The sequence below is a fragment of the Cetorhinus maximus genome, chromosome 9 (assembly GCF_964194155.1).
Source record: "Cetorhinus maximus chromosome 9, sCetMax3.hap1.1, whole genome shotgun sequence".
NCBI lineage: Eukaryota > Metazoa > Chordata > Chondrichthyes > Lamniformes > Cetorhinidae > Cetorhinus > Cetorhinus maximus.
Window position 1 is genome coordinate 80646567 of NC_135887.1, and position 130398 is coordinate 80776964.

Below are 130398 nucleotides of genomic sequence, written 5' to 3' on the forward strand. Positions count from 1 at the left end.
ATTCACAAGGCACAGCCATTGGGCGGGATTGTCTGCACCCGCCCGCCACCGGGATCTTTTGGTCCAGCCACAAATTAATGGACTTCTGGCTGGGACGCCGCCTTGCCCGAGGCAGGTCCCGCCTGCGACGGGGTCAGAAAATCTTGGCCATTGTCTTTGTACCACTACCTGGTAGAGATATTATGCAGTGAGGTAGTTAGCAGCCATGCCTCAATGGATGAGTGAGTGACAGTGCAATGCTCATTATTCCCTCTCCTTGCCTTCTTGCCACCCACCTATCAGAACGCACCCACACTGTTGACCCTTGACCAGGTCCCTCACATCTACACACCCTCATGGCATAACAGTGTGATTAAGAAGGGGGAAACCAGCAGGGTTGGAAGTGGTCACGGAGTACAGTATGTTACTTGGAGTGACAACCACACCATTCATGGCACCAAATATTTGTGCAGAACCATTCTCTCCTCCACACTTTACGGTACTCATTGATAATACATTGAAAATGGTTAGCGCATGTACACACACAAAAGTGAATGAGAGCATTGTAAGATGCATCTATTTTTGTCACACAGATGAGGGGTAAGGGATTAGTTCAGCTGCTCCACACGTATCAGATCAGGACCTGCAAATGACATGTTGGCCTTTATTGCAAGAGGTTTGAAGTACATGAATAAAGAAGCCTTGCTACAATTGTACAGGGTTTTGGTGAAACCGCTTCTGGACTACTGTGTGCAGATTTGGTCTCCACATTTAAGAAAGGATATATTTGCATTGGAGGTGGTACAGTGAAGGCTCACTAAATTGGTCCCTGGGATGAGAAGCTGAGTAAATTGGGCTTGTATACTCTGGAGTTTAGAAGAATAAGAGGCGATCTCATTGAAACCTACAAAATTCTCATGGGGCTTGATAGGGTGGACACTGAGAGATTTTTTCCATTAATCAGGGAATCTAAAACATGGGGGTGATCATTTAGGACTGAGATGAGGAGAAATTTCTTCACTCAAAGGATTGTGAATCTTTGGAATTGTCTACCCCAGAGTGTTGTGGATGCTCCATTGTTGAATACATTTAAAGCTGGGATAGGCAGATTTTTGGTCTCTCAGGGAATTAAGGGCTATGGGGAGCAGACGGGAAAATAGAGTTGAAGCCCAGGGTCAGCCATGATCGTATTGAATGGTGGAGTAGGCTTGATGGACCATGCGGTCTATTCCTGCTCCTATTTCTTGTGCTCTTATGTATTTGTCAAAGAGGTCCCGGGGAGGAGTGACTCATAGAAACATAGAAAATTGGAGCAGGAGTAGGCCATTCAGCCCTTCGAGCCTGCTCCACCATTCATTATGATCATGGCTGATCATCCAACTCAATAGCCTGTTCCCGCTTTCTCCCCATATCCTTTGATCCCTTTTGCCCCAAGAGCTATATCTAACTCCTTCTTTAAAACATATAATGTTTTGGCCTCAACTATTTTCTGTGGTGGCGAATTCCACAGGCTCACCACTCTCTGGGTGAAGAAATTTCTCCTCATCTCGGTCCTAAATGGTCCACCCCGTATCCTCAGACTGTGACCCCTGGTTCTGGACTCCCCCACCATCGGGAACATCCTTCCTGCATCTACCCTATCTAGTCCTGTTAGAATTTTATAGGTTTCTATGAGATCCCCCTCATTCTTCTGAACTCCAGCGAATATAATCCTAACTCAATCTCTCCTCATATGTCAGTCCCGCCATCCCAGGAATCAATCTGGTTCTCTGCACTCCTTCTATAGCAAGAACATCCTTCCTCAGATAAGGAGGCCAAAACTGCACACAATATTCCAGGTGTGGTCTCACCAAGGCCCTGTATAATTGTAGCAAGACATCCCTGCTCCTGTACTCGAATCCTCTCTCTATGAAGGCCAAAATACCATTTGCCTTCTTTACCGCGCGCTGCACCTGCATGCTTACCTTCAGCGACTGGTGTACGAGGACACCCAGGTCTCGTTGCACCTTCCCCTCTCTCAATTTATAACCATTCAGATAATAATCTGCCTTCCTGTTTTTGCTACCAAAGTGGATACCTCACATTTATTCACATTATACTACATCTGCCACTCACTCAGCTTGTCCAAATCACACTGAAGCATCTCTGCATCCTCCTCACAGTTCACCCTCCCACCCAGCTTTGTGTCATCTGCAGATTTGTAGATATGACATTTAGTTCTCTCATCTAAATCATTAATATATATTGTGAATAGCTGGGGTCCCAGCACCGATCCCTGCTGTACCCCACTAGTCACTGCCTGCCATTCGGAAAAAGAGCCCTTTATTCCTACTCTTTGTTTCCTGTCTGCCAACCAGTTTTCTATCCATCTCAATAGACTACACCCCCCAATCCCATGCACTTTAATTTTACATGCTAATCTCTTATGTGGGACTTTGTCGAAAGCCTTCTGAAAGTCCAAATAAACCACATCCACTGGCTCCCCCTCATCAACTCTACTAGTTACATCCTCCAAAACATTCCAGTAGATTTGTCAAGCATGATTTCCCTTTTGTAAATCCATGCTGACTCTGTCCGATTCTGCCACTGTTTTCCAAGGGCTCAGCTATTAAATCTTTTATAATGGACTCTAGAATTTTTCCCACTACCGACGTCAGGCTGACTGGTCTATAATTCTATTTTCTCTCTACCTCCCTTTTTAAATAGTGGGGTTACATCAGCTATCCTCCAATCAGTAGGATCTGTTCCAGAGTCTATAGAATCTCAGAAGATGACCACCAATGCATCCACTATTTCTAGGGCCACTTCCTTAAATACTCTGGGATGTAGATTATCAGGCCCCGGGAATTTATCGGCCTTCAATCCCATCAATTTCCTCAACACCATTTCCCTACTAATACTGATTTCTTTCAGTTCCTCCCTCTCACTAAACCCTGTGTTCCCCAACATTTCTGGTATGTTACTTGTGTCCTCCTTTGTGAAGACAGATCCAAAGTATGTATTTAGCTGGTCAGCCATTTCTTTGTTCCCCTTTATAAATTCCCCTGTTTCTGACTGTAAGGGTTCTACATTTGTCTCCACCAATCTTTTTCTCTTCACATACCTATAGAAACTTTTACAACCAGTTTTTATGTTCTCCGCAAGCTTACTCTCGTACTCTATTTTCCCCTTCTTAATCAATCCCTTGGTCCTCCTTTGCTGAATTCTAAACTGCTCCCAATCCTCAGGTCCGTTGTTTTTTCTGGCCAATTTGTATGCCTCTTCCTTGGATCTAATACTATTTCTAATTTCCCTTGTAAGCCATGGTTTGGCCACCTTTCCAATTTTATTTTTGCGCCTTACAGGAATAAACAACTGTTTCAGTTCACCTATGTGCTCTTTGAATGTTTGCCATTGCCTATCCACTGTCATCCCTTTAAGTAACGTTTCCCAATCCATCATAGCCAACTTGTGCCTCATACCATCATAGTTTCCTTTATTCAGATTCAGGACCCTAGTCTCAGAATCAACTACCTCACTCTCCATCTTGATGAAGAATTCCATCATATTATGGTCGCTCATCCCCAAGGGGCTTTGCACAACTAGATTGCCAATTATTCCTTTCTCATTACACAATACCCAGTCTAGGATGGCCTGTTCTTTCGTTGGTTGGTATTGGTCCAGAAAACCATTCCGTATACACTCCAGGAATTCCTCCTCAATGGTATTGTTACTAATTTGATTTGCCCAATCTATATGCAGATTAAAGTCACCATAATTGCAGATGTTCCTTTATTGCATGCTTCTCTAATTTCCTGTTTAATGCCATTCCCAACATCACCACTACAGTTTGGGTGTCTATATACAACCCCCACTAACGTTTTTTGCCCCTTAGTGTTTCTCAGCTCTACCCATACAGATTCCACATCGTTGGAGCTAATATCTTTCCTCACTATTGCGGTTAATTTCCTCTTTAACCAGTAATGCAACTCCACCGCCTTTTCCTTTTTGTCTGTCCTTCCTAAATACTGAATACCCCTGGATGTTCAATTTCCATCCCTGGTCACCCTGCAGCCATGTGTCTGTAATCCTGACCATATCATACCTGTTTACATCTATTTGCATGGTTAATTCATCCACTTTATTGCATATGCTTCTCGCATTAAGGCACAAAGCCTTAAAGACTCCTGTAGCTTGTACCCTGTTGGCCAATGTAATCCCCCAGCCACCACAAAGAATGCCTGGATTCAAATCTCAGCTGCAGTGAGTGTAGCAAGAGACCATGAGAGACCATGGATACAGTGCAGAAAAGGTTCAATCACCTGCTGTGTTCCGGCAAGGTGAGCAGCTTGGCTCATCCATACAGAGGTCCAAGGGAGGGGTCACATCTGCATGCTGCAGTTAAGGTGTGAGACCTGGTGCGTGCTTCTGCTTCAGCATTGAAGCTTGTATGTGTAAACAACTCATGTAGGTGCACACAGAGCTCATGTGAATGAGCACGGTGACACACAGACAGAGAGAAGAAAAATATCCCTGCATGCATGATCTATCAGGCTAACATGAGATCACATTGTCGTTGCAGTTGAATAGGGTGAAGAACGCCGAGGTGATGGTGGAGCCTGGGGGTGGGTCAGCCTGGCTGAAAATGATTAGAGCAATGGAACAAATGGCCATGGAGATTTCCAGGGTTCCTGATCAGTGGCCTGTTAGTGATGGTGAATCGCCAATTGCAGGTAATAAAGGGGATGGTAAATGCACCTTGGATCATCCTGGTAATGGTGGCGGTCATGGTGTCAGTTCACTGAGCACCAAGGCATATTGACACGAGAGGGAGTGTGAGGATGGGGTTGTGTCACAAGGGCAGTGCAAGCATGGTTAAGGCAGTGGCATGCATCAAAATGTGCTTTCACAATGAGAATGGCTATACCTAAATAACTCCTTTTGTATCACACACAGGTCCTAGCTCCGCTTGCTCACCCCACTGCAATCCCCCACCCCAGGTCAGATCAGCCTTGTATATCAGGAGGAGGAAGAGACATCCAAGGAGGCAGCGTCACCTCTGTTAGGAAATAGAGATAGCTTAAGTAAGTTATACTTGTATTTATGGGTCTTAGGAATGAGTTTTAGCTTTAAAGCTTAAGTTTGATTTGTGTTTCTGTATCTGTGTGTTAAGAAAGGTCAAATGGAGTTTTAGTTTCACTTTAAAAGGCTGCTTGCATTCCTAATAAGACGTTTACGATCCCTATAAAGTGAAAGTAAACACACAAGAGTAGGAAGAACAGTGTTGTTGCCTAGCAACAGGGGGCCAGATAGGCAGGTTCCTTCCACAGACACACACACAGAAAAAGAAAGACAACAGTTTGTTTTGGAAGCTGTTTGAATTCAGTTGGTTTGAAGGCAGCTGTGAAGCAGAAGCAGCCTAAAAGGAGACAGATAGCAAGTCCCAAGCTAAGAAAAACCCCAAAATTCCAGGGGAGTGGAAGAAGAGAAAGTCCAAAGAAGACATTCTAGTTAAAGGAAAGACAGGAACCTGGGAAAAGGTCCTGCTAAGTGAAGTTAAGAGTGAGGGGCAGAGAGAAAGGCTCCAAGCTTCAGATTTAAAGTGAGAACAGCTTGCAAGAAGCAAGAAGGTTCAAAGAGACAACTGAAGGTCTGTAATTCTTTGCTATGGGAATGTGAAGCAATGGTGTACTGTTAAGGCTGAGTTGGTGAGAGAGAGTGCATGGAAGACAGCTTGAGTGCATGTGGTGACCCGGGGAAGAGGAACATCAGAAGGAGAGTTCGAAACCCTGGAGGTGAACCCTTGTGGAAGGTGTCTGAGTGAAAATGTCAGTTTGGGAGAAGATTCCAAGGCAAAGTCCTGGAGAGTGGAGATTGGAATCCCTCATGTGAAGGACAGAATTCAGTGAGACTGGTTGGCTCACAGTATGACAAGCGTGTGGAGGGAGTTGAGGAGAGACCCATAGCATCTGTTTGAGGTGGCATCTGTCACTTGGTTTCAGAGTGTGGTGTGTCTGACCACAGGGTGCCATAGGTTTACATGGACTGGGTATTTACTGTGGATATTAGAGTATAAGATAGCTTTTGTAACTTGTGTTATCCTTACAAATCTGTATACATCTGTAAAAGTATAGTTGTGAGTGAAGGAGTATTGTAATATAGTTCATCTTCTCTTGTTGAATAAATGTTTTATTCTTTTGTTAAAAGTTCATCAGCTGACTCCTATGCCTCTGTTTTGTAGCTACACACCACGTATCTAAACAAGCAAAAATAAAAGTTAGGATCCATCAAGCTGGGCTCCACTCTGGGATCAGGCTTGTCCAGGGGTAACCTCAGCTTGGATCAGAACACATCTGACTAGCCCACAATACACAAACTCAGATACCAGCACATCGGAGGGATGTAGCGGGTGTGTAGAGTTGGTGGTACAGGTTGAAAGTCACCATACCAAAGTGCAAGTGCGGTTGTCAGAGTCAGGGACATCTGTGCACAGTCCCTCTCAAAGGAGGGAGGAAAGTCACGATGATACTCCAGTGGGCAGGAACATGGTGCCCCAGGAGTGACCTTTTACAGGGGAGAATTTAGATAATCAGCAGCAGGTAACTGGACATCTGGCAGAGTTCCCTGAGGCAGTGGGAGCTCTAGGACTGCAATTGGAGGAGTCCATAACTGCCATGAGCTCCACATTGTCCCAGGGACTCAACCGCATGAGTACTGACCATGAGAGATTGGCCAATCTCATGGAGAACCACATGCAGCAACATTTGGAGCAGATTCAAGAGTGGGTCTTCGTCCAGGAAAGGGTGCAAGCCTCCTTCAGTAGCCCGGATCAGCCTTTTCAGATTATGAGTGCTGACATCCATGGGATACATGAAGAGCAGCATACCCAGAACAGGACAGCTGCACTAAGATAAAAGAAAAATACTGCAGATGCTGGAAATCTGAAATAAAAACAGAAACTGCTGGAAAAACTCTGATGGCACCTGTGGAGAGAGAAACTGAGTTAACATTTCAGGCCTGTATGATTCTTCAGAGCTAAAGGGAAGTAGAAAGTGATGGAATTTATACTGTTTAAGGAGGGTGGAGCAGGTGAAGCTGGATAGAAGGTCAGCGATAGGTGGGGGCTAAGGGGAGATTGACAAACATGTCATGGACACAAGACAAAGGGAGTGTTAATGGTAGTGGTAAGGGCTAAAGAAGGTGCTGATAGTGGCATAAAGGTAAGAAAACAGAATGTGTGAATGGCAGAACAAGGGTCAGCACTCAGTGAAAGAACAACATAGAACAAGTGACAGGTGGCCCTTTTGGGGGGTGGGATGGGGGCGGTGGTTAGGGAAAAAGATTAGAAAAAGGGATAAAAAAAAGGGGGATAAAACAATGAATAAATGAATAAAAATAAAAATAAGTAGGTAAAAACTAAATTTGAAAAAGGGGATTTAAAAAAGCGTGAAGATGGAGGAGAGAGCTCATGGTCTGGTGTTGTTGAACTCAATGTCAAAGTCTGGAAGGCTGTAAAGTGCCTCATCGGAAGATGAGGTGCTGTTCCTCCAGTTTGTGTTGAGCTTCACTGGAACATTGCAGCAGGCCAAGGACGGACATGTGGCCATGCGAGCAGGGTGCTGTGCTGAAATGGCAAGCGACAGGAAGGTCTGGGTCCTGCTTGCGGACAGACCAAAGGTGTTCTGCAAAGCACTCACCCAGTCTACGTTTGGTCTCCCCAATGTAGTGGAGACCGCATTGGGAGCAGCGTATGCAGTAGGCCAAATTGAAGGAGGTGCAAGTGAAGCACTGCTTCACCTGAAAGGAGTGTTTGGGCCCTTGGAAGGTGAGGAGTGGGGAGGTTAAGGGGCAGGTGTTGCACCTTCTGCGATTGCATGGAAGATGCAGAGGCTGCAGTCTGAAGGAGGTCCCCAATGGATGCCTTGCGATGAGGCTTGGCCACCATGCTCCTTATTGCCATACAGGCCGGGAAGCGCAGCCTGCCTGCACCTCCTCTGAGGCAACATGGGGCACTTTGTAGGAGCGTGTGTGAACACAGACCGCCGCCTTGCCTAGAGCACTAATGGGTTCACCATGGTTACACTTTTCAATTTGTAAGTATTGCATCTGAGCAAGTTTTGAATATATGTACATACACTTGTGGATGTTTTGGTGTGTCTTTGTACATTACAGAACTCAATAAGAATGTTACTGTTTTAAAAAATTATTCATTCATGGGATGTGGGCTTCGCTGGCTCAGCCAGCATTTTATTGCCCATCCCTAATTGCCCTTGAGAAGGTGGTGGTGAGCTGCCTTCTTGAACTGCTGGAGTCCATGTGGTGTAGGTACACCCACAGTGCTGTTAGTAAGGGAGTTCCAGGATTTTGACCCAGCGACAGTGAAGGAACGGCGATATATTTCCAAGTCAGGGTGGTGAGTGGCTTGGAAGGGAACTTCCAGGTGGTGGAGTTTCCATCTGTCTGCTGCCCTTGTCCTAGATAGTAGTGGTCATGGGTTTGGAAGGTGCTGTCGAAGGAGTTTTGGTTAATTTCCAATGGTAATGAAGGCACATACTGAGTTCCATCTCACATTGGGGTCATCAGGAGCAAGCGCATGGTCAGATTTGTGAGGCATTGGAAGGCTTCTCCCTTCTCTAGTCTAATGAGATAAGAATCCAGTGTTTAAAGGCTCAAGCACTGAGATGCTCCTTGTATCTTTCACTGTCCATCCAAGTTTGACTTTCAGGGAGGCTCAATAATCAGACTCCATGAACAGATGCTGGGCAGCAGGTGCATTTCAAGCATGAACGCTGGATGCAAGGAATTCTTCTGTACTGCAGTGTTACACATTGGCCTAGGTGTAGGCATCGCAGGTCGAGAGGCCATGTATACTCCAGGGAAGATTGGTCGTCTGTTGTCCCCACTACTTTGACAAGTGGCAGAGGATATGTTTTGTGCAGGAAGCAGAGGTTTATGGAAACCTTAGAATGTTGCATGTGGTACCCACTCCACAAACTGGACCATTGGTCAGTGTGGATAGTGCGCAAGTTCTTTTGAGGAGCTGATGTTGCATAGCTGTGGGCTCATTCTGCACAATATGCCTTATCTGCATTTATATTGGCACATACAATCCTATCAGCATGTATTGGGTGTGAAGTCTTAAGTCATGGGGCTGAATTTTCTCTTCGGCGTGCGGGGGCGGGCCTCGCACGCCGACACGTAAAATTACGCGTGGTGACATCGGGTGTGCGTCTCGACATCACCGCGTGCCATTCCGATCTTTCGTACGGCGGGCACATACTGGCGTCGGCTGCGTGCCCGCTGAACTGTCAAAGGCCTGTTAAGGCCATCAATAAACCAAATTGACAGGGCTGCCCGTCCAACATTAAGGTTGGCGGCAGGCGAAGAGCCCAAGCGGCCTTTGCATTTTTCATGAAACCTCATCCATGAGCGGGGTGAGGTTTCATGAAGGGTTTATTAAATTAATAAATATTTTTCGAACATTTCATAAACATGTCCCAGCTCATGTGACGCTGTCTCATGAGGGGACATGTGTAAATGATTTTTAACTTTCTTTATTTTAAAGTTTCATTTTGAACTTAATCTCCCTGAGGTAGTTCAGGGAGATGTCTGTGCTCTTTTGTGCGCATGTGCGAAAAAGTGCAGGCCCTGACTCCCTCCTCCCCCCGCCTGCACAGGAAGCACTGAGCGCTATTGGGCACACATCATGCTAGGCAGGCCTTAATTGGCCTGCCCATGTAAAATGGTGGCACGCAGCCGATTGCAGGCGGCTATCAGCTCCGTGCCCGCCTGTGCCTGCTTCTGACTGGCCCGCCCGACAGGCAGAAGATTCTGCCCATAAAGTCACTCTCAGCATTGTGGGCTTGGTTTGAGTATGCACAGGATGGCAGCTTTGGCACCGCATTTACAGGCACTGGCCTTCATGTGAGGGGGCAGTTTGTGAAGGATTTCTTATCAATATCTGGAGGCCAATGGTTATGATGATGAGGGATACTGCCATTTTAATGTAACTGAATCAAAACTCTTTAATGCTGTTTTTCTCCCTTGTTGGGGATGGGCAGTCCCCTGAGTAACTGTGGACTCAATGTAAAAGGGTTTTTTTTATACATTCATGGGATGTGAGTGTCGCTGGGTAGGCCAGCATTTATTGCCCATCCTTAATTGCACTTGAGAAAGTGGTGGTGAGCTGCCTTCTTGAACTTTTGCAGTCCATGTGGTGTAGATACACCCACAGTGCTGTTAGGGTGGGAATTCTAGGGTTTTGACCTAGTGACAGTGAAGGAATGGTGATATATTTCCAAGTCAGGATGGTGAGAAGCTTGGAGGGGAACTTTCAGGTGGTGGTGTTCCCATGTGGCTGCTGTCCTTGTCCTTCCAGATGGTAGTGGTCATGGGTTTGGAAGGTGCTGTCTAAGGAGTTCCTGCAGTGCATCTTGTAGATGGCACACACTGCTGCTACTGTGCGTCGGTGGTGAAGGGAGTGAATGTTTGTGGATGGGGTGCCAATCAAGTGGGCTGCTTTGTCCTGGATGGTGTCAAGCTCCTTGAGTTTTGTTGGAGCTGCACTCACCCAGGCAAGTGGAGAGCATTCCATCACACTCCTGACTTGTGCCTTGTAGATGTTGGATAGGGTTTGGGGTGCCAGGAGGCGAGTTACTTGCCACAGAATTCCTAGCCTCTGCCCTAGACCTGCTCTTGTAGCTGCAGTATTTATATGGCTAGTCTAGTTCAGTTTTGGTCATTGGTAACCCCCAGGATGTTGATAGTGGGGGATTCAACGATGGTAATGCCATTGAATATCAAGGGGTGATGGTTAGATTCTCTCTTGTAGGAGATGGACATTGCCTGCATTGCCTGTCACTTGACCAGTTGGAAGTTGCTCATCAGGGATTGGCTGATGGTAAGTGTGATATCGGAGCACTCTATGTGAACCTATTTTTCACAAGGAACCATCTGGCGATGAGGTCCTGCTGCGCTGAATCAGTCCTGGCTACTTGGGCATGCCTCCAGCTGCTCTGCCATTGGTGGCCTCCTCATCCTTCTCCATTTCAGAATCATCAGAATGTACAGGGGCTTCGTCCTCGTCTTCCACATCTTCCTCATCATCCTCTTTCTCAGAGTTTGGAGCTCTAACCATGATATCATTGTCTTCTAGTTGTAAGCCTCTGCACTGTGCAATATTATACAGCCTGCAATACACCACTACTATACTGGATACCCTTGCTGGGGCATATTGCAGATCTCCACCTGAGGGCTGAGGCACCTGAAGCATGTTCTTAGAATGTCAATGCAATGACCTTCTTAATTATACTCCTTGTGATGATATGGCTGCTGTTCCTTAGAAACCAACTACAGCTCTGTGAAGGTGGCTGAAATAGCTGACGGAGTTGAGAACCCTTCAAAATGAAGGAGTTGTGGTGGCTACCAGGGAGCCTTGCATAGACTTGAAGGAAAAACTTGTGGTTGCAAACCACCTGCGCATTAATTGAGTTGAAGGACTTTTGGTTGATGAAGGTGTCCAAATGCTGAGTTGGAGCCTTTATGGCTCCTGCTGAGTCCTGGAAAGATCCTGAGGCATAAAAATTGAGAGTGATGGTTAACTTTTCTGTCACTGGCAGGGAATGGGCGTTGACAGATAATATAAATAAAAATATATTTATAATCAAATTGCAATGGGGTCCCTGCACCTCTCCAAAAGGGTACCCTGGCTATCCAAACATATCCACAAAATTCAGACCAGCTCCTACCAAGTCTAATCTGTACACCTCATGTTTCACACACCTAGGTCACCACAATCAGACATGAGTGGAGGCAGCTGCTGATTTAAATGGACAGCTGCCTCCGCGAAATGTGAATGCATGAAATGTGACCGAGCCCCATTCCCACCCCTGTGAAAATGGTAGGTGCTATGCTCAGGGCAAGGGGTGGGGGGGACTTCTGGATATCCGTCTGCTCTGCCATTTTTGCAACAACAGAGAAGCTCTCCATTGTTGCGAAAATCCAGGCCCTCGTGTTAATCCGTCACCAATCAAAAGCAATGTTACAATTTTTCTCTGCTCAACTGCAGGAAATTTACTGACAACATCAAAATGAATTTGAGTGAATAAAATTGGATGAAGTCATGATAGGATCACATCAGTGCAGTATTGACACACTTATCTGATAGTAAGTCTGCACACAGGGAAAAAACTAGGCCCAAGACCCGAGTCTATCAGTTAGCCTTAGACTATTGAATTTTTGTTCAGAACAAAGGTCTTTTTCATATAGCATATTTAAAAGGGAAAATTGTAATATAGATAGTATTTCAGTTACTTGGACAATTAATCCCAGTTTCTTGATACAGCCTTGCACTGCTGAAATCGCTACTTTGCAAGTCTGAGCGCAAGTGTCACCAGCATTTGATATCATACCACATGGCAGTAATGGCCACCCACTGTTCTCACTAAAAATTATCATTATTTACAAGTGGTTCTTGTTCTTAGTAAAGTGCCGGCAATAATGTGCAAACTTTTTATGCCACAGAATGATCAAAGCAAAGTAGTGTGACTTGTAATCTTCAGAGAGTATGACTAGTTCATGTATAGCACTACTGTAAAATTAAGAGCATGCTAAATGGGAAACAGCTGTTGAATACTGTAGGAGGCTTATATCCTATCTAGAATACAGTACTGGACACTAAAACCTAATTGTATTCTGACCTGTGATTTGACCTTAAACAATATACCATAGTCTGGTTTTACAGTAAAGTTCTCAGCAGAAAGAATGTTATTGATGTTTCATTAAAGGGAAAGTATCCCAACTCGTTTGTCACATTATCCCAGTGTTTGTAATGGGAGCTATCTGGAGACTTATTGATGCTTTACAAGGCACTTTGTTAGTGTTTTATGTTTTAAAATTTCTTATTAACAGAAGACATTCTGTGGAGAAGTCCCACTGGTCATTAGTGAGGAGTATTGACCACTGTTCTCTGCCCAAGTGTTCTCCTGTTAACAATGCCAATACCTTCGTGGTGTCCTATCAGAGGAAGTTCTGTTTCCAAACTGTCTCTAACAAGCAATTTTAAATAAAGAAAAACGGAAAAAAAGATGATTGGGAAACTTTAGGGGCTTGTTTTCCTTTGCTTGTCGGCTGGTCAAAACCTTGGCTTAAAAAGTACTTTTGTGCTATTTTAATGTAATTGATATTCTGTTTAAAAATAAAATTAGTCACGCAAAGAAGAATATTTTTTAAGTGAATGTGTCAGTGTTAAGGAAGGAAATCAAATCCTAAAGTGGGCAATTATCTCCCTTTCTAACCTTCAGTATATGTGATATTTCCTTTGTAAAAACATCTCAGTATTCTTTTAAAAGTCAAATCACTTTAAAGGATTTAAGCTAACTTTATTGTCTTTTTCTTTTCCGTGCAGTAATTGATCTGGTTCATTTTAAATTTGTTTTGTCATGGGTGATGTGCAGGAGCTGAACTTCTATCGGTGAGTTGTTGGTCAGTGAAAATATTAAAAAATTCAACCCATGGATGTTAATTGAGCTACACTGGTAGACACGTATACTCCTGGCTAATTCTGCCGGTATCATCTTTGATAATGTGAATAAAGATGATAAAAAGTACTGAGGTGATGTGTAGTCAGTTTGTTAAGGTTCAGTCCTCTGCCATGTAGGAGTCAGCTTTGGGCTTGTGATTTCCCACATGGTTTAAGCTGTATAATTGGGGTGATGCCAAATGAAAGCTAGGCATTTTCCCACAGGGAAGGAATATCACTGGGTGTGTTTATCTAGACAAATATTCTGCACCTGTTGGCAGAGGTGGTTGGGAACAGAGGCCTGAGAACGGATCATCTGTCTGTCCTCTTAATTATAAGGTGATAGTTGGTGTGGGGAAACTTGTCCATCAGTTTTGAGGCGCAATAAATCTGAATAGAAATGACTAGTATCAAAGTCATCAGTATAGATGCAGGGGTGCCATGCTGGATATATGTGGGTTTAAATACTTTTTGATCATTCATATAACAATAGAGAAGTACATCATTGACATGATTTATTTTCTGTAACAGCTCCCAGAAAATTTCAATTTTGAATACTCTGGTGCATTTAAACATTTTTGAAGTAGGCTTTTTGGCCCAGATTTTCCACTGTAATAGCGTTTGGGATAAAATGTGAATGAGGATTAAACACAGTCAGGGTAATATTCTGCACTCCCATTGGGAAAGCCACGCTGAAATAGAGTATGGATCAGAGCTGGGGCTAAAATAGGATAGCCTTCATATTTTTCCAAACTACTCTCCCTGGGAACATGCAATCAAAGAATTCACCCTAGTGCACATATGTGAAATATATTTTGATTAGAATTAAGCACACCTCATCATAGGGGTAATTTTCTGAGTTTATGCTTGGTAGAAGCACATATTGGGAATTGAAAGCTGCACACAAGCTACTGCACATGAATAGAGCACCATGGACTAAGTATACCACTGGTTCCATGCTGCCAGAAAAATAGGCATATTCATGTCCTTGACTCCAACTTGGGTGTCAGTCCCTGTTCCTGTATTGGGTGACATATACAGATACAGAACAGCATTCCTATTCTCAGCCATCCTGCCACCTTTTGGTCCTTAGCCAATGCCCAGCATTGTTAAATCATTTGACATTTGTATATAGCATTTTTAAAATTTCATGATTCTCCACATTTCTCCTTTCCCTGGTTTCACACTCTTAAACATTACAGCAATCATGTGGCTTCCCAGCCAGCTATAGCTCAGTTTATAGCACTCTTGCTTTGAAGTCAGAAGGTTGTGGACTCTAGTTCCACCTCAGAGGCTTGAACGTGTGATCTAGGCTGACACTCCAATGCAGTACTGAGGGACTGCTGCACTGTCAGAGGTGCCGTCTTTTGGATAAGATGATAAACCAACGACCCTTCTGCCCTGTCAAGGAAGTGTAAAAGATCCTATGGCAGTTTTTGAAGAAAGGCAGGTGAGATTCTGCCTGGTGTCCTGAGCAACATTTAGTCTTCAACCTACATCTAAAACAATTGATACAGTCACTTACTTCTTTGCTGTGTGCAAAGTGACTGCCACATTTCCAATATTACAACAGTGACTACACTTCAGAATTATTTCATTGGCTATTAAGAAAATAATATTGTGCAATGGTGAACATAGGCTCCAGATAAGTCCTAGGTTTTGAATAAAAATACATCTGCTCATGAATGACAAGCAAGATCCCCAAACTGAAAGGCAATGACCATGTTCAATTCACTTGTACTTTTCACTAAGGCTCTGCAGGCAGTTCTTAGATACTTCACAGGAACCAAGAGTTGAATTCAAATAGCAACAAAGTTTAAATGCACTCAGGCCTAGATTTTTTGCTCCTGGGTCTGGTGTGAGAGACAGGAGGATTCCCTTTAAAAATGGCCACACACAGCTGGGATTTTTGTTCCAGGGAGGCAGGCTGGATTAGAAGTCAGGCCCGCTGCCCCCAGAACAAGTGCGGACACTGCTGGGTGCCGAGGTATGTGAGGCGGAAGGCCTGCCTCTGTGCACCGGCGCTTTGTTGCAGTACTAATGGGGAGAGGGTGATCACGGGTGCATTAAAGGAGTAACCGCAAATCATGCAAACTTTTTTATAACTGCGAATATACCTGCATTGGAGGTAAATATGGCATATGTTCACGAGATTGGTTTCTGGAATGAGAAGTTGAGTATATTGAGTCTATAATCCCCAGAATTCAGAAGAATGAGAGGTGATCTCATTGAAATATACAAAACTCTGAAGCCGCTTGACAGGGTGGACACTGAGACAATGGCCCAGATTTTCGCTCCTGGGTCAGGGTTTTTGTTTTGCGATGGGGTGGGCTGATTTAGAAGTTGGACCTGCTGCTCCCAGAATGAGTGTAGAGGCTGCTGTTGTGGAGGCAGGATGGGTGAAAGGCTTGCCTCTGTGCTCTGGCACTGTGTTAAATTAAATTTAAAAAGATTAAAACAAAAACACCCCCTCACACACCCTCCAGTGCCTCATCCATGTCAAACTATGCAACCTCATGCCTCTCACCCACCTCCCATAGCCCCTCATATCACTTATGCCAACCCATGATGGAGGTAAGGAACAACAAGGGGAAGAAGACACTGGTGGGAGTAGTCAATAGGCCCCCTAGATGTAGCTATACTGTAGGACAGAGAATAAATCAGGAGATAATGAGGGAATGTAAAAAAGGCAGTACATTAATCATGGGTGGATTTAATCTTCATGTAGATTGGGAAAATCAAATTGGCAGAGGAAGCCACAAGCAAGAATTCATAGAGTGTATTTGGGACAGTTTCCTAGAACAATATGTTGTGGATCCAACCAGGGATCAGGCTATTTTGGGTCTGGTAATGCGTAATGAGGCAGATTTAATAAATGATCTCAGAGTAAAAGATCCCCTAGGAAACAGTGACCAGAACATGGTAGAACATTCTAGTTTGAGAGTGAGAAACTTGGGTCAGAAACAACTGTGCTAAACTTAAATAAGGGTAATTACAAAGAATTGAGGGCAGAGTTGGCTGGAGTGGACTGGGAGGGCCATTTAGCAGAAAAGAAGGCTGTTGAACAATGGTAGGCGTTTAAGAAAATAATTCATGACCTACAACAAAGTTATATCCCAGTGAGGAAGAAGGATACTAGGAAGGGGGTAAACCAACCATGGTTAACCAAGGAAGTTAAGGATAGTATCAAATTGAAAGAAAAAATGTACAATGTGGCAAAGACTAGTGGTAAGCCAGAGGATTGGGAAAGTTTTAAAAGCCAACAAAAGATGACCAAAACACAATAAAGAGGGAGAAAGTAAACTTTGAGGGTAAACTAGCAAGTAATATAAAAATGGACAGTAAGAGCTTCTTTAAATATATAAAAAGGAAGAGTGAGGCCAAAGTGAACATAGGCCCCTTAAAGAATGAGGCTGGGGAAATAATAATGGGGAACCAGGAAATGGCAGAGGGATTGAATAAATACTTTGTATCAGTCTTCACAGTAGAAGACACAACAAGAAGACACTAATAGCATTCCAAAAATACTAAATAATCAAGTGGCAAAAGTGGGGGCGGGGGTGGGGGGTGGGTGGTGGTGGTGGAGGAAATAAACACAATAGCTATCACTAGTGAAAAAGTATTAGATAAACTGATGGAGTTAAAGGCTGATAAGTCTCCTGGACCTGATGGGTTGCATCCTAGGATATTAAAGGAAGTAGCTACAGAGATAATGGATGCACTGGTGGTAATCTTTCAAGAATCCTTAGATGCTGGAAAAGTCCCAGAGGATTGGAAAATGTAACGCCCTTATTCAAAAAGGGAGAGAGAGACAAAAAAACAGGTAGCTATTGGCCAGTTAGCTTTATATTCCTCATTAGGAAAATGTTAAAGTCTATTTTAACGGATGTAACAGCAGAGCATTTAGAAATTCATAATATAATCAAGCAGAGTCAGCATAGCTTCATGAAGGGGAAATCATGCCTGACAAATTTATTAGAATTCTTTGAGGAGGAAACAAGCAGGATAGATAAAGGGGAACCAGTAGATGTAATATATTCAGATTTCCAACAGGTGTTCAATAAGGTACTGCACATAAGGCTACTTAAAAAGATAAGAGCCCATGGTGTTGGGGGTAGTACATTAGCATGGATAGAGGATTGGCTAACTAATAGAAGACAGAGAGTTGGAATAAGGGGGGCATTTTCAGGATGGCACCCCATACAAGTGGAGTGCCACAGGGATCAGTGCTGGGGCCACAATTATTTACAATATATATTAATGACTTGGATGAGGCAAGTGAATGTACTATCACCAAGTTTGCGGATGACACAAAAATAGGTGAGAAGGCAAGTGGTGAGGATGACACAAAGGCCGGGATTTACCGGCCCCGTTGCGGGCAGGACCTGCTGCGGGCGAGGTGGCGACTCAACCAGAAGTCCATTGACTTGTGTCAGGACTGGAAGATCGCGGCGGTGGGTGCGGAAAATCCCGCTGAAAGAGTTTACAGAGGGATATAGACAGATTAAATGAGTGGTAAAAACCTTGGCAAATGGAATATAATGTGGGAAAATGTGAGGTTATGCATTTTGGCAGGAAGAATAGAAGAGCTGAATATTATTTAAATGGAGAAAGACTGCAGAAAGCTGCAGCACAGAGGGATTTGGGGGTCCTCATGCATGAATCACAAAAAGCTAACATACAAGTTCAGCAGGTAATAGAGAAGGCAATTAGAATGTTAGCCTTTATTTCAAAGGGAATGAAGCATAAAAATAGGGAAGTCTTGCTAAAACTATACAAGGCACTAGTTAGGCCACACCTAGAATACTGTGAACAGTTTTGGTCCCCTTATCTAAGGAAAGATTATACTGGCATTGGAGGCAGTCCAGAGAAGGTTCACTAGGTTGATTCTGGGTATGAAGGGACTTTCTTATGAGGAGAGGTTGAGTAGGCTGGGCCTGCACTCATTGGAGTTTAGAATAATGAGAGGCAACCTTATTGAATCATATAAGATTCTTAGGGAGCTTGACAGGGTGGATGCTGAGAGGCTGTTTCCACTTCTGGAGAGTCTAGGATCAGAGAGCATAATCTCAGAGTGAGGGGTCGCCCATTTAAGACAGAGATGAGGAGGAATTTCATCTCTCAGAGGGTGGTGAAACTGTGGAATTCTTTATCGCAGAGGGCTGTAGAGGCTGGGTTGTTAAATATATTCAAGGTTGAAATAGGCAGATTTTTAATCAGTAAGGGAATGAAGGGTTATGGGAAAAAGGCAGGAAAGTGGAGTTCATCAGCCATGATCTCATTGAATGGCAAAGCAGACTCGATGGGCTGAATGGCCTACTTCTGCTCCTATGTCTTATGGTCTTATGCAGCTCCAGCCAACCCCCATGATCCCTCATACCTACATTGCCAACCCATGATGCTCTATCCACTTCCCACTCATATCCCTTATGCCAACTTAGTGCCAACTCCTGCCAATCCATAACCCTACCCACCATCCTTTGACCTTAACCCCTCCATGCCAACTCTCCTACTATTCCTTGACAGTTCCTTGACAGCTTTGACAGTTCCTTGACAGCTGGACAGTTCTTTGACAGTTCCAATGAGTTTGTGTGTAAAAATTGCATAATCATGTTCACTTTGAATTATCCCAAAGGGTGCCATATCTCATGCACTTTCTACTCTCAGGGGATTGACAGAATCCTGGGACCAGGTTGCAAAGTCAAGTTCTCTCAACAGGCTGTGGTGCACAGCATAGGAAGATCACATAAATCAGAATGTGCCTTAAAGCCATTTTTACCCACCCTGTAAAAAGGTTAGAAAAATGGAACTGCCTTCCAAGAGCAATGACAGCATGCATTTTTCTAGCTCCTTTAATGTAGTAAAATGTCCCAAGATGCTTCACAGGAATGTTTCACTGAGCCACATTAGGAGATATTAGGGCAGATGACCGACAGCTTGGATAAAGAGGTATGATTGAAAGAGCATATCTTAAAGGATTTAAACAAAGCAGAGAACTTGAGGAAGAGAATTCCAGAGCTTACAGCCTAGGCAATTAAAGGAATGACTTCCAAATGTGGAGCAATTAAAATCGGGGATGCTCACAATGACAAAATTGGAGGAATGCAAATGTCTTGGAGTGTAGTGGGGCTGGAGGAGATAGGGAGGGGTGAGGTCAAGGAGAGATTTGAAAACAAGTATGGGAATTTGAAGATTGAGGTGTTACTTAACTGGGAGCTAATGTAGGCCAGCGAGCACAGGGTGATTGGACTTAATGTACAAGTTAGAATATGGGCAGAAAAGTTTTGTATGACCTCAAGTTTATCAAAGCTGAGAGTTGGGAGGCTGGCCAGGAGTGCACTGGAATTGTCAAGCTTAGAGGCAACAAAAGCATCGATGAATGTTTCAGTTTACGACGTGGGTGGAAATAGGCGATCATAGTGATGATGCAAATATGTGACTGGAAACTCACCTCAGGCTCACATACAACACCAAAGTCGCAAACAGTCTGGTTGAAACTCAGACATTTTCCAGGGAGAGGGATGGAATCAGTGGATAGGGAACAGAGATGGCAGCAGGAACCGAAGACAGTGGCTTTGGTCTTCCCAATATTTAGTTGAGGAAATTTCTGATCATCTGGTGCTGGACAGGAAGTCTGACAACTTAGAGAGTGCAGAGAGGTCGAGAGAGGTGGTGGTGAGGTAGAATTGGGCATCGACAGCGTACATGTGGAAACTAATGCAGTGATTTTGGATGATGTCGCTGAAGGGCAGCATGTGGATGAGAAATAGAGGGGGTCCAAGGATAGATCCTTGAGAGATGCCAGAAACAATGTTGTGGAAGTAGGAAGTGGAGTCATTACAGTTGAGTAATTGCCCAAGATTGCATGGATGAGAATGTAACTAGGCAAGTGCAGTCCCACCCAGTTAGACAAAGGTGGAGTGGTGTTGGAGGAGGATGGTGTGATCAACCCTGTGAAAGGCTGCAGACAGATCAAGAAGGGCCAAGGGCAGCAGTTTAATTTTACAGTCATATAGGATGCCATTTGTGACTTGGATAAGAGCAGTTTAGTGAATCAATTTGCACTAGATGCGCCAGCAGCCTGTTCCACAGGTCAATGAGTGCAGGAGGAATAACAGAAGCTGGATGGTTGTATGCTGAAGCTTCCAGCTTTACCCTAGCTGAGCCTCCTATGTATTTTCAAGTTACGGTAGGTTGAGCATGGCCTGTTAAAAATTATTTGAGCACTGTAATGTTAAGGGGCCCACCTCCCAGTCAGGTCTGCTCACTCCTGTTAGGTGCTTCCCTATTCAGCAAGGGTGTTTGCGGCGTTGAAAGTTTAGAATACAGAGTAACCGGCAAATATGTATTCCTATCCCAGGGCAAGCCAACGAGCAAATGCGATATAGGTGTGGTTGTGTCGCAACTGTGCTTTGTGCACTCTCTTCTGCAAATGGTCTCATGTGCCAAAAGTTTCTTTTTGAAGTGACAATAATAAGGCAATACACTCAAGGGTTGGAAAGAGTTATTTTTCTGAGAGTTTAGCATGCAATCTCCAATCTAATGGAGTGAGAGGAAATTCAATGTGGCGTGCATAATTTGCCCTTCTACATGCTGCAGTGAAACACTAACTCGCTTTACCTTGGCAAACTCTTTGAGGCTATTAATCTTTCTTTCCTCATCTGCCTCCAGTGTGTTTGTAACTATGTTTACTCTGGCAGTCAACTGCTGCCAAGCAGACTTTGTGGAGCGGATTTTCCTCTGTGCTGCAATGGCGACAGATTTTGGCTGGGTTTGGCCCCCGCCCACCCTGTGCCTGCAACTCTGACCTTGGCTGATCTTGCCTGGTCAGGGTAGTTTTCATAAGTTGGGTGGATGCCAGGACCGGTTCTGTCACTGATAAGTTACTTGCCACCGGTGGCTAGGGTGGGATTCCTGTGGCGGCTTGCCACAATATAGCACAGCCATTGTGAAGCGCTGAAGATGGCATTTTTAAAAATCCTAATTCAATTGTTTAAAATTCCTGCCTTGCCTAGTGCAATTTAGTGGACATCACAAAAACAGATGACCTGATCATTATCACATTGCTGTTTGTGGGAGCTTGCTGTGCACAAATCAGCTGCTGCATTTCCTAAATTACAACAATACACTTCAGAAAGTGCTTAATTGGTTTAAAGTGATTTGGCGTAGCCTGTGATCATGAAAGGCGCTTTATAAATGCAAGTGTCTCTTTTCAAAATGTGAAGTTCTCCCCCTGCACAGCCCTGGAGCATTCCTTGCTCCTGTGTAAGACCCTAAATTATAAAGCAGGCCTATAGCCCCCGAAATGGCATGGACAGTTGGCAGAAATGTCTACCACAGCCAGCCTATGTACTGTTGGAAATGGAAATGAAGGGAGATCTGCCCCATGTTTCTTCAGTGTGGGCAGCACCCTGTCATTCCTTGCTGTCCAATTACCATCAGTTCCGTTTGAAAACTGCAGCCTGGGTTCCATCTCTTCTCGGCAACAATGAAACGACTATTTTTATTAACGCAGCTCCAATCTTTACAAGCTGCATGCTATTTGTCACCTGTGACTGATAGCAAGTTCTCACAGGCCAGGAACACGCTCTAAACAGCTACCTTTATGAAGCTGAATTTGGAAAATGCCACATAGTCTGCTCAGTGTGGGAAGTGCGATGTGCGATGCGATACTCGTTGCTCTGCAGCCATGTCACTGTGGTGCCTATAGTGAAAAATTAACCCTCCAATATCGGTACAAAGAAACCTTGGGTCAGGTCCATTCAGGTTAGATTTTCCTGCTCCTTATCCATCTCCCCCTGGAACTCCGTTCCAAAGCCGCTTTGCCTTGTGAGCTTCCCCCATACTTTGATTCCACGTTCCAAAAAACCATTACTTTGTGCCTATTTTTGTTGCCTCTCCGCCTTACATTCTCTCACTTCTAGCTCAATCTCTGCCTCTTCCCTTGTTAAACATCAAGGGTTTTATCTGAAGGAGTAACATGACATAAAAGTAAGTTACTGTTCCCAAAAATCGTCTTTCTAATCCCAGGGGATGTCAGTTCTATTTATTTGCTTATTTTTCTGTCAATAGATGTAAAAAAAGGTTGACTGTCTCTGGAATTTCCCAAAATCTAGTGTGCTTACAAAGCCAGCAGCCTGACTAATGTTTGTCACGCACGCTATCTGGTGACTGGTTTGACACCAGTTTCCATTATTTGTTGCCATTTTGTAAACACGAGCAACCATTTTCCATCAACAAATCTGAATGACTAATTTGTAGAACTTGTGTTTTTGCAGAGCTGTTTTCACAATTTGTCGACCAACTTGGTTTTCTGAATTCCAGGCTGCCTCAGAGCCCACTTCTCAAGTTGACTTGTGTTATTAGTTTATCCCCTTCTGTTAAAATCGACAAAAAAATGTTGCTGATGTGTACAGTGAATTCCACATAGTTGTCTGTCCATCTGCGTGTAGCTAAAATCGGTGATTGATTAAGGTTTACTTTCTCAAGGGAGATTTTCAATAACAAAGGTCAGGGTGTGGTGCGCTGTTGTGGAAAAGCTTCTAGCTGATAATATTATAGTGCAAATACAAAATGGAAGATCCTGACTGAAAGAAAGCCTCATTAACATTATTCAATTAGGTGACTGCAGTCATTAAATTATCATTGAAGAAGTCAATAGAATTCCAATGCAATTGTGAAATATCAGTGGGTGGAATGTCCAACACTTACTGGTGCTTGGTGTTGAGCTGCTAAATCATCCTCCTCCTAGCCCCTCATAAATCAATACCTTTATTCCCGTGACCTTCTGGGATCTCCACTTCCTCCTGCTGGGAATAGTCCTTGGCAATCACAAGAATCAGGGATTGGATGGCAGGAGAGGTGGCAGGGGTGGGTGTTGCCCATTTTGCAGACAGAAAGATCATGACAGGTTTATTTGTGGAGTTGGGAAAGTACTCCGGTTGTTTCTGTCCCCCAAACAGTGCTGGAAATGTACTTAGCTGCAGGATCTGACAGCTCCTCTCTCTCTCTTCAGCTCTGGGAAACTCACTCTGCAGATGATCATTCAAATTCCTCCCAAATACTGAGGAATGGAGCCTCATTAAAATACGACAATTACCACTTGGCCTTTCAGGATTATACGACTGACACTAAACTACCATGGTTAAACTGTAAGTGGGCACTTTTGTGGCGGTTTGAGTTTCCATTTTTTTCAAGTTTAACGTCTTCCCTTGATCCTCTCCTGCCCATTGTGTGTGGGGAGGGGAATGGGGATTGGTTAAGATAGCCTGCCCAGTGTATTGTTTACATTTTCTGTTCAGCAGGCTTATCTATTTCTTCTTTGTAACTGTATTGTGCTCCATTTCTGTTTCATATTTTTAAAAAAAATGTAACGAAACAGAAGTAGTCATTTGGAATGTATAGAGAAGCTCTCCAAGAACAGCGAATACTGGAATCAGAAGCTTATGTGTTGCGATGCTGTGATTCCCAACAGATAAATTGCAGTAAATGGACATGGTGCCCACTCAATACACTCCAGTTTGATCACAGTGGACCTTTCTGGGTCAGACTCATTTTCATATTGGAGGCTGTCTCCCAGTGGTTTTTCTGAAGGAACCGGGAAAGTTCAGTAAACACCACCACATTCTCAGGCAGTGCATTCCAGACCCTAACCACTTGCTGTGTAAAAAAGGTTTCCCACCCTTCCACCAAGTTGAATGATTCTGAATAAAATAATATTGTAACTCATAGTGGTCTGAACATTTCTGTAAACCCATGGAAATTATTATCCCAGGAAACCGAATCCTTGAGTTGGGCTTTGATGACTATTTCTCCTGTAAATATCTTTGTTGATTCTGATTAGCTGCTGTCCATCATCGTAAAGCCCTCTGCTCCATTTTTAGTCCCCAGTTGCATTTAATGATCCATCCCCACTGATTCAAAACGAGAATCAATTAATTTAATTTTCTTTGTGCAGCATACAGAGGTTCCAGGGAAAATGCTGACATGGGGAGGGCAGAATTGGATTATGCTAGCTGTAATGGAATAGTCTCTCAACTGTCAGAACTAACCAATGATCATTGGTCATATCAGGTTGGGAGAGCGGGTGGAAGGTGTGTGGGTATTGGATAAGTAATCAATATCTGCAGGTGGGAAGAGAAACTTGTCAATCCTGAGGATAAATTAATTTCTGTCAAGCACAGGAGACAGATTGGGAGAACAATCCCTCTCTCCAGTAGGAATGCTCTACAGTTCTGCAGGTAATTGGCTCAATTACCTCACTGACTACTTATTCGATACTTTGGTGGGTGTTTCAAAGCATTTATTTTCAGGAGAGCTAGAGGAAGAAATTGAGTGTTTACCAAATTAGGATATTAACAGATGGTGTCTGAAGGTAGTCCACAATGGAATAATCTTACATGACCTTGGTAGGCTGAATGGCCTCCCCTTGCTCTGGATTATCTTGTATTATTGGTGCTCAGTACATATACATTGTCCTTGCAGAGTTATCCGCAAACATAATAAGGAAAAGCCAATAAGTCTGTAGACAACACTTTCACCAAAAGCAATCAATGCTACACGTCTTATCTCCTTTAAAAAAATAAGCTGTGTGAATATCTGGTAAAAACTGAAGCTGAGTTACAAAGATAACTATAAACTAGATGGTGACACTCTCTATGGAAGACAATTATTTCTGGTCTGCTGGGTACATGGGAATGTCATCTGTGGAATGCAACTGGTCAGGGTTGAATAATGAAGATTGCAATATTATATTAACACGCTTAACTTGAGTTTTCCCTGATTATCTAAGCGTCAGAGAGGAATTTCATTCATTTGTCATCTTGGAAGGTTTATCAGATGTTAATTTACACCCTAGCAGGTTAGATGTCTTGGGTAGAGTATGTCATAGTGCAGTTTGTATTTTGGGGATGTAGAAATTTGACGGTGCCCAACTCTCGGGCATGAAGGAACAATGCAGCCACAACAAGCATCTGAACCAATAGGCCGAGGCCTAGGCCAGCCCACAATTGGGCCTCAGGCTTCATTAATATTAAATGGGTAAAATGTCACCATTTCTGGTGCCTCTACGGGCAGCTTGCCCATTTGAACAAGCTGAATATTGGCCCGCTTGCCTTGCCAGGAGTGGCCAACAGGTAAGTCCCGTGGGGAGAATGGGTGAGGGTAGGTGCAAAGCAGCAGTGAAAGTGGAGGGGTGGTGGGGGTTACTCGATACTTTGAAGTCCGGAGAGCATTCATGCTCCCCCGGCTCAACAGCATCGCGTTTTTTTTGAAAATAACATTTTTAAAAATACCTACCTGTTGGTGGCAGCCTCACTTCATCCGCAACAGTTGCTGAAGATTCTGAGTGGAGCGAGCCCAATCACTGCTTAGTTTTTGTAGACCAGTTTCAAAACCTGGTATTTAAACAGGCGTTAGGATCCTCATTGACATTCGCAAGGTGCCTAATGCCTGTTTCAGGTGGCTGCCTGGGGTGACTGAAGGAAAGGGCCCAACTAAATCAGCAGTGGCCCAAACAATTGTCGTGATTGGGCACAGGTACTTCTACTCCTAAATTTGACATCACTGAGTCTGAAAAATGGACATGGCGCTCTAACACTTACCCGAGTATGATGTTAGGAGTGGACTGGATGGAATAATGCCTTTTCTCAATGTGTTTTCTCTTGGGTGTTGTGCAAGAGTCTTATGAAGGTATGAACCTCTTTGCTTTCTCTCCAGTCTCTCTGCCTCATGGAGCCATGTACCTGCAGTAGTTGAGCAGTCAACTGAGAGATTATGCTATTTCAGGAGACTGCTTGGAGATATGTTGTGGTGAGCTGGGGCAGAAATTTGAGTTTGGCAGGCAGGCCCAGGATCGGCCTGTGACACTGCCTGTGATTGGCCTCCAATCGCAATTTCACACTGGCAGGCCATTTAAGGCCCGCCCAGTGTGAAATGCGGCTCCCCACTGGTTGGGAAGGGCCAAGAAGAGGTGGGGGCCTGTTGGTTGCTGGGTTCAATGGCGGCTATTTTAATAACGACACAGGCAACCCCTGGAAGGCTGCCACGGAAGAACGTCTGTTCTGTGTTAGCAAATTCAAATTATGGAGTCAAGTGTGGCTGGAGATGCCAGGCGGGAGGGCAGATCGGGTGGGCACTCGGCTCCCTGCTTTTTGGATGAGTACCTCACAGTCCTCCTGGAGGAGGTGGCTGCCAGAAGGGGCATCTTTGTCCTCAGAGATGGGAGTAGGGGGCCACTGCACCTCATCAAGAGGGCATGGGGGGAGGTGGCAGCACTGGTTAGCAGCCTTGATGTGGAGCGGTGCACATGGGTGCAGTGCTGGAAGAGGTTCAATGACCTCCTGCACTCAGGAAGCATGAGTACTGTGTTGGCATGGGTCAGTGTTCAGAAGTGTTAAGGTCTGGCCATCACCCCATGGATCTGAGGGGTGTTAGAGTCTGAGTGCCAACTGTCAATGACGCCAGAGCTGGCCAAGGGGGTGAGCCCTGGCTGCTTGGACTGAGTACCTTGCAGCTCGAGGGCCGCAACTCGGATGTGCCCTGCGAGATGCTCCTCAGCTGCGTTTGGCCAGGCTGCAATGGCGCTGCAGGTAGAGAGTGGACTAATCAAAGCTTCTCTGTCCTTTCAGGAGAAGACAAGCCATAACCAATCAGAGAGGTCACGGACAGGCGGAGGCCCACCCAACCTGCTGTTGCTGACCAGGTTCGAGCAGGACGCCCTTGAGCTGGAGAGCCAGCATGTTCCATGTGCAAACCTGGTGTGGAGAGGCGGGGTGCCAGACAAAGTTAAGAGCACAGTGCACTAAGGTGAGAATTTCGGATTGTGCAACCATTCTAGTGTAGTCTGTTCATTGATGTGAGCTCGAACTTGGAGTCCACATTGATCATTGAAAGACAATGGCACCATGATGCAGATCTCCATTGTCTCACCAGGGTGCCTGGTATGCACAGTGACAGTGTGATGGCTTTAACTAATGACATGTCCTTGTTCTCCCTTAGATTTGCCAGCACACACTCGCTCTCTGGATCCTGAAGGGCCACCTCTGATGCCGGAGGACCACTGGGCATCGTCTGGACCTGCGTCATACCCGCTCTCTGAACCAGGCACCAGGGCAGATACCAGCACCTCGTTGGGCATTAGATTAGTGGCAAGAATGTGGGTGTACATTGGTGAGGGCACTTCACACTTGCTTGAGGTGTAGGTGGAAGCAGAGAGTGGCCAGGGCGCCGGCAGTCGGAGGACTGCTGGAGACCAGGACGATGCTTAGTTGAAGGCAGATGATGAGCCTCTGGAGTCATCCTTTAGGCGGCAGATGCTGGATGTCCAACGGGATGTGCGGGAGGATCTGGCGGAGATCCATGAGGGTATGCGTGCCATGGCTTCTGTTGTGGAGGAGTCCATGCGGAGTGTGAGCGCTGCGTTGACCCTCATCACCGAGCGCGCTGCCTCCTTCATTGAGAGAGCAGTGATTCTCATGGAGATGCAGGGACAGAATCAGGGGTTGCGTTTGGAGCTGCAAGCCCCCACACAGGCACTGACCTCAGGTGGTCAGTGCCAGTGTGGGAGATCGATGAGGCACCCAATATCCCAGCTAGGTGTCCGTCCATCAATGGTGAGCAGGGAGGTCCAGAGCGACCTCACGTTGGTGCACAAGCTGCATGTCGTCTCTGCGACTCCTCACAGGGCACTCTGGATGACGGCAGTAGCTCCGCCCCTTCACCAGTAACCGTTGTGTCTGATGAGACTGCGATGACTGGGGACATGCCAGGTGCCAGGCATGGCACTGGCCACTTCCTCCCATGCAGGGCCAGCACAGGCTCCACTGGCCAGAGGATGACCACCAAGGTCATCAAGGCCAACAAGACAGCAGAGTCAGCAGGCTGTCTCCAATCTCGGTGCCTGCGAGGTGGGTGGATGGGCACCAAGATGCAGCACTCAGAAACGGAAAAGGCACCATGAGCACAAAAGGGACAGTTGATGGGTGATTTTCTGTTCATTTATGTTTGGTTTATGTCTGCTGGTGTGGACATCAACACCAGTGGTGGTAATGTCGTTATGCATTCAATGTGACAATAACATTAAATTTGCTTTGGTTCAGATGGCCTGAGTATGCTTCACCTTTTTCTTTCTGGTGCAGGGTACGCCAGTATGTAATGCTGGTCGTGACCGGCTGGATACTTTATTGCACAGGAATTGAGTGGAATTTGGGTGCAAATGAAAGGGTCATTTCAGACATCCAGGATGGAGGCGGCAGCCCTGGCAGATCTTTGGCAGCCTAGCTGAAGGAGTGTTGGATCAAGGCATCCCTGGTGTCCCTGCCTCCCTGAAGGTTACAGAGGTCTGCCTCCATACCCTCAGCATGTTCCTCACTGTGCTCCTCTCCTGACTCACCACTGGATTCATTCTCTGTGGCCTGTGCAGCTGCCTCAAGATCCTCTTCCTCCAGTGAGTCCCCATCTTGCCAGTGCCAGATTGTAGAGAGCGCAGCATGCACCCACGATCAGTGACACCTGCTCTGGGGGGTATTGTCGTGCTCCCCCAGAATGGTCCAGGCAATGGAAGCTCATCTTGAGAAGACCTATGGTCCTCTCTACCACTGCACTTGTAGAGGCATGACTCCTATTATAACACTGCTCTGCCTCTGTTCTTGGGTGGCAGAGAGGCGTCATGAGGCACTTTTCAACAGATAACCCTTGTCACCCAGCAGCCATCCTTCCAGTCGGGCTGCAGCACTGAAGAACCTTGGCACCTGGGAGTTTCTCAGGATTTAAGCGTCATGGGAGCTGCCAGGTTACCTTGCATAGACTTGCAGAATTTGAATCCTGTGCTCACACACTATATGCACATTCATGGAGTGGAATCCCTTCCTGTTGATGAAGGCACCCGGCTGACCCGCTGGCACCTTGATGGCCACATGTGTGCAGCCGATGGCACCCTGGACGCGGGGGAACCCAGCAATCGCTGCAAAGCCTCTGGCTCACTCAGCCTGGCTGGCCTCATCTATACAGTAAAGAATAAAGTTCAGTGCCCGCCTGAACAGAGCTTCTGTCACCAGCTTGACGCAACTGTGGACAGCTGATTGGGAGGCTCCACACAGATTCCCCCACTGACCCCAGGAAGAACCGGAGGCCTGGAAGTTGAGGGCCACTGTGACCTTCAGAGCCACTGGCATGGGGTGTCCACCCACACAATCGGAGCTGATCTCAGGCCCAATCATCTGGCAAATGGAGGTCACGGTCTCCCTTGAGAGGCGGAGCCTCCTTCGGCATTGAACCTCAGACATATTGAGATAGCTGCACCGCTGCCTTTAAACTCTGGCAGCAGGATAGTAGTGTCTCCTGTGGCCCTTTCTGCCTTGGACTTCCTGCTGGCCCTGCGCCCCTTGTGTCTGCGCCACAGGTCCCTCCCCTGAAAGCTGCATTCGGATACCTGGCCTCCTCTCCCTTCTGCCCCTCTCTTCCTCCACAGAGGATGTGCCACCAGCGGAGACCACAACCCCCATTACCATGGCAATGGAAAGCTGTCTGATACCTGACACATGGTCTGAATCCTCCGGGGGCCTTGGAGACACCAGTAAGCCCTGAAATGAAGCCTGGAAATGCTTAGAATGAAGCTCCAAACAGGGATGAAGCTGCCAAGTACCAATAAGCAACGAGCAGCATACTATCTCCAAAACTCCTTCCTACTCACACTGGCAATGCTGCTAACCCTTTTTATCCTGCCTTTGGTTGAGGTTTTGCAAAATGTCGGCTGTCCGCCTGTCCGCTTGTCGGCTCATTGCCTGTGCGACGAGTGCGAAATCGCAATGTGAAATCTACCTTAATTGCCTTTTTAATGGCCTTAACTGGCCTCGTAATTAATGGCAGATGCAGGTCCAACTCCCCTGCTTGCCCGCTGACTGAAATATTGCATGAGTGCGCGATGACGTCAGGACGCTCTCCCGATGTCATCACACGCTATTTTATGCTTGAGTGGGTCGGGTGCGCGCCTGCCCACTCAACGAAAAATTCTGCCCCTGGTGTCAGCTCTCTTCCCAAACATTAGCTGAGCTAGATTTTGACCTCTTCCAGTGGCCCAGTGGGTCTGTAAGAGGTGAGTAACTGAACAAAACAGTGGAGAAGATAGTAGATTAAATCTGCAGTAGACTGATTTTTGCCCGCTCAGAATCAGGGATGTCATCGGTGACTCCTCTCCTCCCTTTCCCATCCAATTGCAGGGCAGAAAGTTCCTGCCAGCATCCCCATCACTTTCCTGCTTGGATCGGCTGTAATTCAGCCCTGGCCACAGACCTTGCTGATACTGGGGGAATCTTCAAGACTTTGTTTAGTCAGATATCAAAAGGAACATGTGGCAACCTCACCTGACATAACATTTTACAAAATAATTTATAAATTCATGGGACTATGGGTGCTGCTGGTAAGGCAAACATTTATTGCCCATCTTTAGTTGTCCTTGAGAAAGTGGTGATGAGCCACCTACTGAACCAGTCTAGGAAGTGAAGGTATTTCCATGGTGCTGTTAGGTAGGGTGGGGGCGGTGTGGTGTGTGGTGGTTTCCAGGATACTGACCTACGAACGGTGATTTATTTCCATGCCAGGATAGTGCCTGATTTGGAGGGGAACTTGCAGGTGGTGGTATTCCCATGAGCCTTCTGACCTTATTCTGCTAGGTGGTAGAGGTCATGGGTTGGAAGGCGCTGTCAAAGAAGCCTTGCCAATTTGCTGCAGTGCATCTTGTAGATGGTACACACTGCCATCATAGTGCACTGATGATACATTGATTGAATGTTTGAGGTGGCAGATGGGGTGCCAATGAAGCAGTCTTGTTTTGTCCTGGATGGTGATGTGTAGTTTGAGTATTGTTGGAGTTGCACTCATCCAGGCAAGCGGAGAGTGTTCCATCATATTCCTGACTTGTGATTTGTAGATGGTAACAGGAGTCAGGATATGAGACATGGCAGAATACCCAGTCTGACCTGCTCTTGTAGTCAGATACAATGGGGGTATTGTACAAAAATAATAGATTGCATTTTAAATTGAATCATCCCCATACCTTGGAGAATAACCAATATGAATCAGTAAATCTCGTGTTATATTTTTTAAAAAGTCAGAAACTGTGGATTGCACATGGCATATAGATAAATGTACAATGGGAAATAGTGAATCTACTGTGTTAGATAAACATGATATGCAGTGAGAGACAGTAGACCTGCTACACAATAGTAAACTGAGCCATTCACTGAACTCCATTCATGAAGGAACCTTTGATGACTTCCTCAAGTAACAAGCTGGATATGTCACTAATGCAGACTATGTAGTGAGCTAGCATACAATCCTTGTGGGAACAGGTTTTAATTCCATCCCAGATTAATGAATGAAAGGCTCTTCAATTGGTCAATTGGGAAGGAATGCCCTTAAATTGGGTTCGCTCTGTCTCTGTTACAGCAGCTCATGAGCCACAGCACATAGCTACACTTGACTGAGCGATAAGTGGGAAGTACATTCTGCCAAGATATTAGGATGGCTGAAATAAGGTCAGATGCTATAGATCTTACTGTTCGGAAGTTAGGGACTGAGGGTGATTGTAGGGACAAGGTAAAGGCAGCTTTAACCTGAATCCGACCATGCGAGATTTAATCTGAAAGTGCTACGTTCTTGATATTGGGTGCCAGAGATGGGGGAAAGTGTTCACATCAAGCATTCACATAACTAATGAGAGAAGCAAAGGCTTGCCATTTTTTAAAGATTACATTATAAAGGAAGGTTTTCAGTTGAAGATTTGTTTCATTAGCTGCAGCTGGATAGCAGAGTTAGTTTGACGTAACAGTGTGAAAGAAGGCACTATGTAAACCATAGGATGTTAAGGGCTCTGTAACTGAGAAATGGATACAATTTAAGAAGCTATGTAAAAGGAGGTAGCTTTAAGAAATCATCGACCTTACTTGCCTTTAATCAGTGTTAGTTTGGTGTAATCAGGAAAATTTGCAGCCTGTAAGAATAAATGGCAGGGCTGCGTTAGGAAGAGGAGTTTGGGGGAGGAAATCACTGTCTTGTTCATCATGCCAAGTAAAGATGCAACATGGGTGAATAAACCTCATTTTCTTTAAGATCTAGTCTGCATATTTAATTCACCACTGGGTGCTGGGCTTCCATCAGCTCGTTACACTGGATAAAACGTTTACGATCAGATAAACAGTGTTGGACTACTTGGAGTGCAACAAAACCACGTTGTACAAGGAACTTCCACTTTTGCTGAAAGCAAGTATTCTCAGGACTAGGCCGGTTTGGAAAAATGTCAAGCTAAAATATGAAAAGGACTCAGTATAGCAAAGAATGAGAATAAAGGACCACTAATGAACCCCTTTCTCTATACCAGAATAGTCTTTCCTTAAAAAGAACAGATGTAAATTTTTTTGGAAATGCTGCTGTAATTACAACTGGGCAATGTGAAAGAAAACTGAGTCCCTTCAAACAAATCTACATTCAGTCATAATGCTGGGATTCCGAGGCGCCTGAATTAATTATTGCAGGCAGGCTTTGGTGTCAAAGGTCAGACTTTAACCTTAGTGTCTCCCAGTGTCTTCAAAAAATGTTTATATTAGTCATCCCTGATGTTTCAACAAAACACAGAAAAGCTTCACAGATCTGCCCGTCTCATAGCATTTGGAAAAATCCTTGATGCAATTGTTCATTCTCATTGAAGGGAAAAGATGCTTCATGCAAATTAGATATAAGGACCTTGGGTCAGGTCAAAACTCAAGAGTGCAATGAGCTGAAGAAGCTTTGCCTTTTTAGAATTTACTTGTGACAAATAGTCACCACCTTCCAGTCTCAATCCAAATGATTTGAACGTTTTTCAGATTACTTCCTTCATTTGCATTGTATTGGGATTAAGGAAGGCACACACAAAAAAAACCAACAGACGAGCAAAGCTTATTTGTGTTCACGTTTATCTTTCAAAAGTTAAAAAATATTGTCACTGTGAAATGATACATTTTGTAAACTGACGGATCAACCTGAATGCAAGGCTGGAAACAGGTAATTCCAGTAATTGTCCACTTTGTTGTCGAACTTCACACTCATTTCATTTCACCCATTTCCCCTTTAACAGATTGAACTAATCTGGCAGCAAGGCTGTTTGCCGGTTCCAAATGTTGCTTCATGTCTAGCCATGTGACATTGTTTACTTTCTGTGTGGGACTCTCATTTATTCAACATCCTTCTCTCACAGTGCTTCCATGCATGATCTGCCTGAGAACAGTTGCATGGCTTTTGTCCTTGTAAGCTCTGCAGTCTGTTCAAGGTAGACCCACGAGGTTTCTGCAAAAACATTTTGCGAAAGCTGAACAAATAATATTAGAACTGTAGCAATTTCCTTCCTGAAGCTTTTTTTTTCAAAGTTTAAAATGTTTTTGCTTTTCTCAAAGTATCTGATAGACTAGTTACTTATTCTGAAGTGGTTTGGCACAAAACACTGATGTGATTTTATAATTAAGCTTCTAATACCAATTTGGTATAAGGATTGTTTTGGTGGTCTTTGAGTCTTTGGGCATGCCTGGGTTATGAAGCAAAAGCTAGGAAACAAGATAGCTCTTCCACCCCTTCCACAAACTTTGTTGAACTCCTATCTCAGTCCAGTTGCTTGATGGATGGGCGGAGAGAGATGCCAACATTACTTGGACTTTCGGAGAACTTTTGACAAGGTGCCACACAATTGATTAGTTTATAAAGAAGAATCCTGCGGGATAGGTGGTTGATCATACATTGGATATTAATCTGGTTTGTTCTAATTGGGATTAGTCATGTGCAGAGGCTGGTTACAAGTGGACTCCCAGTCTCCCACAGGGGCCTTTGGGATTGCCGCTCTTCATGACCTGTGTAAATGGTTCAGATAATGGTTCTTCCCTTAAGTTCATAAACAACAGTGAAGATCAGTGTGCTAAGTGTCACAACCCTGCATGAGGGAAAAATGTGAGGATATAGCTGATGCCATTTTTGTAGATAAACCCAGCACTAGGTGTGTGGGTAGAGCTAACGTCAAGCACATGTATACCATGTTTGGCACAGAATTATAAAGCTGTTGAGTGGGAAAGGCGTATAGTACACAGATTCTGAAGATACAATGTTGAAGAGGCTACTGAAAATAATCTGTGTAGTGAGGACAATTCTGAATAAAACTGATCTATAAATGTTTTTTATAGAGACTATAGTTAGACCTGATAAAAATACTGTTTTGAGCTTTGGTCCCTCACATGGCTGTGGAAAAGATTCAAAGGAGGGCCCTTAGAATGATCCCTAACTTAAATGGCCCTGGATCTCAATTGGATTGGAGAACTGGGTCTTTTCATTCTAGCAAAAGTTTGAGCTTTTAGGAGGATTTAATTGAAATGTTTTAAAATAATGAAGGGCCTAACCTTTAAGTGTAGACAAACAATTTGAATTACTTAGAATACAGTTACAATGAGGGGTTATGTGTGTAAGCTATGCAACCAGCTGTTGAAGAATCCTGCTTTGAACACCATGAAGTAGGCTTTGTGGTCTAGAGTATGTTAGCATCAAGTCTTTACTAACAATTCATAGTTAACAATACCTATGTGCATAGTTACAGTGGAGGGCACAGGTAAGGAGCTGACTCCAGTCTTTATCTACCTCTAGACTGACCCTGGCACTGGGTCGTGTGGCTTCTCCATTCACGGTGTGGGTGGTACTTTACTCAGTCCCACATTAACCCTTTATGAACCAGACCCTACTACTCCCGCTGTCAGACAGTTTTTTTTTATGCAGAGGATTGTCGCCACTTGGAACAAGATACAGCTTGTGTAGTGAGTGCATATTTGCTACAGTAGTTCTGAAGAAGCTGGATGAATTTCTGGGAACAATAATACAGCACATTCTTAACCTAATGAGATGGGAACAAGCCAACATATAAAGTGGATGGTGAGGGGTGGATGTTCTAAGGTGGTCCTTAGTTAGTAGACAGACTGTAGTAATACTCTGGTACCTGCTTAACACTTGTTTATTAGTACTACATCTAAACAGGTTCCAGAGTAGGCATGTTGCTCCTAGGCATGGTGTTCCAATCTCTCTCTCTCTCTCTCGCGAGTCTAACGCATGACTGACTGATGTCAGAGCTACATCATTATCTATGTTATACATTAGCATATCCCATCTGTTAACCCTTTATACTATACCACCCACAAAGTATACTGTCCAATTTTCAACAACACTAGGAAGTCTTTAACTATTTACATTGCATTTCTGTAAGTTCCTTTTTACAACTGCAGATTCAATCCAACTCCAACTCTTACTCTTCCCCCTCACAAGTCACAGTCCTGGGGGATTCAATCTCCCACTGTATTCTTGGCCCTTAGCGTCAATGTCTTGGATATATGAGGGGCTTTTTCTGCATCTGGGGAGACATCAACATGTGCAGAATAGGACAGCAATTTAAGCAGCATTACTGTCAGCATTATTGGGAAGCAGAGTATAGGGTTCAGGATGACTGAACTGCAAGGATAACAAAGACATTTCAACAAAAACTGATACAAGAGAAGAGACTGAAGGGCATCAACCTTCGGTTCTCTGGGATTATAAGAGAACTCAGGGCTTTGAGGAACTTGTTGCTCACTTGAAGCACACAGGCAAAGACCTTCAGAAGAGGAATAATCTTCAACTCCAGGGAAGACTGTCACAGCCATGTCATTCACTGCCGCATCAAAGACTGAAAAGGTATTGAAGATCCAAGATTTCAGTTGAACTTAAACAACAAAGGAAAACAAAATGACAAAATTCCTGTAAGCCTTTCAGATACAGATGAAGAGATGATTTCCCAATGATAATTTGGGATGACTGCCTACTTTCTGTAGGCAGTGGTAAGAGAGCCACACTTCCCCCTGTGTGATGTTGCTCCACCCTGAGCAATGGTAAGAATTGCTGAGGATATAGGGACAAGACAGCACCATCTTCTGTAATGGGACAAACTTCCCTTAGATGACTAACACAGAGACGAGATTGCTGTACAGGATTCTGCAGCTTCAGAAATGCTAAAGATTCTGCTGCAGCTTTTGTGCTGACATCCATCTCTGGAGGGAAGAAGACTTTCAACTGGGACTGAAGTATGGATGTCACTTGACTTTTACGCCTGGAAGGTATCAGCTTTTTTGCAGTGTGATCCGCTATGAACTCTGATATAGACTCAGGCAAGGCATTCTCTCTGGAAGACTTTTCATGGACAATGAGAGATAAACTAGGCAATTCATTTGTAGGTTCAGTGGTACACAGCTGGCTGCAAAACAGCAGAGACTTCATATTGTTCGTCTATCAACTTGAAAGACGAATCAAACTCTAGGACCTCATCCTGCAACAGATCATTTGGAGCTGCAAGGTCCCACAAAGGGCCCCAGTGGAGCCCAGCAAGGAGCCACGGCTGTAGAAATGGAGCACAGTGGTGACTTTAACTGCCACTGACAAGTTATCACAACGGTTTCTTCATGGCTTGCTTATAGTGCCGGGGCAAGGGCAGCAATGCCGGTGGGAAGGGACCCCCTGGGCCCCATGGTGCCAGATCCTGCAGAAGGTGGTGTATGTGTTTGACTTGTTCCCTTGACATGCGCAGATGTCGGCAACAGTAGTTCTCGCTCATCTGCAGGTAGCACATGCGGCGTCTATAGATCCTGGGTCAAGCGGCGTGCCTTCAAATGACAGCTCTGTGGGGTTCATCCTCCACATGCGGAGGAGGCCATGATGCCCCATGCTATTCAGGGATCTGCTCCTCCTTTGGCGAGTCAGGCACCTCTGTCACATTTTCCTCCTTCTCTCCTGCCTATAAGCAATGAGGCAGACAGTGAGATCAGCAGTCTCCATCTTCCTGATGGTCTTCTCACTGCTGTATCAAAGAGGGAGCTGCAAGGGTTAGCAATTGTCTCCTAAGGGTCACTTTTGGTCAAGTTATCACCTGCAGCTGCCTCTCAAGGTCCCTTAGCGCATGCTAGAGAGTCCAGGCTGCCAGATAGATGCCCATGACAGTACACCATGCCCTACCCAGCGCCGCCCCACACCACATGACCGAGTGGTTTCAGTTTTGGCCACTCAACTGCATCCTGAACTCTCACCTCAGGCGCAGGCATTGTCCTAACCTGCACTCCAAGGCTTTGCAGTTTGCTTGGATCATGAGGGGGACTTTTCAATGCCAACTTAAACATAATGCAAGGGATTAGGAGCACACCCCTCTGTCAGTGTTCGATGTCCACCTTTCCCAAGAGGATCCTCAAGCTTGCCTAGTCGCCCACTTGTTCTGCAGCACCGTAGTACTCATTCAAGTTTGAAGTACACTCATGAGGGGTTAGCAGCAGAGGAGCAATCATTGACACTGTCTGGAATTAGTGCTGCTTGACTAGCCAGAGGCCAAGCATGTCAATTGAGCTCAATCTAGACGGTGTCAGCTGCAGAAGAGTGCTTATCTTTGATGTGTTCTGGCATTTTCTCGGCCGCTTTCTTCCTCTCCTCAACTACTACATGTTTTTGTGTTCAAACTTCAGTCTGTGCTGCCATAACCCCACCCTTGCACTGTTGCCCTACAAGCCAGCCATGAAGAAGTCGCTGTGCGACTTGCCTGTGACCCCCCCTGCCACCCCCACCCCCCGAATTTGCGGAGCCGCTTCCTTCCATTGGGATCCTCCCGAACTCTCCGCAAAGTTGTGTGTACCCACCTCCGAGTGCCCCTTGAAGTTCAGGTCCCCAGGTGCACACCTTTTAAAGGCAGTTGTAAATCATGCCATCATAAAATCACACTGACGTGAGCTTTAAATTTGACAAGGGAGTGGGGGGTGATTACGGCATAAGTTCGATGGCAGGAAATGCAGTCCATGATTGATGAAGGGTGGGGCCAATCACCTCCTGGATTCATATTTCTGGGAAATGTGCCAAGGGCCTTTTCGCAAGGTTCTACCACCTTGCCACCGGCCACAGCTGTGACGATCGGGCACAGAAAATCCAGGCCAGTGAGCCGTTTAAATGGTGGGCAGCATCCGGTTTTTCTAGGATTCCCAGAAGTATGCCAACATCACCACTCGATAAGGATGTGTGTTGATTGTGGAGATCACAGAGAGAATCAACAACTTGGCACTCCTTGTAGCGAAGAGGAGCAATAATCCTGCCCCTAACTGGAAGGTCTGTGCCTCCTGGTGATAATTTGATAACTGATGGATGAAGGATAAGTGGTTGAAGCCAGCTGTCGAGATTATCTGCCAGTATGTTAACAGCAGATTCAGAATCAATTTTAAAGGTGGTATTGAAGCCTTGAACTTGTACTATAACTGACCAATAGCCTGGACTAAGACCATGAACTTCCCCTAGGAACTCTGTATTTTCGTCTTTATTTTGATTTCCAATTTCTTGGATGGGGTGTATTTTGGAAATATTTTCTTGTCTTCTACCTCGATTAAAGTTGTTGGAGTTGCAAAAATGCTTGAAATGTCCACTTTTGCCGCACTGCAAACATTCTGCACTCCTAGCTGGGCAAACATGACGTATATGTTGGTTTCTTGTGTTACATCGCGAACATCTTGAAATGGATGCTGGTGTGGAGTTTCACCCACTTTTGCCGGGCTTGGCAGACTTGGGTGTGGGTGGGGCCGCTGCCCGTTTGATGGGCTTTCGTGTGGGTGAGGCCACTGCTAGTGGGCCTACCTAGTCAACAGAGTCAAGTGAAGCCTCAGAGTCATGTTGGATTATAGCCTGATTCAGCGCCCAGGCCTGCATTAAGTACTGAACCGTTTGGTCAATAACTGGGTTCTGTGGCGGGTTAAAATATGTAAAGGCCTTGAGAATGGTGTCAAAGTCTGCAGTTGACTCCTCCACCCTTTGCCTAAAGAGAACATCGTCTGCTACCGGACACACAGCAAAAACAAATAAACTGACCTGGAGCTGCTGCTCTTTATCATACTTTCCCGATGTCGCCCAACACCTGAGGAAGTTTTTCTTCCATCTCTTCTAGCTCTGGTGCCTCTGCAGACCCTCAACTATTTTGAATAGCTACGGCAAGGGCAGGGACTGCTCGAGTGGTGCTGGCATTGTCAGCACATCCCAGTTTGCCTCCTCCTCCTGTCGATTTGTAAGTACAATCTGATACAAAAGTTTTCTTCACTCTGTGGTTCCTTCAATAACACCTATGTATCTTTTACATCAATGTCTCCAGTGCTACCACCATGTTCTGAGATGGACCTCCTGTCTATGGGCTCTAGGCATGGTACTTGGTTAGTAGACAGGCTGTAGTCATACTCTGGTATCTGCTTGCCACTTGTTTATTAGTACTACATCTAAACAGGTTACAGAGTAGGCATGTTGCTCCTAGGCATGGTGTTCCAATCTCTCTCTCTCTCTCGAGTCTAACACATGACTTACTGATGTCAGTGCTACATCATCATCTATGTTATACATTAGCATATCCCACCTGTTAACCCTTTATACTACAGTGAAAAGAGTAACTTAAAATATATATGTTAATTAAAAAAGGTAAGAGAACAAGACGGAAGTTCTTGTTTTCCTAATTTCATAAGCATTGCTCCTGCGAGAATTGAATACTGGGCAACATGGGGCCCCATATGTAAGTGCTGCTGGTAACAATGTGAACTGTTAGACTGAGGTAGCTTTTTTTCCTCATTCTTTCAGGGGATGTGGCATTGCTGGCAAGGCCAGCATTTATTGCCTGTGCCTAATTGCCCTTGAGAAAGTGGTGGTGAGCTGCCTTCTTGAACCTGCTACAGGTACACCCACAGTGCTGCTGGGAAGGCTGCCCTTGTTTTTTCAAGGTGGTAGAGGTCGCAGATTTGGAAGGTGCTGTTGAAGGAACCTTGGTGAGTTCTGCAGTGCATCTTCTGCATGGTACACACTGCTGCTACTGTGTAGCGATGGTGGAAGGAGTGATGTTTAAGTTAGTTGATGGGGTGCTGATCAAGCAGGTTGTTTTGTCCTGGATGATGTCGAGTTTCTTATGTTGTTGGAGCCAGCAAGTGGAGAGTATTCCATCGTACTCCTGACTTGGGCCTTGTAGATGGTGGACAGGCTTTAAGGAGTCAGGAGGTGAGTTACTCGCCTCAGATTTCCCAGCCACTGACCTGCTCTTGTAGCCACAGTATTTATATGGCTAGTCCAGTTTAGTTTCTAGTCAGTGGTAATCCCCAGGATGTTGATTTGGGTCATTGAATTTATTCAAGGCAGAGTTAGACAGATTTTTCATAAACAACGGAGTTATGAGAGGTAGACAGGAAACTAGATTTAAGATCACAACCAGATCAGCCATGATCTTATTGAAGAGCAGAGCAGGTTTGAATGGCCTGCTCATGCTCCTAAGTTCCTATGATAGTGGGGGATTCAGTGATGGTTTGCCATGAATGTCAAGGGGCAATGGTTAGATTCTCTCTCGTTGGAAATGGTCATTGCCTGGCACATGTAAGGTGCAAATGTTACTTGCCATTTATCAGCCCAAGTCTGAATGTTACCTTCCCTCTGTACTAAAGGAACATTATTGATTCAAATGGGTTTTTACAACAATCAATTACTGAGATCAGTTTTCAATTCCAGATTTTCAAGTCATGAATTGAATTAATTACATTTAACTTTCCTGGGTATGGTGGGATTTGAACCTGTGTCCCCAAGGCATTAGCCTGCAATTGAGGATTACTAGTCCAGTGACATTACCGCTACACCATCATCCCCCCTTACAGTTTACAACAAGGTTTGATACAGTCTCCTAGAACAGCAGCATCTAGTGTATTTGCGTAACCATACAAGCAAAGAGACCTGATGTGCATTGGATGTACATAATAGGACAGTGTGCGCACAATGGCCATGATCATCAGTCCATTAAAATTAATGTTGATGACACAAAAGTTGGAAATTCAGTCCCCTCATATACACCAGTCATTTTGAGTATCTGGTGCAGTACCTAGGTCATTAAAGGCTACTCCAAAATAAAGTTAGGAAATTACATGCTTTCTGGTGCATTGATATTGTAAAGGCTCAAATAGGTAATGCACTGCTCAACATCCTCTCTGTCATTTAGAATTATGAATGCACATAGTAAAACTAATTGGTTATGGGCACCAATATTTGTTGAAGTCTTCTTGGTATGAGTAAAATATGAAGTGGAGAAACTATTGAATAAGGAATATGAATTATTTGTCCTAATTTGTAATTGAGTTAGGGAGATGACTGGGAGGTGATCAGGCAGTATTCTGAGTGGAGAAACCACAGAGTGCAAACTATAATGTATGCTTGTAACTAAAAAGATGGATTGTTACTAAGAAGGGCAATGTGAAGAGCAGGGAAAACATCCTGCCCTAGATGCACCAAGATTAAACAAACCCGGAATGAACTAAAATAATTTTGACTCCAACCCTTTGGAGCTGTCACCAGCTGTATGCTTGTAAGTTGTGTGCCTTATTTTGGGTTTGGACACAGGTGCCGGAGGTAAAAGGACAGCACTCCTCATTTCCAAACTCTATGTGGGAAATGTTTTTGCAGTCCTGGAACTAAATGAATCATTAGTATTTTGTTTTTCCATTCTGACTGGAAAGAACAACGATTGAGGGCTGCCAACCAATAATAAATTGCGTGCCATGAAAGCCTGCCTTATTGTAACACAAAGGCTAATATCATAAAATTATAAGCTAGAAACTTTAGAAAGGAAACTATTATACATAAATTATTTCTTTAAAAAATTCTCACCTTGTGTAGCTTCCTTCCGTTTTTATGGATGTGAGCAGTACCAGTGTTCCATGCAGATTTTGACCTAATTATTGTACAGGTTCCATGCTTGCCAAAAGTTTCTGGAGTTGGATATCTCTGTTTATTTTTGCCCCTTCCAATACATATCCTTAATACACATTTGACTTTGTGCCTCTTGTGGAATAAAAGGTTAACATCAGAAGCATACATGATGCTGATGTAATAATGATGTCAGATCACATGACTAAGAAGTAAGCGAGACCTGGAAAGAGGAGAAACTCCAACCTTGTGTAGAGGTTGAGATGTGTAAATACTTGCTGTAAATAAAGAGTAATGGTTTTGAGAAACTACAGACTTGAGAAGCATACCTTGGGGAATAGACAATCCCCAAAACCTCCGTCTAGACCTTGACCACATAATGAACATGGTGATACTGAGTAAAAGACCCAGCAGATCTTAAAAAGATACAAGGCTGGCAAAGAAAAGATCCTCGAAGGAAGGGCAAAAGAAAACAAAAGAAAACTCACCAAGATATCGGAACATTGCATGAGCAGCAGATGCAATCTGAGACACAGACCCAGAGACTGGACAGCAGTGAGCCCAGGCCTGAAGCAGCAAGCAGCAGCACAGAAGGAGGAACAATTCCAGGGCTCAGCAGAAGCATGGAATCCACACTACCTCTCCCAGAACCATTTCAGAGCTCAGAATGCTCACAACAGGCCCAGGACTGAGACACCTGGAGAAAAAGGCTCACAAGGTACAGAGCTGCTTCAGGATTGCACAAAACAAATTTAAAAGACCAGGTCAGTATATTACTTTAAGCAGTAGGATCTATTGCTGATGACATGATAGCAAGGCAGGGGGTCGATGAGACTTTAACTGCGACTCTTATATCAGTGTCTGTTGGAATTTAATTATAGGGAGGGCTAAATATAATAAAAGAAAGCAAAGACCAGGTAAAAGCATGGATTCATTTGTCAATGATTTTTATTGGCTGGAAAGGAACAGTGATTACAGAATCTTAAAGCACGAGCTGGTTCATAACAGGATTGTAGTTGTGGTTTTAGGCAAAGAATTATTAGATCTCTTACAGACAAGGGAGGATTTAACATGAGGCAAACGGAACTCAGGAAACAGAATCAGGCATTTGTTCGAGGAGGGGGAAAGGTCCTGTGGAGAAGATCAAGTGAGACCATCCAATTGTTAGCCCATAAAAGAGAAGGCACGCCAATGACTAAGCCTGCCAAAATAGGGGAAAGTGCACTCAGTGCCATTTTAAAAAGTCTTTTGTGTGGCGGGAACAAACTGCACAAGTGAGAAGAATGTCCAGCAGGGGAGTGGGGGACAGAGTGCCATGACTGATGAAAAATAGGCCACTTCAAACCGTTTGTTGCTCAGAAATGCTGACAACTTGTAAAAAGAGGGAGAAAATTTTAAAATGGAACCACATGCAAGAAGTGGAAGAAGCACAAGCAAAGGAACTTACCTTCCTCGGCGAGGTAAATGATACTGAAAACAAGCATTGGAGTATTAAACTTGAAGTGGATGGGCACCCCACAGATATTAAACTACACACAGGACCAGGGGTTTCTGTTTTATCAGATGAAGTCAAATGACTCAAACAGATTACATTGCAACCCCCATCTATCAAATTACAAGGTTCTGGTGGGACAACTCTAAGAGTTGAATTTTCCCCCCATTTGGGGGGGGAAGTTGAATGGCGGGCGCGCACAGGCGCGCTTCCAATCAGTGCCCCCGATTGGGGGCGTGGCGCCATTTTACATGGGCGGGCCAATTAAGGCCCGCCCAGCGTGATGTCCGCACAGAAGCATTGTGCGCTCCCTGTGCGGGCGAGGGGGTAATCCCAAAATTGAGAGTGCACTCTTTCGCGCATGCCCACGAAAGAGCGCACTCATCTCCCTAAGGCTAAATGCTGCCTCAGGGAGATCAGCTGTAAATGTCAAAAAGATAAAAATAGATAAATAAAATTTCCCTAACATGTCCCCTCATGTGACAATGTCACATGAGTTGGGTCATGTCCATAATTTTCACAAAAGCTTTATTAAAATTTTAAAAAAGCTACATGAAACCTCATCCCGTCTGTGGATGGGGTTTCATGCTTTTTTCAATTCGCGCCTGGACTCCTGGCCTGCCCGCCAACCTTAAGGTTGGACGGGCAGGACCTTTAATTACTTAATAGCCTCTGTCAATGGCCTCAATTGGCCATTGACAGGTCAGTGGGCACAAGGCTGATTTCGCTGCGCCCCCACCTTCCTGAAAATTTAAATGGGGCGCGATGACGCCGGGAGTTGCCCCCGACGTCACTGTGCGTCATTTTACGCGTCGGTGAGTGGGCCCCACCCCCGCTCCCCAACTCGTAAAATCCTGCACTAAATGTGCAAGGCCAACTAATGGCAAAGGCAAAATATAAAGACTGAGAAATCCTCGAACCTCTCATTCAAAATCAAGAATGCTCTCTGCTAAGCAGAAAGGTATGCCTAAAACTGAAATATATCTATAAAGTGGCCGAAGTTGCTGATGATAAGTACAGCAGTACATTTCAAAATGAATTTCCAAAATTCCAAAGGCCTAGGGAAATTAAAGAGCCAGTACCATATCGCCCTAGGAGCTGCACTTATCCAATTTGCCTCTTTACACTGAGGAAAGTCCATCACCCACTATTGGACAAAGTCAAGGGTGAAATTGAAAAGATACAGCAGCAAGGGACTATCTCACCAGTCACCATGCCAACAAAATGGTGTTCAGGAATGGTTACATTCCTAAAATCAATGGCACTATATGAATCTGTAAGATTCCTCTATAAAGCTCAATTAAATAAATCAGTGAACGTGTGATCCGCCCAATGGCCTCAGTGGATGACAGCCTTGCCAAACTAACCAAGAATACTTTATTTACAAAATTGGATGCAGACAGTGGATTTTGGCAGTTGCCCCTGGACAAGAATCCAATTGGTGACCACTTTTAAAACATCATTCTGTCATTCTTATTTCAAGAGATTGCCCTTTGGAATAGCATCTGCTCCAGAAATTTTCCAGAGAACAATGTCTCACGCACTCTAGAAGGTGTGGAAGGAGCAATGTGCCATATGGATGGCATTCTTACACATGGTTGCACAAGAGAAGAGCATAATCACAGAGTCAGAACAGTCCTGCGAGTCTTACAGGATGAAGGCCTAACATTGAATGAAAAATGTGAGTTCGCCAAACCTATGATCAAGTTTCTAGATCACATTGTACAAGCCACTGGAATCACAGTTGATCTACAAAAAGAAAAAGTAATCAGAGAATTTCCACAACCCACAAACATAACTGAGCTTCAAAGATTCCTTGGGATGGTCAACCAAGTAGACAAGTTCCTACGAAATGTCATGTGAGAGCTCAGCAATCAGTCTGGTGGCCAGGCATTACTTGTTCTAAAGAAGAAATTATTTCTAACAGCCGTAAGCAGCCAGGAACAAAAACCCTCAGACCCAATATCACCACGAATGATCAGGAGAGGGTAAAACAGCGTGAGGAAGAACGAGAAGCAACCAGGCTCGGACCTTTAATCATAGGCACAGAGCACATGAGTTACCAGTGTTGAAGCCTGGGAAGCGTGTATGGGTTTGAGGCCAACAGGGAGAAGGTACAATCATTAAAAAAACTCCACAACCAAGATCATACAGGATTGAGACAGATAAAGAGAAACTGCAGTGTCTTAATATTCTTGGAGAGAACCCCAATAGAAACTTGTACTTACTACTCAGATCCTGATGGAAGAGAAGAAAGACTTACTAAAAGCTCCACAGCCCCCTGGGAGAAGAATACACACCAACAGAAGAGAGAATATGGAATATCCTTGACTTCAAAAGGAGAGCAGAATGAGATCAGGGAGATTGGTCAAAGCACCTCAGAGACTAACCCTGTGAAGTCTGAGCCTTTGGGGGGAGATGTTGGAGGATGTAAAAAGATAGGGATAAAGACTTGGAGATGTAAAGGGTTAACATCAGAAGCATACATGATGCTTTTTTTATTCTTTCATGAGATGCGGGCGTTGCTGGCAAGGCCAGCAATTGTTGCCCATCCCTAATTGCCCTTGAATTGAGTGGCTTGCTAGGCTATTTAAGGGACAGTTAAGGGTCAACCAACCTGCCTGGAGTCACATGTAGGCTAGGCCAGGTAAGAAAGGCAGATTTTCCTCCATAAAGGGCTTTAATGAACCAGTTGGAATGGTCACCATTACTGAGACTAGATTTATATTCCAGATTTTTTAATTGAATTTAAATTCCACCAGCTGCGTTGAACTCATGTGCCCAGAATATTAGCCTGGGCCTCTGGATTACAACTTCATTAGGACCACTACAGCATCATCTCCCCTCGTGCTAATGTAATAATGATGTTAGATTACATGACTGAGAAGTAAGAGGGATCCTGGAGGAGGAAAAGCTCCAGTCTCGTGTCGAGGTCTAAATTCGTAAATACTTGCTGTAAATAAAGAGTAATGGTTTTGAGAAACTACAGACACCAGCAGCATACTTTTGGGGAATAGACAATCCCCAAAAGCCCCATCTAGACCCAGACCACATAACGAAACATCTCTCAGCTCACCAAGGATCGACGGAACTCACCACTACTGAAACTCTTGCACTTCATTGTGTAAGTGCTCCCAGTGCTAATGGTACCACACCATGTGCCAGGCTGCTAGTGCTCTTGAATCTGTCCTGCTTCCATTGCAGATTCAACCTAATCTACCTGTTGGGAACTAAGCAGCTTTGAGTCATATAGCCATTTTACATCATTCCCAATTGCATACTCCAGAAACTTCAATGAAGTGGGCAGAATGTAAAACTGCCAACTGTTGAGAACTTGCTCATTCCATTGGCTGAACTTGACTAAATTCAACACTGTAAGTTCAGAGTATGATGAAGCAACTGCATGTATGAGATGTTATTTTGTTGTCAGAGCTTCTTTGTTGGTGGCTGAGGGGAGATGGTTCTTGCGATTCACTGCCTTGACCGCGGAAAAAAACTCTATTTATATGTGACTCCGGCCTGCCTGATGATGCAAAAGTTACAGGAGCTGATTGGGAGGATCCTTGAGGAAATTCCCACTGAATGTTTCTGATGGGAACTTTATCTTTCTCTGAAGGTCTTTGGGTGCAAATTACCTGGAATTTCCTCAAAAGCAGGGGAGATATTCCTCATGTTCTGTTATTCCTCAACCAACATCATAAAAATGGGTTACCTGGTCATTATCAGATTGCTGTGTGCAAATTTGAAGCCATGTTTCCTACATTTCAGCAGCGACTACACTTCAAAAATATATCATTGGTTGTAAAGTGCTTTAAGATATCTTTGGAAAAAGTGCTATATAAATACAAGTTTTTCTTTCTCTTTCAATGCTATTACTTGGTTCAGAAAGTTGTGTGTCCCAGTTGTCACACAACTGTTTTCTGGCTAAGCATCTTTGCTTAACTTTTGGTGCAAGAATTAGTGTAAAACTCATGTAAAATGTGGGTAAGAAGCAGACCTCCAGGAAACTTCTGTCCAGCCTGTTAAAAGAAATTGTCTGTTCTCTTCAGCAGAATTTTGGTGGATGAGCAGGTATAACAACAAGAGCGCTTCATTTATTTCTCTTCAGTTTCTTCACTGCATGTCTTTCCAAGCAACACCCACAAAACTAACTGCACTCTGGTTAAGGGGAAATCTAATTTCTTATCACTTTAGCAGCTCAAAGTGCCTTGCACAATGTCAAACCTCCTTTCTCCACATTCATAGGAACAGGAGTAGGCCATTCATCCCCTTGACCCTGCTTCACCATTGAATGAGATCATGGCTGTGATCTGTGACCTAATACCATACACCTGCCATTGCCTCATATCCCTTAATATCTTTGGCTATCAAAAATCTATCAATATCAGATTTAAAGTTTACAATTGGTCTAGTATCAATTGCTGTTTACAGATGAAAGTTCCAAACTTATACCACCCTTTGTGTCTTGAAGTGTTTCTTAATTTCATTCCTGAAAGGTCCAGCTCTAATTTTTTTGACCATGCCCCAAAATCTTATAGCCCCCAACTAGTGGAAAAAGTTTCTCTCTATCTACCCTATCTGTTCCCCTTAATATCTTGAAAATTCGATTAAATCATTCCTTGGCTTTCTAAATTCCAGTTTGTGTAATCTCTCCTCATAATTTAACATTGGGTGTCCAGATGCCATTCTGATAAATCTTCGCTGCAATCTCTCCAAGGTCAAAATATTCTTCCAGAGCCCAGAATTGCTCACAGTAGTAGGGGAGTGACATTGGGAGGGGGTAATGAAGGTGTCAGGGGGGTGAGGTTGGGAAGGGGGGAATAAAGGTGTTGGGAGGGTGAGGTTGGGGGTTGGAATTAAGGTGTTGGGGGGGGGGTGGGGGTGAGGTTGGGAAGGAGGGAATTAAGGTGTCGGTGGGGGGGTGAGGTTGGGAAGGGGGAATTAAGGTGTTGGGGGGATGAGGTTGGGGGGGTGGAATTAAGGTGCCGGGGGGGGTGAGGTTGGGAAGGGGGGAACGAAGGTGTCAGGGGGTTGAGGTTGGGAAGGGGGGAATGAAGGTGTCGGGGGGTTGAGGTTGGGAAGGGGGGAATGAAGGTGAGAGGGTGGAGGTAGTATGGGGAGAGGAGGGGTTAACATGGGAGAAGATGGCAACTGGGAGGTAGGTGTAAGGAGGATGGATAGTGTAAGAGAAGGATTTCAGAGGGGGGAAGGAGTGTGGAGAGGGGAGGGACTCCAGGTAGGAAGGAGTGCAAAGAGGGGAGGACGTAAGGTGGAGGAAGAAGTAAGGGTGGAGGAAGGAGTCGGGAAGGGGGAAGGAGTAAAGCTGGAGGAAGAAGTGAGGATGCCTGAGGGAGTCAGGAAGGGGGAGGGACTAAGCAGAGGGGATTAGTCTAGGGAGTGGGAGGACTATATAGGAGGAAGGGGCTCCGGTGGGGGAGGGGCTTCCGGAGGGAGTGGGGGGTGGGTGCGCAGGATGTCCAGTGTTCCAGTGGTTCCAAGGCAGATGGGGTCCAGAGCGGAAATGGGGTCCTGAGGGGGGAAGGGGTTCCAGGGGGGAAAGGGGTCCGGATGGTGGGAGGTGCGGGATGTCCAGGTGAAGATGCAAGGGATGGGTCTGATGGGGTCCATGACTGCCTCCTGGGAAGCAAACTGAGGGAATGGTGAGAATGATTGAGGCCACAGTGAGGCATTAGAGTGGGAGGGTGAGCGTTTGACAGTAGCAGTAGAAGGGACGGCGAGGGTGATTGATGGGGACTTGGAGGCAGACACAGACCCTGGGGGTGGAAGGGCGAGGTTGGGGAGGTGAATGTGGATGGGGATGGGATTTTTGGGAAGGAAGGGAATGTGTACGTTCACCCGAACATCCCCAAAGGAAAAGGGTCCTGGCTGGTAGGTCGCGGAGGGGAGGTGAAAGGTGATACCAGTGGGGTCAACATGATCGGGGAAAGGAAATGGGGGGCTGGGGGAGGGTAAAGGATGGGGGAGCAAAAGTGAAATCAAATTAGCACTATGCTGTCTAAGTTGAAAGTGAAATGAATCATGGCGAGTGAGATCAGGTGCTGCATGGGAGTGTGATCAGTGGGTGGGCAGAGATGCAGGTCAGCTCAGATGGACAACTGAAAGTGAACCCCAGCAGGCAGCATTCAAAATGCTCAGGACATTGAGAAGAGTGTGATACGGGAAGGATCTGTGTGCGTGGGAGAGTGCTTGCACGAGGCTCCGAAAGGCTCTGTCGCACACACACTTCTCCCTCCAGAATCACTCATGGGCCGGCTGCTCCCTTCGCGGTGACAGAGGGCAAGGTTGAGGGGCTCACAGGCAAAGGGGACTTGGAGGGAGTGGACAACCTCTGAGATTACTGAGTGGATGATCCAGGGGGTCTCCTTCTCCACCCGTCGGGTGCCCAAGGACTCCGGCCTGACTTATTGAGGGGAAGGAGCACCTGGAGGAATGTCGAGGCGTCCTGTTTCCCTCTCGCGTCGCCGCTGCAGGAACTCACCCATGGGTCCCGCGATGGAGTGCAGGTCTGCACACATCTTTCTGTTCTGCTGGACCAGGGTCTCCATGGTGTCCGCCATCTTCCCCATGGAGACCTCCATATGCGCACATGTGAGCACCACTTCATCAGAGAGCAGGCTGACGCACTCCTCTTTTCGCAAACCACTCTGTGGAGGGCTTCTAACAGCTCTGCATGATGTTTCCCTGCCTTCTGCTGTTTCCCTAGGATAGGTTGGAAGGCCTAACCCAGGGATTCGTCATCTGACCCGGATGTCACAGTTACCCCTTCCCCAACAGTCCCTTGAGTGCCGGGGAGCTCAGGTGAACCAGCCTCCTCCTGCTGCGGATGTGTGTACATGCGGTGACCACCAGATTGTGAACCTGAGCCTGCTCTAGATCTGGTCCCACTGAGATCTGTGTCTACCCTGGTGGAGGGTGTGGGTAAGCGCTGTGACAGGTCTTCCAGGCTGCTTATTTCCAGCTCTTCAATGGAGGAGGTGTCCTCTTAGCTGGAGGTGAGGACCTGGATGGAGCTGAGGGACTGGCCTGCTGAGGGTGTCAGTCGCTTGGCTCCCTGTGAACCAAAGGAGAGACAATTAGAGCAGGGCAGCACAGTCAAAAGCAGGAGAGAGAGCATTCAGAGTTGTGCTGAAAGAGGGATGATGTGGTGCATGTGATCTTCAGGTGGGCGTTGGCCGCGATGTCACTGTCGCTGCAGGCACAGTCCACATCCTCACTAGTCATCACGACTGCACGCTCCTCAAGTGAGTGAGGGGCCTACTGTGGGCGACTCCACCCCTGGTCTGGGACGTCTCCCTGCTGATGACATTGCATGGAATGTTTGTGTGGTAAACGGAGCCACGGACAGGATGAGGATGCGAGCTTGAGAGGGTACGAGCCTGATGGAGATGTGAGGGTGTGTGTGAGAGTTAGTGGTGTTGTCTCTTGAGGTGTGAGATCCTTGTGGATGTGTGATGGGTTTGTGTGTGTGTGAGTTGAGTGTGATGAGAAGAGCGAGTTACCCTGACGGAACGGATGAGACCGTTCATCCTGTAGCGACACTGGGTGGCTGTCCTCTTTTGCACTGCATTGGTGTTGACCACCAATGCCATTGCCTCCCAAGCCGGATTGGTGATGCAGCTGCCCAACCTATGGCTGGAGCTGGGGTAGAGGAGCCTTTGCTGCATCGAAAAGGCTCTCGAGGGACGCATCATTGAACCTGGGGGCTGCATGCCTTTTTGCCTTTTGGGGCCATGTCTTCCATGCAGCAGTCGTGGGCTGGGAGCACTGAGGGGTGTGCATGTGGCTGGACTTTAAATATGGTACTCAGCGTGATGAAGCAGCGAGATGATGACGTGGTGGGCGAATGAGAGCCCGCTCACCATGGAAACAATGTATTTCCTGGGAATGCATAACTATTACAGTGGATTTGGGATGATGTGGCATGAAAAATGGCATTGCGGCTAACGGATAAAATGTTGTTTTACCCGCCCGCTACCGCACATAGAGCAAATCTGGGGCCATTCTGCCTTTGGTTTGATCAGGGATTTTACAGCTGATCGAAGCATGACATCAATAGCCTTCCAGATATAAAGGCCAGCATTCCATTTGCCTTTTTCATTATTTTCTGTACCTGTTCTTGACATTCTAATGATATAGGTATCTGGATCCCCATTTTCTTTCAACCTCCACTGTTTCTGGCTTTTCACCATTTAGAAAGTGCCCTGTTCTATCCTTTTTAGGATGATGTGACATTTGCCTACATCAAAATTCATTCACCACAGTTTTGTCCATTCACTTAATGTATCAATATCTCTTTCTAATTTCATACTTCCATCCACACTGCTTTTATGTCTTGGGTAAATGAGTTTGTTGGCCAATCAAACTCTAATTGCATGCTTTCCTATGTTCTCATCAATTGCTGATTGCAATCAATAATGGGGAGAGACTGATGTAAGAATAAACAGTGATGGTTTATTGAGACATAGGCAGAGCTCCAGATCATACGTGCTCACTCAGAAACCTCCAGAACTGAACTTACAGTTCCCAGTTGCCCACGCTGTACAGTGATTTGTCAGTGCTGTCACATGATCAGTACACTTGCATTCTCTTAAAGGGACAGGGTACTTCACTTTACCACAACTGCTTACAATGCCATTTGTCTTTATGCCATCAGCAACTGTGACTTAACCCCATCATCTAAGTTGTTAATGAATACAGTGAATAGTTGAGCCCCCAAAAGATCCTTGTAGGACATCACATGCCATATCCTGCCACTTAGTACCTGCTCATTATCCGTACTCTCTGTCTCCTGCTCCACAGCCAACTGCCTGTCTAGGTCAATAATTCATCTTCTAATTTAGCTAACAATCTCTTATGAGGGATTTTATCAAATGCCTCTGCAGGCTCAAATAAACAACATCCATAGACATCCTTCTGAATTTGGTCACATCTTCAAAAAAAATTCAGTCAGGTTCATCAGGAATGAATCCATGCCAGCTCTCTCTGATCAGCTGAAAATTATTAAGATGTTCAATTACCCGATTGTTAACTCTAAATTCTATTAATTGCCAGACAACAGATGTTCAGCTAACTTGTCTATAATTCTGTTTTCCCTCTCTCACCTTTCTTAAATAGTGAAGTGATATGCACAATTTTTCAATCTAAAGGAACAGTTTCTGAATCAAGAGAACTTGCAAAATTATAAGCAGGGCACGTGCAATGTTCTCACCTACTTCCTTTAAAACCCTGTGATGGAAACCATCTCGTCCTGGGGATTTGCCCCTCTTTTGTACCATTATTATTTTCATTACTGTTATTTCGTTTATGTTAATTTTGGTAAGTCTCTGACCCTGGTTCAATTTTAGTTTCCTTGGGATGTCTGGCATGCTGACCTCTTCCTCTACTGTAAATACTGACACAAAAGTATTTATTCAGTGTGTTTTCCATTTCCTATTTTCATTGACAATATCGCTATTATCAGTTGTCAGGAGGCTGTCAGTACTCCTGACCACCCCTTTTATTCCCTATTGCAATTGTTAAAATCTTTTGTTGATTTTGTTATCCCTTGCAAGTTTATTTTCATACTCTCTTTTTGTAGCTTCTGCTATCTGTTTTGTCACTCTTTGCTGTTCTTTATATCTTTCCCATTTGCCAGAGTCTGTACTTTTCTCGCATTTTTGTATGCTTTTTCTCTTAGTTTTATGTTGTCTCTTGATTTTTAGTTGTCCCCGGTTGATTCTTTTTGGCAAGTAGAGTTGTTGCCCCTTACAGGGTATAAACTGGTTCTATATCACATTAAATTCTTTTTTGAACACCTCCCACTGAACTTCTGTAATTTTACCCATTAACAGATTTGCCAGTTTACACTGGACAGTCTCTGCCGCATCTCACTGAAGTCAGTGTCACCTAAACCCAGAATCTTAAGCAGCTATTTTTTGCATTTCTCCCTTTCAAACACTAAGTTGAACTTGATCATACCTTGACTGCTATCAGAAAAATGTTCACGGACAGTTAGGCTATTAATTAAATCTGGTTCATTACTCATTACTAAATCTAATATGCCATGCTCCCTTGTCAGCTCTAGGAGATATTGCCGCAGAAAATCATCCTGGACACACTCAAGAAATTCACTGCCTTTCTGACATGTTCTGGACCATTGGTCCCAAAGTGAGGTGTGCATACCCCTGGGGGTATAGCAGATGTCTCCAGCGAGTATTTAAGAGAAATTGTGTAGTGGTGGATTTTGTTTTAATACTTTACACTGATGTATCCATTAGCTACCAAATATTTTCACAACATACTGATCAAAATTTTGTAATTAGCTTTTTCATCATATAGTTAAAAAATGTACTTAAGAGTATTTAACTTATTTTCAAATGTACCAGAGTGACAGCGAATGCAGAAAAAGGATATGTGCACTGTTTGCATCCAATGAGCATACTCATGGCGTCAAACTGTTTGCCCCTATTAGTGCCTTTTCGTTTGCAACTTTTCCACTTGTATTGGTTCAATTTTAGTTTCCTTGGGATGTCTGGCATGCTGACCTCTTCCTCTAAAATAAGTACATGAGAATATAACCCTCCAAAATGACAGATGGCTAAAAACAGGGAGCGTTAAAAAAACCAATAATGAGAAGAAACTGCAAGCACCAGTATGACTACTGTGGACATTGTAGAAGTCTGATTTCACATGTGAGTTCTGCCCTGGACTTACATAGCAAAACAATAACTGACATAAAACAGGAAGTGTACCAAAGAAATGTACATAAGATGAAAAATGCATTGAGATTAGGTTCACTTGGACTGGACCCGATGATTATCCTCAGCCACTGAGCACACCATACTTTCATTTAAACAGTTTAAAAGAATCATTTTTACGCAGACATTTGGAAATGAAACATGAGCAATACAAAGACAAATCACAAGAAATTTTGGAATGAGCACATCACAACTTTTGGCTAGCAAGCACGTTTTATGCTCCGTTTTGACAGATGACAATGCAAAGGCCCTTGAAGCATCATACCTGAGAGTTACAGAGTAGCAAGGTCAGGGAAGCCTCATGCCATAGCCGAGGAACGAACACTAACCTGCAGCTGTGGACATGGTTGGCACTATTATTGGGGAGAAAGCTAGAAAGGCTATTCAAATTGAGGCATTGTCAAACAACCTTGTGATTTGGTGCATCGACAACATGGCCAATAATGTTCTGGGGAGGTTGACAAGGAGGCAATTAGTATACCAGGTAATTAGCAGCAACCATTTTGCTCTGCAATTGGATGAGTCTACAGATGTGGCAAACCTGGTTCATCTCTTGGTGGACATGAGGTAAATGACAAAGGGTCATTACAAGAGGACATTTTATTTTGCAAACCATTATCTACTCAAACAACAGCTGAGGAGATTTTCCAACTGCTTGATAGCTTCATCACTGAATAAAGGATTTTGTGGTCAAAATGTGTTGGAATCTGCAGTGATGGAGCTAAGTCAATGGCAAGGTGGTAGAGTGGAGTGGTGACACATGTGAAAGCAAGTGCCCCAGATGCAATGTAGGTGCATTGCAGCATATACAAGGAGGCAATTACTACTAAGAACATGCCCACATGATCAATACTTCTATTATCCACAGAGATGATACAATGTTAATAGCCATTGCTACAAAAGGATGAATGGCGGCTGTTCACATCTGCTTGTGATAAACTAGTTTCTTCATACCTCTCTTTGTTAGCTTTCAAGTTCGAGTCTGGGAAATCATTTTATTTGCGTTTTTGTAATTATCCAGACAATAGGAGCTTCCACAAGTGAGCTTGTATTTTGAATATCTTTTCAATGGAGGGTCTTCCACTTATGGACATTTACATTTTAATGACTTTCCAGAGACAGGAGTTAGTTCTTGTCTATGCAGAAATAACAAACCCACCTAACCTCCTGGGTCAAGGTAAATTATCCATATGCCATGTAGTTTTTTTTTCAATTAAAAATGTCCATCGTCTTCATATCTTCATTCATGGGCATACATTGCGAGCATGAACCAGAAAGATTCAAGATGGAAACATCTACTGCAGATGTGTTGTCTCGGGAGAGTCTTGCTGTCTACAAATTCCCACATAATCCAGTCAAGGCACACAACCTGCTCTTCCATATCTTAGTTTAGATTATTTATATTACTTAGCTTGTTATGAGTTTTTTTCCTTCCCTGCACACTAACATGCACTTAACACCAGACAAAAATTTAAGTACTTACTGCCTGAAGCCTACAGGACCCAGTACAGGTGTTGGAGGCAAAAAAATCAGCAGCTCTCTCCCTCTCTGCACTGAAATCTCAATCTCATCAAATTCCTGGCTTTTGCACTCTATTCATGGTGCACTCTTTTCACGACCACTCTGCGCGTAGCAGATAATGTTTACATTGTGCACCTTTTTGAGCCACACCCAAGTTGCAAGTGCTAATTCAGATTCCTGCTCACAGTGATTAACACCTAGCCAAGCAATCACTTATAGCTGATTGACAATGAATTGCTCCTGGCAGGAAGTTCCTGGTAACAATTTGCAGTTTTTTTAAGTTTATGGTATATTTCAAAAAGATAAACTAAATTTCAGTTTGAGAAATACTCACCTATACATAAGATACTCACTCACACATACTACTCACCCCAATTGCCAAATTTGCATTCTTTTTATGCAGCACCCATTTCATAATCACATTGTACCTCACATCTTTGTCTTCAGCTCTTCAATGCTGCTTGACATACACACTCCTCAACTGCTGGTAATTTACTTAACTTTCTGCAGGAGAAATTAGCACATAATGCCCACCAAATACTTGTCACCAGGGAGGGCTTCCTCAACTAATATCCCTTACTCTATTCTGGGGAAGTCAAGGGCACTCACTCATGGGTGTAGAATAAGGCAAGGTTAAATATTGTCGCCCTGGCAACTGTGCACCTATACTGTCATCCAGGTTTGTTTGGCATATCTTCACACTCTCTTCTCTCTTGGAGAATGGTGTGTAGTTGGATGGATTTTTCAGGCTGATTAACAATCTGCTTTCAGCAACATGAACACTTCTTCCATCCTTATCAAGTCCTGGAGTGAGACTTAAGCCCAGGGCCTTCCAACTCAGTGGCAGGAGTGCTAAAACTGAGCCACTCAGGCTCCCATGATCTGGATAATAGAGAACCTATACTGCTGCCCTGGTAGTCCTGTGAAGCACTATCACAAACAGAGTCATCCAGCCTCTTTGTGTCCTTGATTCCAAGGGGTTAATGATCATCCATTCTTACGTCCTGTTGTTGCAGACCATCAAAAGCAGCTGGAAGGTGATACTGAGGAAGAGAAGGACCTGGGGAGTTTTGTTTCTCTTGCCAAGTAGGAGACAATGCTGAGGAGAATGACACCAGCCCCATTTCTATGTGCTTCATCAGCCTACCCTCCAAATCACCACCTGTGCCATGAGCTTAAACACTTTTATCTGAGGGGAACTAGAGTGAGGAATTGGCACTGGGTGGTTTAGTGAGTGAAAGGGCCTGGATGAATGGGAAGTGGAGGAGATATGCTCCCTTCCTAGCAGAAGCTGAGGGGAAGGCTGTCTCTAGCTTTAGAGTTACAGGATACAGATTTCATTGGTATCTGCTCTGAAATGAAGCATATTTGATAAACATATCATTTCTGAGGATAATCTGTCAGGATGTGCTGAACCTGATGGGTGTGACTCTCAAAGTTAGCTGCTCTGCTCTTGAGGTGGTATCACAGGAACTATGTCTACTTTCCAGGCACCAGTGCAGCGAACAGCAGATCATTCAAAACCTGCAGCAGCTCCTCAGTTAGGAAGCAGCCAGGGATCAGTCAGTGACTTCATCTCTCTGGTAGCACAGGCTCCAGTTCTGGAGGGTGACCATTACATCTCTAGACTTCCAGGGTCTGATTGCTGCCAAGTGGAGAGTATTCTATCACATTCCTGATGTGTGCCTTATAGGTGGTGGACAGGCTTTTGGGAGTCAGGAGGTGAGTTATTCATTGCAGAATTCCAAGCCTTTAATTGCTCTATTTTGTTCCTTTATTCTTTCATGGGATGTGGGCATCACTGGCAAGACCAGCATTTGTTGCTCATCCCTAATTCCTTGAACTTTTCGGCTTGCCTTGGCCATTTTGGAGGGCAGTTAAGAGATGGAGTTAAGCGTTGGAGATGGTCATTCCCTGGCAGTTGTGTGGAGCAATTGTTACTTGCCACTTCTCAGTCCAAATCTGCATGTTGTCCAGGTCTTGCTGCATACGAACATGCACTGCTTCAATTTCCGAGGAGTTGAGGATGGTGCAATCACCAGCGAATGTCCCCCACTTCTGCCCTTATGATGGAGGGAAGGTCATTGATGAAGCAGGACACTACCCTGAGGAACTCCTGCAGTGATATCCTGGAACTGAGATGATTGACCTCCAACAACCACAACCATCTTCCTTTGTGCTAGACATGAGTTCAAACAGTGGAGAGTTTTCCCCCTGATTCCCATTGACTCCAGTTTTCCTAGGGCCCCTTGGTGCCACATTCAGACAAATGCTGCCTTGATGTCAAGGACAGTCACTCTCACCTCACTTCTTGAGTTCGGCTCTTTTGTCCATGTTTGGACCAAGGCAGTAATGAGATCAGGAGCTGTGTGGCTCCAGCGGAACCCAAATTGAGCATCAGTGACTAGGTTGATGCTGAGTAAGTGCTGCTTGATAGCACTGTTGATGACACACATTCCATCATGTTGCTGATGATTAAGAGTAATTGGCCAGTTTGGATTTGTTCTGCTTTTTGTGGACAGAACACTCCTGGGCAATTTTCTACATTGCCGGGTGTGTGCCAGAGTTGTACTGGACTGAAACAGCTTGGCTAGGGGTGCAGCTAGTTCTGGAGCACAAGTCTTCAGTGCTATTGTCGGAATGTTGTCAGGGCCCATAGCCTATGCAGTATCCAGTGCTTTCAGCCATTCTTGTTATGATGTGGAGAGAATCTAATTGGCTGAAAACTGGCATCCATGTTGCTGGGGACCTCAGAAGGAGGCTGAGATGGATCATCCACTTGGAACTTCTGACTGAAGATGGTTTCAGGGTTGATGGGGCTGGGTTTGCTGTTGTCATTTCCGCTGCCTACATCAATGCTGGGTAGTGTGTCCCGTTTCATTCTTTTTAGACTTTGTAGCAGTTTGGTACAGCTGAGTGGCTTGTGAGGCCATTTCAGAGCCAACCACATTGCCGTGGGTCTGGAGTCTCAAGTAGGCCAGGCCAGGTAAGGATGACAGATCTTCTTCCCCTTAAGGGCATTATAAGGAACCAGATGGGTTTCTACCTATACCAACAATGGGTTCATGGTCACTATTATTGAGACTAGCTTTTTATTCCAGATTTATTAATTGAGTTCAAATTCCATCAGCTGCCGTGGCAGGATTTGAACACATGCCCCCAGATCATTAGCCTGGGCCTCTGGATTACTTGTCCAGTAGCATTACCACTACACAAGCACCTCCCCCTAAGTTGTGAGGAGAGAGGGGGCATGTGGTGAGCTGAATGATGGAGATGGGACTGCCAGGAAGAAGGAAAGAGAAAGGTCTAGGACTAGATGGAGGGATGCAATGGTGAGACACTTAAACATAGCGGGATTGGAAGAAGAATGGGTGACTGATGGGAGGAGGTGGCGAAGGGTGATCAACCAGCATTGTGGTGATCCTGGGTAAAATTGGGAAGTCACTCTTGTAATATAGGCAAATCAGCAGCAACGTCCCACAAACAACAACTTGGTTCTAGTATTGTAGGCTGAAATATTGGTCAGGTCACCAGAGAGAATTTCTTTTCTTCCAATGTCCCTTTTACATGAACCCTTTGTTTAAAGTCTCATCCAAAAGACATCTCCATCAGTGCAGTGGATTGTCAGTTCTGCACCAGAGTGTCAGCTTAGATTGCATGCTTAAGTCTCTGGATTGAGACTCAAACCCACAATTTTCTGACTCACAGGCAATAGTTCTACCACTGAGTCACAGTTTACTTGGCCCTTGCTTTTCTATTAATGGCTTGTCTACATAATTGGTACCTGTGAATTCAGCATTGCTGGGTTCTAAGTTCCCCAATTGCACTGAGGCAATCATGAGAGAGAAAGAAAAGATAGTGTGAATTTGTCAGTGAGATCGCATGACACAACTCTCCTGCATTAAAAGAAGGCAGATTTTTTTTCATAATCCTAACTTTTCCCCTGATGATGATTATTTTTACACATAACACGGGTTGACCTTTCCCTAGCCAAGATAAACTATCTGTTTCCACGCTGGTAGTGGCCACTTCAAAGTCATAGTCAGGTGGCTTCTCTTTTTAATTGAACAATGCAGTTGAAGCACACGCTACTTCTGGGCACTTGTCTGAAGGCGTTCTGCTCTGCTGCATTGTGCCATTTGCTGATTCCTTTTATGTGTGGTTCTTGTCGCTGTGTGTGCGTGTGTGCGTTTTTTCCCTTTATTTTTGCAATTAATAAGGTCCACGCCAAAAGCTGCCACTCATTCCTTTAAACCTCCTGAGGCAGATTTTTAAAAAATAAAATTCTTTATCTTCCCATACTGTTCTTCTCCCCAATATACCTATCGGATGATGCATTAAAATTTTATTCAATAGTGGAGAAGGGAGTCGTGTTAACTGATTTCAAAGCTCCTGGGATCCCCGCTCCTTCCAATGTCAGAATGACTTCTGCAATGCGTAAAACTCAGCGGTTGTGTTAAGTGGTTTGGCCAGACTTCAGTGGCAAGAGTTCGCGCTGCAATTCCTGTCCCATATTGATGCATAACTCTATTGCTTTGATTGGCAGAGGCTTGCAGCTTTCCTTGTGTCTCTCCAGCGTAATAACACGCAAGACTGCCTGTAATGCACAAATGCACACCAAGCATCAGGCAGGCTCTTGTTTTCTCTTCCTGACCATGGGTTATGAGGAGTGAGTTTGGAGGGGGTTATGGTGTTCTGAGCCCTTGAAGTTTTAAACCTCAGCACTGATCTTAAAATCAATAATAAGTGTTGACCAGACCTCATTTATACTGCAGTTTGCAGATCCACACACCTACCACTGAGGCAAAACTGTGCATGTATGCTCATGTGTATTCTCTGTTTCCTGTTGATAAGATGGAGATATTCTGAACACATGGTAAGAGCTACATATACCTTTAATCAGTTTATAAAATGTCCATGGTGTCCAACAGAGTTCTGAACACTTGTAAAATTCACATTGACACTTTACTGGTTATGGTTTTTTAATTCTTTCACAGGATGTGGGCATCATCACTGGCTAGGTCCACATTTATTGCTCATCCCAAATTTCCCTTGAGAAGGCAGTGGTGAACTGCTTTCTTTAACCACTGCAGTCTATCTGCTGTAGGTACACCCACAATGCTGTTAGGGAGGGAGTTCCAGGATTTTGACCCAGAGACAGTGAAGGAATGGTGATATAGTTCCAAGTCAGGATGGTGAGTGGCTTGAAGGGGAACTTGCAGGCATTACCAACCACTTGCATTTATATAGTGCCTTTCATTCATTTCAGGACTTCCAAGCACTTTGTAGCCAATTAAATACTTTTGGGAAGGTAGTGACTGTTATAATGTAGGAAATGTGGCAGTCAATTTGCACACAATGTCCCAGAAACAGCAATAAAACAAATGACTAGATAATCTGTTTTATCAGTGATGTTGATTGAGGAATTAAAAATAGTGCCAGGTCACCAGGAAAAGTCCCTGGCTCCTTGTAAGATCTTTTACCTCTATTTGAGAGGGCAGTCAGAAACTCAGTACTATACTGGAATATCATCCTAGATTAGATATGTTCAAGTCTCTGGAGAGAGCCTGAACCCACAACCTTCTCACTTAGAGGTAAGAATGCTACCTGACATGATATGTCAAGCCAAAACAATGAGAGATGGTCTCGATGTTTAACACTGCAGTAACCATATAGCTGCACCTGATCATAGCTCTGCTTCTGATTTATTTTTTTCTTAACCATGCCATCTTAGCTCACCAAGGTGCATTGATGCGTGTTTCTGGCTTAGGGGCCATTATCATGCTGTTATCGACAGGAGTCTCCTAGGGATAGATTATGTGGATAGATTGGAGAAGCTGGGATTGCTCTCTTCAAAGAAGAGAAGGTTGAGGGGAGATTTGGCAGGTGTTCAAAATCATAGCGGTCTAAACAGGGTAGATAGAGTTCCCATTGGTGAAAGGATCGAGTGCCAGAGGATACCAATTTAAGGTGACTGGCAAAAGACTTAACAGCGTCATGAAGAAAAGCTTTTTTATGCAGAGAGTGGTTGGAATCTGGAGTGCACTCCCTGAGATTATGGTGGAGGCAGATTCAATCCTGGTTTTCAAAAGGAAATTGGATAAGCACCTGAGGAGAAAAGATTTGCAGGGTTAGAGGGAAAGGGCGGGAAAATGGGACTAACTGAGTTGCTCTTGCAGAGAACCAGCACAGACACAGTGGGCTAAATTGCCTCCTTCTGTGCTTGTAACAGTTCTGTGATGACATTACACCAAATTATCAATCTCTTTAGTATTTACACGTAATGGGTACATGAACTCCCTAATTTAGAACTGAACCACCAGGAAGATCAAACCGGACTGGGCCAGCCATATAAATACTGTGGCTATAAGAGCAGGTCAGAGGCTGGGAATTCATAGGTGAGTTACTCACCTCCTGACTCCCCAAAGCCTGTCCACCATATGTAAGGCACAAGCCGGGAGTGTGATGGAATACTCTGCACTTGCCTGGATGAATGCAGCTCCAAAAACACTCAAGAAGCTTGACACCACCCATGACAAAGTGTATGCATGATTAGCAGACCATCCACTGCCTTAAACATTCATTCCCTCCACCACCAACATTCAGTGGCAGCAGTGTGTAGCATCTATGAGATGCACTGCAACAACTTGCCAAGGGTCCTTCAACAGCAGCTTCCAAACCCACAACCTCTACCACCTACAAGGACAAGGTCATTGGTCGAATGAGAACACCACCACCTGCAAGTTCCCTCTAAGCCATGCACAATCCTGACATTCCTTCACTGACATTCATTGGCCGTTCCTTCATTGTTGCTGGGTCAAAATCCTGGAACCCCCTTCCTGTACCTACACCACATGAACTGTAGCGGTTCAAGAAGGCGGCTCATTACCACTTTCCTAAGGGCGATTTTTCAAGGGCAATTAGGGATGGGCAATAAATGCTGGTCTAGCCAGTGATGCCCACATCCTGTGAACAAATAAATATAAAAAAACCCCACAGAATTAACCCTTGATCTGTGCACTGACCTGATCGTGGCTTGGATGGTAGTTAGGCTACTTCAACTAGTCCACTGCTCCTTGCTTAAGGAGAAGGGTATGTAAGTGAATTGTGTGAAAGGAAACAGGCTCAAGCACATTACCTTCCCAATGACTGAACAATCTGCTAATCATTACAGTTGAAGCTCATGTGTAAAAAGAAGGGTCACCCATGCGAGGTGCTTGAACCAATAGGCCTGTACATCAATGTGAGACAGTACCTTCAGGAGAATTGGTTGCTGGGGTTGTTCTCCACAGCAACACATGTGAAGAAGCGCTCCGACTGAGGTATTCAGAACCATGAAGGGTTTTGATAGAGTAAATAAGCATAAGGGAGGGAGAAGTTTCTTTAACCAGAGGGTATAGATTTAAGGTGATTGGCAAAAGAGCCAGAGGCAACTTGAGGAAACTTTTTTTACACAGTGAGTTGTTATGACCTGGAATGCACCGCCTGAAAGGGTATTTGAAGCAGACTCACTTTCAAAAGAGAATTGGATAAATACTTGAAGGGGAAAAAATACAAGGTAAAGCGGAAAGATCAGGAGAGCAGGATTAATTGGATACCTCTACCAAAGAGCTAGTGCCAGCACATTGGGTCAAATGGCCTCCTTCTGTGCTGTATGGAGAGTGGGACTGGAGAGAGAAAATGAAGTGTTGGGAAATTTCAATACAGGATTATTAGCTAGAAGGGAGCAGCCCTGCCTGTCATTTATATTGCAATGCCCACATCATTGACATTGTTGCCCCCAGACCAACAACAGCAAAATCCTTTTCCCATTCTTTAAAATCTTGCCCTACATTATTTTTCCATCCCATCCTCTTTCTTCCTACTCCATCCTTGGAGGTAATAGTTACCACATTTCTGTAGTTTGCAATTCCTAACTGTACATATTGCTACCTCGCTCGTTGCCTTGAAAATCCACCTCTGAACACAGCTTTTAAGTGTGCTTTCAGTTTCTCTGGCTAACTTCTCTCCCCCTTCCTACCCCTTATTCTGCAAAGCACCTTGGGATATGAATGGTGCCAAGACACACAGACTACTGCCACTGTTTTCAAGACTGACTTTGGGGGCCAATGAATTAATCATGCTGTTGGGTTTTTGGCAGGTGAGTAACAATTGGCTTGCTAGTTATTTGTCTGAGGAGACCATACCTCTTTAAGGCTGTGGCATTTTAAGAAAAAAAAGTAAGCCTATTGTATTTTGATAATTTTGACTGTAGCATGGGTCAAAAAGGCACTTTGTCTGTTTTGAAGCCATTGCCAATCCAAATCCTCTGCTGTTGAACTAAAACACAATTATATTTAATTTGGCTTGAAGTGTTTTTACAGTAATATCTGTCCACATTAGTGTTTTCAGACAGTAACAATGTAAAGCCCGTTTCTCATGTTTACATCCTAAATGCTTGTTTGATCTCAGCTTATCTACTCCTCTATGTATTTTTGTTTTCTTCTCCAGGTGATCAGTTTGATCTCAAACCTTTGAGGTAAAACTGACATATTTTCATTTTGGAACCAGTTACAAAAAAATATACACAAGATAGCAAATGACCTGGCAACTTGCTCCGAAAACAGCCTTGTAATCCCTTACTACTAGTCATGCAATCTGATATCATGTATTTACTTAATCAGAAACACTTGTAATATGCACTTATTGACGTCACTTGGCTGTGCTTTTCAGTGCATAAAACTAAGGCAGATCAGAGACTAGAAATGCCACTGGGAGTTGCAAATTTTTAAGCACAGAAAATCAGATTTATGCTTACAATGTTATAAAAAATAATAGATATCCAGGAACCAGTTAAAGACAGTAACAGAATCTCAGGGTTCAGATACTCTGTTTAAACAACGGGATTGTTCTCACGATCTGTCCCTCTTGATTGGGCCATTGCTTTGTAATTTTTAATTTTCTAAGAAGTAGAACCCTGGGTGACCCAATAACATTTGCTAAGATCCCTTCATAACCTACATGGCCAGACTTCTTGGATAATTTATCATCAGCACCTCCCTGCGGAAAGGGTTACCACTTTTTGCCAAGTATAAGCATGGACTTAAATGATCTGATGGCATTATTTCAAAGCAGGGCAGGGGAGTTTTCCCTGCTGTCCTGGTCAAGATTTATCACTCAAATTGATGTTAAATAACAAATCATCTGGACATTATTATACTGCTGTTTGTGGGACCTCGGTGTGTGTAAATTGGCTGCTGTGTTTCCTACATCACAATAACACTTCAAAAATACTTCATTGGCTGTAAAATGCTTTGGGACATCCTGATGTTGCGAGGAATGCAAATCAACAAACTATAGAGTGAAAGTTGATCTGTCTATAATCCTGATTCGCTGAAATCTCAATGTAAACCTTGCCAATCTTGTATTTGGCAAACCCCAAATGGCTCAGTAAGTGTATCTCACATAACAACCAGAAAGGTCTCAGATTTGATCACTGCACTGTGCTGACGTAACTTAGTTCAGGTGGGGCAGGAGTAGCTGTGGCACACTTAATTTCAGCAGCTGCAGGCTGGTGATAGGCAAATCAGACTTCCCAATCCAGATGACTATTCAGCAACCATGCTGGAAGTGCATATGTGGATGTTGAGTGAAGACAGGATAAAACTTGGCCTAATACCATTCACTGTTAAGACAAAAACATGGAGAATGGCCACATTCGTGAGGTTGAGCACTGTGTTTCGGAGACTGAGACCCGCAGACTCCTGGGGGAGAGTAGGGATTTTCCAGCAATCATGAAATAGTGAAGCACTAAGCGAATGAGCGACAGCTGGAGGCAGGCTTGGGGTATGTGCTGAGAGGGCCATGAAGATCACCAGGTGGAGCTGCAGTTACAAAAACTGGTGATTGGCACCAGGTGAATTCAGTCTTGTTCAAGTGAGGTGAGTTCCTTTAAATATTAGTGCTCCATACTACTTAAACTCAAAGAAAGGGGGCAAAAATACAGTGTGGAATTTTCCCAAATTTGCACTCAGTGCAGTAGCGGGTGGGCAAAATAGCATCCTACCCGCCGATGGCAATGGCAGGTTTTCACGCCATATCATTCCAAACCCGCCACATTAAATTATTATTCCCGGGAAACACGCCGTTTCCATGGGGGGCCAGCTCTCGTTCGTCTTCCCAGCATCACTCTTTTGCATCACGCCGGCCGCCATGTTTAAAAGGCAGCTGCCAGCGCACTGCTCATTGCTACCAACTCACTACCGCTGCCTGGGAGACATGGCCAGCAAAGGAAAAAAGATCACAGCACACCCGCCCCGGTTTAATGATAGGTCCCTCGAGTGACTGCTGGATGTGTGGAGGTCCGCCGGGATGTCCCCTACCCCTGCACTGGCTGCAGGATGGGCAGCAACATGACCAATCCAGCTTGGGAGGCGCTGGCAGTGGTGGTCAGCGCCAACGCCCTTCAGAAGAGGACAGCCAGAAAAGGACAGCCACACAGTGCCACAAGAGGATGAATGATCTCCTCCGTTCCAGGGTAGGTCACTCTTCATCACACTCAACTCACACTCACAAACTCAACACACATCCACAGGGCCCTCACTCACTTCCAGTCCAATCACTATTCACTCTCTCACACTCATCGTCATTGCTCTCATCCCATCCATAGGATCACTCACCACCCACGCAAGCCAGGCACATTTATCATCTGGCCGGCAGGCATCCTGATACACTCTCTTCATCACTATTTATGCAGGATAAGCTGGCACACAAGAGAGAGCGGTTGCAGACCGATGGCAGAATGCCCAAAATCAAGGTCCTCACAGACTTTGAATACAGAGCCATCCAGCTGGCCGGTGAGGATCTGGGCTGGCCCTGTGCTGACAGTGAGGTCGGCGCTGCTCTACCAAGTGAGGATCCAGCAGTGCAACATCCATCAGACAACCATGCTGTGAGCGATGTGTCCTCTTTTACAGGACACTGCCATGCACTAATTATCTCTCCTTCCTTTTGCAGGCAGGTCTGCCAAACAGCCGACAGAATCCACGATCCAGGACCTCCAATCAAGCCCCGAAACCTCCGAACGGGAATCTGAAGGCACCCTCCTTGAAGTTCTATCACAGCGCTCACCACATCCTCCACAGCGCAGAGACACACACTTCAGTGGGACCTAACCTTAGAATAGACATGGGATCACAATCTGGTGAGCACATCACACTTTCTGATCCACAGCAGGCGGAGGCAGGAACTTCCCAGGTCCCTGGCACTCAGAGGACTGCTGGAGGCCAGAGATTTGCTGAGTCCGAGTCAGATGACAAGCCTCTGGACTTGGTCATGTCACAGTTGTTGGAGCTGCAAAGGCAAGCTCAGGAACATCAGGAAGGGATGTCCGCTGTACTCCTCAGATTGCAAGGCACGATGGAGGAGTCCATGCACCTTCAGTCTGAGCTGCTAGCGCTGCATACCAATGCACCGAGGTCAACACTGGTCAGATGGCGGCCGCCTCCATGGCGGTCCATGACCATGGTCCAGGGCATCACTCCAGCACTGCTGTGTGGGCTCAACTCCATCGCTGACACCATAGTTGGCCTACAACAGTGTGTAAGCGAGAGGGGTGCGGGGCAGCTCGGTCTAAGTCCAGCCTACCCCTTCTCTTCAAGGAGTCAGCTAGGGGCTCACAGGCACCCATAGGGATGAGGGTCCATTCACCTAGGTGACTCCGGGAGTGTCCGGCCCATCTGACTCCCCTCTTCTTGCGACCTCAGCAGCTCCAGCTCCACAGGCTGAGGAGGGTGCCACTGCCACATAATAGGACCCCGAAAGCAGGCTGGGGCCATCCAAGTCTTGGCCCTCCAGAGGATGCCTGCCAAAGTCATCACAGACAGGGCGTCACAGTCAGCAGGCTGCCTCCACCTCTGCTGTGGATGTCTGGGGAGCACCAAGATGTAGCGGCAGAGTTAGGAAAGTTAAGGAGAATTATTTGCATTGCTTGTGCACAGGTGTTAATCACTTGTACATAATGTTCACTATTGTCAATAAACCCCCAAGAATGTCTCCCTGCCTGTGGCTCCTTGTTCTGATGAGCAGTGTTCTTGCCACTCAGATGTGAAACCTTTCTGCACAAGATGAAAGGCAGGTGTTTCAGTCCAGGGCCTCTTCCCTGTGCTCTATGCAGCCTTCAGACCAAAGTGATGGTCTGGCCTCACATTCCCTGGAGACATTACTGATGCCTGCACCTTGGCAGTGCTGGTCATTGCTGCCAGAATATAGTGGGCAGGTGCCACAGAGTTCTCTCATTCCCTGGATGTGCTCTCAGAGCCTTTAAGGAGGGGCTGGCACCCATCTCTTCAGCATCTGCGATCAGTGACGCTGTGCCCCTGAAAGGCTGAGGTGCTGAAGGCTGACAAAGGATCAGATGCTTCTAAAGTTCCATGGCTGTGTCTCTATGATATGAGCCTGATCACAGAGCGCAAGCAAGCTGCCCTCAGCCAGACAGGAGTCAAACGTTCTCAGAGGCTATGTGAAGATCTATGGAATGTCCTCACTGCATTTCATCATCATCCTCCTGCAATCGAGCGACTATGATGAACTCTGTTGCGTCTCCATGACAGGAGCATTCTCACAGAGGGTGTTCGCGCTGCCATAAGCCAGACTGGAGCCAAATGTTCATAGATGCAATGTGAGGATCTATGGGGACACCTCACTGCATGTCGTCATCAACCCCCACAGCTCTAGCAGCTTTGAAGGCCTCCCGAGCATGCCTGCCTCATCTAACCTGTGCGTGGGGCCTCATCCCCATCATTGTCACCTCCGAGGACCTCCTCACCTTTACCCCTGTTGGCGTTCTCATCATCAGAGGAGACCTCCAGCTCCTCCATCTCCTCCTCAGCCAGCTCCTCTCCCCGTTGCCGCGCCAGGTTGTAAAGGGCACAGCAGACGATGACGATGATGTGTGACACCCTCTGCAGACTGTATTGCAGGGCTCCACCAGACCGGTCCACGTACCGGAACTGCATCTTCAGCATTCCGAAGGTCTGTTCCACCAAGTTGCGAGCTGCTCCATGAGCCTCATTATATCGTCGCTCTGCTGCAGTCTGAGGCTGCTGCACGGGTGTCATCAGCCACGGTCTCTACGGGTAGCCCTTGTCCCAGAGGAGCCAACCCTGCAGCTTCTGTGGACCCTGGAAGACTGCAGGGATCTGTGACTGACTGAGGATACAGGCGTTGTGCACACTCCCTGGAGACCATACGCACATCTGCAGTACGTGATTCTGATGGTCGCAAACCAGCTGCACATTCAGTGAATGGAATCCCTTGAGGTTGATGTATTCCACCGTGTGTAGCGATGGAGACCTGAGTGCCACATGGGTGCAGTTGATCGCACCCTGCACCTGTGGGAATCCAGAGATCAGAGTGAATCCAATGGCCCTTGCATCCTGGCTGTCCCAGTCCTGAGTGAAATGCACAAAGTTGTGTACCATGGAGAAGATGGCATCTGTGACCTCATGGATGCATTTGTGGGTGGAGGATTGTGAAATCCCACAGAGGTCACCTGTGGAGCCCTGAAAGGAGCCACTGGTATAGAAATTGAGCATCACGGTCACTTTCACAGCCACTGGCAGTGAATGCCCTCCAGTGGTGCCAATTCCTGCAGTAAGTGGCAGATGTGAGCCACCAGGTTCCTAGATATGCACAGTCGTCAGTGACACTGGTTCTCAGTCATCTGCAGGAATGGCAGGCAGCGTCTATAGACCCTGGGAGTCACTAGGTGCCGACCAGCCATGGCTCGCTGTCGCTCCTGGGCAGTGTGTGCGGGAGCCCCTGCTGCCCCTTCTTCATGCTGCTCCTCCTGCCTTTGCCTAGCCAGGAGCCTCAGTCACTCTCTCCTCAGTCTTCTCCATTCTCTATAGACCATCAGGGATACAGCTAGGTCACCAGGATCCATGATCCTGATGTGGTCCTCCTGCAGCATGAAAGAGAGAGAGACGTGGTTATCATGGTTGTACTTAGCACCTTCCCTGGCCTGTGTGACCGCCCTTTAATGCTTCCCGGAGAGCGCTGGTCACCCCTCAGATGGTCAGAGATGAGTGCGCTGCATGGCTGTGCTGTGAACCTGTGACATGGGGGACACTGGTCCAAACCGGGATGCTGAGATTGCAAGGGGCTGTGAGCACCTCCAGCAGTGACTGTTACATGACCAGCATTGTTGAGGGGATTGTACAACGTGTGCAGTCCAACTGTTCTGCGGTCCAATAAAGTGGTGGTGGACTCGCAGTCTGTGCCTGGGGGCAAGGTGGGGGTTTAAGATCTGGACCGCTTGGTGGCCCTTTGGTGCCTCCGCGTTGCTTGCCTGGGCGGGCAGGCTAGGAACCCGACCCCAATCATATCACTGTGGCTGTGCCTGATCTGTCGCAGTTGCAGAGGAATGGTCAAGCAGCCACCTCCGAGGCAGGGCAGCACTTCACTCAGACCTCCCCGCAACCTCAAAGTCTGCAAAGCGACAGGCGACCATGGCGAGTTCTGCAGAACGATGCTGTTCACTCACCTCAGTTCCCCCAAAGTGGAGGCCGTCAAGTTCACGCTGCCTATGTGCCGTTGTGAAACACGTCAACATGTTTTCCTTTCAACATGGACAGGCGATCCGGCGGGGTCCAAGAGTCTGGCGGGATGGCCTTCTAATAATACTCTGATGTTTTACAATGAGCTCCCCGAAATCCGTTGGTGGGAAATGTGGCCCGCCGTTGGCAGGCTGAGTGGAAGATCACCCCAGCCTGCCTTCCTGCTGTCCTGCAACCGATCACACCATATTGTCTGTGCACGCCACCTATCACGCCCACTGCCAGCAGGCATGGAAAATTCCGCCCACATATTACTCAAAATACCTGCATGAGCATATCAGGTTATGATTTAGATATGGGTGGCCATGTTTACTAATCTATTCGAAAAGGGGTCCTTCAACAAATGACTTTGAGAACCACTGGCCTAGCATTGGTGAAACTATAGCCCAGTTAAGTATCATTAGCTTCAGCAGAGGAAGTCTGGTAAAATTTGAAGAAAAAAGCAAAGTTCTATAATATATGATAAGCCTGCTTTTATTTCTCAAACTACAACTTTTGGGCTTATAAATTAGGCACACTCAGTTTCAGTGCAGGTGGAGGAAGAACCATTGCATCTGAATAGCAAGGCCTGAGACGCTCCCAATATCGGACTTTGGACCGAATTTCCATTGAGCCAGCGAACGATGGACAGCGAGAGGCAGCTCGCTGGCATCGCAGTGAAGCTTTGTAAGTGAACAAGTGGGTAGGTGGCATGATGGGGTCGGGATGGGATGGTGGTGGCCGGGACAGGAATGTGTAGTGGTGGTGATCAAAGGTGGGGGGAGCAGTGTCTGGCAATGGACTGCGTGCTTTGAATGTGGGATGGGGGCAGCTGCTCCCCATCCCACATTTAAATCTTGCAGAGAAGTAGATTTTTATAAATGACCTCCTTGTTTGCAGTTTAACAGGTGGGCCCTTTCAAGTACTGCTGTTTAGGCTACTTGTAGGCCCGACATTTCTAAGTGCAGCTGGTGCTGCTTCAGGTCAAATCAATCTTGCAGAGAAGGCTTAATGGAAGTTAGGTCCTTTATTTAAACTTGGGCACTGACATTTTGGTCTTTACTATTGCAGTGCGCTTCTGGCTGGCAATGAGATGCATTTCCTGCCCCCTGTACTGGAGGCTGAGGAGGCCACTTTAGCACCTGATCAACGAGCATTGTGCAGCCAAATTTCTGGCTTTGGTGTCTGGTTTTAATTTTGAAATTTTGGCGAGGAGCACCTATAAACTGGATGGTATGGTACAATATCAGACAAGTTGCAACCTGAGCAAGCTACAATGGAATGATGCAGTCTGTCACAGTTGCATGGATGCCCCTGCCTTCCTGGTTGAAGGAGGATGAAGAAGAAAGTCACCATTCCTGTAGAGTTATAAGAAAAAATGACCAGAATTTAGCAAGGTCTGCACAACACTGTCATGGTGTCATCACAGAATCACAGTGCGGAAGAGGCCCTTCGGCCCATCGAGTCTGCATTGACACGTGAGAAATACCTGCCCTACCTACCTAATCCCAGTTACCAGCACTTGGCCCATAGCCTTGAATGTTATGACCTGCCAAGTGCTCATCCAGGTACTTTTTAAAGGATGCAGGCACCAAACACATCGAGAGACTTAGGGGCATGCTGAGGTGAAGTTGAGACATCAGAGAAAGTGCACAAACTCCAAACAACTCATTTATCCAATCCCTCAAGAACCACCAACCCCGCATATTAAAGAGTCTGCAGATCACACGTTGGACTTGTCAACCATCTCAGAACCCATCAACAATTCACTGCCTCCACCACCGACACACAGTAGCAGCAGTGTTTACCATCCACAAGATGCACGTCAGGAACTCACCAAGCCTCATTAGATAGCACTTTCCAGACCCACAATCTCTACCACCTAGAAGGACAAGGGCAGCAGATGCTTGGGAAAATCACCACCTACAAGTTCCCCTCCAAGCCACTCACCATCCTGATTTGGAACCATATTGTCGTTCCTTCACTGTCATTGAGATAAAATCCTGGAACTCCCTCCCTAACAGCACTGTGGGTGTTCCTACATCATGTGTACTGAAGCGCTTCAAGAAGGCAGCTCACCACCACCTTCTCAATGGCAAAGAGGGATGGGGAATAAATGCTGGCCTAGCCAGTGGCACCCACATCCCATGAATGAAAAAATAAAAAAGAGTGGAAACAAGTCACCCTTGATTCCAAGGGACTGCCTGAGAAGAGTCATACAGTATGTCAAGGCTTCAGATCATCCTATTCTTTTGTTGGAACTTGAGTGAAATTATAGCCAACAAATATTAACAGCTTTGCTTCTGCCCTGCCATTCAACATAGCAGTTGGCATGTGATTGAGGACAATTACACTTCTGTCCTCCCCCAGTCCAAATGCAACATGTTATCTTGCTCTGTCTTGGATACAGTGTAGTTAGCTAAAGTCAACAAGAGGTAAAAGTACTATGTTTTCAGGGCCAGGAGTGTGGGTAATTGGGGGCTCAGGAGAAGAGGCTGAGGAGGAAAGCAGGTGGTTCGGGGTTGGGAGCAGTGATCAGGAGGATGGTTAAATGTGTGGTCTCAAGGAGTAGTATTCCCCTCTAGGTTCCACTTTTGAGTAGGTCAGTTGCCTTCTTTATTGCAGCTAGGGCTGGTTTCCCTGAATACAACCCACAATGGTTCTGAGCTGTTTCACGGCAAAGAGGACCTCAAACAGGCATTAGTTGCCTTGTGTTCAAAGGAACTAGTGGCTTCTTCAGGGATGGGTAAAGACCCCTTGTTTGTACTTATCCAAACTGATGAGCAGTGCATTTCCTGCCGAAAATCCGCAGCTGTTGCCTGCTCACCACTTTGAGGTTTTTTGGGTACTGTGTGATTTCTAGGCTGTGTTATCTTAATGGAGGATTAATGAATTGTGTAAATAAAAGCAGAAAATGCTGTAAATAAATAGCAAGTTAGTCAGCATCTCTAAAGAGAAAAGTAGGTTGGTATCATTTTGGGTGCATAAACGGATTAGATCCTTTACTCATATAACTTGTTAATATTCATTAACTGTGCTTCTGATTTCTCTGTTGCAAAGTGTTTGTTTCTTTAATAGCAATAAGGAATCTCACCTATTTTTACCTTCTAAATGGCCTGCTGTGCACTTCCAGCATTTTCTGTTTACATTTCACATTTCCAGCGCTTGCGGTTTCTTTTTATCTCATTAAACTCTATAGCTGTTTTCCATGAGGATAAGACCCTGCGGTCATTTAACACCAGCGACTAGAAATCGCTGAACAACAGAACTCCAGCTATCCTTTTGATGGTAGAGCCTCAAAGCTCCATGAAATGTTAGCCTGTTCCTGTGGAGGAACAAAACTATGGCTGAATCTAGTTGGCCATCCGCAAACTAGGCTGAAGGTCGCAGAGTGTAAGCAGGTCACTGTCAGCCAGGTTGTTGTTCTCAAAAGCAACATTGTTCCGGAGGGTTTTAACACTTGTGGAATTGATAATGAATCACACACACCCAATAACTTTCACCAAACTGGATTTAAATAACCCATTTCTAAGAACCATTAAATTATTTGAGAAAGCAGAGGGGAGGACTCCAGTTGTGAGATTCCCCATAGGGGCTATATACTACGGGTTTTCAGTCATTTGTGGACGGAACGTACTGCGCAAGTATATTAAATGATAAGTTATGTAGTTAAAGCGATTTATTTTAGAAACTGTGTTCCCCTCAACGGATGCTATAAACTTAATTTCCTTTTAATTGCCCTAGTGCACACATCAGGAAAAAGCACACAGCATCCTAAGAGAAACATTCCAGTCTTGAGCACTCTGAATGAAACATTCCACTTTTCAGCACCCTAGCACAAATGTTCGACTCCTCTAGGAAGAGTTTGTGTGGATTCTCAAAGTAGTTTTACACAATAAGAGTGTAATTGGTGGCAGACACGCAGTTCTCCCACTGTGAGCACTGCTCCAATGTGTAACAACAAAAGAACTTATATTTATATAGCGCCTTTAAAATTATGAAACACCCCAAAGTGTTCGCAGGAGCATTATAAAAATATGACACCAAGCCATGCAAGGACATATTAGATCAGATGGTCAAAAGCTTGGTCAAAGGTTTAGACTTTAAGGATTGTCTTAAAGGAGGGATGTGAGGTAGGGTTGCCAACTCTGGCTGGACATATTCTGGGAGATGTTGGCGGAAGCGACATTATAGAAAGCCGGTGGCATGGCTCAAGCAGTTCTAGGTTTATGAATTGGTTGTACGATCAGAGATACATAAATCCTACTCCATCTTCTCTTACTGCTGTCAATGCGCAATAACTGGGTGGGGGGTGGGGTGGTGGTGGGGAGATGGAGAGATACTGGAAACATCAGCAACAAGAAAATTTCAATCTCAATTGAGCTGCTACTTACCCCTGGTCACAGCTGTATCCAGCCACTACTCTTAACCTTCACCTCAACTTCTGGCATTTCACTTGACAAGTCACATCACCACCACTCCTTCCGGCAACAGTATCCTCAGGGACTTGTAGTCTGCTCTCTAACCAGTTCCCAGCCCTCCGTTATTCAGGAATGGAGAGACTATATTTCCCAGCCAGTGCTGCGGGACCCTCCTTCCTGGTTTGGTGTGGGGGTGGGGTGGGGGGTATTGATGATGCTTGTGGATCAGACTGGCTCAACTTACTCAATGGTATCAGTGAAATATTGTTTTAAAGTCTCTGGAAAGGCTTCCTTTGACCACCCAGAGATTGATACCAATTCCAGGAGACTACTGACCATTCCGGGAGGGTTGACAATTCTAATGAGAAGTAAAGAGGCAAAGAGGTGGAGGGATGGAATTACAGAGCTTGGAGCCTAGGCAGCTGAAAGCATGACCATCAATCATGGAGCAGTTAAAGTTGGAGATGTACAAGAGGCCAGAATTAGTGGTGTACAGATATCTCAGAGGGCTGTGCAGTTGGAGATTAGAGATTTGAAAACAATGGTGCGAATTTTAAAATCAAGATATTGCTTGACCAGGAACCAGTGTAGGTCAGCAAGCACAGGGTCACAGGTGAACAGGACTTGCTGTGAGTCAAGACATGGACAGCAGAGTTTTGGATGACCTCAAGTCAGTGGAGAATGGAATGTTGGAGACCAGCTAAGAATGCATTGGTATAGCCAAGATTAGCGATAATAAAGGCATGAATGAAGGTTTTGACAGCAGGTGTACAGAAACAGGGACAAAGTCGGACAATGTTATGGAGGTGGAATAGGTGCTCTCAGATGGCATGACTACGATTCGGAAACTCATTTTTTTCATTCTTTCGTGGGATATAAGCATTGTTGGCAAGGCCAGCATTTGTTGCCCATACCTAATTGCCCTTGAGAAGATGGTAATGAGCTGCCTTCTTGAACCGTTGCCATCCACCTGGTTTAGGTACACCCACAGTACTGTTAGGAAAGGAATTCCAGGATTTTTATCCAGCAACATTGAAGGAATGGTGGTACAGTTCCAAGCCTGGATGGTGTGTGGCTTGGAGGGGAGCTTGCAGGTGGCGGTTTTCCCATATGCTTGCTGCCCTTGTTCTTCTAGATGGTAGAGGACACAGGTTTGGAAGGGCTGTCGAAGGAGCCTTGGTGAGTTGCAGCAGCGCATTTTGTAGATGGTACACACTGCTGTCACTGTGCGTCGGTGGTGGATGGGGTGCTGATCATGCAGGTAGTTTTGTCCAAAATGTTGTTAAACTGCTTGATTATTTTTGGAGCTGCACTTGTCCAGCCAAGTGGAGAATATTCCATCACACCCCTGCCTTGTGTCGTGACTTTGGGGAGTCAGGAGGTGAGTTATTCACTGAGAATTCTCAGCCTCTGACCTGCTCTTGTAACCACAGTATTTATATGGCCAGTCTATAGTAACCTATAAGATGTTGATGGTGGGAGATTCAGTGATGCTAATGTTGTCGAATGTCGAGGGAAGATGGTTAGATTCTCCCTTGCTGGAGATGGTCATTGCCTGGCACTTGTGAGGCATGAATGTTACTTGCCATTAATCAGCCCAAAGCTGAATGTCATCCAGGTCTCACTGAAGACAATTTACTTCCATATCTAAGAAGTTGTGAATGGAGCAGAAGACTGTGCAATCATGGGCAAACATCCCTACTTCTGACCTTACGATAGAGGGAAAGTCATTGATGAAACAGTTGAAAATGGTTGGGCCTAGATGGTGTAGGAGTTCCCGAGGAATTCCTGTGGTGCTTGATTTCAACCTGTGGGAGGTTCCCCCTGATTCTCATTGACTTAAATTTTGCATCTCAGGAAGAAATGGGTTATTTTGGGGAACCCACTGCATTGTAGGGACATGCGGGTCTATGGCCACAAAATCTGGCTCTGTAGCGCTTGTATTTCCTGTTCGAAAGGTACCTTTTTGGTTCCAATTTGTCACATTCCCCACGCATACTTCTGGAGAGGTGATTGTCGGGTGGCATTTGGGTAAGGCCATTAGGAATGTCTGCTGGAAGTATGCAGAATAGATAAATTGTGACAATAGCGTGTAACCCTATTCTCCAATGCTGCTATTTTTGAGCTCACAATCAAGTTAACACACTCTTTTAAACTCACATCTGCACATGCATTCACCACCCCCTGACCAGTGCTATTTAAAGGGAACACCAACTACTTTCAGGTAAGTTGTTGGTTGATTTCTACTGACTGTTCCTTATGCATCCCCAGCTTGTAACTGAGGGGAGATTGTGAATGTATGAACCTCATGGTCTTCTATCTCAACTTCACTTTCCTGCACGATCCCCTTGTCCCTGATTTACAGGGTATAAAAAAAACAAATTGATCTCAGTCTTGAATATACACAATGGCTGAGCATCCAGAGCCATCTGCTGTAGAGAATTCCAAAGATTCACAACCCTTTGAATGAAGGACTTTCTCCTCATTTCAGTCTTAAATGCTACAGCCCTACTCCTTAGCCAGTGGAAACATCCTTCTACCATGTCAATCCCCTTATATGTTTCAATTAGATGGCCTCTCATTCTCTTAAATTCTTGAGTATAGGCATAGGCTACTCAATCTCTCCTTGTAGAAGAATCCCCTCATCCCAGGAATTAGTCCAATGAACCTTTGTTGCACTTTGTCTTAGGTAAATATATATTTCCTTAGGTAGGAGACCAAAACTGTACATAGTGCTCCAGGTATGGTGTTGCCTAGCCCCTATACAATTGTACTGAAACTTCTTTTCTCTTACATCCAATTCCTTTGTAATAAAGACTAATATACCATGTGCTTTCCTAATTGCATGCTGTACCTACCTGTTAACTTTGTGATTGGTGTGCAAGGGTAGACAGGTCACTCTAAATACCAATATTTCCCAATCTTTAACCATTCAAAAATATTCGTCTTTTCTATTTTTCCTTCCAAAATTGATAACTTCACACTTCCCCACATTACATTCCATCTTCCATACTCTTGCTCACTCACTTAATGTGCCGCCATCACTTTGCAACCATTTTGCATCCTCCTCTCAGTTTACTCTCCTACTAACTTTGTAGCATCAGCAATTTAAGATATTTACACTCAGTCTCCTCATCTATTTGCGGTGGCCCCCATCCTTTTCCCTCCTTCTCCCTTGTATTTTGTGCTTTTTTTCCCCCCCTCTGAATCGGCATGATAAACTGATTTGTGAGTGATTGAAGGTTAGCTATTAACCTGGTGGATGAAGTGTATTTGGAGAGGGCACATCATATTTCATAAGGATTTGGGTTGGTGGCAGCAGTGGATGGATAGGTGGAGAGGTGTGCACAGAAGATGAAAGCTGCATACTGCTGAAAGTGGAATAATGTGATGGAATGTGGTTGGAAAGACAGTTTGAGGGGGTGGGCTTAAACTACTCAATCTTGGTGAAACAGATGTGCTCACTTTTCCTGACCTGATGAGGTCATTAAATCACTTCCTGCACAACATCCAAAGACCTAAGCACAATGCTCCCACTGCTCAACTCTTCACTTACTTCCAAACATGCCATCTTGGTGAAAGCCACAGGTTTCTTGCCGACATTGTGGGGAAACTGTTTATCTCTCCTGTTCCTGACTGTACCCAGCAGTAATTCCAGGGTTTGGAAGTCCAGGGCTTACAATTGAAGTTTTGGATATGGATTTTTCAAAGGTGTTTGATAACATGCTACAAAATAGACTTGTTAGCAAAATTGAAGCCTATGATATGAAAGGGACAGTGGCTGTGTGGACAGAGAGCAGTAAGTATTGGTGAACAGTTGTTTTCAAATCCAAGGAAAGTTTACAGCAGGATCAGTGTTAACACCATTGCTCTTTTTACTGGATAGTAATAGGCTGGACTTTGGTTTACAGGGCATCAATAAATCTAGGTGCCCCGCTTGTTGTATGTGCTTCCATGCTAAACACCCCTGGTTCCACCAATTTCATTTTCTGCATTGTCCCCATTTTTTTCTATTCATTTACGGTATCACTGGCTAGGCTGTCATTTAGGTGGTAGTGAGCTGCCTTCTTGAACTGCTGCAGTCCATGTGGTGTAAATACACTCACAGTGCTGTTAGGAAGGGAGTTCCAGGATTTTGACCCAGTAACGTGAAAGGAACGGCGATATATTTCCAAGTCAGGCTGGTATGTGGCTTGGAGGGGAACTTCCAAGTGGTGGTGTTCCGATCTGTCTGCTGCCCTTGTCCTTCTAGATGGTGGTGGTCGTGAGCTTGGAAGGTGCTGTTTAAGGAGCCTTTGTGAGTTCCTGCAGTGCATCTTGTAGGTGGTACACTGCTGCTACTGTTCGTTGCAGGTGGAGGGAGTGAATGTTTGTGGAAGGGATGCCAATTAAGCGGACTACTTTGTCCTGGATGGTGTTGGGCTTCTTGAGTGTTGTTGCAGCTGCATTCATCCAGGCAAATGGAGAGTATTCCATCACACTCCTGATTTGTGCCTTGTAGATGGTTACAGGCTTTGTGAAGTTAGGAGGTGAGTTACTTGCTGCAGAATTCCTAGCCTCTGACCTGCTCTTGTAGCCACACTTTATATGGCTAGTCCAGTTCAGTTTCTGGTCAATGGTAACCCCCAGTATGTTGATAGTGGGAGATTCAATGATGATAATGCCATTGAATGTCAAAGGATGATGGTTAGATTTCCTCTTGTTGGAGATGGTCATTGCCTGGCACTTGTGTGGCACGAATGTTACTTGCCACTTGTCATCCCAAGCGTGGATATTGTCCAGGTCTTGCTGCATTTGCACATGGACTGCTTCGTATCTGAGGAGTTGTGAATGCTGCTGAACATTGTCCCATCATCAGCAGATATCCCTACTTCTGACCTTATGATGGAAGGAAGGTCATTAATGAAGCTGCTGAAGCTGATTGGGCCTAGGACACTACCCTGAGGAACTCCTGCAGTAATGTTCTGGAGCTGGGATGATTGATCTCCAACCACCACAACCATCTTCCTTTGTGCTAGGTATGACACTAACCAGGAAACAGTTTTCTCTAGTTCCCATTGACTCCAGTTTTGCTTGGGATCGTTGATGGTCACATTCGGTCAAATGCTGCCTTGATGTCAAGGTCAGTCACTCTCAACTCACCTCTGGAGTTCAGCTTTTTGTCCATCATCTCAGTCCTAAATGGTCAACTTCTCATTTTTAAACAGTGGCCCCTAGTACTAGATTCTTGCACTCAAGGAAACATCCTCTCCACATCGACCCTGTCAAGACCCCTTAGGATCTTATATGTTTCAAAAATCACCTCTTACTCTTCTAATCTCCAGTGGATACAAGCCAAGACTGTCCAATCTTTCCTCATAAGACATCCCGCCCAATCCAGCTATTAGTCTAGTAAACCTTCTCTGAACTGCTTCCAATGCATCTACTTCCTCTCTTAAATAAGGAAACCAATACTGCATGCACTCCTCCATATGTCACCTCACCTATCCTGATAACTGAAGCATAACCTCTCCACTTTTGTATTCAATTCCCCTCGCAATAAATGATAACATTCTATTAGCTTTCCTAATTGCTTGCTGTATCTGCATACTAGCCTTTTGCAATTCATGCACTAGAGCACCCAGATCCCTCTGCACCTCAGAGTTCTGCAATCTCTCAACATTTAGATAATATGCTCCTTCTTCATACATCCTGCCAAAATGGACAATTTCACACCTTATACTCCATTGGCCAGGTCTTTGCCCACTTACTTAACCTATTTATATCCATTTGTAGCCTCCTTGTGTCCTCTTCACATCTTACTATCCTACCTATTGTTGTGTTATCAGCAAATTTATGAATCATGGCTTCTATCCCTTCACCCAATTCATTTATATAAATTGTAAAAAGTTGAGGCCCCAGCATTGATCATGTAGCACACCACTCATCATATCTTGCCAATCAGAAAGAGACTCATTTAGGCCTACCCTCTGTTTCCTTTTAGCTAGCCAATCTTCTATTCATGCCAATATGTTCCCCCCTACACCATGAACTTTTATTTTTTGCAATAACCTTTGATTTGGCACCTTATCAAATGCCTTCTGGAAATCTAAATATAGTACATCCACCAGTTCCCCTTTATCCACAGCATGTTACTTCTTCATCGAACTCCAACAAATTGGTTTAACATGATTTCCCAACCATGTTAACTCAGCCTGATTACCCTGAATTTTTCCAAATGTCCTGCTATAATGAATTTAATAATACCTTCTAACATTTTCCCTATGACATGTTAAGCTAACTGGCCTATAGTTTCCTGCTTTCTGTATCCTACCCTTTCTGAATAAAGGAGCTAGATTTGCTATTTTCCAACCTCATGGAACCTTCCCTAAATCTAGGGAATTTTGGAAAAGTAAAACCAACACAGCAACTATCCCACTAGCCACTTCTTTTAAAATCCTGGGATAAAGTGCATCAGGACGCGGGGACTTGTCAGCTCCAACAATTTTCGCAGTACTACTACGCTGGTGATTGTAATTTCCCGAGTTCTTCCTTCCCTTCCTTTTCCTGACTTACAGCTATTTCTGGGATGTTACTTACATCCTCTATAGTGAAGACAGATGCAAAATTCTGATTGAATTCATCTGCCATCTCCTTATTTCCTATTATTAATTCCCCAGGCTCACTTACTATAGGACCATCATTCACTTTGTTAACTCTTTTTCTTTTTTAAATAGCTATAGAAACTCTTACTATTTACCTTTATATTTCTAGCTAGCTTTCTCCCGTAATCTAAATTTCCTTCCTTATCTCATTCTTTGCTGTTTTTTATATTCTGTCCAACCTTCTGACCTGCAACCCATCTTTACGCAATTATATGCTTTTTCTTTAAGTTTGACACTATCATTAACTTTTTTAGTGAACCACGGATGGTGAGTCCACCCCTTGGAATTTTATTTTCTCATTGGAATCTATCTATTCTGTGTATTCTGAAATATCCCCTTAAATGCCTGCCACTGCATCTCTATTGATCTATCCTTTAACCTCATTTGCTAGTTCACTTTAGTTAGCTGTGCTTTCATGCCCGCATAATTGACCTTATTTATGTTTAAAATACTAGTCTTGGGCCCATTCTTCTCTCCCTCAAACTGTATGTAAAATTCAATCATATTATGATTGCTGCTACCTAGGGGCACCTTCATTATGTGGTCATCAATTAATTCTATCTTGTTGCACAATACCAGGTCTAGTATAGCCTACTCTCAGGTTGGTCTAGAATGTGCTGTTCTAAGAAACTATCCTAAAAACATTCTATGAATTCCTCATCTAGGTTATCTTTGCCCATCTGATTTTCTCAGTCTATATTAAAATCCCCCATGATTATCACTGTACCTTTCTGACAAGCTCCCATTATTTCTTCCTTTATATCCTGTCCTACCCATATAGTTACTGTTAGGGGGCCTGTACAATACTCCCACAAATGACTTCTTGACTTTATCACTTCTCATCTCTACCCAAATCATTTCTACATCCTGGATTCCTGAGCTTAGGTTACCCCTCTCCAATGTGCTATTACGATCATTGATTAACAGAGCCACCGCTCCACCTTTTCCTAGCTTCCTGTCCTTCCTAAATGCCATGTACCCTTCAATATTCAGGTCCAAGTTTATGTCATCCCAAAGCCATGTCTCTGTAATGGCTATCAGATCATGCTTATTTACTTCTTATTGTGCTATCAGTTCATCTGGTTTGTTTTGAATGCTACATGCATTCAGATATAGAGCCTTTAGTTTTGTCCTTTTATTATTTGTGTAACCTCTAGCCTTATCTGCTGATTTACTCTCATATTTGTACTTCCAATACTCTCATGGTCTGTTTATTATTTCCCACATTAATAAACTTTCTCTCCTGCCTTTTCTATGCTCTTTGATTTACCACATCTTCCCAAATTTGATTCCTTGCCCCCATAATTTAGTTTAAACCCTCTCTACTTCGCTCATTATGCGGCTTGTGAGAACACTGGTCCCAACGTGGTTCAGATGTAGACTGTCCCAACTGTACAGCCCGCACTTTCCCAAGTCATGGTGCCAGTACCCCATGAACCAGAACCCACTTCCCTCACACCAGTCTTTGAGCCACATATTTACCTCTTTCATTTTTTTTCTACCCTATGCCAATTTTCACGTGGCTCATGTTCTGGTTTTTAATTTAGTGCCTAGCTCCTCATATTCACTATGCAGAATCTCTTTCCCAGTTCTACCTAAGTCATTTGTACCTACATGGACCATGAAAACTGGCCCTCACCCTTCCACTCCAAGTTCCGCTCCAGGCCTAAGCATGGCACCAGGCAGGCAATGCCACCTGGACTCTCGCTCTTTGCTGCAGATAACAGTGTCAATCATCCTCATTATATTGTCCCCTACTACTATTACATTCCTTCCCCCCACTTGAATGGCTTCCTTTACCATGGTCAGTTTGCTCATCCACCCTGCAGCCCCAACTCTCATCCAAACAAGCTGAGAGAACCTCAAACCTATTGAACAATTGCAAAAGCTAAGGCTCATGCACTCCTGCCCCCTGGGTCCCCTTACCTTCCTCATTCATAGTCACATCCTCCTGTCCCTGATCACTGACCAAATCAGAAGACCCTATTCTAAGTGGTGTGACTGCCTCCTGGTACAAAGCACCCAGGTAACTTTCCCCCTCCCTGATGTGTCGCAGTGTCTGTAGCTCAGCCTCCAGCTTCAGGACTCTGAGCCGAAGCTTCTTGAGCCGCAAACACTTACTGCAGACGTGTTTGTCCTGTATCACACTGGTGTCCAGGAACTTCCACATGCTGCAGCCTTGACACATCACCTGCCCTGCCATCCTTAATGTATTTTAATTAATTACTTAATTATATTATTCACTTATTTATTTTCCTTTTTTATATATTTTATTAACTTTACCACTGGTTTGTATACTATTTTAAACCTTAGGACTTAAATAGACCTTAACCACGTACCAGATACTCACCAAACAGCTAGCTCCTTTCCCTGTTCTGTGCCACAGGAATCAGTGCTAGGGCCTCAACTTTTTACTATTTACATAAATGACTAGGATGAAGGGACCGAAGGAAGAGTTGCTAAATTTGCTGATGACACAAAGATAGGTGGGAAATAAATTATGAAGAGGACATAAGGAGGCTACAACGTGACATAGATAGGTTAAGTGAGTGGGCAAACATCTGGCAAATTGAGTATAATGTGAGAAAATGTGAAATTGTTTATTTTGGCAGGAAGAATAAAAAAGTTTATTATCTAAATGGTGAGAGATTGCAGAGCTCTGAGATTCAGAGGGATCTGGGTGACCAAGTGCATGAATCACAAAAGGGTACTATGCAAGTACGGCAAGTAATTAGGAAAGTTAATACAATGTTATCATTTATATGAGGGGAATTGAATACAAAAGTGGAGAGGTTATGCTTCAGTTATCAGGGCACTGGTGAGACCACATCTGGAGTGCTGTGTACAGCATTGGTCTCCTTATTTAAGGAAGGATGTAAATGCATTAGAAGCAGTTCAAAGAAGGTTTACTAGACTAATACCAAGAATGGGCGGGTTGTCTTATGAGGAAAGGCTGGAAAGGTTAGGCTTGTATTCACTGGAATTTAGAACAAAAGGCAATTTAAATGAAACCTTTAAGATGCGGAGGGGTCTTGACAGGTGTGGAGAGGATGTTTCCTTTTGTGGGGGAATCTAGAACTATGGGTCACTGTTTAAAAACAAGTTATCACTTATTTAAGACAGAGATGAGGAGAACTATTTCTCCTAGAGGCTAGTGAGTCTTTGGAACTCTCTTCCTCAAAAGGCGGTGGAAGCAGAGTCTTTGAATATTTTTAAGGCAGAGCTAGATAGATTCTTGATTAACAAGGCTGCGAAAGGTTAACAGGGGTAGGCAGGAATGTGGGGTTGAGGTCACAATCAGATCAGCCATGATCTTATTGAATGGCGGAGCAGGCTCAAATGACAGAGTGGCCTACTCCTGCTCCTAATTCATATGTTCGCTTGTAGTAAGAACCAATTCCTACAGGATGAAAAAGGTAGAAAATTCGAAAGGAAAGAAACACCTCTTTTCCCACCTTGCTGAACTCCCCCACTCACCAAACTGCCAGGTATACACTCAATTCCAAAGCTGCACTCATTTACCTTTGCTGTACTGAAGAACCCTGCATTTATAGTAAACTGAACTGGAGCTAGAGAAACCAGATTCAACCAGTTAGCTCATTAACTACTCAGCTCTCTCAGCAGTGTGTGTTTACCCTGCCTAAGGCTGGGAGAAAGAAAGAAACTTAATCTACTTACACAGTACTTTCCAGTTACTGCTAATTACAGACTAGATTAGATTTTTAAAGAACAAAATTAACACTTTAAACTCTCCCGCTCACCAAACTCCCAAGTATGCACTCAGTTCCAAAGCTGCACTTGTCCACACATATGGCATTCTTGACTGTATAAATAGAAGCATGCAGTACAAAAGTAAGGAAGCTATGCTAAACTTTTATAAAATACTGGTTAGGCCCTAGGTGAAGTATTGTATCCAATTTTGAGCAACACATTTAAAGGAAGGGAGGTTGCAGAAGAAATTTACTTGAGCTTACCAGCATGAAAGACTTCAGTTATGTGGAAAGCTTGAAGAAACTGTGCTTGTATTCCTTAGACCAGAGAGGTTAAGTGAAGACTTAACAGAGGCGTTCAAAACCATGATGCACTGAGATAGAATAAATAAGGAACAAGAACATAAGGACATAAGAACTAGGAGCAGGAGTAGGCAATTCAGCCCCTCGAGCCTGCCCCGCCATTCATTATGATCATGGCTGATCTCATTTTGGCCTCAACTCCAATTTCCTGCCCTCTCCTCATAACCTTTCAACCCATTATTAATTAAAAATCTGTCTATCTCCTCCTTAAATTTATTGAGCGTCCCAGCATCCACTACACTCTGAGGTAGTGAATTCCACAGATTCACGACTCTTTGAGAAAAATAATTCCTCCGTATCTCTGATTTAAATCTACCACCCCTTATCCTAAAACTATGGCCTCTCATTCTAGAATGCCCCAGAAGGGGAAACATCCATTCCACGTCTACTTTGTCTATCCCCTTTAGCATCTTATATATCTCAATTAGATCTCCTCTCATCCTTTTAAACTCTAACATGTATAGGCCTAAACTGCTCAATCTCTCCTCATAAGACAAGCCCTGCATCTCTGGAATCAATCTAGTGAACCTCCTCTGAACCGCCTCCAATGGTTACATCCTTCCTCAAGTAAGGGGACCAAAACTGTGCACAGTACTCCGGGTGTGGTCTCACCAATGCCTTGTATAGTTGTAACAACACTTCCCTATTTTTATACACTATTCCTTTAGCAATAATTGCCAAAATTCCATTTGCCTTCCTTATTACCTGCTGTACCTGCATACTAGCTTTCAGCGATTCATGCACGAGGACACCCAGATCCCTCTGCACTGAAGCATTCTGAAGTTTCTCTCCATTTAAATAATAAGTCACCTTTTTAGTCTTCCAACCAAAATGGATAACCTCACACTTATCCACGTTAAACTCCATCTGCCAAATTTTGGCCGATTCGCCTAGCCTGTACATATCCATTTGTAAATTTCTTATTTCTTCATTGCAACTTATTTTCCCACCTATTTTGGTGTCATCTACAAATTTAGCTATAGTACCTTCTATCCCTGAATCCAAGTCATTAATATAGATTGTAAATAGTTGGGGCCCAAGGACCAAACCCTGTGGCACCCCACTAGTTACAGCTTGCCATCTAGAAAAAGACCCATTTATCCCAACTCTCAGCTTTCTGTTGGTTAGCCAATCCTCTATCCAAGCTAATATATTACCCTTAACTCCGTGTGATCTTATCTTGTGTATTAATCTTTTGTGCGGCACCTAATCAAAGGCCTTCTGGAAGTCCAGATATACTACATCTACAGGATCCCCATTATCCACTTTGCTTGTCACATCTTCAAAGAACTCTAGCAAATTAGTCAAACATGATTCATTCTTCATAAAACCATGCTGACTCTGATGGATTGCATTTTGACTTTCCAAATGCCCCATTACTATTTCCTTAATAATGGATTCCAACAATTTCCCAATGACATACGTTAAACTAACTGGCCTATAGTTTCCTACCTTCTGCCTCCCCCCCTTTTTGAATAAGGGCATTATATTAGCATTTTTCCAATCCACTGGAACCTTTCAAGAATCCAGGAATTTTGGAATATTATAGCCAATGCATCCACTATCTCCACTGTCACTTCCTTTAAGACTCTGGGATGTAGGCCATCAGGTCCTGGGGTCTTGTCACCCTTTAATCCCAATAGTTTGCTCAGTACTTTTTCTCTAGTGATGGTGATTGTTCTAAGTCCCTCCTTCTCTATATCCTCTGCACTATCTGTTACTATTGGGGTGGTACTAGTGTCCTCCACTGTGAAATCTGAGGCAAAATATTGATCAAGCGCCTCTGCCATTTCTACATTCCCCACTATTAACTCCCCAGTCTTGTCCTCCAAGGGACCAACATTCACTTTAGCTACTCTCTTTCTTTTTATATACTTGTAGAAGCTTTTGCTATCAGTTTTTACATTTTGCACTAATTTTCTTTCATAATTTACCTTTGCTCTTTTTATTATTTTTTTAGTAACCCTTTGTTGATCTGTCCTATGGCAGAAGGATCGGTAACCCAAGGACAGATTTAAGGCAATTGGCAAATGACCCAGGGGCGAAAGGAGAAAAAGTATGCAACAAGCTGTTTTGATATAGGTGCACCCCCAAAGCTCATAATTTTGCTGTAGGCACAGAGAAATCCACGATAGCCTTGACTTTCACATCTCTTGGAGCCACCTTACCATGTCCAATGGTATGGCCTAGATATGTAACTTGTTCTTTTGCAAATTCACTTTTAGCCAAGTTCAACATGAAATTAGCTCCTTGTAATTGACAAACCAATTCTTCCAGATGTTGTAAATGCTCCTTCCATGTTTGACTGAAAACTATCATGTCATTAATATAAACAGTGCAATTGCTCAGTCCTGCAATCACTTTCTTTGTCAGTCTTTGAAATGTTGCAGGTGCATTTTTCATACCAAATGGCATTATTTTAAACTGATATAGTTCATCTGGTGTCACAAAAGCTGATACCTCCTTTGGTCTCTCCGATAATGGTACTTGCCAATAACCTCTTAGCAAGTCAATCTTTGTGATAAATTTTGATTGTCCCACTTTGACAATGCAATCCTCCAACCGTGGTATAGCATATGAATCTGCTTTTGTCATGCCATTTGGTATGAAAAATGCACAGTCCACACACAGTCTTTGTGTTCCATCTGGTTTTGGTGCCTGCACAATAGGAAAACTCCAATTATTGCAACTAGACTCAATGATATATTTTTGAAGCATGAATTCAATTTCTTTCTATACTTGTGATAACTTTGCTGGATTTAATCTATAAGGATGTTGCTTTATCAAAGATGAAACTTCTACACACATATCATTTATAGCTAAATTTGTCCTCAAAAACTTATTCCCACAAATAGCTTTCTGTGACTGCCATAGGTTCTCCAAATCACTTTGATACTTGTCTGGAAGGTAACTCAATATTACATTTAAATTTCCAGTACCTCTCATTATCCAATTTGATTAGAGGACAATCAGTTTCAGAATCCTTCATTTCTACTTCTTTCTCTTTATCTACCATCACTAATACCTCCTTTTGGTCCTCTTTCTTGTCAAAGTACTTTTTAAGCATATTTACATGACATATCATGTGCTTCTTTCTTCTGTCTGGAGTATTTATTAAATAATTTACTTCACTCAGTTTCTTTTCAAGCCTGTAAGGCCCACTAAACCTTGTCTTTAATGAGTCACCCAGTACTGGTAACAGAACTAGCACTTTACCCCAGCAACAAAACTACAAGCTGTAGTTTTCCCACCTGCCTTCACTTTCATCACGTGCTGAGATATCTTTAAATGTTCCCTAGCTTACTCACATGTTCTGTCCAATCTTTCTCTTGATTTTGATACATAATCCAGGAGAGTAGTTTCTGAATTTTGACCCACAAATTTCTCATAAATCAATTTCAGTGTTCCCCTTACCTCGTGACCATAAAATAGTTTGAAAGGACTAAAACCAGTTGAAGCATTAGGAGCATCCCTAATAGCAAATAACAAGAATGGAATTCCCCTATCTCAATCCTGTGGATGGTCCTGACTATAGTTCATAGTTTTTATATCATATAGTTCATCACAGTTTTTAAAGTTTGACACCATCTTTCCAAAGCCCCTTGTGACTCAGGATGGTAAGCTGTTGACTTAAACTGTTTTATCCCTAAACTGTTCATTATTTCCTTAAACACCTGTGACATGAAATTTTAACCCTGATCTGATAGTATTTCTTTAGGTAAACTATATGTTGTAAATAATTTAGTCAATCCTCCACAATTTTCTTTGTTGTAATATTTCTCAAAAGTATCGCTTCAGGAAACTTTGTAGACATGTCCATTATTGCCAGTAAACATTGATTTCCCCTTTTAGTTTTAGGGGGAAGTCCTACACAGTCAATTATGACCCTAGGAAAAGATTCTTCAAATGCTGGAATGGGAATTAAAGATGCCAGCTTAATCACTGCTTGTGGTTTCCCTATCACCTGACATATGTGACATGTTCTACAGAATTTGACTATATCTCTATGCAATCAAGGCCAACAAAAATGTTTTTGTATTTTTTGCCTGTGTCTTTCTAATTCCTAAATGTCCTCCCATTGGAATTTCATGAGCTATTCTCAGAATCTCATTTCTATATCCAAATGGTACAACAATCTGATGCACTTCTTGCCAGCTTTCATTTGTTGAAACATGATAAGGCCTCCATTTTCTCATTAGAACATTACCTTTAAGGTAATAACATTCTGGAATACATTCTGCCTCTGTTTCTGAGTAAACTACCTGATATAACTGTCCTATTTGCATATCCTTTTTCTGAAACTCTACCAATTGCCTTTAGCTAAATACCTCAGCTGCATTATCCTCAATTCTTTCTTCCTGGACAATCTTATCAAAAACAGTGTCAGCTAATTGAACTTCCACACCTTCTCCATGCCTTTTAACTTCCTGTTACTCTTGTTTCAACCTCTGAGCCTGTGATCTTGTTTTCACGCAATCTGGAAACAATCTAGGATGCTCCCTCTGTAACACTTCTGTTGAAGACACCTCTACAGGCTGCTCAACTACCAAAGGCATCATCCACATATGTGACCCAGCTATATCATTACCTGAAATAAATTGAACCCCTGCATTGGGCAATTGTTCCATTACTCCAACAATAACCTCACCTGTTTTCCACTTACTCTTCAAATTTACCTTCCACAGTGGAATAGGTTTAGTAGCTCCATGAACTCCACATATTCTCACCTGTTCCTGTAATACTCCATCTGAACAACAAATATCATAATCCCACAACATCAAGGATTGACTAGCCCCTGTGCCTCTTAAAATTTAAACATCTTTACTTACTCCACCCTGTATACTTGGAAATACTTCCCCTTCACATACAAAATCTTTAAACATTTCTGCAACCTGCTCCTCAGAACTCCCTTGCATAAATTGTGAACACATTCCCACTTCTTTGCCTATCACTGGTCCTTCCTGTTTTACCTTTACACAAACCACTTGTTTTTCCTGCACCTGAACCTCAAAACCCACAGTACTTTTACTTCCAGAACTTTTCTGCACCCTAACGATTCCAACAGATTTTCCCTGTAATTTCCAACACACTGTTTTCATGTGTCCAACGTTAATACAATGAAAACACCTCAATTTTTGAGTGTCACTTCTACCCACAGCACCTTCCTTCTTATTCTGAAAAAAAACTTCCTGGGAATTTCCACTTACTCCTTCTCTTCCCTGACTACCCACCATCCTTTCAACTTCCCACTTCCTATCGTTCTCTGATTTAAAAGGATGACAAAAAAATGTTTAGCTCTATGAACTAACTCATAATTATCAATTATCTCTGACACTTATCTTACCGTTTCAACCCTCTGTTCCTCCACATGAGTTCTCCCTACTGAAGAAATTGAATCTTTAAATTCTTACAAAATAATTGCTTCTCTAAGAGCTGCATATGTCGGCTCTATATGTAATGCCTGTATCCGCCAGTCAAAATTACTTTGTTTTACTCTCTTAAACTCAATACAAGTATGCCCAGGCTGTTTTCTCATATTCCTAAATTTCTGCCTGAATGCCTCAGAAACCAACTCATATGCACTCAAAATAGCCTTTTTTCACCACATCATAGTTCACTGACATTTCTTCTGACAGTGAAGTATAAACCTTATGTGCTCTACCCACCAACCTAGATTGTAACAACAATGTCCAGTTTTCCTGTGGCCATTTCATCTGTTTAGCTGTCTTCTCAACTGAAATAAAAAATGCTTCAACATCTCTTTCTTAAAGCTTGTACAAATTTAAACATCTTCCCACTGGGTTCTGGTCTGGAAATAAGTCCTTCCGTACCTTCTGGTGTCTCTTTTTTAACTGCCGGCATTTTATGCTGGAATTTTCTCTCTCCTTTCTCTTTCCTGCCTTCTTAACCTCACCATTTCTAATTTCCTTTCCTGTTTTCTTTCTCTCTCCTGCCTTTCTGCCTGTTCCCTTTGGAATGCCCTTTCTCTTTTCTTTTCTTTTCCTGCTGCCTATAGTTCCATTTTTTTCATTAGCAACTGAATTTGAGCCCATCCCAATGACCCACCCCCTTGGAGAACTCGGTCTCTCAGGTATTCCTTCCAATTTCAAATGCTGTGTTTTACCTTCAATTATGTCTGAGTTCCTTACCCTTGCAGGTAATCCTAATTGTAACTTATCTGCCAATTCCATTAACTTAGCTTTATTTGCCTCTTGTAAACCAACCAAAGTTATAACTTCAACTTCCAGACAAGTCTTAGCAACTGCCAAAGCCATATTGCAGCCTCACCACTTAAAAAAAAACCTCACACTAACTCCTGAATTCAAAGTGCCTCTCATATTCATAATCTTTAAGATTCACCAATCCTAAACCAATCGAGGAATTTCAAATATACCCTGCAAAGAGCCCCCAGTTTTGTTATGGCACAATGGATGGTAAATGCCGAGCTGCTCAAATCCCAGAGGGAAACTTGAAACAGCTGCCACAATTGTTTTGCAATTTGTATTTTATTTTATTTTGAGATGTATGCCTTGAATTCAGTGGCAATAAGTCTACCGAGCATTAGAGGTTTTTTATTTACAAAACTAAATTAGGCATTCATTAATAGAAGAAAAGATTTTAAGCACATACAGAAGTCTACAAATTACTACCACAATAACTCCTAAATCCCCTAATTAATCTGACTCCCAGTTACACCTCCGTTAAGGCAACAGTAAAAACAAATACATTTCAACAGACCCAGGCAAAGCACATAATACCCTAGACAGGGATATTCACAGTGAGTTTTCTTAGCTTCGGTTCCTGTAGACAGCAACTTGATGCATAGAGGCTGGAGGCTTTTCACACTTGTTAGATCTTAGAATGCCTACTTCTTTACACATAACCTCATCTCGTTTATACATGTTTCTCCCTTTTTAATATAAATTCCATTGTTCCAATATGTCTTTGCAACTTTACTTTTCTCAAACTATTAATCTTTCATAGTACTCATATTATTAGTATTTTGGGAAAAATAAACATATTGTTTGGCTTAGCTTCTTCTGGCTAGGTGTAACATCTTACCATCTGTTTGAAATTCAAACTAAATTAATTAATCTAAAAATACAAATGTTCCTCACACCTCACATTCTAAAACTTCAGCCATGTTTACGTATTTAGCATTTCAAACCTAGCTTCCCTTTTGATAATTCAAAAGCTCCAGTCCAGTTGCCTCCAATTCAATCAAATCCCCCACAAACACATCAGCACAGAGAAATTAATCCAAATCCCACTATTAACCTACCTTTACAATAAATCACAATAATATTATGAATATTATTATATTTTCATGACACTGTACTTTACCATTCTATGATTCCATCATAAATATTCCTCAGTTGATTAGTTCAGCTGCTAACTGGAATAATCCTCCAAGTAATTGAGAGAACATCACAACCTTAAAAGCTGTGCGCAGTCACTGCTGGTGATCTGAAACCTGTCCTGCATGGTGAACAGGGTGAATTCAGGACAGCTAGGGAGGATCACATGCTACATTACTGCCTCTGCAAAACAATGTTTTACTACATTAAACATTCTGTACAAATGCAAGTTGTTGTCGTAAAAATATGTCAAATGAAGGTGAAGATCCAACCAAGGGCATAAGGGATTGTGAGGGTTGGGTAGGTGGGGGTTGTTGGGGTGGGGGGGGGGGGGTGGTGATGGGTGGTGGAGGCGATATATCCGAATTGGGCAAGGATTCGGGGGTACTTTAGGCTCCCAGAAACCTCTGTGAGAGCAACACCTTTCATTTGTTCTATTTTGATATAACATTTACCAGTAATCTAAATAAAAAATGTGAATTATGCTACACATTTGAAAGAAAGTTCAGAAAACACTGTAACCCTCAAAATGAGAAAAGTTGGCAGGTCTGCTTTATAAGAAGAGCACAAAAGAAATTCTGAATAGACCTTCCTTTATCACATGCATAGAAATCCAAAGTGCTCAATACAAGTGATTTGGCATCCTGACTGTCACCTGTAGCTTCATTACAAGGTAACACTTAAAAAAAAGCCGACATGTGTGAAATTCAATGGGGGAAAAACTGAAAGCTTCTCTTGTAAAAAGGCTAAAAAAAATTCTATCTGAACAAAACAAGAATGTCTCGATAGGAGGAACTCTTGTACTTGTTTGCATAAGAATGTTGACCTGAATTCCTTTAGGCACCAGGGATTGACCCAGAAAAGAAAGACAGGGAGATGGGATAATTCGAGACTGCAGTGACATACTCCAGACCGGGTTAGCAAAGAGAGTAAACATGGATATTTCAGTGAAGAAGGGCACCTGCATAACTAAAACAACAAACTTATATTAAGTTTGTTATTTTATTGCCGAATTTGCTGAAAATCTAATTGAAAGTCTAATCTAGAGACTGCATGTTTACCCAAGCTGGCTTTAGGTAAACATACCCCTGCTTTTTCCACAAATGATCACTCTAAAAGTTTAAATGGTTACTAAATTCTTACAGTGTTGTGGCATTGAGGAGGGGGTGGTGGTTGATTTTTTTGTGGTGGTCAGCATCTTGAAAATGTCACATCCTGAATTTCAATAAGAAAACAAAAAAGGGAGCATTCACTGCAGTTGCCAAAGAAATACCAGGACTGCAGTCACCATGAAATCAGAAAGTGGATGCCAAATATATGCCTTCGATGCTGGCTGGTGCTTCAAGCAGAAAAACCTCTAAATATGGAATAACGGTGTACTTCATGGGATGAACAATGCATGCAGACAGAAAACAGAATTTCTCTGTTCTTATCCCAATGTTCCTATAAGGTCCAGCACATTCCTTTGTTATCTGTGACCTCTCTGCAGACACTAGGCACGGATATTGTAAATATTTCCCTGTGACCACTGAATTGAAATCATGGACTTTCACTTTTTAAACAACTTGATTATGGGATGTGTTTTTCTTGCGCTGTGAGATTCTGACCTTCTTTGCTATAAACAGCTCTGTGTACTGCAAAATCGGATGCAAAATCCCTCAAGTTGCTTGGGGTTTTAGTATGAAAATATTGACTAAAGTTTTAAAAAAATTCACCTAAAATGACATCTCGTCCTTTTGCTGGGGAATTTCTGTCAGTGCTGCTGCAAACCTCACTCAGCTACAATTGGTTTGGACGACAAATCAAATGAAATCATCAGGCAAAATTTTATTTCTGTGTTATTTTTCCCCATTAAGAGGTATTAAGAGTTCAAATCATGAGATACTGATTTGTTTTATTATTCAGAATTATGTCAAAGTGGTTAGATTATGAGCCAAACCTACACAGACCTTCAGGAAGCAAATCTCCGATTGCAACGTCAGCAAGGAACAGTGCGTTTGACATCTCTATTTTACGAAGGAGGTGCATGCTTGAAATCTGCCCCTATTTTCAGGCAGACCTGTGTCCTCAGGCAAGGAGGACACTGTCAGTGTTTGTGAAGGTAACCGTGGCCGTGGACCTATTCGCATCAGGATGGCTCCAGGCTGCAGCCTGGCAACCACATCTGCAGTCAGTGTCTGCAGCTCAAAGACTGTGACCCAGACTTTATGAGAAGGGGTCTGAGTTACGGACACTGTGATGCATCAGGGAGGGGGAATCTAGGAGACAGCAATGGAGGAGCCTCAGCTATTGTTATTGTTATTGTCCAACAGCTTTGATGTTCTTGCAGATTGTGTGGATGAGAGCAGGGACTGCAGGGAGGATGCGCAAACTGACCAAGACACTGTGGTGCAAAGGGAGTAAAAAGGAACGTGGTTGTGGTAGGGGACAGTATAGTTAAGAAGATAAACACTGCTCTCTGCAGCCAAGAATTTGAGTCCTGAGTTGCCAGAATTTTCCCCATTGGCATCGGGCATCATGGTGGGTGAGAAGACTAAAAATTGGTTTCACGTTATTGTGAAACCAGTTTGTGATCGTCTGCTCTACCCATCAATAGCGGGTCACATTTCCTGCCGTGCAACCTAATTTCAATACTTTAGCATCTCATTATAAGCCCTACTTGCCAGAATCATCCCCCCCCACCACCCCACGCTGGATCATCTGGGCACATCGGCATGATTGTACACTGACATATTTCACGACTGTACATAAGCGACGTGCGCCTGGTGAGCTGCATGTCGCTCAGGACTTTGGGGTTTGTTTGTCTACCTTGCTTTGGGCAGCACATGTGGTCATCAGTGCCAGGCTTTGCAGGCAGCACCACAGCACTTTTAGGGGGGCTCACAGGCAGGTGTCTACCTACCAGACCAGGTAGGGGTGGCTTTTCAATGGCTGCAGGCCTAGGTCTTGTTTGGGGGAGGGGGAGAAGAGGCTGCAGGGCGAGGGCTGTACTGAGGGGTATCCCAGGGTGTGTGTGGGGGCACATGTTGATCTATGCAAGTGGCCTCAAGATGATGAGGGTTGAGGAGGCAGTCTCCAGAGGAGATCAGGACAGATGGAGATGTGCGGGTGTGTGTGAGAGAGTGGTGATATCCCTTGAGCTGGCAGTGAGTGAGATGCCGGTGAATGTGTGATGGCCTTGTGAGTGAGTGAGTTTAGTGTGATGAGATGGTTGCCTTACCCTGGCGGCATGGATGAAATCATTCATCCATTTTCTGCACCGGATGGCCAGTGTCTTGTGTGCAGCATTGGCACTGACCACCTCTGCTATTGCCTCCCAAGCCAGGGTGGTGAGCCTACAGCCAGAGTGTGGGTAGAGGACATTGTGGCGGGCCTCCACGGCATGCAGGGTTGCGTCACTGAATCGGGGGAGCTGAACTCTTCTTAGCTTTTGGGGCTATGTCCTCACTGGAGAAGTCCTGGGCTGCAAGCATTGAGAAGTGTGTGAGCAGCTGCAGTTTAAATATGGCGCTCTGTGTGAGCAAGTGACAAGGGAAAGGCGTGGCGGGCAAATCGGAGGCCGCCCACCAGCGAGATGGTATGTTGTTTCCTGTGGCTGCGTAATTAATGAGGCAGGAATGGGATGATACGAGGTGAAAACACACCATTGCAACAGGCGGGTAAAACATTTTTTTTCCTGCCCGCTACTGCACTTAGTGCAAATCTGGGAAGATTCCACCCTTGGAGTCAGAGGGGAAGAATCCAGTTATTGTGGTCCACTTGGGTACCAATGACATAGGTAGGCCTAAGAAAGAGATTCTGCTGAGGCAGTATGAACATTTAGGGGCTTAATTAAAAAGCAGAACAATAAAGGTAACAATCTCTGGATTACTACCTGAGCCACAAGCAAATTGGTAAAAGGTAAATAAGATCAGAAACTGTGTACAGTTTTGGTCTCCTTACTTAACAAGGGATAGACTTGCATTGGGAGCAGTTCAGAGAACTAAGTTGATGCCTGGCATGAAGGGGTTGTCTTATGTGAAATGTTTGAACAGGTTGGGTCTATACTCACTGAAGTTTAGAAGAATGAGAGGTGGTGTTATTGATATAAGATTTTGAGGGGGCTTGGCAGGGTAAATGCTGAGAGGATGTTTATGGGGGAATCTAGAACTAAGGGGCACAGTTTAAAAATAATGGGTTTCACATTTAAGACAAAGATGAAGAGGAATTTCTTCCCTCAGAGGGTTGTGATCCTTTGAGAGCAATGGAGGCTGGGTTATTGAATATATTCAAGGCTGAGTTAGACAGATTTTTGATCTATAACAGAGTCAAGGTTTAGCTGCTGCTGCCTGCCATCCTGTCCTACAGGAGAGAGGGAAAAGCATCAGTGAGTGTCATGCAATTTTATTGGGTGATGCAGCTGTCATGGTTGTGTGTGCAGCGTGTGCAAGCTATGAGATGTGGTTCGGAGATTTGAATAGTGATAAGTGTGTGAGGGTTGTCATGTCCAGTACAGTAATGAAGATATTACAGATTTTAAAGCTATATTTTAAAAATGGACACAAAAAGTTTTAAGATGTCTGGCAGCATATCATGTGACTTCGGCAACATCAACTCCAGATAGACCTGAATCTCATGCAGATACCTAATTAAAATATGGACAATCACAGTCACTTGTGAAATTCACAAGTCCCTTTGTTAAGGATGAACCATCAACAAACAGTACTAACATACCAGCCGACTCAGCTTTCTACTTTACTTCGTACAATAGAGACATTGAAACTTAATGGGAGTTAGCCGAATATGAAAGGGATCTCATTGAACTTCCATTGTATTGTGATGGCTCCTCACCCCAAACACAAAAACCTTGGCTGTTTCAAACTCTCAAAGTGTGAAAAGCCACAACACAGGGTGTGTATCAGCCTTTTACACCACCTTATTTGGAAAAGGACTTTGGATCCGTAACAGGTAAAATGGGCAAGGCAGGAATGTTCTCTTAATAATAACAGCAGAAACTGTTCTGAAACAGAAACACCATGACAGCTACCACCTGAAACACCATCTGAAAAGCCATTGAACCACTGGAAGACAACTATGCAGCCAAGGTAAAGCAGTTGAAAGTGGGAGAAGGACTCTCCCCGAACCAGTTCTAACCTTAAATTTACCTGAGAGCCGACCTCTTGGCAACTCAACTATAAGAAGCCTTACAGCTAACTGAGAATCCTCTGCTTTTACAATACCTCCACTCCAGCTAAAGCATCAATTCATCTAAGAAACTACAGGCCTGCTACAAAAGAGAGTGAAGTAATTCCAGATTCTAATTATATTGTTTTTTTGTTCATCAATATCTGATCTTTGTGTGTATGATAGTGTGTGTGAGATGTCACGTTTTGAACCTCCAGAGAAAGTGTGTGGTAATAAATAATCTTTACTTTTAAATTCACAAAAACTTGCTGCTGAAATCATTTAAATTGGGATAAATAACTCTAAGGGTAAGAAGACACACAAACCTCACACATAAAAACACTTTGATCATGGACAACAGCAAAACACAAATTCTGCCCATGACAGTGTGATGTGAAACTATGAAGACAAGATATGAGTCATAATCGATAGAGATTGTTGGTAGGTGAGTGATGGGGTTGTGGTGCATTGAGCAGAGTGTGAGGCCTGTGGTGAAAATTGGTGTGACATGGCATTTGAATATACATTTACTGACCTTGACCACCTATGTGAGATCATTGAACTTCTTTCAGTACTGCATCCAAGTCTGAGGGACCATATTGCTGGCATTGACCGTGACAGGTATATGCTTTCTTAGCATTTGTCTGAAACGCCTCCTAGTGCTCTGAGGATAGAAGACCTCTCTCCCCTGTCAACCAGCCGTACAAAGGCCTCCAGTACAAAGAACACTGAAGCTCGCCTTTCTGCCAATTTCTGCTATTCCTGTGTCTTTCTCAGGTCAAATTAACAACTAGATTGACTTCCAGCACCTGCTCCAGCTGAAATGTACCTCCCCTTTACGAGGTGTGTAGGGTGGCTTCAATTAGAGTAGGCTAGCTTGAACTTATGCTGCCTTTTCTCAATTTTGCAGCCCCTGCTCAGGCATGCAACCATTCAGCGGTGCGTTTAACATTGGCTGTACGCTACAATCATCTAAAAGAGCAGCCAGCATGAAATTTAGGTATTGCCGGCACCGGAAGGAGTGTGTGCAAGTTAATCGCATATGGAGATCCCCACACCTGTTTTTAGGTGCTGATGAATTTCATTCCCTATCTTATAGAAATTACCACAAAATTTAATTGACCCCTTCCAGCAAAAAATAAATCTGTCACAAAAGCTGCAGAAACTTAAAAAAATATATACAGTAAATGTACGTCAGCCTGGTATGAATTTTACATGACTATATAACTGATTATAAAGGACAAAAATTGTTTAATTCCACACTGTTCAACCCCATTTCTAGTAAAGGCAATCCTTGTCTTTTGTGTGATGGTCATGTTATTGAAAGCTGACGACTGCTCTTTTCTGCTTAGCTGCCTGAATATATGCTATTCCTTTCATCAACCTGGGGTATTTCAATCAAGACTTGCAGAGATGAACCAATATCAATTTTATCGACTTTCTGGTGTTATGCAATGAAAATCAGGTGAGCTCTATAATGGCTGTGTGATTTGGTCCACGAGATTAACAGCCAGGCAGTGAATGTGAAAATCTACCATTGCATGTTTATCTTCTTTTGCCACCTCAATTCTGCCTGTCCTCTCCTGAAGGTTCTAACTCACGCTGTAAGTACAGTCCTGTAGGCATCAACCACCAATGGTACATCGCCATATTGGGGATTCTATCCAATGTGAGCCTGGAGAGTGGCACAATATTCAGGGGATCATCACAGGCCAATCCTATCGTGCCCTCACCAAACATTCACATGTGTAATTGAATAGGCACATCTGAACAAGAAGTTATTCAGCCCCTCAAGCCTGTTGTGCTGCCGTTCAAGTAGATTGTGGCTGATCTGTACCTCAAGTCCATTTACCCGCCTTTGTTCCATATCTCTCTGAACGCCTTACTGAATAAAGAACTACTGGCCTATCTTAAAAGCTTCAACTGACACAGCATCCACAGCTTGTTACTGGAGAAGGTTCCAGATTTCTACTACTTTTGTATGAAGAAGTGCCCTCTGATTACACTATTTTTCACAAAAGGGACCTTTGATTTTATTTTTCTTTACTGCCAGTTCACAACGGCAGGTCTTGTGGTGCAGTGGGTAGCATTGGCCATAGCGTGGTCAAACAGGTTGATTATTAACCTGCAAATCCTACCAACATGCACCAATGGTAGGTGGTAAGAGCAGGAGAGATTCCTGTTCAGCCATGTGACGGAGAGAAAGTTGGAGCCTTGACCATCATTATCCATAGCTCCAGACTACAACGTGCATTTTGCCACAGCAACCTGGGCTCCCTGGGTGATCTGCAACACATCATCACTGATTTACTGTGATCAAGTGTATCTTCATTACTGCTTCCAGGATTGGCCAAGTAAAAGCAGTTGTGTACCTGATGTCCTGATTGAGTTCCCATCGATCCAGTGCCTGCTGAGTTCTCCCTGTTCCCCTACATTTTATTGCTAACCGAGCTCCATTGGTACTGATGCCAGGTAGTGTTCCTCCAGTTCACCAGTGTCCTGTTGGGATCCCAAGTCCCTGATCTGATTCTGGAATGGGCGGACAGATTTCCCTTGGTCCTGCTGTTCCATTGAGTTTTCCCAATTAACCCAGTGCCTTTCCTTCTGCCAAATCTTGAGGCTCTTTAGAATATATTAAAAATATTTTTTAGACCTCATGATATTAAATAGGGAACAATCATTACTATACAGCAGACTGGAGTTGAATTTCCCTTATGACGTCCATGACATTTGTGCACACTTATGGGGCAAAACATGCTGGATGTCATATTGGTGCAGAGTGAATGCCCTCTGGAGGTATGCAGAAAAGGCAGATCATGATGTCAATCATATGCAGCTTTGATTTGATACCAGTGCTGCAATTTTGGAGCTCAATGTCCAGTCAATGCCTTTGATTTAGCTCACACGGCTGAACACATGTTCAACAGCAGAAAGGACCCCCAACTCCCACATCACCAGCTTTAATTAAGGGAATCATCAACTACCAAAAGGGTTGTTGCTAATTGATGTCTTCTGACTGTTGCTTTGATTCTGCAAGAGCTTGGTGCTTTCTGTAGTTGCTCCAAGTTCCAAAGGTCTACAGGGAGAGATGTGACAGGTGGTGAAGGACATTTTTGTGCTGACTTCAAGAATTTTCCACAAACCAATTGTCCCTAGGCATGGATGTACTAGTAGGCATTCCCCTTGGAATACAGCATGACTGGGACAATGAGCAAAAGGCATGCAGAGCGGGACAAGCTGCTGGAAGAGGGAGGAGGAGGAGGGGAAGTTCATGCTTCTGAAGGCAACTCTTCTACCTGAACCTTAGCGAGGAATAATGTGTAAGATGCCTGATACTCACTCAGTAAGAATGCCCTCACAGAAATCTGCAACCTGCTGCAGCCCCAGCTGCAATCTCAGTGCAGGGCAAGGAAGGCATTGCCAGTGGCTGTGAAGGTAACTGTGAAAATTAACTTTTATACATCAGGCCTCTTCCAAGCTGGTGTTGGAGATATTTGCAATGCCTTGCAGTTTACTGCTGCATAAGGGCGGTCACTGAGAGCGAACTTGCCAGAAAGAAGCAGGTTGAGCAAGCACAGGGCTTCTCTCGGATTGCATACTTCCCCATTGTGCAGGGTGCAATTAACTACACACACATTGCTTTGTAGGTGCTGCATATGAGCTCATGCTGCCTTTATTCTGTGGCTGCCCACTGTGCCAGCTGCATTTGAGCCACCACCACAATCCAAAGGGTGGCTACTGGGTACAAGTGCTATCTGCGATAACATGGTGGACGACTCCAGTGTGCAATCTGTGCATAATGAAAGCTATGCTGCAACACGAAGTGTGATAGAGCAGACCTTTAGTGTCCCAAAACAATGAATCTGCTGTCTGGACTGCTGGGGGGTCAAGGCAACTTGACCTCTATCACGCAGCAGTGCTGCTGTCAAGAACTGTGGTGATCTGTTGTGCATTTCACAACGTTGGCATCATGAGGCTACAGCCTTTGTCATAAAGATGAACAGCTGGGGAGAAGGAGGAAGAGGAGAAGAGGGAGAAGGAAACCTTGACAGCCCCTTGCTGTTGGTATTGTCCATGAAGAAATCATTCAAGTTCAACACCTGTAGGTGCAACCCCAATTCCGCATTCACCAACAGTTCCACACCTGACCATCGCAGTGTCTACTTAGTCACAATGCAAAGGAGAGAGACACCACAAAATAAATGAATAGTTGTTTGGTTGTACAGAACTTGAGTATTGCTGAAAAAAGAGACATGTTTTGTCAAAGCTTTTCGTTTTGCATTCATCAGGACAATTCTCACAACTACCATTGTAAGGGAAACAACAAATTTATACCGTATGAGAAGAGATTGCTGATTGGTTGGCAAATGGCATCTGATTGGTAGAGGCATTGCCATGGAGAATGCACCGTTTGATGGTGACTGACAATTAACTACCAAGCATTGTTTGAAATTTAAACCAGGCAGCTTGGCACTGACTGGTCAAGGTATTGCCCTGAGGAATGCCTTGCCCTGAGGCTTCTCAGCAATACACAAAGTAAACACTTCAAACCAAGCTTATAAATGAAATCATGCCATATTGCACACAAAATTCAACTAATTGTCATTGTGCATTCCCCTAGTGCCTGTCTTCTGTGTGCCTTTGCCTGTCCGAGCGCTCCTATGTAGACCTACCCCAGTGGCTGCAGCATGGATGTTGGAAGGCTGCTGACTTTCAGTGGGGAAGACTGCAAATGGATCTGCTTGAGCAGCTTTGGGCCTTAAAGGGCCAGCTGCAGACTGCACCATCTTGATATGGGTGGGAGCAGCCTGGGCTGGCTGACTGGCAGGCAACAGTAAGGCTACCAGTGGAGTGGCAGGGTTTGGAGGATGAACACTATCTTCCTGAGAGAAGACATCAGGTTTGTGCTCCATGGAGCCACTGCCACACCCCCGGGGCAGCACCTCAGCAATTCAAAGAAGCTGTTAGCACTCAGATTGCTGAACTGCTGTGACACCCTCAAGCCCCTGTACACATTGTAATCCATAGCCATGATAGCTGCAGTCTGAGGTTGCATGGCAGCACTCTGAGATTCCACTGCAGCACTCAGAAGTGGGTTGGCTGCTGCTTGCGCTGCAGTGGAAGTTGTGACATTGGTTATCAGACATGGAATCCTGGTTGGATCCACAAGTCGGCTGTAATGGTTGAATAGCTGGCAGTGTGTACAAGGTGTGAGATGTTGGTAAGAGGTTTGTAGAAATGGTAAATGCGTGAGGGTAAGGTGAAGCTATGATGCTGGGTATGAGGTCTGATTGATAGAGATTGTGGGTAGCTGAGTGATTAGTTTGAGCAGTGGCTGCAGATGATAGGATATTCCATTTAAAGATGCACTCACTGATCTTGAATCTCATGTGGGGTCACTGAACTTGCAGCACTGCATCCAGGTCCTTGGGGCTAAGTTCTGACATTGACTGCTATGGCTATCTGCACCCCACTACCTTTTAACCTTGTGTCTGGAGGGCCTCCTTCCTTTCTGCAGAGACAGGAGGTCTCTCCTCCTTTCCACTTCCTTCACCAAGGCCTCCAGTGCAGTGTCCTTGGACCCAACGCTTTCTCCCATGTTGTGCCATTCCTCACTGTTTCTCAGGTCAGATTCACTTCAACCACAACTCCCAGCACTTGCTCCAGCCACAATACCCCTTCCCTTTAAGCAGCGTAAAGTAGTTTTAAGCAGTCGGCTGACTTTCAGGGGTGCTAGCCTCATGTTATTACTCTTCTGCTGATGTATCCAGCCAATGAACAGTGCAGTTAGTGCTGGACAAAGTTAGCATGCTACTTGTGTTACAATCAACAGGCACATGTCAATTATGCATTGTAAAGTCTGTGTCCGTTTTCTGTGTACTATCCAATTTAGCTCCTTTACAATTTATCTGCAACAGGGGCTTATTTAATGCCTGAAGGCAACACCTCTGACTGTACAGTACCAACTGCCAGCCTGGCATGTGATTCAAACCCACAGTTTCTGACTGAACCGACTGAAACACACCCGATCAATAACTTTTTTTTTGCCTGTTGCTCCCATCATTTATGCCATTGTTCATTTACTTTTTGCTCTAAGGTTAACCGTAAGTTTGCGTTCTCCTCCTCTCTCATTGGTTAATTCGACTTGGGTAATTAACTAGTTCCATTATCAAAATATTCTTCCATAATTTTATTTTTCTCCTTGATTACCTTCTAACAAAATTCTATCAAATCACCAATTTCTAGATTGGTGACTCTTAACTAATCTCTCCAGTGGCTGAGGAAGTCACTCAAATGTAAAATCTATAAGGAACACTGCAGTGGTTCAAGAAGAAGATCCATTACAATCTTCTTGGGCTAACTAGGAATGGGCAACAAATGTTAGCTTTGACAGACAGTGGCCTAGTGGTATTGTCACTGGACTGGTAATCCTGAGACCTAGGGTAATGCTCTGGGGACCTGGGTCCGAATCCTATCATGGCTGATGGTGGAAATTGAATTCAATAAAAATCTGGAATTAAAAGTCTAATAATGACTGTTCAAAAAAAATTGCCAATTGTTGTAAAACCCTGTCTGGCCTACATTGACTCCAGACCCACAGCAATGTGGTTGACTCTTTAATGCCCTCTGAAATGGCCTAGCAAGCCACTCGCTCAGTTCAAGGGTAATTAAGGATGGGCAATAAATGCTGGCCTAGCCAGTGATGCCCACATCCCATGAATGAATAAAAAAAAGTGATGCCCATGAACAAGAAATGAAAAAAAATGTGTGGTCTCAATAAATATGCAATGTTATATTAGTGGGGTCTTAACCTGTTTAAAGCAAATGGATTAATGCCTCTTCTCTAATAGAGGCAAAATTTAAGATGTAACTTTAGGGTCTATATATTTAGTAAAAAATGATCCACTAATAGAAATTAGACCCTGTGGATTGTATAGGCCAGTGGTTGATTCCCCTAAGAATTAAAAAAAATAAGTTAAACATCAGCCTAACGATTCTGTTTTTATTCATCAGGGAATTTCCAGAATCATGACTTACATCCAGCCTCATTACATTTTATGATTAATTTTATAACTTATATAGTGCCTTTAATGTAGTAAAACATCCTAAGGTGCTTCACAGGAGTGTTGTCAAACAAAAGAAAACATTGAGCCACAGAAGGAGGTTAGCCAAAGAGGTCAGTTTAAAGAAGCATCTTAAAAGAGGAGAGAGAGGTAGAGAGGCAGAAAGATTTTGGGAAATGATTTCAGAACTTGGAGTCTAAGGCCGGGCCACCAATGATGGGACATGCAAGAGTTGGAGGAGCGTGGACATTGAGGCAGGTTGTGCAGCTGAAGGAGATCAGAGAGGTAGGGAGTCACAAGGCTATGGAGGCGTTTGAAAACAAGGGTGAGAATTATAAAACCAAAACATATCTGGACATTGAAACATTTTAAACGTACTTTCCCCTAAGTCTGATAGATGGACTGTAACTGAGTATTAAAGTTACCTTCCGAAACACTGAAAAGTGGCACCCAAATCAAAGACTGCTGTGGTCAAACAGGAGAGCGTCCTGATTCGTTCACACCTTTCGGGCTGCACCCAATTCTGGCCAATGAGACACAAAAAAGGATACTCAAATCCTGGAGCTGATACTGAGCCAACAGGCTGATCTCTAACATTAGTGACATCAGTTATGATAAAAGGCTCCAGAAATAATGCAGGGGGTTGTTTCCATGTACTTGTCACCTGGGTTCATGCTTGGGGGTAGGTGGTGAAGGAGGGGGGGGGGGGGGTGGGGGGCGGGCGGGGAGGTGGATGCGGAGGTGTTGGGTGTGGGGGAGTGAAGGTTGGATAACATTTTAAAAATATATCTTATCTCTCACCCATTAGCTGCCTGAAGCCCAGCTGACTCCATTTTTGAATGGCCCTCCAGCAGCCTGTACTTCTATCCTAAACTGGTGGGAACCTATACTAATGAAGACCCTGGATGAACCAATGATCCTTAAAAGGATTGTTGGAGGCTGCTCCCACATGCCCCAAAGAAGATCTGGGGCGCTAGTTTTTGTGAGGTCAGGAGGAATATGAATATCTTCGGTCCCAATGCGGTCTCCTCTACATCGGAGAGACCAAACGCAGACTGGGTGACCGCTTTGCAGTACACCTTCGGTCTGTCTGCAAGAATGACCCAGACCTCCCTGTCGCTTGCCATTTTAACACTCCACCCTGCTCTCTTGCCCACATGTCTGTCCTTGGCTTGCTGCATTGTTCCAGTGAAGCTCAACGCCAACTGGAGGAACAGCACCTCATCTTCCGACTAGGCACCTTACAGCCTTCCGGATTGAATATTGAATTCAACAACTTTAGATCTTGAACTCCCTCCTCCATCCCCACCCCCTTTCCGTTTCTTCCCCCTCCCTTTTATTTTTTCCAATAATTTATATAGATTTTTCTTTTCCCACCTATTTCCATTATTTTTAAATCTATACCTTTTATGCCCTTATAGTCTTATTTCACCCCACCTCCACTAGAGCTGTACCTTGCGCGTCCTGCCATCCATTCTTAATTAGCACATTCTTTTAGATAATATCACCACCTTCAACATCTCTTTGATCCTTTTGTCTGTGACATCTTTTGATTATCTGCTCCTATCACTGCTTGCTTGTCCCTACAACCACCCCCCCCACCAACTTCTCTCCCCCCACCCCCCCCACCTTAAACCAGCTTATATTTCACCCCTCTCCTATTTTTACTTAGTTCTGTTGAAGGGTCATGAGGACTCGAAACGTCAACTTTGTTCTTCTCTGCCGATGCTGCCAGACCTGCTGAGTTTTCCCAGGTAATTCTGTTTTTGTTATGAATATCTTCTCACCCGCTACTGCCCATTCAGTGACTGCAAGTCAAGTGGCAAACTAAGTTCAAACTAATGAATGGTAGGATAAGGTTTGACGACAGAATGTTCTTCACATACAGAGTGATTAACTCATGGAATCTATTTCCTGGTGGGACTTTGGAGCTGGAAATCCTGGAAAAACTTAGGAAATATAACTAAATATTGTGATGGTGGTCTGGGACAAGATGGGCTGAATGGCCTTACTCCTTTCTACTTAACTTACAATTTTCTTACTTCCCTTTGCCACTCCTCCATGTAAATTGGACATATTCCATATGACAAACCCCAGGATACTCTGGGATTATTTGTGCTTGATAAAGTTTTGTAATTTAAGGAAGACATAGGGCACATAATGTATCACTCGGTTCTTTTCTTCCTTTATCTGTTCTGTTTTTTTCCCCTGTTCATTGAATTATACTGTGTGATCTTGCTGGCCGACTGAAAACATGATTCAATTCACAAATTGCATGGAAAAATAAGATTCTGGTGAAACGGGTTTGCAAAGCTTGCGCAGAGAGGTCAATTGAGTTGACCTTCATTACAAATGTCAGAGAGTAATTAGAAAAAGACCAAATTTGCATTTAAAACACTCTTGGAATTTTTCTTTATGCTCAGAATGGCAGAGGAATTTTTGGGAAAGCTTTGGTGATATGTTTTTACTTTACACTGATGTGGCCGAAAATTGTGGGGAGTCATGCTTGTTTTGATTTGGTGGCAGAGGATTGTGGGTAAAACTGCAGTGACCTGTTTTCCTTTGCGCTTGAGAATGACAGAGGATTATTGATAAGCTTTGCTGACATGTTTCTGGATTGTTTTCCAAGAGTTTCCCTTTGAAGCATTTCTAAAGCGGACGTATGAAATAACAGATGGGAAATGTGAGATAATAGATGGGAAATGGCTGAACAGCCAAAAATCCATTAAAAACAATCTAAAGGGTACAGAGTGTTGAGGGAGAACTTACACAAGGAGCAGGTCATAAAAACCCAGCCAATGGCAAAGGTCTCAAAATGAACAGGTTTGTAGCCAGAGAACTATTGGTAGCCTGTTTGGAATTGTGATGTCTAGAAAAGTAATTTACACCTTTTCCGATGGCAACAATGTTTTTTTTAGATATACTGCTGTTCAGATGGAAATGATTTTGCTAGAAGTGACCACAGGAAGTGCCTATGGCATTCCAGAAATTTGTTCTATTTCACTAGCAAGCATCCTTTTGTTGTTCTAATTAAATATATAGGTGAATAGCAAATAAGAAAAACATATGAGAGAATGAAAGGTCTGAAATATGGTTAATTGTTGAAGAATAGCATCTGGAAGAAAGGTAATTATCAGATCATTCTCATGGTGATACCTTTCCAATTTGTTGATGACTTGTCAAGCTCACTGCCGACAAGAAGGTCAATTGGACATATTGAATCAGAATGATCATGCTTTCACATTCCTTCATCCTACACACATATTAAAATTGATTTCATTGTCCTTGTGGGGAGAGTTCATGAAAACAGTGGTTCTTTAAGAGATTTTGCCTGTTATATACTTACAATGGTCAGACTACTTTCTCCCTCTCTTGCATTTTACAATATGAGCGGAATGCTCAGTTCCTTTTCTTCCCTGGATGATGAGTGTCTCATTGTTTATAATGACTTCTAAAGTTCCTCAATCTTTTTTCTTGAGGATGAGTTATCTTTTTCTCAGCTCTCTCCCTTAAGACACTGACACTCTTGGACGCTCCTGTATCTCAAGTGACCATTCTTCATGACTGTCGGTGTTTTAGTAAGCTATTTAACCATGGGGTGTCACAGCGTATGAGACATCCCCTGACTTGCATGCTTGCAATCACATGTCGCTGGATAATAATCAGGAATAAGAATCCTGACCTTTTTTTTGCCCTTTTTTAGGGTTTTGCGACTAATCTCATAACCCATCCCCACCCATGCAGCTAACTGAGATCCAACAATTCAGCTAAAAACAGTGACTTCAGCTAGGATCTGCTTGGTCTGTATGTTTTATCACCACACTGACATTATCAACAGAGCCATTGAGGCAGCTTGATCATTGATCCTGTTTTACAGCTACACTTTACTAAGGTGTGGTAATGTGAAGGTTGTTTTGGCTTATGTTAAGAACTATTAGTCAACCAACTGGGTGGCTCTAGAATTACAAGAGTCTGCAATCCTAGATCTGTCTATGCAATGGCTAACTGACCTCAATTCAAGCTGAAAGACAGAAACAATTTTACCATTGCATTTTCTCAGTACACTTTGAATTGAGGATTAGTTTGATGTATCGATTTAAGGTAAAATATAAGACCATGCAGTTTTCATTATGTTGGTAACAGAGATTGGTTTTCCATTTATTTTTGTTCAAAGCAAAATGATCCCCATCCTCTTTTCTGCACTGATCAGTGTACAACTTGCTAACCAGTCTGAAAAAGAATGTTTGCATTGAATCTAATACAAGCATGGTATGTACTTTCCTAGGACTTCCAAACTGTGGATCCACTTGCCTCTCTCAGTCTTCCCTTTCTCTTGTAATTAAGAGCCAAGATCAATATAATGGATTGGCTAATTCAGCACTCATTCTGCCACTGTATGTGTAGCACAGTGGACAGTAATGCCATCTTCTTCTGACTCCAATGGAGTATCCAAGGTCAGGATGATGCCCTTTAGCATCTTAGGTCGGAAATCCTAAGTGGTTACTGAAAATTTCTATCTACTATATTGACATCACCCAACTCCTAGTGTTTGTTTTAGTTCATCCTCAAAACTGCTTCTTTTCAGTTTGAACTGTAGGCCGGAGACCTTTATCGAAGTTCTTAGGGTTGTTCATAATCTCAGTAGTTCATTTGTGAAGGCACTCTGTGTCCAATGCCATATAGACTCTATACTAAAGTTTTATAACTATTGTGTTGCAACTAGAGTACGGTTGCAATAATATATTCTTTTAAAATGATAAGTCTTTCGCAATACCAGTCCTTACGCAGCTGCTGACATACTCTGATTTTTTCTTCCTGTTTTCAGTAGAGCAGTGGAAAGTTTTGAGAGTCAAGGCCGAGTGAAGAAATGTAATTTTTCAAGGTCGTTAGAGTAAAGGCATTGAACAGAAGGCTAAACACCGTGAGGTAGGTTCCTTAAAAAAAATTCCAAAAACTTATTTAAAAAGTCAGTAAATACACTAACGGGCAAAGGGTTGTGGGTCATTTTTCTGGGGCAATTCTTGAAATGCCAATTGCTGTTTTTTACCCATAAGTTGATGGAACGGTGAGAACGATGCCAGAGTTTTATTTACATAGTTCCCTTTGCTCAGTTCGTGCTTACTCTATTTACAACATTTTTATTTGATTCACTTCCTATTACCTTTCCTTTCATCAGGCACTCCGTGCGAGTGGAGACACAACAACTGCATTCCAGTCATTACAAAGTCATCATGTACCATAATTACACAACACAATAGGCAGCTGCAGACTCCACACAAAAACCATATTAAGTAAACAATAATAGCACTGCTGTGCTGTCCTGTTGGGCGGAATCGCCCCGGATTTGCATTAAGTGCAGTGGCGGGCGGGCGGGAAAAAGGTCGTTTTACCCGCCAGCCATCCCATTCCCGGCATGTCGCAGCTCATTGATGATTCATTCCTGGGAAACATGCTGGGCTGCGGGCAGGGCAACCGCTGATTCGCCCGCCCCTCTGCCAGCCCAGGCCTTCAGTAATCGGGGCACCATATTTATAGGGCGCGCCTGCACAGAGCTAGCACTCTTCAAGGGATAGCAAGCTGCTGGGAACAGATGGCTGCTAAAGGGAGGAAACAGCCTGCTCCAAGATTTAGCAATGCCCCCCTCGAGTGGCTACTGGACGCAGTGGAGGCCCACCGCGATGTCCTCTACCCCAGCTCTGTGCGAAGACCAGCAAGCAAGGTTACAGCATGGTAGGCTGTGGCAGTAGTGGTCAGCGCTAATGCCCTGCAAAAGAGGATAGATACCCTTTGCCAAAACAGGATGAATGGTCTCCTCCATTTCGTCAGGGTAAGTCACCTTTCTCATCACTCTCAACTCACACACTCAAACCCATCACACATCCACAGGGGTCTCATTCACTGCCAGTTCAAGGGCCATCACTATTTACTCTGTCACACTCACCTTCATTTGCCTTGCGGATCGTGTCCTCATCCTGTCCATGGCACCACTTAACATGCCAGGCATCCTTGTCATCTGGCCTGGCAAGTGTCCTGCTTACACTCTCTCCATCTGTATTCATACAGGACAAGCTGGCACACAGCAAAAGGGAGAGGTCACAGACTGGTAGAGGAATGCCAGAAATCAAGGTCCTCATGAATTTTGAAAACAGAGCCACCCAGCTGGCCAGCAAGGATCTGGACCGGTCCTGTGCTGACGGTGAGATTGGCCGTGCTCAACCAAGTGAGGATTCATCAGTGCAACATCCATCAGACAACCATGCTGTGGGTCACTTTCCCTGTTATGCAGTCCCTTGCCATGCACTAATTATCTCTTCTTGTTTTCGCAGGCACATCTGGGGAGCAGCTGAAGGGGTGTGTGAGCCGGGTCCTTGAGTCAAGTTCCGAAGAAATCTCGGAAGAAGAATCTATGATGCCCTCATTGAGGACTAGACACAGCGCTCAGCCACACCCTCCGCCAGCACAGAGACACACACCTCAGTGGGATCTAGTTCTGTAGTAGCTTCGGGGTCACAATCTGGTGAGCACATGGCACACTGTCTGATCCATAGCAGGCAATGGCAGGATCTTCCCAGGTTTCTGGCACTCGGAGGAATGTTGGAGGCCAGAAATCTGCTGAGTCCGAGTCAGATGATGAACCTCTGGACTCAGTCATACCTCAGTTGCTGGAGCTGCAAAGGCAAGCTCAGGAACATCAGGAAGGGATGTCCGCTGCACTCCTCAGATTGCAAGGCATGATGAAGGAGCCTGTTTGCCTTCAGTCTGAGGCGATAGTGTCGGCATGCCAAAACACCGAGGTCAACACTGGTAGGATGGAAGCTGCCATGGACACCTTGGTCCAGGGCATTGGTCTTGCTCTGCTGTGCGGGCTGAACTCCATCGCTGATGCCATAGTTGTGCCCAATCAACACGAGAGGGTTGCGAAGCCGCTCAATCTCACTCCAGCTTCCTGTTCTCATCAAGGAGTCAGCCAGGGGCCCTTGGGCACCCATAGTGGGGAGGATCAGCAAGTGCACACCCTAGGCCATTCACCCAGGTGGCTCCAGGAATGACGAGCCTACCCTAGTCCCCTTTTGCTGTGATCCCAGCAGTACCAGCTCCACAGGCCGAGGAGGGTGTCACTGGCACACAGCAGAACACCAAGAGCAGGCTGGGGCCCTCTAGGTCTCAGCCCTCCAAGGGTGCCCATCAAGGTCATCACAGGCAGCCCATACCAGTCAGCAGGCTGCCTCTACCTCCGCTGTGGATATCGGGGGAGCACCAAGATGTAGCAGCAGAGTTAGGAAGGTAAAGAAGATGTAACTCTTTAGAGTCAACCAAATAAACTAAATTAACAAAATTAGGGACAAATTAAAAAGCAGTCCATTAAAGGGAAACTGCAAAAACAAAGGCAAAATTTAAAGGAAACTTACAAATATTAAACCAAAATGTGATTAGCAGGGTCAATAAAACACCCCAGCCCCCCCCGGTGCCCACCGGGCATGGAAAGCCTCGATGGTGCCAGCAGACACAGCGTGCTCCCTCTCCAGGGACACCTGACCGCGAACGTAGCCGCGGAAAAGGGGCAGACAGTGGGGTCGGAGGAGGGTCCGCTGTTAAAGGCCAACTTGGCCAGGCCCAGGAGCAAGTTCACGAGGAGGTCCTTTTCCCTCCCGGCCCCCTCTCCGCACCGGGTGCCCGTAGATTAGGAGCATGGTACTGAAGTGCAAACAAAGCAACAGTAAAACATTTTTCAAATAACTGAAAAGGTGGTGCAGCCTACAACACCCTATATAGACATGGACCACAGACTCCACAAAGCCGCAAAAGATGCAGGCATCTTGGGAGTCCGTGTACCGACACGTCCTGCGGTTGTCTGGGACTGCTGCATGCAACACCCTCCACCCCAGGCCCCCAATGGAAAATGGGAGGATGTCCTCGTAGAGGGACCACCACCACTGGGGACCTCCACTGCCGGACGGCAACAAGGCACACCAGGGTGCGTCCGGGCGGTGGGTGAGGGAAAGGAAGTGAAGGGTATGCAGCAACAGCCCGTACAGGAAACGCCCCCGCACCGTGCTAAAGGACACGGAGGGCATTTCCGCGAGGCGTTTCAGGCTGCGGGGCACCGGCTCCCAAGGGTGGCTTCGGGGCTTGGAGCCAATGTGGAATTCTATCTGAACAGGGGTATGCTCAGACGGAAGGCCATCGCACACCTCTGCTACCTCGACTCCCAGAAAGACGTCGGGGCCGAGCATGACCGTCCTAAGGTCTTGGATGGCATTGGCCGCGAGCCAGACATCCACTGATGCGCGTTGCACCCAGTCCTGTGGAAGCATCCAGCCCACTCCTCCGCCACCCAGCACGTCCCCGATCCTGGTCACTCTGGCAGCCACAGCCCCCCTCTCCACCAGCCACTGAAACGGGCAGAGGGTACGGATTCCTGAGCAGCGGCTCTCTGACGGTAGCCGCTACTCCTGACGGTGGAGAGCTGCGTCGCGAGGTGACCATGCTCCAATCTTTCATCAGGTTCTGGTAAAAGACGGGCACTGCCTGCAAGGAGCCACGAAGGCCCCTCCGGTCTACAAACAGAAGCTGCACGTCATAATTCAGGCCGTGCACCTGGTGGAAGGAATACGTTGCCAGGACACACCATCTCGGAGTGGGCTCGATGTAAAGGTATCGCTGCAGGGCCTGAAGCCGGAAAGTCGCCACCTGGGTACGTAGGCACACCAGTGCCTGACTGCCCACCCTAAGCGGGAAACTCAGAACCTCAGCAGCGACCCAGTGCAGCCTTTTGTGCCAGAAGAAGTCGCTGAGCATTCTCTGGATTTTTGTGACAAAATCTGGGGGAGGGGTCAAAGTGACCAGCCGGTACCACAACATGGCGGCAATCAGCTGGTTCATGACCAGAACTCGACCCCGGTAAGACAGCACTCGGAGCAGTTCTGTCCAGCGCTGCAGGCGAGTGATAACCTGGTCTCTAGCTCCTGCCAGTTCGCTAGCCAGGATTCCTCAGCAGGGCAGAGGTGGACCCCCAGGTAGAAGAGGCTGGTCCTGCTCCAGGTGAAAGGCCTGAGCTCCTCGGGGAGGGGATCCATCTGCCACTGACTGACCAGGAGTCCAGAACTGTTGATCCTGGCAGAGGACGCGGCAGAGTAGACCTCGCACACCCTCCGCAGGTCAGCCGGGTTGGTGAACATGAGGAGCATGTCATCGGCATAAGCCAAGAGGACCACCCCGATGCTTGGCCCACGCAGAACCAATCACGTCAACCTCCTCCGTAAGAGGCGCAGGAAAGGCTCCGCACAGATAGAATACAATTGGCCAGACAGGGGGCAGCCCTGCCACACTCCTCTCCTAAAGTGAAGGGGCATCATCAGGGACCCGTTAACCTTAACTAGACACTCTGCAGCAGCATACAGAAGTTGGATCCGGGTAACGAAATGCGTCCCGAACCCGAATGCTCGCAGAGTCCCGAATAAATAATCGTGATCCACCCTGTCGAACGCCTTCTCCTGGTCAAGAGACAGGAAGGCGCTCGACAGACCAGCCCTCTGGGAGAAGTGGATGACATCCTGGACCAGATAGATGTTGTCAAAGATGGTACAGCCAGGACAGTATAGGACTGGTCAGAGTGGATCATGTGGTCCAGCATGGTGCCAAGGTGAGATGACATTGCCCTGGCAAAGATCTTGTAATCTGTGCTGAGGAGGGAGACTGGGTGCCAGTTTTTAAGAAGGCGGAGATCCCACTTCTTAGGCAGCAGGGTAATCACGGCCCTGCGCCATGAGAGCGGCATCTCCCCGGTCGTGATGTTGTCTCCTAGAACGCCCTGAGGAACTCCACGGTCAGCCCATCCAGCCCCGGGGACTTGCCCCTGGAGAGGCTTTCGAGGGAGCTTACCCGGTCAGCTCCCCCAGACCTATAGGGGAGTCAAGCTTTCCGGCGCCCTCTGGGCCGACCTGCGGCAGGTCCTCCCACAAAACTCTGTGACCATCCTCGCTGGACGGATCCAGAGAGAACAGGGCAGTGTAGTAGGTTTTGGCAATGGCCCTGATGCCCTCCGGATCCGAGACACGGGATCCGCCATCGGCCAGCAGCGTAAGGAGCTGCTGACAGATCCTGTGTCCTTTTCTCCAGCGAGTGGAAGAAGGGGAAGCCACGTTCCAGGTCCTGGAGGAACCAGATCCGCGACCTCATGTACATGCCCCAGGACCCAATGAGTTGCAGGTCCCGCAGCGCGCCCTTCTTCTCATCGTACACCGACCGCAGGGCCGGGTCCGCGTCGGGCTGACGGAGATGTGTCTCCAGGTCGAACACCTCCTTCTCCAACTCCTCAACCCTGGATTTCCGCCTCTTTGTTGACCCCTTCGCGTACTCCTGACAGAAAACTCGGACGTGAGTTTTGCCCCGTCCCACCAGAGCCTCAAGGAGGGGAAGCCTCCCCGCTTCCTTCTCCAGCCGGCCCAGAAACAACGGAACGAGTCCAGCAACCGCTAGTCCTCCAGCAGCAGGTTGTTAAAGTGCCAGTACGTGGACCCCGTCCGAGCGCAGAACGAAGCGAGCTCCGCGCACACCAGACGGTGGTCCGTGCACAGCACCTGCTGCACAGAAGCCGATGGAATGCAGGACACGTACGCCTTCGAAACGTAAAAACGCTGGAGTGAGGATGGAGATGTCGCCAGACGTCCACCAAGTCGAAGGACCTGACCAGATCCCTCAACTTACTCACACCTAACGAGTGGTGCTGGGCATCGTGAGGGTCCCTGGCCCCGAGGATACAATTGAAATCCCCCCCGAGGACGATGCACTCACCTGCGTCGATGGAGCTGAGATGAGTGGATACTTCCTCAAAGAAGCTCGCTTGCTGCTGCGCACCCAGGGGAGCGTACACATTCACAAAGTGAAGTGCCGCAGCCCCTAGGCGCACAATAAGGTGCAGCAACTGGACTTGCACCGGCTCCTTGACCCCCAAGATCTCCAGCTGAAAATGTGGGGCCAAGAAGATAGCCAACCCACCAGAACTGGAGGCTAAGTGACTCATGTAGACCCCACCTCGCCACTCCAGGAGTCACGTAGCTTTGTCTCCTGGAACAGTATGGGTTTCCTGCAGGAAACATACCGCATACTTCCCGTCCCTGAGGACCGAGAAATTCTGGAACCTGCGCTGTGTCCCTGCTGCCGTTGATGTTGAGGCTGGCTATGGAGTCTTCATTGTCAGAAGTATGTGCTACCATCACCATGTCTAGTGTAAGAAAGAGAGGACTATTTTAATACTTCCTCTCCTTCAGGACCCCAGCGAGAAATGTGTGGACCCTCCTCTTAACCAGAGCAGCTTGTAAAAGTCCAGAGGAGTATGTTGGAAAAAGCAATAGTCGCAGCAGAGTGTACATCTCTCAGTAGCAGCAGCCACAGCCACAGCCAGCACACAGCAACAGCTCCCACTCCGGCAGGGATGAGATGCACCTGAGCCCAGTCATGAAGCTGTAAGTCTGCAGCCTGGGCATGGGTGTCAATCACTTGTACTTAATGTTTACTTTGTAAATAAACTCCCAAGAATGTCTTGCTGCCTATGGCTCCTTGTTCCGATTAGCAGTGTTCATGCCACTTAGATGTGAAACCTTGGTTCCTGCAGAAGATAAAGGCAGGTGACTCAGTCCAGGGCCTCTCCCCTGTACAACCTCCCCAGCACACTGATGGTGCATCTTCACACTCAGTGGACAAATCAGTCATGCCTGCACCTCGATGGGGCTTATCATTGCTGCCAGGATATCCTGGGTCGGCAGCACAGAGTTCCGTCATTTTCTCTGTGTGTTCTCACTTTCATGGCCGCTGGCAGTGGATGCCCTCCATATCCTGCAGAAAGTGGCAGATGTGATCGTCCACTTGCCCGGACATGTGCAGTCTCCGGCGACACTGGTTCTTGGCCATCTGCATGAATGACAAGTGCTGTCCGTAGACCTAGGTCTAGCTAGGTGCCAACCAGTGATGGCTCGCTGTGGCTGTTCAGTGGCATGCGTAGGATCCCCAGCAACCCCTTCTTCCTAAGGGTGCTGCTCCTCCCACTGCTCAGCCAAGCACTTCCGTCGCTCTCTTCTCCTTCATCTCCGCTCTTTGTAAGTCATGAGGCATACAGCTAGGTCACCAGGCTCCATGCTCCTGATGTATTCCTCCTACAAGATGAAAGAGATAGGAATGTGGGTTAGCATGTGTGCACTGAGAACCACTCTTGGTTAAGTCTGAAGGCCCTTTAACATATACTGGAGAGTGCTGGCCACCACTTGGATGGCCAGAGTTTAGTGCGCTGCATGGCTGCCCGAAACCCCGCCCACCTCCGCCCCACTTCACCTGACCGATTGGTGGCAGCTTTGCCCATTGGACTGCATGCTGTGCTCTCAGCTCAGGGGCAGGTATTCTCCTAACCTGTGCTGCAAGGCTGCTCTGTTAGCTTGAGCCATGGGGGAGACTGGTCCAAAAATTAATGAAGACATTGCAAGGGGCTGTGAACGCATCCACCAGTGACTGCTCCAATGCCAACTTCCGCAAGGTGATTGTACAACTTGCCCAGCCGTCCAATTGTTCTGCAGTCCACTAAAAAGCTCATTAATTTGCAATTTGTGCCCGAGGAGTGAAAACATCAGGAGCACTTGGTGACACTTTCATGCCTCTGTGTTGCTTGAGTGGGCAGATAAACTAGAGGCCCTACTCCACGCATGTCAATGTGGCTGCATCTGAACTGTCTCAGCTGTGGAGGAATGGTCACTTTATACTAACGCGTGGCCGCTTCCCTCCACCTCCCCTCACCCAGTCCCCGCATGCGCTTGTGCACTACCATCAGACTGTGCTGCCTTGCGCCCCCCACAACTCACCCCAACCACAGTGCAGCCCTTTCCCCGGCCTTGCACTGTCAGCCAGCTGGGGAAAAGCGACTTGCCTGTGCCCTCACCTGAATGCGCGACACCTCCTCCTTGAAGTCGAACGGGTGACCCTCGCCAGTGCTGCGCAACGTTAGTGTGCACTCATCTCCAAGTTCCCCTCGAAGTAATTATATTATTATAGATTTTAAGGACAACTGCTTTAAAGGCAAATTTCTGTTTTCAAACCTTTGCATTGAGTTTAAAAGCTTTTTACAAAATGGAAGTATGGACAGACAACATGGCACCTTTCTGTTTGTTCAAACCTCAGCAAACTCATATCTCCAGAGCTGGCTACAAAGCATAATTAAAATTGCAAAGCTCTCTCCAGGGATGTCCCTTGAATTTGACTGAGTGTGGCATCAGGGAGCCCTAAAAAAACTGGAGTCAATGGGAATCAGGGGGAAAACTCTCTGGTGGCTGGAGTCATATCGAGCACAATGGAAGATGGTTGTGGTTGTTAGAGGTCAATCATCTCAGTTCCTGGACATCACTGCAGGGATTCCTCAGGGTCGTGTCCTAGGTCCCTCAGATACTGAAGCAGACCATATCCAAATGCAGCAAGACCTGGACAATATCCAGACTTGGACTGACAAGTGGCAAATAACATTCGTGCCACACAAGTGCCAGGCAATGACCATCTCCAACAAGAGAGAATCTAACCATCACCCCTCAGCATTCAATGACATTACCATTGCTGAATCCCCCATTATCAACATCCTGGAGGTCACCATTGACCAGAAATTGAACTGGACTAGCCATATAAATACTGTGGCTACAAGAGCAGGTCAGAGGCTAGGAATCCTGTGGCGAGTAACTCACCTCCTGACTCCCCAAACCCTGTGCACTATCTACAAGGCACAGGTCAGGAGTGTGATGGAATACTCCCCACTTGCCTGGATGAGTGCTGCTCTCAACAACACTCAAAAAGCTTGACACCATCCAGGACAAAGTAGCCCACTTGATTGGCACCCCTTTCACAAGCATTCACTCCCTCCACCACAGACAGACAGTGACAGCAGTGTGTACCACCTACAAGATGCACTGCAGCAACTCACCAAGTCTCCTTTAGACAGCACCTGCCAAATCCACGACCGCTATCATCTAGAAAGACAAGGACAGCAGACAGATGGGAACGCCATCACTTGGAAGTTCCCCTCCAAGCCAGTCATCATCCTGACTTGGAAATATGTCGCTGTTCCGTTACTGTCGCTTGGACAAGATCCTGGAACTCCCTTCCTAACAGCACTGCAGCAGTTCAAGAAGGCAGCTCACCACCACCTTCTCAAGGGCAATTATGGCTGGGCAATAAATGCTGGCCTAGCCAGCGACCCCCACATTCCGTGTACACACACACAAATTCTTAGCTCATAGACCACTTTAAGGAAATGCCTTTCATGTGGTCGTGACAATAGGAACAGACTGAAAGTATCGTGGTTGGGTTAGGAGTTTCATTTTTGTAATGTGCACCTCCGTAAATAATTCTAATAAAAGTGTTTAAAGATTGGCTTCAGTTCTATCCTTCATCACCTGACTTTTTGGAGGATAAAAAATTGCATTGTTAGAGGTATCGCTCTTTGCATAAGATGTTAAACCCAGGCCCTATTCTTCTGTTCTGGAGGTTGTTATGGACTTGTTGGCAGTTTTTGAAGTGGAGCCAGATGCTTGGCCTGCATTCTTCCTTCAACCATCAGAGCCTAAAAGCAAATTGATGATCAATCTCATTTTTTCTCTGTGGAATCTTGCTACGTACAACTGTCTACATGACGCAATGACTGCACTTCAGAGTAATTCAATGCATGGACAGTGTTTTGAGATGTCCTGAGGGATATGAAAATATAGCTTGCTTTCTTTCCGGTATGAGAATTAAAATGTGCTAAAAATCAAACTACAGGTGCAATGAACTTGCTCTGCACCAGATTGAATAAACTAATCCATGGAAACTTGCAGAATGATAGGTCTTTTTCATACCTTCAATCTACCAATTTCAATTGTGCCATCTTTTAAGCTTCTGTTAGGAGTTCCCAATGAGAGACCAGGTACTTCCTCAAGGAATTGGAGGAATGTTGAATGCCACATCATCCTTCCCTGCTTCTTGCAGATTAGATCTTCAGTTTGTCTTCCTTGCAGAGCCACATGCACGGCATAGAGAGACTCTTATGAAGGGAAATCCGGAGGGTGGGGTGGGGGGAGGAGTGGTGGTGCAATTAAAGGATTAATTAGCGGAAACTGCCTTTTACCATGGTTACGCTTGCAGCAAGGGCAGCAGATAGATGGGGACACCACCACCTGAAGTTTCTGTCCAAGCCATTCGCCACCCTGACTTGGAAATATATCGCCATTGCTGTTTCAAAATCCTGGAACTCCCTCCCTAACATGTAGGTGTACCTACACCACATGGACTGCAGTGGTTCAAGAAGGCAGCTCATCACCATCTTCTCAAGGGCAAATAGGGATGGGCAATAAATGCTGGCCCATGAAAGAATAAAGAAATGTATGTGTGCGCATGTGCATGTGTGTGTGTGTGTATCCTTGTGCATGTGTGTGCATGTGTGTGTATGTGCGTTTGTGTGCATGCGCATGTGTGTGTGCGTGTATGTGTGTGTGTATATGCTTGTGTGTGTGCGTGTCCCCGCCATGATGAACCCTAACATCCATTAGATTTTAGTGCCAGCTCTCAAATCTGAAGGTGAGAATTTGGGCGGGGAGCCTGGCAATTTCTGGTGGTTTTGGAACTGTACACCCCAGCATCTTTGTGAAAAGAGAGCAAAAATAGGAAAAAAAAAGTGTTTAAGGAAGGCCCCAGTCGGTGAAGCAGAACTATTTAATTGAAATTTTTAACCAGGACATGCTTCCAACTTACATTCCACAGTTAGTTTCCTTTTCTTGATTTTACAGTTGTTCTCACCCTCCCAGCACTTAAGCGTCCACAAACCATTCCTCAACTTTGAAAAAATGCTGGAAACCTGACCTCAAGACTTTTCTACCAGGACAGTGAAGGATCATACCTGGACAAATGAACTTCCAAATTGCTGGTGCTACCAGTAGGGAAGAGTCCCACAAATCCTCTCTACTGGGCTTGGAAGAAATCAGAACCTCCTATTTTGCTCCCTTTTAGTGAGCTAGTGGACTGATAACATCAACCTCAATACATCTGCGGCACCTGTTGTCCATGTTATTGCAGTTCACCTGTAGGTGTAAGCTCTCAATGAGATGCTTTGAAGTTTACTTTATTACTTAACTGCTCATGATAAGAAGACACTGATAGCAATTTCCCAAGTGGCATGTACATACAGATAGCAGAGGAGGAATGTTGTTTCATGAATGCAGCTACCCGTTCCAGTCAGAACGGAAAATAATGTAACATTTTCTTGACCTGTGGAGTAAAAAGCAACAAGGAGACATGTCAGTGTATGTGTTTTTTTTCCAGCTATTCCCAAGTTATTTTAAGTTATTTAGGTGTTCCCTTCTTTCCATCTTCCTCGCTGCATTAGCTAAGAAGGCAGCTGGAGGAGCTGCCTGTAGGAGGTGCGCATTGTTTTCCCCCACCTCTCAATCTTGTGGGGAAGCACCTGACATTCACTCTTTCCTCTGCTGTCTGCCTATAGATTGCAATTGGTGCAGGACCAAAATCAGACCTTCAGTTCACCTTTCTTGCAAAGGCAAACATACAGCATACAGACAACGGAAATGTGGGGAGGAAATTATAGGAGCAGTGATCAGAATTGTGGCACGACTGAAATCAGGACCTCTATGTCAGGAAAATTGAGGACAGAATCCACGGATCAAAGCACTACAATGAGTGACTGTGCCAGCTTAAGCGATGACACATTTATTTGTAGATAGCTGTGTTTACTGTAGCTATTTTAAATGTTATTAAAGAAACACAGACTCTCCTTGAAACAAGTTTGAATGTCCTTTGCCTATTGAATGATAACCCTTTGGATTATACTCTGGTGTCCTTTAAAAATGTTGAAAGGGCATGTTTTATTCTGCATGTGTTTGACACATTTAGAAGACCTACTAAGAGTGGGGAACATTTCCATAGCTATTATCTTTATTACATCACATACAGCCCAGTACCAATGATACTTTAGAGTAGTTTCAGGTTCCATTCATTCATTCATTCATTATCCAGACTAGAGAGTAGCCAGTCTATCTACACGTGTGGTCTGTCTATGATCTCCAAGACATGATTCACTCTCATTTTGGTGCTGAGGTGCTGCTCTGACCTATTGAGGGTTAAGAAATATTGATGAATTATGTTGCACAATCTACTAAGATTTAAAAGTTTCATTGTTGAATGTGAAAATGCAGAGGTGCTGAAATCTTTTAAATGATTCATCATTTAGGATATTTTCTGAATAAGATAAAATGGGCATAAATGGTTACTTTTCAATTTACTGTTGAGAAGAATATATAGTTATTTCTCCTCAAGCTGATAGCATGGGCAATATGCCTGCTCCCAAACCTCTGCCAGTGTTTCTCTGTAACGGGCTCCCAGGAGGCATGTGAGAGAACAGCCAAGGTCAACTTGATGCTGGTTTCCCTCCCTCCCTTGGCTGTTTACAATCATAGGAGAGCCACCGTTCACTTACTGTGCAGACTGAGATTGGACAATCTGTCTTCACATGTGGTCCATGTAGGTGGTCTCCTCATACATTTTATTTTATTCTGAAAATATTACAAACAATAAATCAGCTCATGGATTTATATCCTTTTATTTTATTACATTCAACAATGAAAACTTATTTGCACATTGTGGAACATAATTTATCAACAGTTCTTAATCCTCAGCAGTATCTTGGCAACAAAACTAGAGTGAAACATTTTTTTGGGATCATCTACTCAGACAGACCACATGTCTAGACAGATTGTTTAATATAGTAACATAATATAATATTATGATATAATATAATAACTGACAATAAATGAATCATAATGGCTACTCACTTGATTGTAAATTCAATAAAGGTCAGAATTACATCATACTACACCCTGGTAGGTGCACTGACATGCAATGCCTTGCTAGAGTATGTTTGTGACATTTCAATAGTTTCTCTTGTACAGCATCTTTAATGCCCTCCATTATAATCTTAATGCATCATACAGTGCACTGAACCAACAAGGGGACCTTAAAATGTAATTAATTTATAAATGGTAGCTCAGTGTTGGTGCTTCATGGAGTCAGTGGACTGTGCAGCCTGCAGTTTGGCAGCATCTTTGAAGGAATCAACAATATGCATCTATGCACCATGGAAAGCATAGCCACTCCAGCCCCTATGCACTGGAGTATCATTTGGTTAGGATTCTGTACCCAGGCTTGGCTTCCTTCACTGGTGCAATAGAGACCTTGAACTATAATCTTCAGCAGTCTGCCTCCACTGAATTCATTGTGTTGAGGGAATCAGATTGAAACAATCAAAATGCAGGGCTTCAACCCAAAGGACTGCTGCCCCCTAGAATTTCACCATGTTGCTAAACTACTTCGTAGCAGGGAAGTGGTAAAGTTAATGGAAATACTTTTTAATGCAATGGTACGAATGACGACAAAATGGCCAACTCAAATGCCTGCAGTTGTGTTAGAGACATTATAGGTGCAGACACCCACTGCCTCAAAAACCATAATGCCTGCAGTTGCAAGGCCACCGACTGACTCAGCTTAAGGAAGTAATGGACCATGGATTTCCAGACATGAATTAACAGCTGGCAGCCGGCCACATCACTTCCTCATTTTGAATAGGGGAACATTTGGAAGGAGAACATCATTAGGAAGTAGAAGACACTATCCATACACTCTCACAAAGGGAAACACTGGGATAAGTCACAGTGAACACTCCAGCACTACACTCCATCGAGGTCAATAAAATTTGTATTAATTGGGATTTTAATGTTTCACAATGCTTCATTTGATACAGTCCAGTATAAAACAAGTGTTGAGAAAGCCTATTATGTTCATGGATTGTGAAGTAAAGCTAATGGCATTTAAGGGAGGGGTCTGATTTGGGATGACTTATGTTTCCCAGAAAATTTAGTGAACACACGGAGAGTTAGGTACGGAGGTATCTAGTTATCAATTCTCTGGTTCCAGCTTCCCGTTATCCTACCATCGCCCGATGGTATTTCCACTTAGCTGGTTAAGATAGACTTTCAATATAAATAAATAACCCATGCAAACTGGACAGCTTTGACCTAGATTATATAACAGTCCAGGGCCCACATTTTCGCTCCCAGGTTGGGTGCGCAGGGACAGGAGAATTCAGGGCTCTGTGAACCTGACTTTTAAATGTGACCCCCATAGTTTTGTTTGTGGTGGGGTGGTGGCGGGGGGTGCAGGCTGGATGACAAGTTGGGTTCACGGAATGAGTGCGGAGGCTGCTGGCTGCAGAGGTGGGCTGGGCAGAAGGCCTGCCTCTGTGCTCTGGCACTGTGTTGAATTAAATTTAAAAAAACAAAAACAGCCTTCCAGCCCTCACCAACCCCCCAACCCCTAAACACTCCCTATGCTCCATCCTTCCTGAAAACGTTGACAGAATTCTGCGTGCAGCAGTGTTAACTTGCACTCGGGTGCGATGCTCTGAGTTCAGAAGCGATTTTTAAGTCACCATTTGACATCTGAAACCGGTCAAGTGAAGGAACTGACCTGAAACCACATCAATTGTGAACATTTATTTGCCTGCAAGCGTTGAAACCACATCAGTTGTGAATAGCGACCATTTAGCTGACATCACTGGTGTTGGACTGATATGGAATGATGCCGAATCAGCTCACGGTTGGCTTCAAGTGTGCTCACAGCAAGGAAATTGGCCTGCTTAAGTGCTCACGGATAGAAATTGTTGTTGGAAATTAACTAAGTCTGTGCAGCCTGTACTTGGAAATTTGTCCCTGCAATGTGGTTAAGTGCACATACCAGCAGTTAGTATGGGCCGTCCTTGTAGTGAGCACGTCCACTTCCCAATTTCTGGTATTACGGATTATAGAGATATAGTTAGGTGGAATATAGCTATTAGCTAGAATCCATATATAATTAGGACTTTATACTTCAGGATTGAATAAATGGTTACAATTTGTTAACAGGCAGAAAAAGGCTAAAAACTTTTTACCCACTTCGTACACACAGGGACAGCTCTGAAGTATTTCATGGGCAGGATTTCTCACCCCGCGGGTGGGTATGTGCCCGACCTGAACGGGAGTAAAATAGTGCGCGATGACATCAGGTGAGCGCCCTGACCTATTTGCGCGCTTGCACGATATTTCACTTGGTGGGCACGCGCGGGTGCTGGACCGGTGCCCACCATTAATTAACAGGCCACTTAAAGCCCTTAACAGTCCAATTGACTGTGATTTTACACTGACCGTGCGATTTCCTGCTTGTTGCACGGGCAAAATAGGCAGGCGGCCAGCTGACATTTTCACAAACCTCATTCAAGGGCGTGATAAAAAAGGTCAGCAGCATTGCCGATGTGAATAGTGAACAGTTTTGGACACAGTTTGCAGCTGATTGCTTATTGATACTTGACAGCTTCATCTCTGTACGGGGCTTCATTCTTAGCATTTCCAGGCCTCATTTCAGGATTCATTGCTGTCTGCCAGGCCCCCGGAGGATTTACAATGTGTGGACCCTTCCAAGTATCGGACAGCCTTCCGTAATGGGGTAATGGGGATTGTGGTCTCCGCTGGTGGCATCTCCTCTGAGGAGGGAGAGAGGGGCAGAACAGAGAGGAGGCCAGGTGCCTCACTGCAGCTTTCAGGGGAGGGATTTGTGGGAGGAGAGGCGCAGGCACAAGGGGCGCAGGGCCAGCAGGTAGTCCAAGGCCGCAGGAGACACTACTATCCTGCTGCCAGGGTTTACAGGCGGTGATGCAGCTACCTCAATAAGTCTGAGGTGCAGTGTCGAAAGAGGCTCCGCCTCTCAAGGGAGACCGTGACCTCCATTTGCCAGAAGACTGGGCCTGAGATCAGCTCCGACTGTGTGGGTGGACAGCCCGTGTCAGTGGCTCTGGAGGTCACAGCAGCTCTCAACTTCTATGCTTCCGACTCTTTCCAGGGCTCAGTTGGGGATCTGTGTGGAATTTCCCAAACAGCTGTCCATAGTTGTGTCAAGCTGGTGACAGAAGCTCTGTTCAGGTGGGTATTGACCTTTATTCTTTATTGTACATATTGGGCCAGCCAGGCTGAGCGAGCGAGAGGTTTCGCGGCCATTGCTGGCTTCCCCTGCGTCCAGGGTACAATTGACTGCACACATGTGGCCATCAAGGCGCCAGCGGGTGAGCCCTGTGCCTTCGTCAACAGGAAGGGATTCCACTCCATGAACGTGCAGATAGTGTGTGAGCACAGGATGCAGAGTCTGCAAGTCTGTGCAAGGTACCCAGGCAGCTCCCATGATGCGTACATCCTGAGACACTCCCAGGTGCCGGGGCTCTTCAGTGCTCCAGCCCAGCTGGATGGATGGCTGCTGGGTGACAAGGTGGCTCATGACGCTTCTCCACCATGCAAGAGCAGAGGCAGAGAAGCGTTACAATATGAGCCATGCCTCAACAAGGGCAGTGATAGAGAGGACCAGAGCATCAAGATGCACCTCCGATGACTGGACCATTTAGGGGGAGCATTACAATACCCCCCAGAGTGGGTGGCACTGATCGTGGGTGCATGCTGTGCTCTCCACAATCTGGCACTGGCAAGGGGGTACTCACTGGAGGAAGAGGATCTTGATGCAGCTGCACAGGCCGCAGATGATGAGTCCAGTAGTGAGTCCGAAGATGAGCATGGTGAGGAGAACGCTGAGGGCATGGAGCCAGACCTCAGTAACCTCCAGGGAGGCAGGGATACCAGGCACACCTTTATCCAACGCTCCTTCAGCTAGGCTACCAAAGATCAGCTTCAACCACATGTCAGGGCTGCCGCCTCCATCCCAGATGTCTGAAAGGATCCTTTCATTTGAACACAAAGAACAGTCAGCATGGACTCCTCTATCATGGAGACCATGGCACGCATACCCTCACGGATCTCCGTCAAATCCTCCCACACATCTCACTGGACATCCAGCATCTGCTGCCTAATGGATGATTCCAGAGGCTCATCATCAGCCTTTGATTGAGCACTGTCCTTGTCCCAAGCAGTCCTCCAATTGCCGGCACCCTGGACACTCTCTGCCTCCACCTGCACCTCAAGCGATTGTGAAGTGTCCTCACCAATGTGCATCGAGATACTAGCTGCTGCTCTAATGCCCGCGGAGGTGCTGGTATCTGCGCTGGTGCCTACTTCAGAGAGGGGGCGTGACACAGGTGAAAATGACGCCTGGTGGTCCTCCAGTGTCAGGGGTGGCCCTTCGGGTTCTGCAGACCAGACGCCTGCTGGCGAACCTAAAAGGGAGAAGAAGGACATGTCACTAGTTAAAGTCATCACGCTGTCACTGTGCATGCCAGGCACCCTGGTGAGACAATGAAGATCTGCAATATGGTGCCCTTGTCTTTCAATGACCAAAGGGGGCTCCAGATTCGAAGCTCCCACCAATGATGAAACTACACTAGGATGGTTGCACAATCCGAAAGCCCCACCTCTGTGCACTGCGCTCTTACCTTTGTCTGGTGCCCGCACCTCTCCGCAGCCAGCTCTCGAGCTCCAGGGCATCCTGCTTGATCCGGGAGAACAGCAGTAGGTTGGGCGGGCTTCCGTCTGTATGTACCCTCTCTGCTTGGTTATGGCTCGTCTTCTCCTGAAAGGACAGAGGAGCATTGATTAGTCCACTCTCTACCTGCAGCGCCATTGCAGTCTGGCCAACCCCAGCTGAGGCACATCTCACAGGGCACATCTGAATCGTGGCCCTCGAGCCGCAAAGCACTCAGTCCAAGCAGCCAGGGCTCACCACCTTGGCCAGCTCTGGCATCATTGACAGTTGGCACTCAGACTCTAGCACCTCTCGGGTCCACAGGGGGGCAGCCACACCTTAACACTCCGGTATTCACCCTTCCTGAGCGCAGCAAGTCATTGAAGCGGTTCCGGCACTGCACACATGTTCATCGCACCACACAATGGCTGCTCACCAGGGCTGCCACCTCCTCCCATGCCCTGTTGGTGAGGTGCGGTGGCCTCGTCCCATCTCTGGGGATAAGGGTGTCCCTCCTGGCAGTCACCTCCACCAGGAGGATAGCAAGGCACTCATCAGAAAAGTGGGAGGCTGAGTACCCACCCGACCTGCCCTCCTGCCTGGCATTTGCAGCTGCACTCAACTCCATCATTGCAAAAAGATGTCCTTCCCCGGCAGCCTTTCTGGGCTGCCTAGGCTGTTTTTAAACTGGCTGCCGGGTTGCCATTGGACCTGGTGGCCGACAGGGCCCCACCCTGGCTCAGCCCTTCCCGGCCAGTGCGGAGCCGTGTTTCATGGTGGGCGGGCCTTAATTGGCCCACCAGCTTGAAATCGTGGTCGGGGCCCTATCGCCATGCCCGCCTGATGAGGGGGAAATTCTGCCCCACGTGTTTAGAATTAGCCTTTTTCGGACACAGGTACCAGATATGGACTATTTTCAAGACTAGCAGAGGCTGCCACGCCCTACCTGCACCCAACCACTCCACCCCTAACCCTCACCCCACTCCTATGCCCAAACACCCAACCCCCCCTAACCCCCCCACCCCACCATCCGAGCCACCACCCTCCACCCCCATCTCCTCCTAATTCTCAACCCCTACACGCCAACCCCCAGGTAAGTCCACCCCCACCCCCTCATACCCCCTATGCTAATCACTTCTACCCCCCATGCCAATCACTTCTACCCCCCAACCACTACAACCCTACCCCTCAACCCTCACCCCTCCTACCCCCTATCCCCTACCCCTCCTATCTTCTACCCACCTCCTAGGCCCCACACTCCAATCCCATCAACCCCCTAACCCCTAACTACGTCCTAGTCCCCAACCTGGCCAGAACTGAAAATGATGTCAGGTCCAACAAGAAGTGATGTCAGAGGCCTGCTTAATACAGGCAGCCTAAGGGGCCACAAGCAAGGTATTTTATTGTGCTGGGAGCGAGAGAGAGAGAGACAAAGAGAGAGAGAAAAAGTGAGAGAGAGAGAAACAGACTGACAGAGAAAAACAGAGATAGAGAGAGACAAAAACAGAGAGAGAGAGAGACAGACAGATAGAGACAGGAAATGAGAAAGACACACAAGGACAGAGAGAGAGAGAGAGAGGGGAGAGAAAGAGAGAGCGAGACAGGGACACAGGGAGATAGAGACCCAGGGACAGAGAGAGAGAGGGACAGAGAGAGAGGGACACATCAGAGAGAAAGAGAGAAAGAGACATACAGGGAGAAAGAGAGAGAGAGAGAGAGAGGAGGGAAAGAGAAAGCGAGACAAGGACACAGGGAGATAGAGACCCAGGTACAGAGAGAACGAGGGACAGAGAGAGAGAGGACAGAGAAAGAGGGACACATCAGAGAGACAGAGAGAGAGACATACACACACACACACACACACACACAGGGACAGAAAGAGAAATAGGGACATGGAGCGAGAACGTGACATTAGGACACAGGGAGAGAGAGGGAGACAGGGGGAGAGAGAAAGAGAGACACAGGGAGTGAGAGACACACAGACATGGAGTGAGAGAGAAACACAGGGACACGGGGAAAGGGAGATGCAAGGACAAAGGGAGAGAGATACAGAGGGACACAGCCAGAGCCAGGGACACATGGGGAGAGACACACAGGACACAGAAAGAAAGAGAGAGAGAGAGAAATACAGCGACACAGTGACACAGGGAGAGAGAGAGACATAGAGACACAGGGAGAGAGAGAGACTGGGGGAGAGAGAGACACGGGGAGAGAGACACAGAGAGAGAAAAAGAGAGACACACACAGGAACACAGGGAGAGAGACACAGGGACACAGGGAGAAAGAGACACAGGGACACAGGGAGAAAGAGACACAGGGACAGAGAGAGAGACACACACACAGGGACACAGGCAGAGAGAGAGGAACTCACAGGGGAGAGAGAGAGAAACAGGGGAGAGAGACACACACACAGGAAAAGAGAGAGAGACACGGGGCACAGGGAGAGAGAGACACACAGGGATGGAGAGAGAGAGAGAGGTCATAGGGACACAGGGAGAGAGGGAGGGAGACACAGGGACACAGGAAGAGAGGGACACAGGGACACAAGAAAGGAGAGAGAGGGAGAGAGACACAAGGACACAGGAGGG

The 130398-nt window shown here is 45.1% G+C and overlaps 1 long non-coding RNA gene across 2 annotated transcripts; it reads left to right on the forward strand.

The window, feature by feature from the left end:
- Window positions 1–13202: 13202 nt before the first annotated feature.
- On the forward strand, window positions 13203–121685 carry LOC144684754 (uncharacterized). 2 transcript variants are annotated; one of them, XR_013577563.1, is made up of 4 exons: window positions 13203–13429; window positions 23493–23628; window positions 110139–110236; window positions 121102–121685. It is a non-coding gene; the product is annotated as an uncharacterized LOC144684754 (long non-coding RNA). The 2 variants fall into 2 exon arrangements; XR_013577562.1 differs by lacking the exon at window positions 13203–13429 and having other exon boundaries at window positions 23357–23628.
- The last annotated feature ends 8713 nt before the right edge of the window (window positions 121686–130398 follow it).